The sequence below is a fragment of the Elephas maximus genome, chromosome 11 (genome assembly GCF_024166365.1).
Source record: "Elephas maximus indicus isolate mEleMax1 chromosome 11, mEleMax1 primary haplotype, whole genome shotgun sequence".
Taxonomy (NCBI): Eukaryota; Metazoa; Chordata; class Mammalia; order Proboscidea; family Elephantidae; genus Elephas; species Elephas maximus.
Window position 1 is genome coordinate 90,601,733 of NC_064829.1, and position 144,179 is coordinate 90,745,911.

The 144,179-nt window shown below is 39.0% G+C and overlaps 1 protein-coding gene and 1 pseudogene across 1 annotated transcript; both read left to right on the forward strand.

Moving 5' to 3' along the window:
* Window positions 1-20,081: 20,081 nt before the first annotated feature.
* On the forward strand, window positions 20,082-89,882 carry LOC126086180 (sulfotransferase 2A1-like; annotated as a pseudogene).
* Window positions 89,883-114,654: 24,772 nt separating this feature from the next.
* On the forward strand, window positions 114,655-133,987 carry LOC126086181 (sulfotransferase 2A1-like). The gene is made up of 6 exons (XM_049902362.1): window positions 114,655-114,790; window positions 116,697-116,905; window positions 124,231-124,357; window positions 127,504-127,598; window positions 128,840-129,020; window positions 133,872-133,987. Exons 1-6 carry the CDS (start codon window positions 114,655-114,657, stop codon window positions 133,985-133,987), a joined length of 864 nt encoding a protein of 287 aa, XP_049758319.1.
* The last annotated feature ends 10,192 nt before the right edge of the window (window positions 133,988-144,179 follow it).

Below are 144,179 nucleotides of genomic sequence, written 5' to 3' on the forward strand. Positions count from 1 at the left end.
CTGCTAACCAAAAAGTTGGCAGTTCAAATTCCACCAGCCATTCCGTGGGAGGAAGATATGGAGATCCCCTTCCCTAAAGATTACAGCCTTGGAAACTCTATGGGACAGTTCTACTCTGTCCTACAGTGTTGCTATGAGTCAGACCTGACTTGATGGCAATGGGACAGGAATCCAGATAATAATTTTAGGAGGTGGGTAAACCACATGTCCTGAGTCTTGATTTGACTAGACTAACTTTTGAAGATTGCTGATCATATGGTTTCTTAGGCAGCCTTTGGAAGATGATCTGGGGAGATAATATCATGCAGCTTATTTCAATGTTGGCAGGGTCAGTAATTCCAATATGTTCACAGTCCCAAGTGCAGTTGGTCTTGGGGCAGGATCCTCATTGCCTGTCCTCTTCCTGTTAAGCATTAGCTTATAGTCTGGTTAATATCTGATGAATGAACAAATGAATTAAGAGCTCTTTAATAGTAATAATGCTATCTATTTATTAGTCAATGATGGAATCCCTGGGTGACACAAATGGTTAAGTGCTCTTCTACTAGCCAAAAGGTTGTCAGTTCCAATCCACCCAAAGACGCCTCAGAAGACATGCCTGGTGATCTACTTCCAAAAGGGCAAAGCCTTGAATACAATATGGAGTGCAGTTCTACTCTCCACACTTTTGGTTGCATGCATCAAAATCAACTCAATGGCAACTAACAACAACAACAATTATTGAATGCTTCCAAAAATGCTTAATTTCTAAATCTACTCATCAGTACTCTAAAAATGTATATAAAATACATAACAATTTTGCACAACAAGCAAGTGAAGATTAGAGGAGTAATTTGCCCAAGTTATTTCAGAAATCATCAGAAATGCATCTTAATAATATTAAAGATTTCTAAATTCTCTTCATATAAAAGGTCATCCATGTTTCTTGGATCACCTGAATGTTTACTAACATTTGGATACAACTGAAATCAATATAATATAGAAAAATCCACGAAACCCCAAAAAGTATTCCAGTTTAGCTAATGGTTATTCAAACTAACTCACATTGGCTAGATAGCCATCTCAGTAATTATACCCATTAATATAACTGAGACCCAGAAGGATACCTCAGCAAACTTTGGATTGTTTTATACAATCTGTCATTTGCACTGTCTTGCTTAAAAAGTGCCTCCAGCAGGACCGGGAAACACAGCCGACTGCTTCTAAGACTGCTAACACTGGAACAACAAGGCAAAGCTTGGCATGCGGTTCTTGGCATGGCTACTGATTATTTTTGTGGTATGTACAGAGTATTGAAATCTTGAAATCCTTGTGGGATTAATTTGGGGTGAAGGATAGCGATGTCATTACACTTTCTTACCCAAAATCAGGCAAGGAAGCAGGATATGAGATTGTTACTAATTGTGCACCTTCTCTATGCCTCAAACCTATGTATGTGTGTGTGTGTATATATATATACACACACACACGTACATGTATGTATATATATACATACATACATGTATATACATACATGTGTATATATATACATATATTTGTATATCTATATATACAAATACACATATATATGTGTGTTTTTTTGTTTTTTTATGTGTATATATGTACATTTTCCATATGTATATGGAAACCGTGGTGGTGTAGTGGTTAAGAGTTTGGCTGTTAACCAAAAGGTCAGCAGTTCGAACCCACCAGGTGCTCCTTGAAAACCCTATGGGGCAGTTCTACTCTGTCCCTAGGAGCCAAAATCGACTTGACGGCAATAGGTTTGGTTTTTGGTATGTTATTATTATTGCCCAAAATCATGTCCTATTGGAGCTTTTGGTCAGAGAGTGGGATAAAGACAGGCAATCATGAGGAGGCAGAGCCAAGATGGTGGAATAGACAGACACTTCCAGCAAGCCCTCTAACAACAAAGACCCAAAAAAACAAGTGAAACGAGTATATTTATGACAAGCTAGGAGCCCTGAACATCAAAGGCAAGCTTAGAAAATGAACTGAGAGGCAGGGAGAGGAAGAGACAGTTCAGAAGTGGAGAGGAGTTACTGGACCCGAATCGCAGGGACCCCTCAGGCACCATTCCCGGGAGTGGCAGTGGCGGGCTGGTACTAGCGTTCAGCTGCAGTTTCCTCAGGGAGAAGCAGCCAACAGCTCAGTCTCCTCGCACTTCCGGAACCAGAGAACAGGGCTCTCAGCAAAACCTAAGTACTTGTGTATATTTTACGGCACCCCTCCACACCCCCGCTCCCAACCTGGCTTCAGTGGCTGATTTCCCTGGGCCTGAGATAGGCCCTGCTGAGTGTCCGGAGCCATACTCCTGGCCCTGAAGAAGGAATAAATTTGCAACTGGGGGAAAAGATAATTTGCCAGCCCCACTAACCGGGGGAACTCAGGACAGAAGTGGCTCCAGTCCAGGCATAAACAGTCTGTGGACTTTGAGTACTTTCCCCTCTGCATGGACCTGTATGGGCCTACTTCAGGAGAATAGGACCTTGTTGGCACACTCCAACTGTTTCAGCTGTGCGGTGGAGAGGTGGGTTTTTGATGTTTGACATTGCTTTGCCTATTAAACAGGGCCCTCACCTACCCATATCAGGGGCCTAAGGACTGGTGGCTCCACTCAGGTCACCCAGACACCCACAACAGGGGTCCAAGGATAACTGGTAACTCCCAGTCTTTACAACCAAAAACACTGGATGCACATGGTCTTTCTGCAGAACCCACCGACCTGTATGATCTAGGGAACAGGGGCACGCTTTCCTCAAAGACACATGGGGGACGATTCTCAGCCCCCTGCCTTGTTCAGAGTGTGACCCCCTGCTGCAACCAGATACCGGTACCTACACCAATCACCCCTGCCCCTCTAAGACTGTAGGACAGAGCCTGTACCACACACTTGATGATCAGCTACCTGGACACCTGAGCTGAATTCCTACAAGAAAAGTGACTGGACTCCTAGACTGATATACCTGATAATAGATCTAGCCATCTGGGGACTGGACGTCAGAGCTTCAAAGGTGAAAATAATCAAGCTAGTTCACTCAAGCAACCCATTTGGGCATATCAAAACAAAACAAAGCAAGAAGCTACGGTACAGTAAGAAAACATAAAATAAACTAAACAATAACTTATAGATGTCTCGGAGACAGCAGTCAGTATGAAGTTACATAAAGAAATAGACCATGATCACCTCAACAAGCTCTCAAAACAAAGAATCTAGGGATCTTCTAGATGAAAGTGCCTTCCTGCAATTACCAGAGGTAGAATACAAAAGATCAATATACAGAACACTTAAAGACATCAGGAAGGAAATCAGGCAATACGCAGAACAAGCCAAGGAACACACAGATGAAAAAATTGAAGAAATTAAAGATTATTCAGGAAAATAATGAAAAATTTAATAAGTTGGAAAAATCCATAGGCCAAAAAACCACACCCAGTGCTGTTGAGTCAATTCTGACTCATACCAACCCTCTAGACAGAGTAGACCTGCCCCATAGAGTTTCCAAAGAGCACCTGGCGAATTCAAACTGCCAACCCTTTGGTTAGCAGCAGTAGCACTTAACCACTACACCACCAGGGTTTCCCTATAGACAGACAGCAATCAGAAATTCAGAAGATTAACAATAAAATTACAGAAGTAGACAATGCGATAGAAAGTCAGAGGAGCAGAATTGAGCAAGTGGAAGGCAGAATTTCTGAACGTGAAGATAAAGCACTTGGCACTAATATATTTGAAGAAAAATCAGGTAAAAGAATTGAAAAAAATGAAGAAACCTTAAGAATCATGTGGGACCCTATCAAGAGAGATAACCTACGAGTGATTGGAGTACCAGAACAGGGAGGGATAACAGAAAATACAGAGAGAATTGGTGAAGATTTGTTGGCAGAAAACTTCCCTGATACAGTGAAAGATGAAAAGATACCTATCCTAGATGCTCATCGAACTCGACATAAGGTAGACTTTAAAAGAAAGTCGTCAAGACATATTATAATCAAACTTGCCAAAACTAAAGATAAAGAGAGAATTTTAAGAGCAGCTAGTTGCCAACAAAGGAGAGTCAATAAGAATAAGCTCGGACTACTCGGCAGAAACCATACAGGCAAGAAGGCAATGGGATGACTTATATAAAAAACTGAAGGAAAAAAATTGCCAGCCAAGAATCTTATATCCTGCAAAACTGTCTTTCAAATATGAAGGTGAAATTAGGACATTTCCAGATAAACAGAAGTTTAGGGAATTCGTAAAAACCAAACCAAAGCTACAAGAAATACTGAAGGGAGTTCTTTGGTTAGAAAATCAATAATATCAGGTATCGACCCAAGACTAGAACACTGGGCAGAGCAATCAGAAGTCAACCCAGACAGGGAAATCACAAAAATAAATCAAGATTAAAAAAACGCTCAAAACAGGGAAACAGCGATGTTACTCTGTAAAAGAAGACAACATTAAAACAATAAAGAGGGACTAAGAAATGTAGTCATAGATCTTCTATATGGAGAGGAAGACAAGGTGATACAAAGAAAAAAAGTTAGTTTTAAATTTAGAAAAATAGGGGTAAATAATAAGGTAACCACAAAGGAAGCAGACTATCCTACACATCAAAATAAAATACAAGAAAAAAATAGAGACTCAGCAGAAACAAAATCAACAACAACAAATATGAGGAAAGGGCAATATACAAAGATAATCTACTCAGCACATAAAATTAAGTGGGAGAAAGAAACTGTCAACAACACACAAAAAAAGACATCAAAATGATAGCACTAAATTCATACCTATCCATAATTACGATGAATGTAAATGGACTAAATGCACCAATAAAGAGACAGAGAGTGGCAGAATGGATTAAAAAACACGATCCGTCTATATGCTGCCTACAAGAGACACACCTTAGACTTAGAGACAAAAACAAACCAAAACTCAGAGGATGGAAAAAATATATAAAGCAAACAACAATCAAAAAAGAGCAGGAGTGACAATATTAATTTCTGACAATATAGACTTTAAAGTTAAATCCATCATAAAGGGTAAGGAAGGACACTACGTAATGATTAAAGGGACAGTACACCAAGAAGATATAACCATATTAAATATTTATGCACCCAATGACAGGGTGCACGATACATTAAAAAAAAAACTCTATCAGCTTTGAAAAGTGAGATAGACAGCTCCATAATAATCGTAGGAGACTTCAACACACCACTTTCGGTGAAGGACACAACATCCAGAAAGAAACTCAATAAAGACACGGAAGATCTAAATGCCACAGTCAACCAACTCGACCTCATAGACATATACAGAATACTCCACCCAAAAGCAACCAAGTACACTTTCTTTTCTAGTGCACATGGAACATTCTCTAGAATAGACAACATATTAGGTCATAAAGCAAGCCTTAGCAGAATCCAAAACATTGAAATATTACAAAGCATCTTCTCTGACCATAAGGCCATAAAAGTGGAAATCAATAACAGAAAAAAACAGGAAAAAGAAATCAAAAACTTGGAAACTGAAAAATACCCTGCTCAAAAAATACTGGATTATAGACTCTAAGTGTGGAATAAAGAAATTCATAGAATCCAGTGAGAATGAAAACATTTCCTATCAGAACCTTTGGAACACAGCAAAAGCAGTGCTCAGAGGTCAATTTATATTAATAAATGCACACATCCAAAAAGAAGGGCCAAAAATCAAAGGATTATCCCTACAACTTGAACAAATAGAAACAGAGCAACAAAAGAAACCCTCGGGCAACAGGAGAAAACAAATAGTAAAAATTAGAGCAGAACTAAAGGAAATACAAAAACAGAAAAACAACTGAAAGGATTAACACGACCAAAAGTTGGTTCTTTGAAAAAATCAACACGATTGATAAATCATTGGCCAAAGTGGCAAAAGAAAAACAGGAGAGGAAGCAAATAACCCAATAAGAAATGAGACGGGCGATATTACAACAGACCCAACTGAAATTAAAAGAATCGTAACAGATTGCTATGAAAAAATGCACTCTAACAAATTTGAAAACCTAGAAGAAATGGATGAATTCCTAGAGACACACTACCTATCTAAACTAACGCAGAGGTAGAGTAACTAAATAGACCTATAACGAAAGAAGAGATTGAAAAGGTAATAAAAAAATTCCCAGCAACAACAACAAAAAAACCCTGGCCCGGAAGGCTTCACTGCAGAGTTCTACCAAACTTTCAGAGAAGAGTTAACACTCACTACTACTAAAGGTACTTCAGAGTATAGGAAAGGACATAATACTCCCAAACTCATTCTATGAAGCCACTATATCCCTGATACCAAAACCAGGTAAAGACACCACAAAAAAACAAAAATTACAGACTTGTATCTCTCATGAACTTAGATGCAAAAATCCTCAACAAAACTCTACCCAATAGAATTCAACAACATATCAAAAAAATAATTCACCATGACCAAGTGGGATTCATACCAGGTATACAGGGAAAGTTCAACATTACAAAGACAATTAATGTAATCCATCATATAAATAAAACAAAAGACAAAAATCACATGATTTTATTAATTGATGCAGAAAAGGCATTTGACAAAGTTCAACACCCATTCATGGTAAAAACTCTCAGCAAAATGTCAATAGAAGGAAAATTCCTCAACATAATAAACACCATTTATACAAAGCCAAGAACCAACATCATCTTAAATGGAGAGAGCCTGAAAGCATTCCCCTTGAAATCGGGAACCAGACAAGGATGCCCTTTATCAACACTGTTATTCAACATTGTGCTGGAAGTCCTAGCCAGAGCAATTAGGCTAGATAAAGAAATAAAGGGCACCCAGATTGGCAAGGAAGAAGTAAAAGTACTTCTATTTGCAGATGACATGATCTTATACACAGAAAGCCCTAAGGAATCCTCAAGAAGACTACTGAAACTAATAGAAGAGTTCAGCAGAGTATCGGGATACAAGATAAACATTAAAAAATCAGCTGGATTCCTCTACACCAACAAAAAGAACATCAAAGGGGAAACCATCAAATCAATACCATTTACAGTAGCCCCCAAGAAGATAAAATACTTAGGAATAAATCTTACCAGAGACGCAAAAGACTTATACAAAGAAAACTACAGAACACTTCTGCAAAAAACCAAAAGAGAATTACGTAAGTGGAAAAACATACCTTGCACATGGATAGAAAGAATTAACATTATAAAAATGTCTGTTCTACAAAAAGCGATCTATAGATTTAATGCAATTCCGATTCAAATTCGAACATTTTTTAATGAGATGGAGAAAGAAATCACCAACTTAATATGGAAGTGAAAGTGGCCCCAGATAAGTAAAGCATTACTGAAAAAGAACAAAGTGGGAGGCCTTATTCTACCTGATTTTAGAACCTATTATACTGCCATAGTAGTTAAAACAGCCTGGTACTGGTACAACATCGGATACATAGACCAATGGAACAGAATTGAGAATCCAGACATAAACCCATCCACACGTGTTGTTGTTGCTGTTAGGTGCCGTCAAGTCGGTTCCGACTCATAGCGACCCTATGCACAACAGAACGAAACACTTCCCAGTCCTGCGCCATCCTCACAATCATTGCTACGCTTGAGCTCATTGTTGCAGCCACTGTGTCAATCCACCTTGTTGAGGGTCTTCCTCTTTTCCGCTGACCCTGTACTCTGCCAAGCGTGATGTCCTTCTCCAGGGACTGATCCCTCCTGACAACATGTCCAAAGTATGTAAGACACAGTTTCTCCATCCTTGCCTCTAAGGAGCATTCTGGCTGCGCTTCGTCCAAGACAGATTTGTTTGTTCTTTTGGCAGCCATGGTATGTTCAATATTCTTCGCCAACACCACAATTCAAAAGCATCAACTCTTCTTCGGTCTTCCTTATTCACCGTCCAGCTTTCACATGCATATGATGTGATTGAAAATACCGTGGCTTGGGTCAGGTGCACCTTAGTCTTCAGGGTGACATCTTTGCTCTTCAACACTTTGTTTTTTTTTTTTTCCAGCTCTCACAGATTTCACTTTATTTTTGTTTCCCTAATGACTTTTTTTTTTATTAACTTTTATTAAGCTTCAAGTGAACGTTTACAAATCCAATCAGTCTGTCACATATAAGTTTACATACATCTCACTCCCTACTCCCACTTGCTCTTCCCCTCTTGAGTCAGCCTTTTCAGTCTCTCCTTTCGTGACCATTTTGCTGGCTTCTCTCTCTATCCTCCCATCCCCCCTCCAGACAAGAGTTGCCAACACAATCTCAAGTGTCCACCTGATATAATTAGCTCACTCTTCATCAGCATCTCTCTCCCACCCACTGACCAGTCCCTTTCATGTCTGATGAGTTGTCTTCGGGGATGGTTCCTGTCCTGTGCCAACAGGTCTGGGGACCATGGCCGCCGGAATTCCTCTAGTCTCAGTCAGACCATTAAGTATGGTCTTTTTATGAGAATTTGGGGTCTGTATGCCACTGATCTCCTGCTCCCTCAGGGGTCCTCTGTTGTGCTCCCTGTCAGGGCAGTCATCGATTGTGGCCGGGCACCAACTAGTTCTTCTGGTCTCAGGATGATGTAGGTCTCTGGTTCATGTGGCCCTTTCTGTCTCTTCGGCTCTTAGTTGTCGTGTGGCCTTGGTGTTCTTCATTTGCCTTTGCTCCAGGTGGGTTGAGACCAATTGATGCATCTTAGATGGCCACTTGTTAGCATTTAAGACCCCAGACGCCACATTTCAAAGTGGGATGCAGAATGATTTCATAATAGGATTATTTTGCCAATTGACTTGAGCCCCGCCCTTGCTCCACTGACCTTTGAAGCATTCATTTTATCCCGGAAACTTCTTTGCTTTTGGTCCAGTCCAATTGAGCTGATCTTCCATGTATTGAGTGTTGTCTTTCCCTTCACCTAAAGCATTTCTTATCTACTGATTAATCAATAAAAAACCCTCTCCCACCCTCCCTCCCTCCCCCCATCGTAACCACAAAAGTATGTGTTCTTCTCAGGTTTACTGTTACTCAAGATCTTATAATAGTGGTCTTATACAATATTTGTCCTTTTGCCTCTGACTAATTTCGCTCAGCATAATGCCTTCCAGGTTCCTCCATGTTATGAAATGTTTCACAGATTCGTCACTGTTCTTTATCGATGTGTAGTATTCCATTGTGTGAATATACCACAATTTATTTACCCATTCATCCGTTGATGAACACCTTGGTTGCTTCCAACTTTTTGCTATTGTAAACAGAGCTGCAATAAACATGGGTGTGCATATATCTGTTTGTATGAAGGCTCTTGTATCTCTAGGATATATTCCCAGGAGTGGGATTTCTGGGTTGTATGGTAGTTCTATTTCTAACTGTTTAAGATAACGCCAGATAGATTTCCAAAGTGGTTGTACCATTTTACATTCCCACCAGCAGTGTATAAGAGTTCCAATCTCTCCGCAGCCTCTCCAACATTTATTATTTTGTGTTTTTTGGATTAATGCCAGCCTTGTTGGTGTGAGATGGAATCTCATCGTAGTTTTAATTTGCATTTCTCTAATGGCTAATGATCGTGAGCATTTTCTCATGTATCTGTTGGCTGCCTGAATATCTTCTTTAGTGAAATGTGTGTTCATATCCTTTGCCCACTTTTTGATTGGGTTGTTTGTCTTTTTGTGGTTGAGTTTTGACAGAATTATGTAGATTTTAGAGATCAGGCGCTGGTCGGAGATGTCATAGCTGAAAATTCTTTCCCAGTCTGTAGGTGATCTTTTTACTCTTTTGGTGAAGTCTTTAGATGAGCATAGGTGTTTGATTTTTAGGAGCTCCCAGTTATCGGGTTTCTCTTCATCATTTTTGGTAATGTTTTGTATTCTGTTTATGCCTTGTATTAGGGCTCCTAGGGTTGTCCCAATTTTTTCTTCCATGATCTTTATCGTTTTAGTCTTTATGTTTAGGTCTTTGATCCACTTGGAGTTAGTTTTTGTGCATGGTGTAAGGTATGGGTCCTGTTTCATTTTTTTGCAAATGAATATCCAGTTATGCCAGCACCATTTGTTAAAAAGGCTTTCTTTTCCCCAGTTAAATGACACTGGTCCTTTGTCAAATATCAGCTGCTCATACGTGGATGGATCTATGTCTGGGTTCTCAATTCTGTTCCATTGGTCTATGTGCCTGTTGTTGTACCAGTACCAGGCTGTTTTGACTACTGTGGCTGTATAATAGGTTCTGAAGTCAGGTAAAGTGAGGCCTCCCACTTTCTTCTTCTTTTTCAGTAGTGCTTTGCTTATCCGGGGCTTCTTTCCCTTCCATATGAAATTGGTGATTTGTTTCTCTATCCCCTTAAAATATGACATTGGAATTTGGATCGGAAGTGCGTTAAATGTATAGATGGCTTTTGGTAGAATAGACATTTTTAATATGTTAAATCTTCCTATCCATGAGCAAGGTATGTTTTTCCACTTAAGTATGTCCTTTTGAATTTCTTGTAGTAGAGCTTTGTAGTTTTCTTTGTATAGGTCTTTTACATCCTTGGTAAGATTTATTCCTAAGTATCTTATCTTCTTGGGGACTACTGTGAATGGTATTGATTTGGTTATTTCCTCTTCGGTGTTCTTTTTGTTGATGTAGAGGAATCCAAGTGATTTTTGTATGTTTATTTTAGAACCTGAGACTCTGCCAAACTCTTCTATTAGTTTCAGTAGTTTTCTGGAGGATTCCTTAGGGTTTTCTGTGTATATAATCATGTCATCTGCAAATAGTGATAACTTTACTTCTTCCTTGCCAATCTTGATACCTTTTATTTCTTTGTCTAGCCTAATTGCCCTGGCTAGGACTACCAGCACGATGTTGAATAAGAGCGGTGATAAAGGGCATCCTTGTCTGGTTCCCGTTCTCAAGGGAAATGCTTTCAGGTTCTCTCCATTTAGAGTGATATTGGCTGTTGGCTTTGCATAGATGGCCTTTATTATGTTGAGGAATTTTCCTTCAATTCCTATTTTGGTAAGAGTTTTTATCATAAATGGGTGTTGGACTTTGTCAAATGCCTTTTCTGCATCAATTGATAAGATCATGTGGTTTTTGTCTTTTGTTTTATTTATGTGATGGATTACATTAATGGTTTTTCTGATATTAAACCAGCCTTGCATACCTGGTATAAATCCCACTTGATCAGGGTGAATTATTTTTTTGGTGTGTTGTTGGATTCTATTGGCTAGAATTTTGTTGAGGATTGTTGCATCTATGTTCATGAGGGATATAGGTCTATAATTTTCTTTTTTTGTAATGTCTTTACCTGGTTTTGGTATCAGGGAGATGGTGGCTTCATAGAATGAGTTGGGTAGTATTCCGTCATTTTCTATGCTTTGGAATACCTTTAGTAGTAGTGGTGTTAACTCTTCTCTGAAAGTTTGGTAGGACTCTGCAGTGAAGCCGTCCGGGCCAGGGCTTTTTTTTGTTGGGAGTTTTTTGATTACCGTTTCAATCTCTTTTTTTGTTATGGGTCTATTTAGTTGTTCTACTTCTGAATGTGTTAGTTTAGGTAGGTAGTGTTTTTCCAGGAATTCATCCATTTCTTCTAGGTTTGCAAATTTGTTAGAGTACAATTTTTCATAATAATCTGAAATGATTCTTTTAATTTCATTTGGTTCTGTTGTGATGTGGTCCTTCTCGTTTCTTATTTGGGTTATTTGTTTCCTTTCCTGTATTTCTTTAGTCAGTCTAGCCAATGGTTTATCAATTTTGTTAATTTTTTCAAAGAACCAGCTTTTGGCTTTGTTAATTCTTTCAATTGTTTTCCTGTTCTCTAATTCATTTAGTTCAGCTCTAATTTTTATTCTTTGTTTTCTTCTGGTGCCCGATGGATTCTTTTGTTGCTCACTTTCTATTTGTTCAAGTTGTAGGGACAGTTCTCTGATTTTGGCTCTTTCTTCCTTTTGTATGTGTGCATTTATCGATATAAATTGGCCTCTGAGGACTGCTTTTGCTGTGTCCCAGAGGTTTTGATAGGTAGTATTTTCATTCTCGTTGCTTTCTAAGAGTTTCCTTATTCCCTCCTTGATGTCTTCTATAACCCAGTCTTTTTTCAGGAGGGTATTGTTCATTTTCCAAGTATGTGATTTCTTTTCCCTAGTTTTTCTGTTATTGATCTCTAGTTTTATTGCCTTGTGGTCTGAGAAGATGCTTTGTAATATTTCGATGTTTTGGACTCTGCAAAGGTTTGTTTTATGACCTAATATGTGGTCTATTCTAGAGAATGTTCCATGTGCGCTAGAAGAAAAAGTATATTTTGCAGCAGTTGGGTGGAGAGTTCTGTATAAGTCAATGAGGTCAAGTTGGTTGATTGTTGTAATTAGATCTTCCGTGTCTCTATTGAGCTTCTTACTGGATGTCCTGTCCTTCTCTGAAAGTGGTGTGTTGAAGTCTCCTACTATAATTGTGGAGGTATCTATCTCACTTTTCAATTCTGTTAAAATTTGATTTATGTATCTTGCAGCCCTGTTATTGGGTGCATATATATTTAATATGGTTATGTCTTCCTGATCAATTGTCCCTTTTATCATTATATAGTGTCCTTCTTTATCCTTTGTGGTGGATTTAAGTCTAAAGTCTATTTTGTCAGAAATTAATATTGCTACTCCTCTTCTTTTTTGCTTATCGTTTGCTTGATATATTTTTTTCCATCCTTTGAGTTTTAGTTTGTTTGTGTCTCTAAGTCTAAGGTGTGTCTCTTGTAGGCAGCATATAGATGGATCGTGTTTCTTTATCCAGTCCGTGACTCTCTGTCTCTTTATTGGTGCATTTAGTCCATTTACATTCAGCGTAATTATAGATAAATAAGTTTTTAGTGCTGTCATTTTGATGCCTTTTTATGTGTGTTGTTGACAATTTCATTTTTCCACATACTTTTTTGTGCTGAGGCGTTTTTCTTAGTAAATTGTGAGATCCTCATTTTCATAGTGTTTGACTTTATGTTAGTTGAGTCGTTACGTTTTTCTTGGCTTTTATCTTGAGTTATAGAGTTGTTATACCTTTTTGTGGTTACCTTATTATTTACCCCTATTTTTCTAAGTAAAAACCTAACTTGTATTGTTCTATATCGCCTTGTATCACTCTCCATATGGCAGTTCAATGCCTCCTGTATTTAGTCCCTCTTTTTGATTATTGTGATCTTTTACCTATTGACTTCCATGATTCCCTGTTATGTGTATTTTTTTTTAATTAATCTTAATTTGTTTGTTTTTGTGATTTCCTTCTTTGAGTTGATATCAGGACGTTCTGTTTTGTGACCTTGTGTTGTGCTGATATCTGATATTATTGGTTCTCTGACCAAACAATATCCTTTAGTATTTCTTGTAGCTTTGGTTTGGTTTTTGCAAATTCTCTAAACTTGTGTTTATCTGTAAATATCTTAATTTCACCTTCATATTTCAGAGAGAGTTTTGCTGGGTATATGATCCTTGGCTGGCAGTTTTTCTCCTTCAGTCTTCTGTATATGTTGTCCCATTCCCGTCTTGCCTGCATGGTTTCTGCTGAGTAGTCTGAACTTATTCTTATTGATTCTCCCTTGAAGGAAACCTTTCTTTTCTCCCTGGCTGCTTTTAAAATTTTCTGTTTGTCTTTGGTTTTGGCGAGTTTGATGATAATATGTCTTGGTGTTTTTCTTTTTGGATCAATCTTAAATGGGGTTCGATGAGCATCTTGGATAGATATCCTTTCGTCTTTCATGATGTCAGGGAAGTTTTCTGTCAGGAGTTCTTCAACTATTTTCTCTGTGTTTTCTGTCCCCCCTCCCTGTTCTGGGACTCCAATCACCCACAGGTTATCCTTCTTGATAGAGTCCCACATGATTCTTAGGGTTTCTTCATTTTTTTTAATTCTTTTATCTGATTTTTTTTCAGCTATGTTGGTGTTGATTCCCTGGTCCTCCAGATGTCCCAGTCTGCATTCTAATTGCTCGAGTCTGCTCCTTTGACTTCCTATTGCGTTGTCTAATTCTGTAATTTTATTGTTAATCTTTTGGATTTCTACATGCTGTCTCTCTATGGATTCTTGCAACTTATTGATTTTTCCACTATGTTCTTGAATAATCTTTTTGAGTTCTTCAACAGTTTTATCAGTGTGTTCCTTGGCTTTTTCTGCAGTTTGCCTTATTTCATTTGTGATGTCTTGAAGCATTCTGTAAATTAGTTTTTTATATTCTGTATCTGATAATTCCAGGATTGTATCTTCATTTGGGAAAGATTTTGATTCTTTTGTTTGGGGGGTTGGAGAAGCTGTCATGGTCTGCTTCTATAAGTGGTTTGATATGGATTGTTGTCTCTGAGCCATCACTGGGAAACTAGTTTTTCCAGAAAATCTGCTAAAAAAAAATGCAGTCAGATCCCTATCAGAGTTCTCCCTCTGGCTCAGGCTATTCGGATGTTAATGAAGCCGCCTGGCGAGGGTGGGGGAGGGAACAGAGAGATAGGAGAGTAGCACCTCAGAATATAGCCAGAGTTGCTTGTCTTGCTTGGAATGACTATTATATCTGAGATTCCCGCGGGGCGTGTCGCCTATGTGTGCTGGCTGTGTGGAGATTGCCCCCGGGGGGTCTGGCCCGCTGGAGTCAAGGTCAGATCCTCTGCTTCCAGCCCCACGCCCAGCGTCAAGGCTCCCCTACTGGGACGGTGCACTCTCGACTCCAAAATCAGTCGCTGCCTCCCGGGGACTTCTCGTCCCTCCAGCCGCGTTGCCGTGCCGCCCCCGCGAACCAGTTGGGCCGCCTCCCGGGGTTAGTTCAGGTGGGTGGAGCAGCTCCCCGTGCTTGTGCCGTGACTGAGTGTCCCGTCTGGGACGCTGTTCTCCCCGCTCCAATACCAGTCGCTGCCTCCCGGGGACTTCTCCTACTGGCTGCGTCCCACGCCGCCCGCGCGACCCAACTGGGCCTCCTCCTGGGGTTAGTTCAGGGGGGTGGAGCAGCTCTCTGTGCTTGTGCCGTACCTGACTGGTACACTGGCTCCAGGCTCTGAAAACAATTGCTGCTTCCCCGTATTAGTTCGTTCTCCGTCTCTAAATCTGTGTTTGTTGTTCAGGGTTCGTAGATTGTTATGTATGTGATCGATTCACTTGTTTTTCCGTGTCTTTGTTGTAAGAGGGATTCGAGGTAGCGTCTGCCTAGTCCGCCATCTTGGCTCCGCCCCCCGCTCTTCAACACCTTGAAGAGGTCCTTTGCAGCAGATTTGCCCAATGCAATGCATCTTTTGATTTCTTGACTGCTGCTTCCGTGGGTGTTGATTGTGGATCCAAGTAAAATGAAATCCTTGACAACTTCAATCTTTTCTCTGTTTATCGTGATGTTGCTCATTGGTCCAGTTGTGAGGATTTTTGTTTTCTTTATGTTCAGGTGTAATCCATACTGAAGGCTGTGGTCTTTGATCTTCATTAGTAAGTGCTTCAGGTCCTCTTCACTTTCAGCAAGCAAGGTTGTGTCATCTGCATAATGCAGGTTGTTAATGAGTCTTCCTCCAATCCTGATGCTCCATCCTTCTTCATATAGTCCAGCTTCTCCTATTATTTGCTCAGCATACAGATTAAATAGGTATGGTGAAAGAATACAACCCTGACGCACACCTTTCCTGACTTTAAACCAATCAGTATCCCCTTGTTCTGTCCGAACAACTGCCTCTTGATCTATGTAAAGTTTCCTCATGAGCACAGTTAAGTGTTCTTGAGTATATCCCACCTGAATTTAGAGACCATCTGAAGAACAGATTTGACACATTGAACACTAGTGACCGCAGACCAGACGAGTTGTGGAATGACATCAAGGACATCATCCATGAAGAAAGCAAGAGGTCACTGAAAAGACAGGAAAAAAAGAAAAGACCAAGATGGATGTCAGAGGAGACTCTGAAACTTGCTTTTCAGCATCGAACAGCTAAAGCAAAAGGAAGAATTGATGAAGTAGAAGAACTGAACAGAAGATTTCAAATGGCCTCTCAAGAAGACAAAATAAAGTATTGTAATGACATGTGCAAAGAGCTGGAGATGGAAAACCAAAAGGGAAGAACACGCTTGGCGTTTCTCAAGCTAAGAACTGAAGAAAAAATTCAAGACTCGAGTTGCAATGGTGAAAGATTCCATAGGGAAAATATTAAACGACCCAGGAAGCATCAAAAGAAGATGGAAGGAATACACAGAGTCATTATAACAAAAAGAATTAGTCAATATTCAACCATTTCAGGAGGTGGCATATGATCAGGAACCGATGGTACTGAAGGAAGAAGTCCAAGCTGCTCTGAAGGCATTGGTGAAAAACAAGGCTCCAGGAATTGATGGAATATCAACTGAGATGTTTCAAGAAACAGATGCAGCGCTGGAGGTGCTCACTCTTCTATGCCAAGAAATATGGAAGACAGCTTCCTGGGCAACTGGAAGAGATCCATATTTATGCCTATTCCCAAGAAAGGTGATCCAACTGAATGTGAAAATTGTAGAACAATATCACTAATATCACACACAAGTAAAATTTTGCTGAAGATCATTCAAAAATGGCTACAGCAGTATATCGACAGGGAACTGCCAGAAATTCAGGCCGGTTTCAGAAGAGGACATGGAACCAGGGATATCATTGCTGATGTCAGATAGATCCTGGCTGAGAGCAGAGAATACCAGAAGGATGTTTACCTGTGTTTTATTGACTATGCAAAGGCATTAGACTGTGTGGATCCACATATGAGCAGTTGATATTTGACAAAGGCCCCAAACCAGTTAAATGGGGAAAAGACAGTCTTTTTAACAAATGCTTCTAGCATAACTGGATATCCATCTGCAAAAAAAAGAAACAAGACCCATACCTCACTCCATGCACAAAAATTAACTCAAATGGTTCAAAGACCTAAATATAAAATCTAAAATGATAAAGATCATGGAAGAAAAAACAAGGGACAATGTTAGGAGCCCTAACACATGGCATAAACAGCATACAAAATACTACTAACAATGCAGAAGAAAAACCACATAACTGGGAGCTCCTAAAAACCCAGTACCTATGCTCATCCAAAGAATTCACCAAAAGAGTAAAAAGATTACATACAGACTGGGAAAAAGTTTTTAGCTATGACATTTCCGATCAGCACCTGATCTCTAAAATTTACGTGATACTGCAAAAACTCAACTATAAAAAGACAAATTACCCAAATAAAAATGGGCAAAAGATATGAACAGACACTTCACTAAAGAAGACATTCAGATAGCTAACAGATATATGAGGAAATGCTCATGATCATTAGCCATTAGAGAAATGCAAATCAAAACTACAATGAGATTTCATCTTACTCCCACAAGGCTGGAATTAATCCAAAAAACACAAAATGATAAATGCTGGAGAGGCTCCGGAGAGACTGGAACACTTATACACTGCTGGTGGGAATGTAAAATGGTACAACCACTTTGGAAATCAATTTGGTGCTTCCTTAAAAAGCTAGAAATAGAACTACCATATGATCCAGCAATCTCACTCCTTGGAATATATCCTAGAGAAATAACCTTTACATGAACAGACATATGCACACCCATGTTCATTGCAGCACTGTTTATAATAGAAAAAAGATGGAAGCAACCAAGGTGCCCATCAATGGATAATGGAGAAATTATGGTATATTCACACAATGGAATACATGCATCGATAAAGAACAGTGAGGAATCTGTGCAACATTTCATAACATGGAGGAATCTGGAAGGCATTATGCTGAGTGAAATGAGTCAGTTGCAAAAGGACAAATATTGTATAAGACTACTATTATAAGAACTCGAGAAATAGTTTAAACAGAAAAGAAAATATTCTTTGATGGTTACAAGAGGGCCAAGGGAGGCAGGGTGGGAGAGAAGTATTCACTAATTAGATAGTAGATCAGAACTACTTTAGGTGATGCGAAAGATAACACACACCACAGGCGAGGTCAGCACAACTGGACTAAACCAAAAGCAAAGAAGTTTCCTGAATAAACCGAATGCTTTGAAGGCCAGCATAGCAGGGGCGGAGGTTTGGGGACCATGGTTTCAGGGGACATCTAAGTCAACTGGCATAATAAAATCTATTAAGAAAACATTCTGCATCCCACTTTGGAGAGTGGTCTTAAACGCTAGCAAGTGGCCATCTAAAACGCATCAGTTGGTCTCAGCCCACCTGGACCAAAGGAGAATGAAGAACACCAAGGACACAGGCAATTACGAGGCCAAGAGACAGAAAGGGCCACATAAACCAGAGACTACATCAGCTTGAGACCAGAAGAACTAGGTGGTGCCCGGCTACAACTGCTGACTGTCCTGACAGGGAGCACAACAAAGAACCCCTGAAGGAGCAGGAGAGCAGTGGGATGCAGACCCCAAATTCTCATAAAAAGACCAGGCTTAATGGCCTGACTGAGACTAGAAGGACCCTGGTGGTCACGGCCCCCAGACTTTCTGCTGGCCCAGGACAGGAACCATTCCCAAAGCCAACTCTCCAGACAGGGATTGGATTGGACAATTGGATGGAGAGGGATGCTGGTGAGACGTGAGCTTCTTGGATCAGGTGGACACTTGACAGTGTGTTGGCATCTCCTCTCTGGAGGGGAGATGAGAAGGTAGAGAGGCTTAGAAGCTGGTGAAATTAACAGGAAAAGAGAGGTTGCAGGGAGGGAGTGGACTGTCTCATTGGGGGAGAGCAATTGGGTGTATGTAGCAAGGTGTATATAAGTTTTTGTGTGAGAGACTGACTTGATTTGTAAACTTTCACTTACAGCACAACAAAAATTAAAAAAAAAAAAGGCAGGCAATTATAATTCAGAGAGATGTGGCAAATGGGGAATTGCACAGTTTTCGGTGCCTTATAGGAGAAAATCTGATTACCTGTTTTAGTGTTCAAGTAGGGTTGGTTAGAGGGGACAGACTACTGAAGAATTTCTGGATTTAAACAAGCATGTACCCTGACATGTCCGCAATGAATGTGAGAGTGTTAGGTGAAGAGGGAACAGAACAGGGTGGAACTTAGGTGTAAAGGTCTAGAGTTGAAAGATGCTGAGGCATATTCAAGGACCTGAAAAGACATAGATAATTGCTTTGTGGAGTGTGGGGGTAGGGAGGGGCAGGAAGTGAGGTTGGATATGTTTAAATAGTAAATTAAGGTGAAACCTGTAAACCATGCGAAGGAATTTTGAAAACATAACAAATGCAGTAGCAATTTGTGGAAGGGATTTAAATGGAAGATTGATGAAACACGCATTCAAAGATCACTAGAGCCTGTGTAAGTGGAAGGAACAAGTGTGTTGAGGAAGAATAGAAAAGATAATGTTAGATCAACAGACCAAAACAGGTAATAATCGTGATTAGGACTAGGAATTACACAGGAAATGGTAGAATTAGACCATATTGAGCAATATTTAGGCAATTCAAAGGGATTGGGTCTTTGACTGAATAGTGCAGGGTTTGTCAGCTTTGTTACTGTTGACATTTTGGGCTTGATAACTCTTTATTTTGGTAGGCTGTTCTATGCATTGTGGGATGTTTAACCACGTCCTGGACTCTATCCAGTACTCTTTTAGCACATACTCACCCCATTTATGGCAAACAAAAACTTCTCCAGAAATAGAAAAATGCCCCTTTGGTGACACAATTGCCTGAAGTTGAGAACTACTTGATTAGACGTTGAGGAAGAGAGAGGCCCCCACATATTTCTGGAATTTCAGATCAGGAATACTAGGTTAAATTTGGTGCTGTGCATTGAGACAGAAAAAGTTGGAAGAAAAGCATATCTAACTGTCATTAGAGAGATGAAGAGACTTCGAGTTTTGATATACTGGGTATAATATAAAAGGTGGGGGTAATGTGAATGAATTTAAGCCAGAAACAAAAGAATAAATACTAAAAAAGTACATTCACGTACTGGTCCATTATATTCGGGAGTGTTTTCTTGAGAACATTTTGGGCAGCCATGTATTCTACTGCTAGCCTCCTCAGAGACAGTGTAAATAAACCCAATGCAATAGTGTATGCGTAGGTGGCTGTATGTAATGGGACACATGATTAACATATTTTAAACAAATGTTCTTTATTTTTTATAATGAAATGTCTACAGAAAGAAAATGTCGTTAGCTCAAAGGGTCAGTGATTCAGTGTCCAGACCAGCATCTCTGTACGAGCTTCTCATCGTGGTACCAGAGAGCTGCAGTAGTTGTGGGCAGTAAGTCCTCCTAGCTAATTCAAAGGCAGGATGCAGATGGATTCATACGGAATTCCTTTTTTTTCTTTGCAGGGGTATCTTTTACCAGAACAAGATAAGTTTTTTCTCCTGGATCTGATCCTCTCAGCACTTTTTCTCTTACTTTCAGAAACCTAGTCACATGGTCAGCCCTAGTTTCAAATGAGTAGGAGAAAAATTCACATTTGGCAGTTTTATATCAAAAATCTTGTCTGCTTCCCTGAGAGTGACTCTACTTTTTCCTCTCAGCTGTATTTATATGCACCACGTCCGTGGAGTTAACACTGGCATGAAAGATGGTACAGCTCACTCTTCTGAAGGAGTTACCAATGTCTATGGAAGCTTTCTGCTTGATTATTCTCCCTCTACTTTGCCAGCTACTACCCTAGAGAGACTTTACATATGTGTCAAATATGACCAGTTGGTTACAGATTCGGATGTTGAATATGAGGTGAGGAGGATGCATGGAGATAGAGCATTAGGAGCTGGAACAGAAGGAGTTTGTATCTCATGGAAAACAGTTAAAAGGCATTTCATGAATGAAGAAGTAATTATATGGTGTGGCACAGGTGAAAGTCAGATTTAAGGAGATAAAATCTTTTTTTTACTTACATATTCAGAAACCAATTAGATGTTAGAGTTGAACTGTCTCATCCTCTCCAAGGGAGACCCTAGCTGGGTCCAGTCTGTTGCTATCTGAGATTATTCACCATGGATAGAAACAACAGATGGGTATGAATGGGTAAACAATCAGAAAGATCCACAAATATACTCCTTGCACCTCCCAACTCAATTCTTTCCCAAGTCATTCCTCAGTTTCAAAGCAAAAAACAAACAAACAAACCTGTCACCACCGAGTCAATCCCAACTCACAGCAACACTACAGGACAGAGTAGAACTCCCCCATGGGTTTCCAAGGAGCGGCTGGAGAATTCAAATTGGTGACCTCTTGCTTAGCAGCAGTAGCTCACTGTAGCTCTTAACCACTGCGCCACCAAGGTGAACTAATAATTGCAATGACATAATTGACAACTTCTTGGTCTTGAATGCCTTCCTTTGGGTACAGAGTTAAAATGTAACTCATGGATGTGAACATAAGAGAAAACCTTGTTCCAATCCACAGTATTATATACTAGATTATCCACCTCGTGTCGCTTCATACATACTCATTCTTCATTAGTTAACTTTATCTCTGCACCCTTGCAGAAGTACCTTATATTGAAGTCCCCGGGAAGGAAGCAATTGACTTATAAATTAAAAAAAAAAAACTCCTGTTGCTGTCAAGTAGATTCCAACTCATAGCAACCCTATAGGAAAGAGTAAAACTGTTCCATAGATTTTACAAGGAGCGTCTGGTAGATTTGAACTGCCGACCTTTTTTGGTTAGCAGATGTAGCTCTTAACCACTACGCCACCAAGGTTTCTGAATTATAAATTAGCACCTCCAATATAGAGGACTTGAGGGTTAGGTGTACATGTGAAACCCAGTCATGCTTCTGAAATCATGATATCATCTATGTGTACTATGTCTTTCCCAGTCAACATCTCCATAGGCCTCTGATGTGTAATTCCGATGCTATCAAGGAAGGTTCTGATGCTGAGAGTCTCTGAGGGCATACTTGTGAATTTCTCTTAGGTTATAGATTTTTATTGTGGTAAATATATGTATCACAAAATTTTGGCCATTTGATCATTCTTCACACGTATAATTCAATGACATGATGTTCATCCTGTTGTGCAACCATCCCATATAGTGGGTACTTGAGTTAAAGTTTGATAATGAATGAGCGGAAGCAGACCTAATTGCAGTCAAGCACTTTGAGGAGGATTTGCTGCTATACTACTAAAGAGTGGTCTCTGGAATCTATTGTCAAGAGAAAAAAGTAAACGTGTGGAGAAAAGTGTGTGGCTTATACTACCAATTCATTAAGATTAGGGGATAAACAGAGGAAATGGCACAAGGAGAGAAGATACAGCTGGGGAGGATTAGTTAAGAAAGGATGCTAGTAGTATCTACATGGTCAAAATCATGGATAGCATTGCACGTTAGATTAGAGATCCTGGGATATAACCTAGATTCCAAATAAAAAGATTATTTTTAAAGAGTACCTTAAGTTTGACAACAGGTTTTCCATAAAAGATATTTTCAAAGGGTTGTAATGACCAACATAAAATTTTAAAACTCCTGTTTTAGTTTTGTCAGAATATCCACTTCTCTGATATCTTATAGGACTCTGTGGTATACACGTGGAATACCTATGTATTTAATTATAATGATTTTTCCTGCATCATAGTGTGCCTCCAATTGGCTACGATCATGCCTGTTTCTGCCTCAAATGCTCTCCTGTCTGAGAGTTTTCAGTGTCTGTGTTCAAATTTTGATTATATAACCTTTAACTAGCTGTTTATCAGAGGAAAAATTATATAATTTTTATGAGCCTCAATTTCCTTATTGATCAGATGGGTTTTGGGAACATATTCATTAAGATAATACCTAGAACTGATCAATACTCAGAATTTTTTTTTTTTTTTAATTGAAGGTAGAAAAAATCTTTAATTTTGGTATTTGGAGTGCTGATTTCAATGCCTGGTTTACAATTTACCATCTTTATTTTGTCAGCTAAAATACCCTTTGACCTTTGGGTCACTCTCTTACCAACCAAAGCTCTTTTTAAATTACCCCACACCCTTAGTTAAAAAGGACATTAAAGATGAGAAAAAAATATACCTTCAAAAAAGGAAAATGAAGAAAATACCATACTTTTCTCAATGAATCTAATTTAGAAATTCAACTCAATCTCGTATGGAAATATGTGGAACCTTGAAACTGAACAAAATTTCCTAAATCTCTGAACTTTTCTGTTTGAAAATTTTATTGTTCGTGTTTCCAGCATAGGTTTTTATTATTTTATGTTCATTTGACCTGAAAAAAAAAAAGCCAAAATTTCCTGAATGAAGGGATTTATGTTTTATCATCAAGATATATAAACAAATCAGCAATTTCTCTCTTGATGCTAAGAATGAAAGTTTTCAGGGAAGAAGGACTGGCTGTCACGCATCAGTTATCCCTTTATGGATGTATTAATGATATCTTAGGACATGATGTCTACAGCCACAATCTCCTGAACAGACTTAACATCTTAAAAATTCTCATAATATGTGACATAGGTATGTGGTAACAGTGTAGGGTGTTGGAGGCCAAAAAGAATACTGATGTGATCCTTAGTCCATTGTATCTTTGTTTTGGTGTAGGAGAAAGAAATGATATTCACTGTAGAAATAACAAAGTCCTTGACTCCAAACCAACTCAGTTCAAATTTAATTGTTTCATTTGCTAACTCATTCCCTTCTAATTTCCAAATCTCATTTCCCTCCCATGTAGATGGGAAGCTCTCCTTATACATTTTGTCTTACATAGAACCCAGTGCTTTTCAAAAGGTTAGAGGAAATAGATCATTCATGGTAATCTGTTTCAAAAAATCACACATCGAAAACCGTATGGAGCACAGATCTACTCTGAAACACATGTAGTCACTGTGAGTAGGAATTAACACCACAGTAATTGCTTTTGGAATCCCTAGACAGTGCAAATTATTAACATGCTTGACTGATAACCAAAATGCTGGAGGTCTGAGTCCACCCAGAAGGCTTCAAAAGAAAACCCTGGTGATCTACTTCCAACAGCAACAAAAAAAAAATCAGGCATTGAAAACTGTGTGATCTGCCACAGTGTGGATGAGCCTTAAAAACATCATGCGGTACAAAATCATTCTGTCACAAAAGGACAAACACCGTATGACCTTGCTTATAAGCAATAAGCAAATATATAGACAATGAAGATTTGTAGTGGTTACCAAGAGTGGGAGGGAGGGGGAAAAGGGGAGTTTTTGCTTAGGGGGCATTGTGATTATGTTAATGATGGTGCAATAATTTGGGAAAGGATAGTGAGAATAGCTGAGAATTTGAAGAATGTAATCAGTGCCACTGAATTATACATGTTAAAATTGTTGTATTGGCAAATGTTTCAGTGTGTATATTTTCAACACAATAAGAAAAAGTGAAAGAAAAAACCCGAAGCTATGGAGGACAGTTCTACTCTGACATACAGGTTTGCCGTAACTCACAGTGAACTCAATGGCAACTATTTTTTTATTCCTCTTAAAAATAGGGTAAAAAGAAGAGAATTTGCATAACTCACTTGTTTATTCCCCAAATATTTAGACAGACACGAAATGAGCCGGATCATACAAGCAAGTGAGAACACAAGAGTGAACCATACAGTCACTTTTTCATCCCACTTCACTTGCAATGTCATTTGGATCATGGTTGGACCATATTCACGGTTGGTTGTTGATGTGAGGAAAAGAGAATTTCCTGATAATTTGATATGAGGAGCTGCATCAAGTAACCATTCTTCCAAAAAATTTGCTCTCTCACCCTGTATCACAATAATCTGATTTTCATTACCAGTCTTTGCTCCCAGAGCACTCTACTTCTATACAGCGTTTGACAATTTGTACAAGGGCCTCTCTGCCACTAATTGGCCCATTTTATAGCCAGTGCAGCAGCTCATTAATCTCTCACAGCTGCTGCAATTCTAGCAACAACGCTTCTCCATTGGCCTCTGCACTGTCAGGCCATTCCCCTGATGGCTGTTCACTGTAGTCCTCTTGACTGCTAACTGGCTCAGTTCATAGCTATTATAGTGGCTTGCTCAGCAGTTTTAGATGCTCCCTGATGTCAGGACTCTCCACCCTCAGGCCTCCCCATTGATGGCTCTCTGCCCTCAGCCTCTGTGCCGCTAACTGGCCCAGCTCATAATCAGTGTAACAGCTTCAGGACCACGTTTTCCCATGTGGCTCTTCTTCTCTAACAGTGCACTCAACCAGAATCTCTATCTCAACTAGGAGGCCTCTGAAACCTCTGCATTTCAGCCATTTATATATCCCAATCCTCATCCATTATGTAGTGGGGCTTCTTTTATTGTTAAGGCTGTGTATCAACTTGGCTGGATCATGATTCTCAGTGGTCTGGCAGTTATGATGTAGTTTGGTGGTTGTGTAATGATGTAATCACCTGCAGGATGAGATCTGCTATGAGCAGCCAATCTGCTGAAAAGGAGTTTCCTTGGGGGTGTGACTTCCATCCAATATTGGCTTTCTGGCAAGGCTCACTGGAGTTTGTTCACTCTGGATCCTGCAGCTGGCTCCTGTTCATCTGATCTCCAGTTCTTGAGACTTGAGCTAGCAGTTTATCTTCCAATCTTGGGTTTTGTCAGCCTCTGAAGCCTGTGAGCCAGCCGCCTGTCACCTTAGCTGCCAATCTTGGGATTCTTCAGCCTCCACAGCCTGTGACCCAGAGTCCTGCTGTCTGACCCAGTGACCTTGGGTTCCCCAGTCCCCACAGCTAAGTGAGTTAAGAGAAGCCTCCAGCCTGACCTATGGACTTCGGACTTCCCAGCCTCTAAAACTGCATGAGCTATATCCTTGATATAAATTTCTCTCTCTCTCTGCACATATATATATACACACACTTCACTGATTTTGCTTCTCTAGAGAGCCCAGCCTAAGACAGCCTCCTTCAACAGGCCAGAGTTTAACCAATCCTCAATTAACGATGAGATGCTAATTTACTCAGGTCTTGTTAACTACCAGACAAAAGAATCAAACCACAAAGTTGTTTACAAATTACCCACAAAATGCCAATCAACCTGGGAAAACCCGTGGGCAAAAGTAAAAAATCCTCAAGGGTAGAAAAACCTGGGAACCCCCCTATAATCAAGTTGCTTCTCTAAGAACTGGAGCAAAGGTAATCCCTCGTGGTTTAGGGGGAAATTCTCTCAAGCTTTCTTTTTCCCAAAGAACCAAGACAAAAGGCCACATAAAGGAACTCATTGCACCACAAATTCCTACAGTGTGAAAATTCCATTTTCAATCCACATGCTTAAATAGAGTGCTTGGGAAGACCTCACTGAGTAGGTGACATTTTAAAATTGGTAAGGCTCCTTGATAGAAAAGCATTCCAGGTAAAGAAAAACAAATTAAAAGAGCTGTGATGTGGAGGCATGCCAAGCATGTTTTAAGAACACCTAGGAGACCAATGGGACTACAGTGTAGCTAGAGACGTCACTGACTACTGTTTCAACGGAGCTTTGTAAGCCATTATCAGGACACTGGCATCTATGTCTAAAGTGGTGGAAAGGCATTGGGAATTTGTAGAAGACCTGGATATGAGCTGCCTTAAATTTTATAGGACTAAATTTAGCTGTTGTATTGAGAATACATTGTAAGCCTGTAAGTTCAAAACAATCAGTTAAAAGGTTTTTGCAATAATCCATGTGAAAAATAAAAGTGTCCTAAGAGGTATACGGCACAGTGGTTAAGTGCTTGGCTGCTAACCTAAAAGTAGGTGGTTCTTCCCCTAAGTCCTGAGGAGTTGTTACCTTGTCCTCGTTCTTTGGAGATGCAACTTGGAGGACCTTCCAGATGGCTTTCTATCCCAGAGGGTTATTACTTTTGCCCAGGGAAGAAACCAGTCTCTGCCAGCAAAAAAAAAAAAAAAAGAAATGTTATTTTGTACAAGACCTGAGTTGATCAACATCTCAAATGTAATTCAGGATATTTTGAACGTGGTTAAATGAGGGAGGGCCTGTCTTGTAACTGATGAAGACTGGGATACAGAAATGGCTGAAATACAGAGGTATTCAAGGCCTCCTGGTTGACAGGAGCAGGACCATGTCCTTTGGAATATGGAGGCCTTGTGCCTACCTTCGCCCCAGGGCTGGTAAAAAAACAAACAAAAAAAAGCTGCAGCTGAGACAATGCTGGCTAAGAAGCAGACTGATTAGTAAGAAATAAAGAAATATACACACTAAATTCTGAATAGCCCTTAACTGTGGTGAAGCCCTGGAGGGATTGGCTACGGTTCCAGAACAAGTATTTTCCTTGGGAGTAATTCTTCATTTCATACTTTAATAAATAAGTTCTTAATATGGCAAAGTATTAACTTTTATTTTTTGTAATCTGGTAAAAGAATTACATGGGTTTTAAATATGATTTTATTACGTATGATTAAAGTATTACATAACATTTTAAGGCTGGTTCATAAAGTCGATAAGGTACCAGGTTTTTTTCAATTATTGAATATGTAATTGGATTGTAGGTTTAAAGTCTGCAGGAGGTATGAGTTATGCTTCATAAAAGCAATCCCATAAAGAAGTATATAAAGGAAGTCAGTATCCATACCAGAATTGAAAACATTAGGCCATTATTCACATGGGAAAAGCCCTTGAGGAAGTTCCTCCATCTTCTCTTGGTATATTTTATCAAAAGCTTCACTCTAAAAAAAAAAAGCCACTGTGAAATGTTTTATCCAATCTCAAGTGACTCCTGCCCAGTATCAAAAATAAGTTCAGGTCAGATTTGCAACTAGCATCTCAAGACCTCATCTGAACTTCTGTAATACGAGAGCCTACTAACATCTAGTACCTGCCTCACAATATTGTGAGGAAGAATAGATATGACAGGTAAGAGCAATCATAATAATAACTAATAGGCATTTAGTAATTCTTTTATGTCAGTTTTTTTTTTAAAGGATTTTACATGTAAACCTCAGTTAATACTCCCAACATCTTTTAAGATAAGGGTTGTTTTTTCTCCACATGACACTTACCCCTGGTTTGGTCATATAAGTGCAAATGGTGTTCTCGCTCCTCACTGTTGCCTTCAGACCATTTTTTTTTTCTTTCCTTTTTACTTTCCACTTTTGAATCTCATAGTACCCAACTACCAGGCTATCTCATTGTTGAAACTTTACAGCATGCCTCAGATCAAAACACCTCATTCAAGGAAGATTTTAGCTCATAGCTCACTGGAACACTATTCATAACAAGTATAATAAAAATTCTTGGTGATTTCAATTTCTAGATTATGATTCTTCTAACACTCTGGTCTCTGATCCATGATTGTTTCTCTTTCAATGATCTTATACCCTACTCGACCCTAAATTACATGCTAATTTCTTATTACTCATTCTTGCTCCGTGAATTCACCTGCACATACTCCATTCTCAGAATATCAGCTTCTATAGTTCCTGATCATTGACATGAGCACCTCAATTTCTCTAATACTTCAGCTCCACTGAGATCCCCAGCCTATTGGTTCTACCTCCTTTTCACTATCCTCTCTTCTCATGCATTAATTTACTTCATTAACCAGATTAAATGTCAAGAATGATTATTGTAATTACTGTCCTGCACTTTCAGCTCCCTTGCCCCTTCTCACTATGTAGGCTTTATTTCCTATTATGTTAATTCACGATAAACCCAACTTGAAACATGACAGGACATAATACTGACTAACCGGCTCACTGGTCTTTCTTTTACAATTGCTCATAAAGAGCAAATCCACTTATCTTGCTTCAACTTCAATATCTTCTCCCCATTTTGTTTCTCAGCTGATAAACCTTGACTCAATTGTATTGATCCAGTGGAATCAATCTGAGGATAACATTCACAGTTTCCTAGCAGTGTAACCACCCAAGTATCTGTATCTGAAGATTCAATTACCTCCCTCCTACCATGTCTTGAGGCTATCAATAGAAACAGGTGAGTTGTCTGTCCATTTCCTTCATGTCCTGAAATCAGAAATCTCTCTCTTACCTTTTCTCATCAATTTCCCTTTGCTGTGATCCATAAACTCATCCGGTGCTAGGGACAAATTGTTCGTTTTATTACCTTTCATGACCTTGAAGAATAAGTTCTTGGGGACTGAGTTGAGTTCTTCTGGGCTTAGCTTCTCGCCCAGAAAGTGGCTGATCCTCTTTACACTGGCCTTTATGTCCTAGAATAAGAAACACAAAGGACAGGGCATGAAGAAAAATACAACAGGGAAAAAAAGTGCAACAAGCATAGGAAGGGCAGGGCAATGATGAGGCAGAGAAAAAAATGAAATGAAGCAAAAAGAGGATGAATTGTTTAGGCTCCTCTGAAAGATGATAAACACTGGATAAGAGTACATTGGACAAAAAAAAAAGAGAGAAAACAAAGGTTAGCTGGAAGTAATGGAGAGGAAGAAATGAGATTACAATATAATAATGATGCCAAAATCAATATTGAACTCCTCTGTGCCTATGTCCATGGCACTCTAGAAATAAGAGGGAATGGTCTCCAATTTTAAGGACAGTTTCCAGATGGACTTTATATACACAAGGTTATTAGAGATAAGAAATGAGAAATGCACCTCATGCAGATGGGATTCAGTTCTCTGTATTATACTTGCCTTTAAGTCATGGCTGTAATATGTAACAACACAGCTTTTAATAACTTGCATTGTTATTAAACAGCACATCAAATTTTACACAGCATGCTTACACATTATCAGAAGCATAAGCACACGAGCCATCTGAGAATGAGAGACAGGAAAGCTTTTATAAGACAAAGACCTTTAAGGCCAAGAAGACTGTTTAAATCCCACCTGTGGTGCAGTAAGTTCCTTTATGTGGCCTTTTGCCTTGGTTTTTTGGAAAAAAAGCTTGGGATTCTCCCCGAGCCATGAAGAGTTATCTTTGCTATAGTTCTGGAGAAGAAACTTGGATGAAGGGGGGTTAATAGATTTTTTTCTTAACCAGAAGATTTGTTACTTTTATCCAGGGGATTTCCCAGGTTGGTTGACATTTTCTGGATAAATGTAAACAACTTGATGGTTTGGTCCTTTTACGTAGTAATTAACAAGACCTGAGTAAATAAACATCTCATGGTTAATTGAACTTTGGTTGACTCCGGCCTGGTAAGGGAGGCTGCAATTTATAATGGATGAGGATTGGGATATATAAATGGCTGAAACACAGAAGTTTGAGAGGACCTGGTTGACAGAGAGATGCTATCTAAGAATGGACTGGTAGAGAAGCAGGCCACTTGGGATCGAGTGTCGCTGAAACTTGTACACTGCCTATGAGCTGGGTTGAGGCCAGGCCAATGGCAGCGAGCCAACAGTGGAGAGGCCTGACAAGGTAGAGGCCCAACAATGGGGAGCAACTAAGACAGCAGAGCAAGCCACTGGAATGATTGTGAACTGGCCCAGTTAGCTGTGGAAAGGACTACAGTGGAGAGCTGTTGGCGGAAAGGCCTGACAACACAGAGGCTGACCGCGTGGAGAGTCGTGGCTAGGGGAACAGCAGCTGAGAAAGAGCTGTGCCAATTACTGGCAGAGAAGCTAATGGCCCTTGCAACAAATTATCAAACCTGTATAGAAGTATGGAGTGCCAAGAGGGGGAATGGCTGGTGTCAGATATTAGATTATTGTGATATGGGATGAGAGAGAGTAAATTTTTTTGAAGAATGGCTATCTGACGCAGCTCCTCATATGAAATTATTAGGAAATTCTCTTTTGCTGTCATTGACGACCAGCCACGAACACAGTCAACCCAAGATCCATATGGCACTGCAAGTGAAGTGGGGGAGAAAAAATGATTGCACAGTGTGCTCTTGTGTGCTCACTTGTTTATACTATCTGGCTTTATTTTGTGTATGTCAATGTATTTGAGGAATAAACAAGTGAGTTGTGGAAATTCTCTTCTTTTTACCTTATTTCCATGAAGAATTAAAAAAAAAATTTCCATTGAGTTCGCTGGGAATCATTGAAAACCCAGGTGTGTCAGAGTAGAACTGTCCTCCATAAGCCTTTTTTCTTCCACTTTGTCTTATTGTGTTTAAAATATACATATCCAAACATTTGCCAATACAATAATTTCTACATGTACAATTCAGTGACACTGATTACATTCTTCAAGTTCTCTACCAGTCTCACTATCCTTTTCCAAATTATTTCACCATCATTAACATCTCAAGGCCCCCCTGAGAAAAATGCTCCCTCCCTCCCACCTTTGGTAACCACCACAAATCTTTGGTTTCTGTATATTTGCTTATTTCATAGAAGTGAGATCATATTGTATTTGTTCTTTTGAGACAGATTTATTTTGCTCAACATAATGTTTTCAAGGCTCATCCAAGCTGTGGCATTCCATATGGTTCTCAGTGACTGATTTTTTTCCCGTGGGAATAAGTCACCAGGCTTTTCTTCTGAAGCCCTCTGGGTGGACTCAAACCTCCAACCTTTTTGCTAGCAGACAATCATGTTAATCATTGGTACCATCCACGGATTCCAAAACTAGTTACTGTGTTCTTAATTCCTGCTCATGTGTGAGAAGTTGAGTTGTGCTCCCTAGAGCTTTCTATGGGTGATTTCTCAAAATAGAGCACAAGGACTTTCCACTGCTTTGACTCTGGGTGGACTCAAACCTCTAACCTTTTGAAAAAAACTGGGTGCTATGTAAGATAAAATGTTTAAGGTCAGTTTCCCATCTATAAAACAAAACAAGAAACCAAACCCAGTGCCATCAAGTCTGACTCATAGCCACCCTGTAGGACAGAGTAGGACTGCCCCAGGGGGTTTCCAAGGAGCACCTGGTGGATTCGAACTGTCAATGTTTTGGTTAGCGGCTGTGGCACTTAACCACTACAGCACCTGGGTTTCGCATCTATGTGGGAGGGAAATGAGATTTGGAAGTTTGAAGGGAATAAGTTATCAAACGTAACAGCTAAATTTGAACTCAGCTAATTTGGGAGTCAATGATTTCGTTATTTCTACAGTGAATACTGTTTTTTTCTCCTATGCTAAAACAATGTTGCTGTTGATTGAGGAGCACACCTATGTTCTTTCTGCCCTTCACCCGTACCACACTGTACCACATGCGCATATCATGTATTATAAGAATTTTCCTAAGATGTTCAGTCAATTCAGGAAACTCTGATTGGAGGGGTCATGTCCTATCACTTGGATATCGTTAATACATCTATAATGGTACAATGAACCCATGCTGACCGTCCTTCTTCCCTGAACACTTTTGTTCTTGGCATCAAGAGAGAAGTTGCTGATCCCTTTATATGTCTGGACAATGAAACGTAAGTTCTCTCATTTGAGAAATGTCAGCTTTTTTTTCAGGTCATATGAACATAAAATAATTGCAACCTATGCTGGTACCAAGAACACAATAAAATTTTCAAACAGAAGAGTGGAGAGATTTAGGAAATTTTCTTTGATTTCATGGTTCCACATATTTGTATAAGAGAATGAATTGAATTCTTAAATTTGATTCATTGAGAAAAATATGGTATTTTATTCTTTTGGAAGTATCTTTTTTATCATATTTAAAGCTCTTTTTAACTAAGAGTATGGTCTACTTAAACAAGAGCATTGGTTGTTAAGAGGAGGGCCCAGAGATCAGAGGGTAAAATAAATTGACAAAATGGAGATGATGAACTGTAAGCCAGACTTTAGAATCAGCTCTTGAAACATCAAAATGAAAGGTATTTCCTACCTTGAGATCTCCTCCACTCTCCTGTTGCTGTCAAGTGGATTTTGACTTATACTGACCCTATAGGTCAGTGTAGAACTGCCTCACAGTGTTTCCAAGGAGTGGCTGGTGGATTTGAACGGCTGACCATTTCACTAGCAGCTGAGCTCTTAATGACTGCGCCACCAAGGCTACCTTGTGACCGACACCTAAAATTCTGAGGGCTAAGCAGTTTTAGGAACGATCTCAATTAATACATCCTCAAACACCGTTTGATAAATAAGAAACTTGAGGCTCATAAAAATTATGTCATTTTTCCTCTGATAAACAACTAGTTAAAGGTCAAATAACAAAAATTTGAGCACAGACAGTAAAAACTCCCAGACAGGAGAGCATTTGAGGCCGTAACAGCCAAGATCATGCCAATTAGAAGCATAATATGATAAGGAAAACTCACTGTAATTAAATGCATAGTTACTCCACATGTATACCCTAGGGTCCCATAACATGTCAGAGAATTGGATATGCTGACAAAACTAAAAAAGGAGTTTTAAAGTTTTATGTTGGTCATTATGACACTTGGAAAATAAATACGTTTTATGGAAACTCTGTTGCCAAACCATCTTTTTACTTGTGATCCAGGTTAAATCCCAGGATTTCTAATCTATCCATGATCTTGACCAGGCAGATAGCATTAGCATCCATTCTTAACCAACCCTCCCCATCTATTGCCGTGTCTCAACTCTTCTCTACTTGTACAATTTCCTGTGTTTGTCCCCTCCGTCGTAATTAATTGGTAGTATAATCTTCACATTCTTCTTCACATGTCTATTTTTTTTCCCTTAACAATGGATTTCAGAGACCACTTTTTGGTAGTACAGCAGTGTTCTTTTTTTTTTTTTTTTTAAAGGTAGCTAGTATTCCAATATATGGCTGGTGGACATTTACGTATTTTCTTGTTTTTTGCTATTACAACTAAGGCTTCCTGGAACAGCCTGTATATCCAGTTTCTTTGCATTTTTGCTCCTGTATTTTATTTTATTTTTTTTCAGTGTAAAAGTTAGAATTGTGCATCAACTTGTCTGAGATTAGTATTGTCACTCCTGCCCTTTTTTGGTTACTGTTTATTTGGTATATTTTCTTCCATCCTCTGATTTTTAGTATATTTATGTCTTTGTGTCTGAGGTGTGTCCCTTGTAGACAGCATATTGATGGGTCTTCTTTTTTTTTTTTTTTAATTCAATCTGCCACTCTCTATTTACAGGCTCATTTAAGCCACTTACATTCAGCGTGATTATCAGTACATAAGAGTTTATTGCTCTTACATTGTGCTTTTTTTTTGTGGTGCTGATATTTTCTTTGTTCCTCTTATTCTCCTGTGCTGAATTCCTTTTGTTTATGGATTTCCTGTTCTTTCTTTATTACCAATTATGTGTTTACTGAAGACTTTATGTTTTTTTCTTTTTTATTCTGATGAGTAGGTTTGTTAGCTTTCTTTGTGGTTACCTTGAAATTTACCATTATCTTGCTAAGATTGAAACAGTCTTTTATTACTTGATATCGCCTTGACTTTCTCTCCATTTGAAAGTTCTATATGTGCACCGTTTATTCCCCTTTTATTGTTTTGACGTTGTCTTCATTTATAGGTTGGTATTTCTGTTTCCCTGTTTTAAGCCTTTTAGCTTTTTTTTTTTTTTTTTTTAAATCATTATTGAGAGTTCTTTAACTAGGCTGGTATCTGGCTGATCCTGTCCTGTGTCCTAGATGCCAATTATCGTTTGATATTGTTGGTTCTCTAAAGAACTCCTTTTAATATTTCTTGTAAACTTGGCTTTGTTTTTACAAATTTGTGCATCAGCTGGTAAGTGCTATTCTAATTTTGTTAGTTTTCAAACTACCCTATATAGACTTGCACCATTTTTTCTTCACACCAACAACATATGAATATGCCTGTCTATACGATATTGTGTGTAAATATTTTGAATGCTTGCTAAAGGATTTGTGAGGCACGGTGCCTCAAAGTAATTACCTCAGTGTAATTAAATCCACATTACCCATAATTTGAATGTGGTGGAGTACCTTTTCATATTTTACCCTGATTATTTCAATGGTCATGTTTGAATTTTTTTTAGAAGTAATACAGTAGATGGGATGGAGTAAGTCGGAGCGTGTAGAAGAAATAAGATTGTCAATTAATTGAAAAGTTTGATGCAGTTGATGAGTATGTTAGGAGAGCGGTCATTATCATATTGCCCATTCTTTTTATCATATTTCATATTTCCCATAATAAAAACTAAAAATTATCAGCTGGAAAGGTTTAAAAGATTGAGGCTCAGAAAGGATAGGTATTTAGTTTAAGTCACAGGAATTGGAGAGATGGAAATACGCTGCCACCATTTAAGTACTGACAGTGATATAAGGCCTGAGACTTTTTTTTTCTGATTTCTTTCAGCATATATTAATTATTTTTTATAAAAAAGCAAAAAAACAAAAAACTAAGCCTTTTACTTTGAAATAAATTTAGATTCACGTGCAGGTACAAGAAAGAATACAGACAGATTATGATGTCCTTTCCTGAATTTCCCATAATGTTAGCATCTTAGTGATCATTAGTATTCTAGTGTCTCAAAATTATACTAAGAGAATTTTCAAGAGAGCAGAGCATGGAAATTGAGGTTCTGTTGTTATATAGGAGGTGGTATGGATTTAGCAAACTCCAGGTTTGGAAGGCTGTGTGGCTGTTTATACAATTAAATAATCAAACATGGAGATGTTTCAGGTTGTGATCTGAGGTGCAGAATCTCCACCATTCCAACTGGATCCCTTATCTTGAGTGAGACTCACCATTTCCCTGGAGAAACCATTCAAACTATTGTTCAAGCAACTCTGGAATTCTGGACACATTTAAATGCTTTGTTGAAATAATAACCAGAAGCAATAACATAAATAGTCTGAAGTAAAAAAAAAAAAAAAAAAAAAATAATGAAAATGAATGCGTCCAGTCCCCTATTCCTATATTTTGGCAAATTTTGAAAAAGCCAATCCCCTCCAAAGTGTTTGACTGCAGTTTGGTCTTCTTCCATTCATTCATTTAACACATTTTATCTCACGTACTCTTTATATGGGCATGGTTGCAGAACATGGTGAACACGATGTCATTTAACTGTACATGTAAAAAATGCTCAGATGGTAAAAGTTTTAGGGTGTATATATTTATCACAAAAAAAGTCAATAATCAAGGAGAAATTCACGATTATAATTTATATCGTCAAGGACTCTAAACATCAGAATCTTCCTTTATACTACCTGAACTTGCACATCAGAGGCCTATGGAGATGTTGATTGGTGAAGACATAGTACAAGTAGATGATATCATGATTAGAGAAGCACAACTGGGTTTTAAATGTGAGCACCAAACCCACAAATCCTGTGAACTGTAGGTGTTAATTTATGATTCAATTGCTTCCACCATGAGGAATTCAATATAGGATATTTTGCAAGGGTACCAAAAACCCAAGGATATAGAGATATAATTAACTAAGGAAGAATGGGAAAAAAGGCCTGGTGATCTACTTCAGAAAATTATGTAATGAAAACCTTATGGATCACAATAGAATATTGTCCAATATACTGCTGGAAGATGTGCCCCCTAAGTGGGATGGTCCTTCAAGACAGCTGCAACAATGGACTCAAACATTCTAATAATCATGTAGATGGTATAGGATGGGGCAAAGCTTTGTTCTGTTATATGTAAGGCTGTCATGAGTTGGAGCCAATGCCATGGCAAGTAACAAAAACAATTAGGAATGAGTATCTATGGAGCAAAACTAAGAAGATAATCTAGTATGTTACTATGGTTTTGAACAAAGTTTTTGTTTATGTTCACGTTCATGAATCGCATTTTAACTCTTGATGCAAAGGAATGCATTCAAGAATGCATAGAAGTGGTCAATTATGTCCTTGTAAGCTCACCTTGGCCTTGGATTTGAAGAATGACTTGGGAAAAAACTGAATTGGGAGGTGTGAGTAGTACCTTCGTAGATCTTTCCGATTCTTTACCCATTCTCACTCATCTATTGTTTCTATCCGTGGTGAATGACACCAGATTAAAACAGATTGGACCCAGCAGGGATATCCCTTGGAGTGGATGAGACTGCTGATCTCTATCATCCAACTGGTTCTTAGAGAAGGAAAGACTTTGATGTACTTCATTCTGAGTTTCAATAGTGCCACAGCATTTAATTACTTTTTATTTGTCTTCCATGAGACCACACTCCTACTATTTTTGCTCCTAACCCTCAATCTCCAAGCATTGTCCTCATCTAATATTAACACCTGACCCCCTGACAAATTTGTCATATTTGACACATATGTAAAGATGCTCTAGAGTACTAGCTGGCAATATAGAGGGAGAATAATCAAGCAGAAAGCTTCCATAGGCATTCATAACTCCATCAGAAGAATGAGCTCTACCATCTTTCAGGCCAGTGTTCACCCCATGGACACAGTGCATTTCAATAGGGCTGGGAAGAAAAGTGGATTTACTCTTGAGGGAAACAGACATTATTTCTGATATAAAACTACCAAATATTAAATTTTCTCCTTCTCAATTGAAACTAAGGCTGACCCCCCCAAAAAAACCCAGTGCCGTTGAGTCGATCCTGACTCATAGTGGCCCTATAGGACAGAGTAGAACTGCCCCATAGAGTTTCCAAGGAGTGCCTGGTGGATTTGAACTGCCGACCCTTTGGTTAGCAGCCATAGCACTTAACCACTATGCCACCAGGGTTTCCAGGGCTGACCATGTGACTAGATTTCTGAAAGCAAGACAGAAAACATGCTGACAGGACCCTGGAGAAAAAATTTATCTTGTTCTGGTAAAAGAAATTCCTACAGAGGAAAAAGCGATTCCATGTGAAGGCATCTGCTTCCCACCTTTGAATTATCCAGGAGGACTTACTGCCCACAAATGCTGCAGCCCTATGGTACCATGATGAGTAACCCATTGTTGTGGATTGAATTGTGTCCTTCAAAAATGTGTGTCAACTTGACTAGACCATGACTCCCAGTATCGTGTGGTTGTTTACCATTTTGTGATCTGAGGTGATTATCCTATGTGTTGTCAATCCTAACCTCTAAAATGTTAGTAAGGCAGGATTAGAGTCACTCAAGTTAAAGAGACAGGACTCAATCTACAGGATTAAGTTGTATCTTGAGTCAATCTCTTTTGAGATATAAAATAAAGTTGAGCAGAGATTATGGGCCCTCCTACGACTGAGAAAGAAGACCCGGGAGCAAGCCTGTCCTTTAGATCCTGGGCCCCTGCACTGAGAAGGTCCTAGAAGTGGGAAAGATTGATAAAAAAGACCTTCCCCCAGAGCTGACACAGAGAGAAAGCCTTCCCCTGGAGCCGGCACATTGAATTTGAACTTCTAGCCCCCTAAAATGTGAGAGAATAAACTTCTCTTTGTTAAAGTCATGCGCTTGTGATATTTCTGTTATAGTATCAGTTTTTTTTTTTAGCACTAGGTAACTAAGACATCCATACAATCAGATATGCCAGTCAGGAGGCTGAATCACTGACCTTAGAGCTAATGATGTCAACATCCTTTCTCTAAACATTTCATTATAAAAGAGAAGGAAACAAAACAAAACAAAACAAAACAAAACATTTCTTTAAAGTATATTACTCACCTGTCCCATTACATGCAGCTGCCTATGTGTACACTATTGCATTGGGTTTATTTACACTAGTCCTGAGGAGGCCAGAAGTAAAATGTATGGCTTGCCCAAAATGTTCTTAAGAAAACAAACATGTGATGGACCAATACACAAATGGAGCCCTGATGATGAAGTTGTTAAGAGCCCAGCTGCTAACCAACAGGTTGGCAGTCCAAATCCACCAGCTGCTCCTTGGAAACCCCTAAGGCAGTTCTGTTCTTTCCTGTAGGATCTCTATCAGTCAGAACCAACTCGATGGCAACTGGTTAAAAAAGTACACAAATATACTTTTTTAGTATATTCTTTTTGTTTCTAACTTAAATCCACTGACTTTTCTCCACTTTTTACACCACACCCAGTATATCAAAACTATGGAGATTCTTAATCTCTCTAATGCCAGTTCCAATGCTTATGCTTTTCTTCCAACTCTTTCTGTCTCAATGTACAGCACCAACTTTCACTAGTTTGTCCGGTCTGAAATCTCAGAAACATAGGTAGGCTTCTCTCTTCCTCAACTTCTAATCAAGTAATTCTGAATCTCAGGCAGTTGTGCTTACAAAGGGACATTTTTCTGTTTCTGAAGTTTTTGTCATAAATGGGGTGAAAGTGTGCTACAGGCATCTATTGGATAGAGTCCAAGATATGGTTAAACATCCTACAATGCAGAAAACAGCCTCCTAAATAAAAAGTTATCAAGCGCAAAGTGTCAATAGTAACAAAGCTGACAAATACACCATTCAGTCAAAGGCCCCAATCCCTTTGATACTGCCTAAATATTGCAAAAAAAAAAAAAAATTTTTTTTTTTTTTTAAATATTGCTCAGTATGGTCTAATTCTACCATTTCCTGTGTAATTCCAAGTCCTAATCACAGTCATTGCTTGTTCTGGTCTGCAGATCTAATGTTATATATTCTTGTCTTACTTTACACAATTATTCCTTCAACATACAGAGCTCCTGGTGATCTTTAAATGCATGTTTCATCACTTCTCCATATAAAACCTTTCTGTGGATTTCCACTGCATTTGGTATACCTTTGTAACTCCTTAGCATGGTTTACAGGTCCACATAATTAACTATTTAAACATCTTCAACCTCACTTTTTGTCCCTGTCTTCTCCTACACTGCACAAAGCAATTACCCACATCTTTTCAGGTCTTTGAATATTCCTCAGTATCTTTAAACTCTAGACCTTTACGGTGTAACCCACCCTGCTCTGTTCCTTCTTCACCTAACACTCTCAAATTCATTGTAGACATATCAGGGTACGTGCTTTTTTTTTTTTTTTCTTCAAGAATCTTCAGTAATCTGTTTACTGTAACCAACCTTACATTAACACTAAAAAAAAAACACTAAAACATGGAATAGTATTCTCTCCTATCAGGCTCCCAATACTGTACAGCACCCCATTTGTAACATCCTCTTGAATTATAATTTCCTATATTAATTCCTCTCTCTGACTAAAAACTCCATTAGGTTATGATTTTGGCCCCCCAGAAATGTATGTATATATATATACACTTATACACACACACTTATATAATCAAGTTTGACACATAGAGAAGGCTCACAGTTAGTAACATCATTCCACGGTCTTTCTCAATTTCACATCTTCCTTCTTACCTGACCTTGGGTAAGAAAGTGTAATGACATCTTCATCCCTCACCTCAAATTCATCCCGCAAGGATTTCAAGATTTCAATACTGTGTATATATTTGGTATAGGAATCCCTTCAAACCACAAATAGTCAGTATCCATCCCAAGAACTGCCTGCAAATCTTGACCTTGTTGTTCCAGTGTTAGCAGTCTTAGAAGCAGCTGGCTGTCTTTCCTGGTACTGCTGGAGGCACTTTTTAATTAAGACAGATCTAGGTGCAAATGATAGAGAGATTGGACAGAACAATCTAAATTTTGCTGAGGTTTCCTTCCTGAGTCTCATTTATAGAAATGGGGAGAATATCGAGATGGCTATCTAGCCAATGAGAGTTAGTTTGAATAATCATTAGTTAACTCAGAGTACTTTCTGGGCTTACACTGATTTTTTTTTTATATTACATTGATTTCAGGTGTATCCAAATGTTAGTAAATATTCAGATGATCAAAGAAACATGGACGACCTTTTAACTGAAGGAAATTTTGAAATCATGAATGTTAATTTGAAAGTCTTAGTTCCTGCTCTATAATTATTCTCATTCTCTGAATACTTTTTCCACAGTCACACAGTTAGCAATTGATTAAATTTTGAATCAGTCTCATCTGAAGCCCATCATAAACTGTGACTCTGCTGATAGCAATTGTTTAGATTCTTAGAATATTTGTTCTGAAAGAAAAAAAAGTGTAAGCCATGTTAACACATGATTCCAGCAGTATTTTTAATGTTCATGTGATGATGAAATTGGTAAGTTTCTTAACATCTGTTTAATATGAAATGTGCGGTTACTCATGGACTTATGCAGTATTTCTACTTCCAATCATTTACAAGTCCTTGGATGTTGAGTTTTGTTGGGGTAAGCCTAGTTCACAAAAACCTAAATGATTCTGGCATGCTGAAAATTCAACAGCTTGATAAGGTTTAGGGTGGACGACAAAGCCTACTCCTAGCCTGTGTCCATCTTGGTGTGGTTAAGGAGACAGATGTCCTCAAAACTATGTTTTATGCTCATTCAATCAGGCCACATTTGCTGTCAAAGTTCCAATACCAAACACTGAATGAGGAACAACAATAAGGGTAGGAAGTCTCCTTCATTTGTAATCATCTTTCTTGAGGATTTAAAAATGGATGTGATGGGAAAATGCCAGCATGTGGCCAGTCAGTGTACAACTCTCTCATCAACTTTTCACCACAGATCACTTTTTACACTTTCATAGTAGTCTTATGGAAATAAGGTTTTGATCCACTGGGTTGGTGTCATAACCTTCTGTCGTGATGAGCTAGGGAAACATACCAAGGTAAATCCATTGGAAGAAAAAGAGTGGAACTTTACAGAATGCTTTTCTCAACATATTCACCTCTTCCTATTGTGACTACCACCCTCCCAGACTGTAACCATCACTATGTACACAAGACAGACTTTGATGTCTGGGAAGTTCTTACTTCACCATTGTTGTTGCTTCATCAGTGACATTATCTTTCATTTTTCCAAGTAAAATTTCTGTGAAACAAATCCTGACAGCTTAACATCTTATAACATCTAGTTATTCCAAATAATTTAAAAACTCTGGGAAATTGTATATAGGTAAATTATAATCCACACATTAGATACGAAGAAAATGATTAAATGTGCATGCTTTTGTCTAAGCTCAAGTGAAGAGAAAATTATATTACTCAAAAAAGTTTTCTTTTGTGTGTGGATGCTGATATTTGCTCATTGTGTTTTAAAATATTTAAAATTTTAGTTTAAAATTAGATAAGTGGGTTTCCTATAATGCAAACTAATTAGCCAACTTAAGTAAAACACCTTTCCATGCTTCATACTTAGTATACACTTAATTACAATGAACATGTTTTAAAAAAAAAAGAAAAAACCAGCTAGTGCATAAGGAAATCAGTCACCATGAGTAAGATCCAGAAAAAAAACAAAAAAACAAAAAAAAACACCATCATCTTTTCAGCAAAGATATCAGAATTAAAATTACTGGATTTTGAATATTAAAGAAGTATTTTAAGTGTATTCAAAGTTATAAGAGGTGGAATTAAAAGTAGGAAGATACAGTTTATTTGGAGTAGAATCCCCCTCTTCTGTTGCAGGCCCAGCAACTCCCCAGTCAGATTATGCTGAGCTTTATGGGTTTTTTTTTTATGGAAGAGAGCTGGAGGCATTCTTGAGCAGGGTAAGCATTGTGTTGTGATGCACATCTCTCATTGGGTGTCTTGGCTTAGTCTTCAAACCAGTGGTCCTTTTCTATTAAGAAAAAAAAAAAATTAAGAAGGTGGAGGAAAACACTCCCAAACACTAAGAGAGCAAGGGGAATTTGACTCCTTAAGAATTGCAACTCCAACGACTAAAAAACTCTCCTCATCACAGGGCCAACTCCTTCCTCATCAGGGCCCTGACTTTGGCATAGAAGCCCTGCCTGCGTAGGGGATTCAGCCTTCTTTCAGTTTCTGCCTCTCTTCTAATAAAGTGTTGAGTTTGCAATTTAGCTCTGTCTGTCATCTGACTGCAGGAGATGAATGTTTCTTCAAATGTTGCCGAGTAGGTTCTTCGGCTTTCACACTTAATGTAGATTGGTGATTAATGTGAAGGTGGACCCTTCTGGAAAGATTTTTCTTGTTTAGCTGAGAGAAATTTTGCAGAGAAGAGATTTCCTGTGAACTGTTAGCATCTCTGGTTCATGGCAATTGGAGTATGGATGCAGTTTTGGTGATCAGGTGTGGCAGCAAGATCTCTTACTAAAGAAATATACACATTAAATTTTGATTAGTCATTTATTGTGGTAAAACCCAGAGGTAAATGAGATTGGGGGTGGTTACAAAAGAAGTCCCCCTCTTGTCTGACAGTCTGTCATACTATGGAGACTTTCATGTTACTGTGATGCTGAAAGCTATGCCACTGGTATTCAAATGCCAGCAAGGTCACCCATGGCAGACAGGTTTCAAGTGAGCTTCCAGACTGACACAATCTAGGAAGAAGGATCTGGGGGTCTATTTCTGAAAAGACCTAGCCAGTGAAAACCTTTTGAATAGCAGCGGAACATTGTCTGATACAGTGCCAGAAGATGAGCCCCCCAGGTTGGAAGGCACTCAAAAGATGACTGTGGAACAGCTGCCTCCTCAAAGAAGAGTGAACTTTAATGATGTGGATGAAGTCAAGTTTTCAGGACCTTCATTTGCTGATGTGGCACTATTCAAAATGAGAAGAAACAGAGGCAAACATCCATTAGTAATCAGAACATGAAATGTACGAAGTATGAATCCAGGAAAATTGGAAATAGTCAAAAATGAAATGGAGTGCATAAACATCGATATTCTAGGCATTAGTGTGTTGAAATGGACTGGTATTGGCCATTTTGAATTGGACAATCTTATGGTCTACTATGCCAGGAATGACAACTTGAAGAGAAATGGTTTTGCATTCATTGTCAAAAAGAGCATTTCGAGATCTATCCTGAAATACAACACTGTTAGTGACAGGATAATATCCATATGCCTACAAGGAAGACCAGTTAAAATGAATATTATTCAAATTTACACACTAACCACTAAGGCCAAAGATAAAGAAATTGAAGATTTTTACCATCTTTTGCAGTCTAAAATTGATCGAACATGCAATCAGGATGCATTGATAATTCCTGGTGATTGGAATGCAAAAGTTGGAAACAAAGAAGAAGGATTGGTAGATGGAAAATATGGCATTTGTGATAGAAATGAAGCCAGAGTTCTCATGATAGAATTTTGCAAGACCAGCTACTTCTTCATTGCAAGTACACTTTTTCACCAACATAAACAGCAACTACACACATGGATCTCACCAGATGAAATACACAGGAATCAAAGTGACTACATCTGTGGAAAGAGATGATGGAAAAGCTCAATATCATCAGTCAGAATGAGGCCAAGGGCCAACCACATAATAAACCACCAATTGCTCATATGCAAATTCAAGTTGAAGCAGAAGAAAATTAGAACAAGTCAACGAGAGCCAAAGTACGACCTTGAGTATATCCCACCTGAATTTCAAGACTTTCTCAAAAATAGATTTGACACATCGAACACTAATGAACGAAGACCAGGCGAGTTGTGGAATGACATGAACAACATGGTACACGAAGAAAGCAAGAGGTCAATAAAAAGACAGGAAAGAAAGAAAAGATCAAAATGGATGTCAGAAGAGACTGAAACTTGCTGTTTAATGTCAAGTAGCTAAAACAAAAGGAGAAATAATGAAGTAAAAGAACTGAACAGAAGATTTCAAAGGGCAGCTCAAGAAGACAGTATTATAATGACATATGCAAAGACCTGGAGATAGAAAACCAAAAGATAGGAACAGGCTCAGTATTCCTCAACCTGAAAGAACTGAAGAAAAAATTCAAGCCTTGCGTTGCAATATTGAAGGGTTCTATGGGAAAAATATTAAACGGCACAGGAAGCATCAAAAGATTATGGAAGGAATTCACAAAGTCACTATACCACTAGATCAACCATTCCAGGAGGTAGCATATGATCAGAAACCAATGGTACTGAAGGAAGAAGCTCAAGCTGCAAAAAACAAGCCTCCAGGAACTGAAGGAATGTCAATTGAGATTTTTCAACAAACAGATGCAGCATTGGAAGTGCTTGCTCACCTATGCCAGGAAATTTGGAAGATGACTTCCCGGCCAACCAACTGCAAGATATCCATATTTATACCTATTCCCCAGAAAGGTGATCCACCTGAATTATATCATTATATATCACAGGCAAGTAAAATCTTGCTGAAGATCATTCAAAAGTGGTTGCAGCAGTACATCGACAGGGAAATGCCAGAGATTTAAGCCTGATTTAGGAGAGGACTTGGAACCAGGGGTATCATTCTTGATGTCACATGGATCCTGACTGAAAGAGAACACCAGAAAGATGTTTACCTGTGTTTTATTGACTATGCAAAGGCATTCAACTGTGTTGATCATAACAAATTATGGATAACATTGCAAAGAATAGGAATTCCAGAACACTTACTTGGGCTCATGAGGAACCTGTACACAGATAAAGAGGCAGTCATTCGAACAGAACAAGGGGCTACTGCGTGGTTTAAAGGCAGGAAAGGTGTGCATCAGGGTTGTATCTTTTCACCATACCTAGTCAATATGCATGCTGAGCAAATAATCATAGAAGCTAGACTCTGTGAAGAACAGGCATCCAGATTGAAGGAAGATGCATTCACAACCTGCGTTACGCAGATGACATGACCTTGCTTGCTGAAAATGAAGAGAACTTGATGCACTTACTGATGAAGATCAAAGACCACAGCCTTCTGTAGAGATAACACTTCAACATAAAGAGAACAAAAGTCCTCACAACTGATCCAATATGCAACATCATGATAAAAGGAGAAAAGATTGGAATTGTCAAGGATTTCCTTTTACTTGGATCCACAATCAACGCCCACAGAAGCAGCAGTCAAGTAATCCAAAGACACATTGCATTGGGCAAATCTGTTGCAAAAGACCTCTTTAAAGTGTTAAAAAGCAAAGATATCGCCTTGAAGACTAAGGTGCACCTGACCGCAGCCATGGTGTTTTCGATCGCCTCATATGTATGCAAAAGCTGAACGATGAGTAAGGAAGACCGATGAATTGGCACTTTCGAATTGTAATGTTGGCAAAGAACGTTGAATATACCATGAACTGCCAAAAGAAAGAACAATTTGTCTTAGAAGAAGTACAGTCAGAATGCTCCTTAGAAGCAAGACTGGCAAGACTACATCTCACATAATTTGGACATGTTATCAAGAGGGATGAGACCCTGGAGAAGGGCAACATGCTTGGTAAAACAGAGGGTCATCGAAAAAGAGGAAGACCCTCAATGGGATGGATTGACACAGTGTCTGCAACAATAGGCTTGAGCATAGCAAGGATTGTGAGGATGGCACAAGACTGGGCAGTGGTTCATTCTGTTGTACATAGGGTCACCATGAGTCGGAACCGACTATACAGCACCTAACAACAACAACAAAAACAGAAGTGGTGTCCATGGAGTTAATTCTTCATTTCATACTTTAATAAATAAGTTCTCAATATGGCAAGTATTAACTTTCATATTTTTAATCTGGTTAAAGAGTCACGTGAGCTTTAAATATTATTTTATTGTTGTTTAAAATATTGCATACTATTGTGAGGCTAGCTCATCAAGCTGATAAGGTACAAGGTTGTTTTCAATTATTGAATACATAATTGAATTGTAGGGTTAAAGTCACCAGGATACAATGATACAAGTTATGCTTCATAGGAGAAACTCGTACAGAAGTACAGGCATACCTCACTTTACTGTACTTTGCAGATACTGCATTTTTTTACAAATGAAAATTTTGTGGCAACCCTGTGTCAAGCATGTCTATTGGTACCATTATTCCAACAGCATTTGCTCACTTCATGTCTCTGTGTTACACTTTGGCAATTCTCACAATATTTCAAACTTTTTGTTATCTTTTATGATGATCTGTGATCGGTGATCTTTTATGTCACTATTTTAATTGTTTTGGGGCACCGCAAACCATACCCATATAAAATTGTAAACTTAATCAAATAAATGTGTGTGTTCTGACTGCTCCGCTGACCGGCCATCTGCCCATCTTTCTCACCTTCCTTAGGTCTCCCTATTCCCTGAGAAAGGACAATATTGGAATTAGTCCAATTAACAACCCTACAATGGCCTTTAAGTGTTCAAGTGAAGGAAAGAGTCGCACATCTCTCACTTTAAATCAAATGCTAGAAGTGACTGAGCCCTGGTTGCACACTGGTTAATAGCTTAGCTGCTAACCATAATGTCAGCAGTTTGAATCCACCAGCTGCTCCTTGGAAACCCTATGGGGCACTACTACTCTGTCCTGTAGAGTGGCTATGAGTCGGAACCACTTGATGGCACATAACGAGAGAAATGATTAAGCCTAGTGGTGACTGCCCATCAAAAGGTGAGATAGACCAAAAGCTAGGCCTATTGCACCAAACAGTTAGCCAAATTGTGAATGCCAAGGAAAAGTCCTTGAAGGAAATTAAAAGTCTTACTCCAGTGAACACATGATTGATAAGAAAGCAAAACAGCCTTATTGCTGATATGGAAAAATTTTTAGTGGTCTGGATGGAAGATCAAACAAGCCACAACATTCCCTTAAGACAAAAACCCAATCCAGAACAAGGCCCTAACTCTCTTAAATTCTATGAAGGCTGAGAGAGATGAGGAAGCTGCAGAAGAAAAGTTTGAAACTAGCAGAGGTTGGTTCATGAGGTTTAAATAAAGAAGTCATCTCCATAATAAAAAAGTGCAAGGTGAAGCACCAAGTGCCGTGTTGAAGCTGCAGCAAGTTATCCAGAACATCTAGCTAAGATAATTGATGAAGATGACTACACTAAACAACAGATTATCAATGCAGATGAAACAGCCTTATACTGGAAGAAGATACCGTAGGACTTTCACAGCCAGAGAGGAGAGGTCAATGCCTGGCTTCAAAGCTTCCAAGAATATGCTGACTCTCTTTTTAGGGGCTAATGCAGCTGGTGGCTTTAAGTTGAAGCCAATGCTCATTTACCATTCTGAAAATCCTAAGACTCTTAAGAATTATGTTAAATCTATTCTGCCTGTACTCTGTAAATGAAACAACAAAACTGGATGACAGCACATCTGTTTACAACATGGTTTATGAATATTTTAAGCCCACTGTTGAGACCTACTCCTCAGAAAAAAAGATTCCTTTCAAAATATTACTGCTAATTGACAATGTACCTGGTCACCAAGAGTTCTGCTGGAGATGTACAAGATCATATTATTTTCAGGCTTGTTAACACAACATCCATTCTGCAGTCCAAGGTTCAGGGAGTAATTTTGACTTTCAAGTCTTATTATTTAAGAAATACATTTCACAAGGCTATAGCTGCCATAGATAGTGATTTCTCTTATGGATCTGGAAGAAGTAAATTGAAAACATTGTGGAAAGGATCAGCCATTCTACATGCCATTAAGAATACTCGTGAATTTTTGGCCAACATGGCAGCATAGACAGAAGTGCCACACCTTCCCTCCATAAAAAAGACCAGAAAAACTAAGTAAAACAGAGACAAACGTCATTCCAGGAACCCGAAGCATCAAATGAAGAGACAAAGAACTCAGCCAAACATCGAATGGAATAAGGATCTAAAAGAGGACAGAGAGCGAGGAGAGATATGTGTGGAGGCCCCCATCAGCTAATGCAGCACAGATTCACCATCTCAGACTCCCATCAGAGATCAGCGGTCAGGGAGCACAGGAAAGCAGCTTCAAGGAGCCCCCAGCAGGAGACAGAGCACCTGGTAACCAGAAATACACGCTTTCCCCATTCCCTCCCCACTACTCTACCTCCACACTTCCTGGCTGGCTGCAGTGGCTTAGCTGGGTAAGAAGTGTAGCATCCATGCTGCTTGGATTTGCCCAGCCCACATCAGTGGTTGACGGACAAGGAGCACAAGAAAACAGCTTCATGAAGTTTCCAGCAGGAGACAGAGTACCCGGTAATCAGTGATATATGCTTTCCTAACCCCCACCTTTCTCCCTTCTCTCTGCTGCCTTAGGCCTCTTCTGCTTCCTGCTGGCTGCAGGCCTCTTGGCAGGGAGGCAACTGCTTCAGCCCTGGAGTGCTTGGATTCACCCTGTCTACACTGGCTGACTCTGAGTTGCTGTTGCTTTTTTCCATTTCTTTTGGACTCTTGCATGCCTCTCACCACCTCCCCCTCCTTTCTCTTGAACACCTGGTTCCTTGTGCCATCTTTTCTTCTTCTTGAAAGGCTGTGAAGCTCCACTTGACTGGGGAACCACTCCACAGATCTGCAACACCATGCTGGTGAGATCCCTGTGGCTTTTTTTTTTTTTTTTGCTTTGTTTTGTTTTGCTTTGTTCTGTTCTGATGTGTTTGTTTTTGTTTTCTTTTTCTTTTCATGGCTTAGGGGCCCCTGTTAGCCGAGCTGCACTGCATGGCTTAGGAACCATTTCCTCAGTTTGTACAGCCCCAGAGGCATTTCTTTTTTCTTCCTTTTTTTTTTTTTTTTTTACTTCTGTCTTTATTTCTCAGTTCTCATCGGCTATATTTACCTTCGCTTCTTGTCTCCCAAATATCTGGTGCTGTGTGACATCTATACTCCTTCTAGCTAAGCCATACTGTGCAGCCTGGGAGTCACTTCCCCATTCTTCGCAGCCATACCAGTGGGACCCCTGGGGGCTTTTCTTTCTTTTTTGTCAATTTTTTTCTTTTTTTCCTTTTGCTTTTTTCCATTTCTCAGTTTCTCATCTCTCCACTCCAACAGCAAGCTCTCTTAGCACTCGTTTTTTCTCATTGTTTGTTTTTTTTTTAACTCCTGTTTCTCTCTCCTCTTTCCCATACCCATATTAGCTCCACACATCACAACCTACCCCCTCTTTCCTGCCTACTTGCACCATGTGCTGAACATCACATCCCCAAGCAGAACAAGCATGGCCTAACAGGACCTGCCCACCACTGATTCCTGGCCCATCCTGTCTTCCCTAGTATGTGCCACAAACAACCTATCCCAGCCCCTCCCCTTCAGCTGGACCTACCCTACTGCACCATAGCTGAGTGACTGGCCCTACCCATTGGACAAAGAGGTGAAAAGTATCGTGACCACAAACCAGCAAAGAAAAAAGGATGCACAGCCCGCCTTCTCAGAAAGAACCAAATAAAACAAAAAAGTAGGACAAAGCAAACAAACCTACCATCAATAAATGAAGAAAGTAACTACTGAACATCCCAAAGACAGCAAACAATATTAAAACATTAAAAAAACAGGACAGGATGGTTCCAGTGTGGTAAACCAGTAGGCATCCAAAATAAAACACCAGAAGACTTTTCAGTAGAAGAAAAGGCACTAGAACTACCTCATAGGGAATTCAAATCTCTAATGTTCAGAGCTATCTAAGAGTCGAAGCAAAAAGCAGACAAAAATGACAAAAAACTAGACAAATTCATGGAAAAGGCAGAAAAATTCATGGAAAATACAGACCAAAAAAATGGAAGAATTCAGGAAAATAATACAGGAACAAAATGCCAAAATAAATTCAAAACTAGAAATCATACAAAAACAGTTAGAAATCCAAAAAATAAAACAAGATTTCAGAAATGAGCAATGTCATAGAATGACTGAGGAGCAGGTTTGAAATGATGGAAGACAAGATCAGCTAAATTGAACACAAATACTTGGACGCAACTCTGTTAGAGGAAAAAACAACCAAGAAACCCTGAGAATTATGTGAGATACAATCAAAAACAAAAATGAGCGAGAGATCGGAGTTCCAGAACGGGGGAGAAAACAGAAAATACAGAGGGGATCATTGAAGAATTGCTGAAAGAAGATTTCCCAATATCATGAAAGATGAAAAGCTGACCGTGCAAAAAGTTTAAAGAACTCCATATAGGATAGAACCCAAAAGAAAATCATCAAGGCATATCATAATCACACTCGTTAAAACCAAAGACAAAGAAAAATACAGAGAGCAGCTAAAGAAAAACAAAAGTCACAATAAGACTAAGCTCTGATTATTTATCAGAAATGTGCAGGCTAGAAGGCAATGAGATGACATATATAGCACCTTGAAAGAAAAAAAAAATTGCCAACTAAGAATCATATATCCTGCAAAACTTTCATTCAAATATAACGGTGAAACTAGGGCATTCCCAGATTAACAGAAATTAAGGGAATATGTAAAAACCAAACCAGACTTACAAGAATTATTATAAGGAGTCCTTCCATCTGAGAACAAACTACATCAGACCACAGATTGAACCTAGGATGCAAGATTGTACTAGCCAGATACCAACCAAGGAAATGAACTCTCAAGAGCTATGCAAAACCAAAAGAATTGCAACAGGGAACCAGGGAGGTTAATCTGTAGACAACAACAACGTCAGGACAATTAAAGAGGGAATAAACGGTGTAGGTATAGGATGTTCTAATGGACAGGAAGGCAAGGCAATACCAAGTAATAATAGACAGGTTCAAACCTAGGAAGACAAAGGTAAATTTCAAGGTAACCACAAAGAAAGCTAACAAACCTACTCAACAAAATAAAGAAGAAAAACATAAAGTTTCTATAAAAACAAAATCTAAAGAACAAAAGAAATCCATAAACAAAAGGAACTCAGCACAGGAGAGAAAGATGAAAAAAGAAAATGCTAACACCACACACACAAAAAAAAGGCACTACAAAATGACAGCAATAAAGTAGCACCTATCGATAATTACACTGAATGTAAATGGCCCATAAACAGACACAGAATGGATTAAAAAACAAAAAGGATCCATCAATATGCTGTCTACTAGAGACACACCTTAGAAACAAAGACATAAATTTATTAAAGATCAAAGAATGAAAAAAAATCAAGCAAATAACTACCAAAAAAGAGCAGGAGTGGCAACACTAATCTCAGATAAAATAGCCTTTAAAATAAAATCCACCATAAAGCACAAAGAAGGGCACTATGTAATAACTACAGGGACAATCCATCATGAAGACTTAGCCATAATAAACATCTGTGCACCCAATGACAGGGCTCCAAAATACATAAAAAAAAACTCTACCAGCACTGAAGAGAGAACTTGACAATTCCAAAATAAAAATAGGAGACTTCAACACACCACTCTCGGTAAAGGACAGACCATCTAGAGAAAAACTCAACAAAGATACAGAAGACCTAAAGAGCACAATCAGCCAACTTGATCTCATAGACATATATAGAACACACCACCCAACAGCTGCAAAGTACACATTCTTTTCCAACATACATGGAACGTTCTCCAGGAGAGATCACATCTTAGGCCACAGAGCAACCCTCAACAAAATCCAAAGCATTGACATAATACAAAGTATCTTCTCTGACCACAATGTCATCAAAGTAGACATTAACAACAGGAAGATTAAGGAAAAAAAAAAATCAAATACAAGGAAACTGAATAGCACCCTGCTTAAAAACCACTGGGTAACAGAAGAAATCAGAACTGGAATAAAAAAATTCCTAGAATCAAATGAGAATGAAAACACATCATACCAAAACCTTTGGGGCACAGCAAAGGCAGTCCTCAGAGGTCAATTTATAGCAATAAATGCACACATCAAAAAAGAAGAAAGGGAAAAAATCAAAACATTAGCTACACAACTTGAACAAATAGAAAGAGAACAGCAAAATAAGCTCACAGCCATCAGAAGAAAGGAAATAATAAAGATCAGAGCAGAAATAAATGAAGTAGAGAATAGAAAAACAATACAAAGTATCAAAAGTTGGTTCCTTGAAAGGATCAACAAAATCGACAAACCACTGGCCAAACTGACAAAAGAAAAACAGGAAAGGATGCAAATAGCCCAAATAGGAAATGAATTGAAGGACACTACAACAGACCCAAATGAAATAAAATGGATCATAACAGAGTATTATGAAAAACTATACTCCAACAAATTTAAAAACCTAGAGGAAATGGACAAATTTCCAGAAACACAATACCTACCCAAGCTAACACAAAATGATGTTGGAAATCTGAGCAGATGCATAACAAGAGAAGAGACTGAAAAGGTAATTTAAAAAAAACTCTCAACAAATAAAATCCTGACCCTGTTGGCTTCACTGGAGAATTCTACCAAACATTTGGAGAAGAGTTTACACCACTACTACTCAAACTATTTCAGAACATAGAAAAAGAAGGGATACTTCTGAATTCATTCTATGAAGCCAGCATAACCTTGATACCAATACCAGGCAAAGACACCACAAAAAAAGAAAATTACACACCAATATCTTTCTTGAACAGAGATGAAAAATTTTTCAACTAAGTTCTAGCCAATAGAATTCAGCAGCATATATATAAAAAAAAAATACACCACAACCAAATGGGATTCACACCAGGTAAGCAAGGACGGTTCAAGATTAGAAAAGCAATCAAAATAACTCACCACACATATAAAAGAAAAGAATAATATGATCATCTCGATCCATGCAGAAAGGCATTGGACAAACTCAAACACACATTCGTGATAAAAAAACTCTCCATAAAATAGGTATAGAAGGAAATTCCTCAGCATAATAAAGGGCATCTACAAAACCAACAGCCAACATCATTTTAATGGAGAGGGGCTGAAAACATTTCCCTTGAGAAAAGGAAAAAGACAAGGGCACCCTCTATCACCACTCCTATTTAACATGGGGCTGGAGGTCCTAGCTAGAGCAGTAAGGTAAGAAAAAGAAAAAAAGAGCATCAAGATTGGTAATGAAGAACTAAGACTGTCCCTATTTGCAGATCATATGATACTATTCATAGAAAACCCAAAAGGCTTCACAAGAAAACTACTGGAACTAATAGATTCAGCAGACTAGCAGGATACAAGATAAACATACAAGAATCAGTTGGATTTCTATTCACCAATAAAGAGAACGACAAAAAGGAAATGAAGAAAACAATACCATTTATAACAGCCCCTAAAAATATAAAATACTTAGAAAGAAATCTAACCAGGGATATAAAAGACCTATACAAAGAAAACTACAAAACACTGCTGCAAGAAACCAAAAGAGATATGTAAATGGAAAGACATACCATGCTCATGGATAGGTAGACTCAACATTGTGAAAATGTCAATTCTACTCAAAGCAGTCTACAAATACAATGCAATCCTGATCCAAATACCAACAACATTCCTTAAAGAGATGGAAAAACTAATCCTTAATTTTATATGGAAAAGAAAGAGGCCACAGAGAAGTAAAGCACTATTAAGAAGAATAAAGTAAGAGGACTCATACTACCTGACCTCAGAACCTACTAGATAGCTACAGTAGTCATCATAGATTGGTACTGGTACAATAATAGATACATTGGTCAATGGAACACAATTGAGAATCCAGGTGTCAATCCATCCACCTACAGTCACTTGAATCCACAACCAACAGCCATGGAAGCAGCAGTCAAGAAATCATACAACACATTGCATTGGGTAAATATGCTGCAAAGGACCTCTTTAAAGTGTTGAAAAACAAAGACGTCACCTTGAAGATTAAGGTGCCCCTGACCCAAGCCATGGTATTTTCAATCACATCATATGCCTGTGGAAGCTGGACAATGAATAAGGAAGACCGAAGTAGAACTGGCTCCTTTGAGTTGTGGTGTTGCCATAGAATATTGAATATACCATGGACTACGAAAAGAATGAACAAATCTGCCTTGGAAGAAGTACAACCAGAATGCTCCTTACAAGCAAAGATAGCGATACGGCATCTTACATACTTTGGGCCTGTTTTCAGGAGGGGTCAGTCCCTGGAGAAGAACATCATGCTTGGCAAAGTACAGGGTCAGCAGAAAAGAGGAAGACCCTCAACAAGGTAGATTGACACAGTGGCTGCAAGGAGCTCAAGCATAACAACGATTGTAAGGATGGCACAGGACCAGGCAGTGTTTCATTCTGTTGTGCATAGGGTCGCTATGAGTCAGAACCAACTTGACGACACCTAACAATAACAGTCACCTGATCTATGACAAGGGCTTAAAGTCCATCAAATGAGGAAAAGACAGTCTTTTTAACAAATGGTGCTGGCAAAATTGGATGTCCACCTGTAAAACAAAACAAAACAAAAAAACAGGACCCATACCTACACTATACACAAAACTAATTCAAAATGGATCAAAGACCTAAATATAAAACCCAAAACTGTAAAGATCAAAGAAGAAAAAACAGGATCAACACTAGAGGCCCTAATACGTGGCATTAACAGGATGCAACCATAACTAACAACACACAGGCTCCAGAAGGTAGGCTAGATAGCTGGGATCTTCTAAATATTAAACACTTATGCTCCTCAAAAGTCTTCACCAAAAGAGTGAAAAGAGAACCTACAGGCTGGGGAAAAAAATTTAGCTATTACAAATCTGACAAATGACTAATCTGTAAAATCTATAGGAAAATCCAGCAGCTCTACAACAAAAAGACAAATAATTCAATTAAAAAATGGGCAAAGATTATGAACAGACACTTCACCAAAGTGATATTCAAGCAGCATGAGGGAACGCGCTCAATAATTAGACCTTAGAGAAATGCAAATCAAAACCACGATTAGATACCATCTCACCCTGGCATTACTGGCAAGAATTAAAAAAAAAAACAGAAAATAACAAATGTTGGCAAGGCTGCTGGAAGATTGGAACTCTTATGCACTGCTGGTGGGAATGCCAAATGGTACAACCATTTTGGAAAACAGTATGGTGCTTCCTTAGAAAGCTAGAAATAGAAATACCGTATGATCCAGCAACCCCACTCATAGGAATATATCCTAGAGAAATAAGAGCCATCACACGAATAGACATGCACACCCATGTTCATTGCAGCATTATTCGCAATAGCAATATAATGGAAACAACCTAGATGCCCATCAATAGAAGAATGGATAAACAAACTATGGATACAAACACACAATGGAGTGCTATGGAAAGATAAAGAACAATAATGAACCTGCAAAGCATCTCACGACATGGATGAATCTGGAGAGCATTAACTGAGTGACATAAGTCAATCACAAAAGGACAAATATTGTATGAAACCACTACTATAAAAATTCACGAAAAAGTTTACACACAAAAAGAAACAATCTTTGATGGTTACAACAGAGGGGAGGGATGGGGATGGGAAAACACTAAACAGACAATAGATAAGTGGTGACTTTGGTGAAGGGTGAGACAGTGCACAGTTCTGGGGAAGTCAAAACAACTTGTACAAGGTATGGTCATGGAAGCTCCATAGACACATCCAAATTCCCCGAGGGACCAAATTACTTGGGCTGAGGGCTGTTGGGACCATGGTCCTGGTGAACATCTAGCTCAATTGGCATAACATAGTTTATAAAGAAAATTCTCTACATTCTACTTTGGTGAGTAGCATCTGGGGTCTTAAAAGCCTGTGAGCAGCCATCTAAGATACTCCACTGGTTTCACACCGTTGGGAGCAAGGGAGAATAAAGAAAATAAAAAATATAAGGGAAAGATTAATCCAAAGGTCTAATGGACCACAACTACCACAGCTTCCATCAGACTGAGTCCAATAAAACTAGATGGTGCCTGGCTACCACCACAACAGCTCCAATAGGGATCACAATAGAAGGTCCCAGTTAGAGCTGAAGAAGAATGTAGAACAAAATTCCAACTCACAAAAAAAGACCAGACTTACTGGCCTGACAGAGACTGGAGAAACCCCAAGAGTATGGCCCTCAGTCACCCTTTTAGCTCAGTAATGAAGTCATTCCTGGAGTTCATGCTTCAGCCAAAGATTAGACAGGCCCATAAAACAAAACAAAACTCAAGGGGCACACCAGCCCAAGGGCAAGGACTAGAAGGCAGGAGGGGACAGGAAACCTGGTAACTGGGAATCCAAAGTTAAGAAGGAAGTGTTGACATGTCGTGGGATTTGTTACCCAATGTCATAAGATTAGTGAGAAACTAGTTTGTTCTCTAAATTTCATCTAAAGTACAATAAATAATAATAAAAAAAAAAAGGATTGTAGCCAATAAAAAAAGCCGCCTCCTCAAAGTAGAGTCGACCTTAACGACGTGGATGGAGTCAAGCTTCCTGGACCTTCACTTGCTGATGCAGCAAGACTTAAGATGAGAAGAATCAACTGCAAACATCCATTAGTAATTGGAACAAGGGATGTATGAAGTATCATTCAAGGAAAGTTGAAAGTAGTCCAAAATGAAAAGGAACACTTGAAGGGCAATATCCTCGGTGTTAATAAGCAAAAATGCACTGATATTGACCATTTGGAGTGGAAAAGTCACATAGTCTTCTATGCCAGAAGTAACAAATAGAACAGGTATGGTGTCACATTCATCTTCAAAAAGAACAATTCAAGATCTATCCGGAAGCATAATGCTGTCTGTGATAGGATAATATTCACATGCATACAAGGAATACCAGTTAATATGAGTATTATTCAAATTTACACACAAACACTAATGCCAAAGATGAAGAAGTTGAAGATTTTTATGACATTCTGCAGTATGAAATTGTTCGAACATGCAATCAAGATGTTTTGATAATTATTGGTGATTGTAATATTAAAGTTGGAAACAAAGAAGAAGTATCAGTAGTTGGAAAATATAGCCTTGGTGACAGAAATGATGCTGAAGGTTACATGATAGAATTTTGCAAGTCAATGACATTCATTGAAAATACCTTTTTTTAACAACATAAGTGGCGATGATACACGTGGAACTCACCAGATGGAAAACACAAGAATCAAATCGACTACATCTGTGGGAAGACACAATGGAGAAAGAGGCTCAGTATCGTCAGTAAGAGCAAGGCCAGGGGCCGACTGCAGAAGAGACTGTCTATTGCTCATATACAAATTCAAGTTGAATTTGAAGTAAATCAAAAGAAATCCACAAGAGCCAAAGTACAATCTTGGATATCCACTTGAATTTAGAGACCATCTCAAGAATAGATTTGACACATTGAACACTAATGACCAAAGACCAGATGAGCTTTCCAATGACATCTAGGACGTAATACATGAAGAACGTAAAAAGTCATTAAAAACGGAAGGAAGGAAGGAAGGAAGGAAGGAAGGAAGGAAGGAAGGAAGGAAGGAAGGAAGGAAGGAAGGAAGGAAGGAAGGAAGGAAGGAAGGAAGGAAGGAAGGAAGGAAGGAAGGAAGGAAGGAAGGAAGGAAGGAAGGAAGGAAGGAAGGAAGGAAGGAAGGAAGGAAGGAAGGAAGGAAGGAAGGAAGGAAGGAAGGAAGGAAGAAAATACATGTGAGAAGAGACTCTGAAACTTGCTCTTGAACATAAGGTAGCTAAAGTGAATGGAAGAATGATGAAGTAAAAGTACTGAACAGAAGATTTCAAAGGGCAGCTCAGGAAGACATAGTAAGGTAGTATAATGAAATGTGCAAAGACCTGGAGTTAGAAAAGCAAAAGGTAAGAACTCTTTCAGCATTTCTCAAGCTAAAAGAAAAGAAAAAATTCAAGGCAGAAGTAGCAATATTGAAGGATTCTATGGGAAAATATAGTGCGATGCAGGAAGCATCAAAAAAAAAGATATAAAGAATACAGAGTCACTATATCAAGAAGAACTGATGGATGTTCAGCCCTTTCAGGAGACAGCATACGATCAAGAACTATATGCTACTGAATGGTACTGAAGGAAGAAGTCCAAGCTGCACAGAAGGGAATGGTGAAAACAAGGCTCCAGGAACTGCCAGAATACCAATTGAGATGTTTAAACAAATGAAGGCAGCACTGGAAATGCTCATTTGTCTATCCCAAGAAATCTGGAAGACAATCGCATGGCCAACTGACTGGAAAAGTTCCATATTTGTGCCTATTCTAAAGAAAGGTGATCAAACGGAATGCAGAAATCATTGAACAATATCATTAATATCACATGCAAATAAAATTTTGCTAAAGATCATTCAAAAGTGGTTGCAGCACTACATCAACAGGGAACGGCCAGAAACTCAAGCCAGATTCAGAAGAGAACATGGAACAAGGGATATCGTTGTTGATGTCAGATGGATCTTGGTTGCAAGCAGACAATACCAGAAAGATGTTTACCTGTGTTTTATTGACTATGCAAAGGCATTGAACTGTGTGCATCATACCGAATTATGGATAATGTTGTGAGCAATGAGAATTTCAGAACACTTAATTGTGCTCATGTGGAACCTGTCCATAGAACAAGAGGCAGTCTTCAAACAGAACAAGGGGACACTACGTGGTTTAAAATCAGGAAAGAAGTGTGATGGGGTTGTATCTTTTAACCATCCTTATTCAATCTGAATGCTGAGCAGATAATCTGAGAAGCTGGAGGATATGAAGAACATGGCACAAGGACTGGAGGAAGACTCATTAACAACCTGCAATATGCAGATGACGTAACCTTGCTTGCTGAAAGTGAAGAAGACTTGAAATACTTACTGATGAACATCAAAGACTATAGTCTTCAGTGTGAACTATACCTCAAAATAAAGAAAACAAAAATCCTCACAACTGGACCAATAAGCAATAACATGATAAAAGAAGAAAAGATTCAAGTTGTCAAGGATTTCATTTTACTTGGATCCACAACGGACACCTACGAAAGCAGAAGTCAAGAAATCAAACGATGTACTACATTGGGTAAATATGCTGCAAAAGACCGCTTGAAAGTGTTAAAAAATAAAACCGTCAGAGGTCTAAGGTGCGCTTGACCCAAGCCATGGTATTTTCAATTGCCTCATATGCATGCAAAAGCTGGAAATAAAAGAGGAAGACTGAAGAAAAATTGACGCTTTTGAATTATGGTGTTGGCAAAGAGTATTGAACACACCATGGACTGCCAGAAGAACGAACAAGTCTGTCTTGGAAGAAGTACAGCCAGATGCTCCTGATAAGCAAGGATATAGAGACGTCATCTTAAGTACTTTGGACATGTTATCAGGAGGGACTAGTCCTTGGAGAAGGACATCACACTTGGTAAAGCAGAAGGTCAGTGAAAAGAGGAAGACCCTCATTGAAATAGATTGACACAGTGGCTGAAACAATAGGCTAAAACATAGCAAGGACTGTGAGGATGGTGCAGGACCAGGCAGCATTTGGTTCTGTTGTACATGGGGTCATTATGAATCAGAATCAACTCACGGGCACCTAACAACAACAAATGTATTGTATGCAAAATAAACATTTATTGCATTGTATTATGAAGTTAGAAATCATTGGGCAGCCCAAATGGCTAAATGCTCAACTACAAAGCAAAAGGTTGGTTGTTCAGCCCCCTTCCCTCCCCCTCAGAGGTGCCTCAGAGTAAGGCCTGAAGATCTGCTTGTGAAAGGAAACATCCTCGAAAACCCTGCGGAGGGCAGATCTACTGTAATACACATGGGAGCTCCTTGAGTCGGAGTCTATTCAAAGGCAACTGTTTTCAGGTTTATAGATAGACAATTAGCACTTGGCTTAATTTATCCAGAGAAACTTTGAAGTTTATTCTCTCTGGATGTTTCATAATCTACAGCAGCATAATGAGGTACTTCAGACCATTGTTTGAATTTGATAACGAAACCTCTGTATATGATTGACCATGAATATCTGTCTGATTAGTGCTTGGAAAATGATTATCTAGTAGAGATTCCTAGGTAAAGAAACTGAGAACCGGAGTATCAAATGCCTGGAATGTCGACATTAGAGTCCCAACAAAACTCAGATCGTCTGATACATCTCCTATTAAGAAAACAAAACAGTTTCACTCCAGTTGATTCTAACTCATGACAACCCCATACGTACGTATCATACTGCAATTGAACTCCACAGATATTCAATGGCTGATTTTTTGGAAGTAGATCACCAGGACTTCTTTCTGAGACACCTCTGGGTGGGCTCAAACCACCAATCTTTTGGTTAACAGCCAAGCGCTTACCTGTTTGTACCACCCAGAGACTCCGCAAGCCTCCTAGGGCTGCTGGAACAATGGTGCCAAATGTAATAACATGATTTTCTTTCCAAAACATTAGAGAACTTCTCCTTGCCTTGTATCCTCATATCCATGAAGACAGAAACAATCCCCGTCCTGCTCACCACTCCATCTAGAGTGTCCAAGATGACATCTGGCACTTTGTGTTTTTTCAAACCAATGAATGGAAGAAGGCAGAATTGTGGCCAAACACTTTGTTAGAAAGTGGCTTTTTCTATATTTGCAAAAAAATTCATGAGAAAGGGTAATGGATGCATTTATTTCTCATTATCTTCTTTTTCCGTTTCAGGCTATTTACCTCAACAGAAATCCCAGAGATGTTATTACTTCTGGTTTTTATTACTGGAGAGCAATTCAATGTGTAAGAAATCCAGACACGTTTGAACAATACTTTGAATGGTTTCTTCAGGGAAATGGTGAGTCTGACTCAATTATGGAATCTGGATGGAATGATGGAGTTCCTGCCCCCTCACCTCCAGTTCTTACAATTTCACAGTTTAAACAGTCATATTGACATCCAAACAAGGTTTTTGCTTGCTGTTGTTGATAGTTGCCATCGAGTTGGTTCCAAAATCATGGCGACACTACGTATAACAGAACAGGATGATGCCCAGTCCAGTGCCATCTTCACGATTGTTGATATGTTTCAGTCCATTGTTGCATATTTTGTGTCAACCCATCCCACTGAGGATGTCCCTTGATTTTGCTGGGAAACTTTATCAGACATGATACCCTTTTCTAGGGATTGGTCTTTCCTGATAACATACCCAAAATAAAGAAGCTTAAGTCTCTCCATCCTCACTAGTAAAGAGCATTCTGGCGGTATTTCCTTCAAGACAGATTTGTTCAATCTTCTGATAGTGCATGGTAGATTCAATATTCTTCACCAACACCAAAATGAATGCGTCAATTCTTCTTCAGTCTTCCTTTTTCATTGTCCAGCTCTAGCATACATATGAGGTAATTGAAAATACCATAGCTTGAGTCAGGTGCACCTTAGTCATCAAAGTGACATCTTTAATTTTTAACACATTAAAGATGTCTTCTACAGCATATGTGCCTGATGCAATACATCGTTCGATGTCGTGACCGCTGTTTATGGATGTTGATTTTTGATCCAAGTAGAATGAAATCCATGACAACTTCAATTTTATCTCCAATTACCATGATGTTGTTTACTGGTCCAGCTTTGAGGATTTTTTTGTTTTCTTTATGTTGAGGTGTAATCCATACTTATGGTTGTAGTCTCTGACTTTCGTCAGTAAGTGCTTCAAGTCGTCTTCATTTTTGGCAAGAAATGAGAAATCAGACCTCTGCAACACCCCTGTATTTTTATTCTATCTTCCTTAGGCTCAGAGGCACCTCTCATTCAGTCATGAAACAAAGGAAGAAAAACCGTATTTTGGAATTTATTAATATGCCTGATGTTGAGCATAAAATGGAACACGTATTACCTTCCTATTGCTGCTGTAACAAATTTCCACAAACACAGTGGTATACAACAACACAAATTTATATCTTACTGTTCCAGAGGTCAGAAGTCTCAATGGTTTTTGTGGGCTAAATTAAGGAGGCTCTGTGGAAGAATCTGTTTCTTGTTCTTTTTCACCTTCTAGAGACTTGACTAGGGAAACACTGGTGGCATCGTGGTTAAGTGCTAGGGCTGCTAAATGAAAGGTCAGCAGTTTGAATTCAAGGTGCTCCTTGGAAACTTTATGGGGCAGTTCTATTCTGTCCTATAGGTTCGCTATGAGTCAGAATCAACTAGATAGCAAGGAGTTTGGTTTTTTGGTTAGACACTGGAATATATGCACAAGGCATCAGGGTTGGAAGAAGACTCATTAGCAGGCTGAGATATGCAGATAACACAACCTTGATTGCCGAAAGTGAAGACGACTTGAAGCACTTACTGATGAACAGCAAAGACTACAGCCTTCAGTACAGATTACACATTAACAAAAAGAAAACAAAAATTCTCACAACTGGACCAATAAGCAACATCATAATAAACAGAGAAAAAATTTTACTTGGATCAATAATCAATGCCCATAGAAGCATCAGTCAAGACATCAAATGATGCATTCCATTGGGTATATCTGCTGCAAAAGACCTCTTTAAAATGTTAGAAAGCAAAGATGTCACTTTAATGACACCTTTAAGCTTGGTTAAGGTGAATCTGACCCAAGTTATGTTTTTCAATTACCTCATATACACGACAAATCTGGAAAATGAAAGAGAAAGACAGAAGAATTGAGGCATTTGAATTTGGGGGTTGGTGAAGAATGTTGAATATACCATGGACTATCCTGGAGGAAAAACAGCTGGAATTCTCCTTAAAAACAAGGATGGCTAGACTTGACCTAGCTTACTTTTAGTGCATTTTCTGGAAGGATCAATCCCTGGAGAAGGACATCGTGCCTGGTAAAGTAGAGGGATAATTTCAACAAGCTGTATTAACATGGTGGTTGCAACAATGTGTTCAAACATACCTACTATTGTGAGGGTGACACAGGACTGGGAAAGTTTAGTTCTATTTTATGGGGTCTCTATGAGTTGGAGCTGATTCAGTGGCACTTAATAACAACGTAGGATGCCCACATTTCTTAGCTTGTGGCCACATCACTTTCAACTCTACTTCCATAGGTATGAGTCCTTTTCTGACTCTGACACTCCCACTTCTCTTCTACAAAAAACATTGTGATTACATTGAGCCCAGATAGCCAAGACTATATCCCAGTCTCAAAACCTTTAACTTAATTATGTCTACAAAGTCCTTTTTGCCTACAAAAGTAACATATTCACATGTTCTGTGGGTTACCACATGAATATCTTTAGGAGGCCATCATTCTACCTGCCACAGGTAGTATTGGAAAACTTTCAACTACATTCTGTTGGTCAAATGTGGGTAGACAGGCATGCTCACATTTGGTGGTGGGAATACAAATTATAACAAGCCATCAAGGATAATTTTTCAGAATATAACAAATGTGCATTTACAGTTGCATGCATAATTCCAATTTCTACAGTGGAGAAAAATTTGCTAGCAGAAATGAAAATAGGTGGATAAATAGATGTACAAGACTATTTAAAGCAGCCTCTTTTGTAATAGTGAAAAATTAAGAAAAGATCCACATTCTCCACCAACTATATAATGCAATACAATCCAACTTAAAAATTAAAAAATACTGCTATGAAGGAGGGGGCCAAGATGGCTGACTAGGTAGAAGCTACCTCGGATCCCTCTTGAAACAAAGACTCGGAAAAACAAGTGAATCGATCACATACATGACAATCTCTGAACCCTGACCATCAAACACAGATCTAAAGAGTTGACCTGAGTGACAGAGACTGAGAACGAACAACCATGGGGAAGCAAGACTGCTTTCAGAGGCTGGAGCCAGTGTCCCAGCCAGAAAACCTTGGTGCCGGGCTTTGGACTGGGCGCAGGGGAGCTGATCACGGCATCCTAAGATGGCACAAACACGGGTCGCAGCCCTAGCCCCCAGAAGTGACCTCGGGGAAAGCCCAGCCAGTGCACACAGGCAGCACAATGATGGGGCTGACAGGAGGAGAAGTCACCGGGAGGCAGCAACTGGTTTTGGAGCCTGGAGTGCGGCGTCCCAGCTGGGGAACCTTGGCACTGGGCTTTGGACTGGGAGCAGAGGAACTGACCACGGCTTCTGAGACAGCACAAGCACGGGACGCAGGCCTGACCCTCGGGGGCAATCTCGACCCAGCCAACACACACAGGCTACACACCCCTTGAGAATCTCAGATAAAATAGTCATCACCAAGAAAGATAAGTAACTTTGTCTATATTCAGGGGTACTACTCTCTCCTATTTATCTGAACCCTCCGCTCCCCTTCCCAGGCGGCTTCATTAACAATTGGAATTTCCTGAGCCAGACAGTGAAGTGTGCTGTTGTTTTTCTTTTCTTTTTTTTTTTTTTTTTTGTCTTTTCCTAACTCATTCTCCTGGCCTGAGAGAAGCAGCTACAAAAAACCCAGGAACCAAAAATCCTTCCCTAATTGGACTAAAAATACAGAACCAGCTCCAGCCAAGCATATGTGATCCACAGTCTTGGGCTTTCATCCCTACAGGGAACAAGGTGGCTATTATAATGCAAAGGCAATTCTGATAGTGATCTGACTGTAATTGTTTTAGCAGATTACCGGAATGACAAGTTTCCCAGGTCTGATATCTCTGCATATTCAACAAAGCCCTCACTGACCCACAACAGGGAACTGAGGGCTAAAGCTCCCCCCAGACCACCTAGCCTCCTGCCTTAGGGGTCTAAGGAGGGTGACACCTACCAATCTGTAGAGGTACTTGCGTTGGGGCCTAAGGTACAGCTGCAGAGCCCACCCACCAAAGTCCTTTAGGAATAGAGACACACCTACCTCACTGGCACTTGGGGGAAGCCTGTCAGCATCCTGCCCCCTCTGGAGTGTGAACTCCAGCCGCTACTAGAATCTGGTGCACACAACTATCACCACTACTTCTCTAGGTGGATAGGTGACAGTCTGCACCACACACTTGATGACCCAAAATCAGATTCTACTCAAGAATAGTGAATGGACTCTTAGGCTTATATATCTGGTAACAGCCTAAACCAGCTGGTAATAGGACATAAGTGATTCAAGGGCTACAACAATCAAGACAGTGCAATCTAGTAGCCCATCTATGTATATTGAAAGAAAACAAAACAAGATAAGACTCAGTGAGGAAATATAAAATAAATCATTACAATATCTTAGAGGTGGCTTGGAGACAGCAGTCAATATCAAACCACATAAAGAAGCAGACCATGATTGCTTCTAGAATTCCCCATACTAAAGAATCAAAATCTTTCCCAAATGAAGGTACAATCCTGGAATTGCCAGATGCAGAATATAAAAAACTAATTTACAGAATGCTTCAAGACATCAGGGATGACCTCAGAAATGAAATAAGGCAAGCTACAGAAAAAGCCAAGGAACACACTGATAAAGCAGTTGAAGAAATCAAAAAGATTATTCAAGAACACAATGGAAGAATTAATAAGCTGCAAGAATCCATAGAGAGACAGCATTCAGAAATCCAAAAGATTAACAGTAAAATTACAGAATTAGACAACTCAATAGGAAGTCAGAGGAGCAGACTCGAGCAATTGGAATGCAGAGTGGGGTATCTGGAGGACAAGGGAATTGACACACATATAGCTGAAAAAAAATCAGATAAAAGAATTTAAAAAAATGAAGAAACCCTAAGAATCATGTGGGACTCTATCAAGAAGAATAACTGCATGTGATTGGAGTCCCAGAACAGGGAGGGATAACAGAAAATACAGAGAGAATAGTTGAAGATCTGTTGGCAGAAAACTTCCCTAACATCATGAAAGACGAAAGGATATCTATCCAAGATGCTCATCGAACCCCATTTAAGATTGATCCAAAAAGAAAATCACCAAGACATATTATCATCAAACTTGCCAAAACCAAAGATAAAGAGAAAATTTTAAAAGCAGCTAAGGATAAAAGAAAGGTCTCCTACAAAGGAGAATCAATAAGAATAAGTTCAGACTACTCAGCAGAAGCCATGCAGTCAAGAAGGCAATGGGATGACATATACAGAGCCCTGAAGGAGAAAAACTGCCAGCCAAGGATCATATATCCCACAAAACTCTCTCTCAAATATGAAGGTGAAATTAAAACATTTACAGATAAACACAAGTTTAGAGAATTTGCAAAAACCAAACCAAAGCTACAAGAAATACTAAAGGAAATTATTTGGTCAGAAAATCAATAATATCAGATACCGGCACAACACAAGGTCACAGAACAGAACATCCTGATATCAACTCAAATAGGGAAATCACAAAAACAAATTAAGATTAATTTTAAAAAGAAAAAAATGCTCAAAACAGGTAATCATTGAAGTCAATATGTAAAAGATCACAATAATCAAAAACAGGGACTAAACACAGGAGGCATAGAACTGCCATATGGAGAGGGAAACAAGGCGATATAGGACAACACAAGTTAGGTTTTTACTTAGAAAAATAGGAGTAAATATTAAGGTAACCACAAAGAGGTATAACAACTCCATAACTCAAAAGAAAAACCAAGAAAATCATAAGGACTCAGCAAACATAAAGTCATCTACTATGGAAATGAGGAACACACAATTTACAAAGAAAAATGTCTCGGCACAAAAAAGTAAGTGGAAAAATGAAACTGTCAACAGCACACACAAAAAGGCATCAAAATGACAGCACTAAACACATACTTATCTATAATTACGCTGAATGTAAATGGACTAAATGCACCAATAAAGAGACAGAGAGTCTCAGACTGGATAAAGAAACACAATCCATCTATATGCTGCCTACAAGAGACACACCTTAGACTTAGAGACACAAACAAACTAAAACTCAAAGGATGGAAAAAAATATATCAAGCAAACAACAATCAAAAAAAGAGCAGGAGTAGCAATATTAATTTCTGACAAAATAGACTTTAAAGTTAAATCCACCACAAAGGATGAAGAAGAACACTACATAATGATTAAAGGGACAATAGACCAGGAAGATATAATCATATTAAATATTTATGCACCCAATGACAGGGCGGCAAGGTACATAAAACAGACTTTAACAGAACTGAAAGGTGAGATAGACACCTCCACAATTATAGTAGGAGACTTCAACATACCACTTTAGGAGAAGGACAGGACATCCAGTAAGAAGCTCAGTAGAGACGTGGAAGACCTAATTCCTACAATCAACCAACTTGACCTCATAGACTTATACAGAACACTCCACCCAACAGCTACAAAGTATACTTTTTTTTCTAGCACACATGGAACATTCTCTAGAATAGACCACATATTAGGTCATAAAACAAACCTTTGCAGAATCCAAAACATCGAAATATTACAAAGCAGCTTCTCAGAACACAAGGATATAAAAGTGGAAATCAATAACAGAAAAATTAGGGAAAAGAAATCAAATACTTGGAAAATGAACGATACCCTGCTGAAAAAAGACTGGGTTATAGAAGACATTAAGGAGGGAATAAAGAAATTCATAGAATGCAACGTGAATGAAAACACCTCCTATCGAAACCTCTGGGACACAGCAAAATCAGTGCTCAGAGGTCAATTTATATCGATAAATGCACACATACATAAAGAAGAAAGTGCCAAAATCAGAGAACTGTCCCTACAACTTGAACAAATAGAAAGTGAGCAACAAAAGAATCCATCAGGTACCAGAAGAAAACAAAGAATAAAAAATAGAGCTGGACTAAATGAATTAGAGAACAGAAGAACAATTGAAAGAATTAACAAAGCCAAAAGCTGGTTCTTTGAAAAAATTAACAAAATTGATAAACCATTGGCTAGACTGACTAAAGAAATACAGGAAAGGAAACAAATAACCCAAATAAGAAATGAGATGGGCCACATCACAGCAGACCCAACTGAAATTAAAAGAATCATATCAGATTGTTACAAAAAATTGTACTCTAACAAATTTGAAAACCTAGAAGAAATGGATGAATTCCTAGAAAAACACTACTTACGTAAACTAACACAATCAGAAGTAGAACAACTAAATAGACCCATAACAAAAGAAGAGACTGAAAAGGTAATCAAAAAACTCGCAACAAAAAAAAGCCCTGGCCCGGATGGCTTCACTGCAGAGTTCTACCAAACTTTCAGAGAAGAGTTAACACCACTACTACTAAAGGTATTTCAAAGCATAGAAAGTGACGGAATACTACCTAACTCATTCTATGAAGCCACCATATCCCTGATACCAAAACCAGGTAAAGACACCACAAAAAAAGAAAATTACAGACCTATATCCCTCATGAACATAGACGCAAAATTCCTCAACAAAATTCTAGCCAATAGAATTCAACAACATATCAAAAAAATAATCCACCACAACCAAGTGGGATTTATACCAGGTATGCAAGGCTGGTTTAATATTAGAAAAACCATTAATGTAATCTACCATATAAATAAAACAAAAGACAAAAACCACATGATCTTATCAATTGATGCAGAAAAGGCATTTGACAAAGTCCAACACCCATTTATGATAAAAACTCTCAGCAAAATAGGAATTGAAGGAAAATTCCTCAACATAATAAAGAGCATCTATACAAAGCCAACAGCCAACATCACCCTAAATGGAGAGAGCCTGAAAGCATTTCCCTTAAGAACGGGAACCAGACAAGGATGCCCTTTATCACCGCTCTTATTCAACATTGTGCTAGAGGTCCTAGCGAGAGCAATTAGGCTAGACAAAGAAATAAAGGGCATCCGGACTGGCAAGGAGGAAGTAAAATTATCTCTATTTGCAGATGACATGATCTTATACACAGAAACTCCTACGGAATCCTCCAGAAAACTACTGAAACTAATGGAAGAGTTTGGCAGAGTCTCAGGGTATAAGATAAACATACAAAAATCACTTGCATTCCTCTACATCAACAAAAAGAACATGAAAGAGGAAATCACCAAATCAATACCATTCACAGTAGCCCCCAAGAAGATAAAATACTTAGGAATAAATCTTACCAAAGATGTAAAAGACCTCTACAAAGAAAACTACAAAGTACTAGTGCAAGAAACTAAAAAGGACCTACATAAGTGGAAAAACATACCTTGCTCGTGGATAGGAAGACTTAACATAGTAAAAATGTCTATTCTACCAAAAGCTATCTATACATACAATGCACTTCCGATCCAAATTCCAATGACATTTTTTAATGTGTTGGAGAAACAAATCACAAACTTCATATGGAAGGGAAAGAAGCCCCGCATAAGTAAAGCATTACCGAAAAAGAACAAAGTGGGAGGCCTCACTCTACCTGATTTCAGAACCTATTATACAGCCACAGTAGTCAAAACAGCCTGGTACTGGTACAAAAACAGGCACATAGACCAATGGAACAGAATTGAGAACCCAGATATAAACCCAACCACATATGAGCAGCTGATATTTGACAAAGGCCCAGTGTCAGTTAATTGGGGAAAAGATAGTCTTTTTAACAAATGGTGCTGGCATAACTGGATATCCATCTGCAAAAAAATGAAACAGGACCCATACCTCACACCATGCACAAAAACTAACTCCAAGTGGATCAAAGACCTAAACATAAAGACTAAAACGATAAAGATCATGGAAGAAAAAATAGGGACAACCTTAGGAGCCCTAATACAAGGCATAAACAGAATACAAAACATTACCAAAAATGACGAAGAGAAACCAGATAACTGGGAGCTCCTTAAAATCAAACACCTATGCTCATCTAAAGACTTCGCCAAAAGAGTGAAAAGACCACCTACAGATTGGGAAAGAATTTTCAGCTATGACATCTATGACCAGCACCTGATCTCTAAAATCTATATGATTCTGTCAAAACTCAACCACAAAAACAAACAAGCCAATCAAAAAGTGGGCAAAGGATATGAACATGCACTTCACTAAAGAAGGTATTCAGGCAAACAACAGATACATGAGGAAATGCTCTCGATCATTAGCCATTAGAGAAATGCAAATTAAAACTACGATGAGACTCCATCTCACTCCAACAAGGCTGGCATTAATCCAAAAAACACAAAATAATAAATGTTGAAGAGACTGTGGAGAGATTAGAACTCTTATACACTGCTGGCAGGAATGTAAAATGGTACAACCACTTTGGAAATCTATCTGGCGTTTTCTTAAAAAGTTAGAAATAGAACTACCATACAACCCAGAAATCCCACTCCTCGGAATATACCCTAGAGAAATAAGAGCCTTTACAGGAACAGATATATGCACACCCATGTTTATTGCAGCTCTGTTTACAATAGCAAAAAGCTGGAAGCCACCAAGGTGTCCATCAACGGATGAATGGGTAAATAAATTGTGGTATATCCATACAATGGAATACTACGCATCGATAAAGAACAGTGATGCATCTGTGAAACATTTCATAACATGGAGGAACCTGGAAGGCATTATGCTGAGTGAAATTAGTCTGAGGCAAAAGGACAAATATTGTATAAGACCACTATTATAAGATCTTGAGAAATAGTATAAACTGAGAAGAACACATACTTTTGTGGTTACGAGGGGGGGAGGGAGGGAGGGTGGGAGAGGGTTATTTACTGATTCGTTAGTAGATAAGAACTACTTTAGGTGAAGGGAAGGACAATACTCAATACAGGGAAGGTCAGCTCCACTGGACTGGACCAAAAGCAAAGAAGTTTCTGGGATAAATTGAATGCTTCCAAGGTCAGCGGAGCAAGGGCAGGGTTTTGGGGACTATGGCTTAAGAGGACTTCTAAGTCAATGGACAAAATAATTCTATTATGAAAACATTCTGCATCCCACTTTGAAATGTGGTGTCTGGGGTCTTAAATGCTAATGAGCGGCCATCTAAGATGCATCAATTGGTCTCAACCCATCTGGATCAAAGGAGAATGAAGAACACCAAGGTCACATGATAACTGTGAGCCCAAGAGACAGAAAGGGCCACATGAACCAGAGACTTACATCATCCTGAGACCAGAAGAACTAGATGGTGCCCGGCCACAACCGATGACTGCCCTGACAGGGAGCACAACAGAGAACCCCTGAGAGAGGAGGAGAACAGTGGGATGCAGACCCCAAATTCTCATAAAAGGACCAGACTTAATGGTCTGACTGAGACTAGAAGAATCCCGGCAGTCATGGTCCCCAAACCTTCTGTTGGCCCAGGACAGGAACCATTCCCGAAGACAACTCATCAGACATGGAAGGGACTGGACAATGGATTGGAGAGAGATGCTGACGAAGAGTGAGCTACTTGTATCAGGTGAACACTTGAGGCTGTGTTGGCATCTCCTGTCTGGAGGGGAGATAGGAGGGTAGAGAGGGTTTGAGCTACTTGTATCAGGTGAACACTTGAGGCTGTGTTGGCATCTCCTGTCTGGAGGGGAGATAGGAGGGTAGAGAGGGTTAGAAACTGGCAAAATCATCACAAAAGAAGAGACTGATTGGAGCGAGCGGGCTGACTCATTAGGGGGAGAGTAAGTGGGAGTATGGAGTAAGGTGTATATAAGCTTATATGTGACGGACTGACTTGATTTGTAAAGTTTCACTTAAAACACAATAAAAATTATTAAAAAAAAATACTGCTATGATATTAAGAACGACCCCTATAAAGCATGTAAAGCTAAAAATAAAGATAGGAGAAAATGTGTAGATTGTCCTACCAATAAACTGAAATGGATAACAGGGACACGAACAGCTTGAGGAGTGAAGAGCAGACACAACCAGAGCCAGGGGTGGAGGAGTACAGGGCTCTCAAGAAAAAAAAAAATAGATTGATATCCAGCTTAGCCGTTCCCTTTGGTAACTCAATTCTCTTCAAAAACCAAAATATTATTTCTCACCCATGTAGATGTGAAACAGTTCTTAAATAGTTTATCTTACATGGTGCCGAGAGTTTTGCCATAGACGTGGTGACTGCAGAATCCTATTTGTCATGAAATTGAGGAAGAGGAAAAGACTTTCCACAAGCTCACCCATTTAATCTTCAAATACTTATGACATGCAAACAATAGGCACAAAATGTACACACAGTTGAGCACTCACCTGTGACCCAAATAGTCACCTTTTCTCCCCACTTCTCTTTCAGTGACTTTTGGATCATGGTTTGACCATATCCATGGCTGGCTGCAAATGAGAGGAAAAGAGAATTTCCTTATAGTATCATATGAGGAGCTGTACCGGGTAACCAAATAATTCACTCTCTCTCATACCAATTCATACTAACATAATTTCCCTCCATTCTTCTATTTTTCCTCCTCCATTTTTTTTATTATTGTAGTGAATATATACACAAAACCTTCACCAATTCAATAATTTCTATATATATAATTCATTATCATTGATTGCATTCAAGTTGTGCAATCTTTTCACTGTCCTTTTCCAAATCATTTCACCACCTTTAAAAAATTCAATGTCCCTAAGCTAATCTCCCCTTGTCCCCTCCACTCCACTTCTTGTAACCACTAATAATCCTTGGTTTCTATATAATTTCTTGTTTTATGTAAGTGAGACTATACAATATTACTACTTTTACAACTGATTTATTTCACTCAGCGTAATGCTTGCAAAGCTCATCCATGTTGTGGCATGCATCAGGACTTCATTCCTCTATATGGCTAAGTAGTATTCCATTGGTACATGTATGTATTACATTGTGTTTATCCATTAATATTACCCCATTCTTCAATATTTCTATTCTACCCTTTTAATCAGAGGTTACCCCAGTGACCAGATCAGAGTTATTTTCCATCTTACCTTCATTCTCCTACTTACGTAGCATATGCCTTATTTGTTTAACATCCTCAGTATTTTCATTCTTTTTGACATGTAATCAATTCAACAAGAAAGGACTTGATGACATTTGCATTTCATGAGAACTATGAACATTTAAAAAAATATGCTACCATCGAATCGACTCCAACTCATGGCAACTGCATGCATTACAGAGTAAAACTGTGCTCCACATCATTTTGTTGACCATAATCTTTACCATGCAGATTGTTAGGCCTTTCTTCCATAGTACCGCTGGGTGAGTTTCAACTGTCAACCTTCGTATTTGTGGATGATCGCAACATGTTTGCTCCAACCAGGGACCTCTCAGTGTCTGGGGTCTTTCTGAAGATTACCTTGACAAATTCCAGGTCCATCCATCTGATTTCTAAAGTGTTCTGGACTCAGTCATACAGGTGATTAATGTTGATCATGGTATATTTTATATATTTGTTATCTCCATTTCTCCTTTTCATTAGTTCCAAATATCCTATTTATTTTTTATCCAATTTTGATCACTTTCCAGATGAGTACAACCAACTCACCCTCTCCCTATTTTTCCTCATTTTTTTCTCCTACTCATCTTCATTGTCCGCTGACTTTGCTTGTCTTCTTTCTTCCTCATTTTACTTTACGTTCACGTCTTCTTTCTTATGTTTCTTATTCTAGGACATAAGAGCCAGTGTAGAGAAGATCACCCAGTTCTTGGGCAAAAGGCTAGGCCCTAAAGAATTCAACTCAGTACTCAAGAACATACCCTTCGAAGTCATGAAAACTAATAAAATGAGCAATTTTCCCCTAGCACCAGATAGCTTTACAGATCACAGCAAAGTACAATTGATGAGAAAATGTAAGAGAGAGTTTTCTGATTATAGAACATGAAAGAAATGGACAACGAATAACCTTACTTCTTTAGATGCACTAACATATTGGGTAACGAAAGCATTTGAATCTTTGAAATCAAATAAGTGTTATCTGAACTCTGAAAGTTGAAGGAATGAGCTGGGGTATTTATAAACTTAAAAAGAAGACTTATGAAAGTAAAGCCCAGCTGATGAATATCTCTTGGGGTAATTATCTATCTTCTAGCTATTTTCAAGGAGTCCTTAGGTGGCACAAATGGTTAAGGGCTCAACTGCCAGCCAAAAACTTGTGATTTGAGTCCACCCAAAGATGATTCAAAAGGAAAGCCTGGTTATATGATTCCAAAAGGTCACAGCCTTTAAAACTCTCTGGAAGAGTTCTATTCTGTCACATGTGTCCCTTTGAGTCAAAATCACTCAATGGGACTGTTTGGATTGAATTTTGTCCCCCAAATATTCTTGGGTCAATTTGGCTAGCCTATGTTTCACAGCATGATGTGATTGTCCACCATTTTGTCATTTGATGTGATTTTCCTGTGTTGTAAATCTTACCTTTATGATGTTAATGAGGTGGGATTAGTGACAGTTATGTTAATGAAGCTGGACTCAATCTACAAGATTAGGTTGTGTCTTAAATCAACCTCTTTTGAGATATAAAAGAGATAAGTGAGCAGAGACACAAGGGGACTTCATTACCAACAAGAAAGAAGTGCCAGGAGCAGTATGTCCTTTGGACCTAGGGTGCCTGCACTGTGATACTCCTAGATCAGGGGAAGATTGATAATGAGGACATTTCCCCAGAGCCAACAGAGAGAGAAAGCCTTCCTCTGGAGCTGGCACCCTGAATTTGGACCTCTAGCCTCTTAGGCTGTGAGATAATAAATTTTTCTTTGTTAAAGTCATCCACTTGTGGTATTTCTGTAATAGCAGCACTAGATAACTAAAGGAGCCCTTGTGGATCAGTGGTTAAGAGATACAGCTGCTAAGCAAAAGGTCAGCATTCAAACACACCAGCCACTGCTTGGAAACCCTATGGGGCAGTATTACTGTGTCCTATAGGGTCACTATGAGTTGGAATCAACTCAGTGGCAGTGGGTTTGGTTTTCTTTTCATAGGTAACTAAGACAGGTACCTAAAAATAGGCACTTAAAAAGAATCATAAGTGGCATAGACAGTTTGCACTTAACTACTAACATAAAGTTTGGCTATTAGAGCCAACCAGTGCCATGGACTAAAGGTCTGGTGATCTGCTTCTCTAAAGATTACAGCCAAGAAAACCCTACAGAACAGTTGTACTCTGTAAACATGCAGTCACCATGATTCGGGATCGACTAGATAGCCATGGGTGAGGTTACATTTGATAAGCCTTATAAGGATCGTGGCTTCTAATCCTCATAAGGTAGAAGGCACTGGGAAATTTGGAGCAACCCAGGACGTACCTAAGCTTAAGTTTCCAAAGAATTAATCTGTGGCATTGAGGGCACATTGTGAGTATCACAATTCGAAAGCAATAGAATCAGTTAGAAGGTTGTTGGAGAGACTTTCAGGCAACACGGCACCATAGACAAAAGCACCACGCCATCCCTCCACAGCAAAGAGCTGAAAAACAGAGGCAAATGTCATTCCTGGAACCTGAAGTGTCAAATGAGGAGATAAAGAACTCAGCCAAACACCAAATGAAATAAGAAACTAACAAAGAACAGTAAGCGAGGAGAGATACGTGTGGATGTCCTCTATCAGCTCACCCACCATAGATTCCCCATCTTGGACCCCTGTAGGAGATTGGCAGACAGGGAGCACAGGAAAGCAGCTTCACAGAGCTCCCAGCAGGAGACAGAGCACCAGGTAGCCAGTGATACAGGCTTTCCCATCCCCCATCCACTCCCTGCTGCTCTACCTCTGTGCTTCCTGGCTGGCTGCAGTGGCTCACCTGCTGGGAAGTGCAGCTTCTGTGCTGCTTGGATTCACCCCACCCACATCGGAGATCAATGAAGAGGAGGTATGAGAAAGCAGCTTCACAAAGTTCCCAGCAGGAGGTAGAGCACACAGTAACCAGCAATACATGCTTTCCTAGCCCCCACCCTACTTCCCCCTGCCCTTCAGCCTCCCCTGCCTCCTACTGGCCTCAATCCCTTGACCCGGAGGCAACTGCTTCAGCCCTGGGCTGCTTGGATATGCCCTGCCCACACTAGCTAGCTCCCTGAGTGCCATTTGTCTGTTGCTGGTGTTGCATTTTTCCATTTCTTTCGGTTTCTTCCATGCCTTCCACCAACTCCCCCTCCTTTCTCTTGAACACGTGGCTCTGTGTACCATCTTTGCTTATTCTCGAAAGGCTGTGAAGTGTCACTGGACTAGGGAACAACTCCCCGGCCTGTGACGCCACGCTGGTGGAGTCCCTAGGGCTTTTCTTTTTTTGCTTTGTTTCCTTTTCCTTTTTTGTGACTTGGGAGCCCCTTCTAGCCAGGCTGCACTACACAACTTAGGAGCCACTTACCCAGTCTGCACAGCCCATGGGAACATTTCTTTTTTCTTTCTTTCTTTTTCCCCTCTCTTTTTCTTTCTGTGTTTCCTCACTTTTCAGTTCTTGTCTCTCTATACTTACCTTCTTTTCCTGTCTCCTGAATACCTGGTGCTGTGTGACATCTATACCCCCTCTAGTCAGGCTATACTGCACAGCCTGGGAGCCTCATCCCTGGTCTTTGCAGCAGCACCAGTGGGACCCCAGGGGCTTCTTTCTCTCTCTCTTTTTTTTTTTTCCAAATATTTACCTAGTTATTTTTTCTTTCCTTTTCCCTTTTTCTCTTTGTTTTTCTCCATTTCTTGGTTTTGCATCTCTCCACTCGAAGAGCAAGCTCCCTTAGCACCCTTTTGTTGGTTTGTTTGTTTTTGGCTCCTGTTTCTCCCCCCTCTCTCTCCTCTTTCCCCTACTCATATTAGTTCCACACATCACAACCTCATCCCTCCTTCCTGCCTACCTGCACCATGCACTGAACAACACACCACCGAGTGGCACAGGCATGGCCTACCAGAATCTGCCCAGCACTGATTCCCAACCTACCCTGTCAGCCCTAGTATGTGCCACAAACAACCCATCTCAGCCCCTCCCCTTCAGCTGGACCTGCCCTCCTGCATCATAGCTGAGTGACTGGCTGTGCACATTGGACAAGGAGGTGAAAAGTACCATGTCCACAGACAAGCAAACAACAAAGAACGCATGGCCTGCCTGCTCAAACATAAACAAATAAAACAAAAAATCAGGATGAAACAAACAGATCTACAAACAATAAATGAAGAAAATAACTACTGAGTGTCCTGAACACAGCAGACAATATCAAAACATATTTTTTAAAAAACAGGACAGAATGGTTCCAGTAGGCATCAAAAATAAAACACCAGATGATTTCTCAGTAGAAGAAAAGCCACTAGAACTACCTGACAGGGAATTCAAATCTCTAATATTTGGAGCTATCCAAGAGTTGAAGCAAAACGCAGACAAAAAGGAGGAAAAAATAGACAAATTCATGGAAAATAGGGACCAAAAGAGTGGAAGAATTCAGTAACAAAATCTCAAAATAAATTCACAACTAGAAATCATACAAAAACGACAATTAGAAATCCAAAAGATAAACAAGATTTCAGAAACGGACAGTGTTATAGAAGGGCTGAGGAGCAGGCTTCAAACGGTGGAAGACAGGATCACTGAAATCGAAGACAAATATTTGGATACAACTCTGAGGAAAAATCAGAACACGGAACAAAGAAAAATGAAAAAACCCTGAGAATTATGTGCGATACAATCAAAAGCAAAAATTTACAAGAGATTGGAATCCCAGAACAGGGGGAGAAAACAGAAAACACAGAGAGGATTATTGAAGAATTGCTGACAGAAAACTTCCCTGATATCACAAAAGATGAAAAGCTGACCATCCAAGAAGCTCAATGAACACCAGATAGGATAGACACCAAAAGAAAATCACCAAGGTATATCATGATCACACTTGCTAAAACCAAAGACAAAGAAAAAATCCTGCAAGCAGCTCAAGAAAAACAAAAAGTCACATACAGAGGAGGAACAATAAGACTAAGATCTGATTACTCAGCAGAAACCATGCAGGTGAGAAGGCGATGGGATGACGTATATAAAACCTTGAAAGAAGAAAATTGCCAACCGTGAATAATATATCCTGCAAAACTCTCATTCAAATATGATGGTGAAATTAGGACATTTCCAGATAAACAGAAATTAAGGGAATATGTAAAAACCGAACCAAATTTACAAGAATTATTAAAGGGAGTCCTTCAGTCTGAGAACAAACAACATCAAACAACAGCCTGAATCTAGGACACAAGATTGTACCAGCCAGGTGCCAACCAAGGAAAGGAACTCTCAAGAACTATCAAAAAGCAAAAGAATTACAATAGGGAACCAGAGAGGTTAATCCATGAATGACAACAACGTCAGAACAATAAAAGAGGAAATAAGCAGTGTAGGTATAGAACTTTCTAATGGAGAGGAAGGCAAGGCAATATCAAGTAATAAAAGACTGGTTCAAACCTAGCAATATACGGATACATTTCAAGGTAACCATAAAGAAAGTTAACAAACTCACTCATCAAAATAAAGAACAAAAACATAAAGTCTCAATAAAAACAAAATCTACAAAAACGAAAGAAATCCACAAACAAAAGGAACTCAGCACAGGAGAGTAAGACAAACAAAGCAAACATCAGCACCACAAAAAAAAAGCACTACAAAATGAAAGAAATAAACTCACATCTATCAATAATTACACTGAATGTAAATGGCCTGAATGTACCCATTAAGAGACAGAGAGTGACAGAATGAATTTAAAAAACAGGATCCATCAACATGCTGTCTACAAGAGACACACCTAAGAAACAAAGACATATTTTTTTTTTTTAAATCAAAGAATGGAAAAAATATATCAAGCAAATAACTACCAAAAAAGAGCAGGAGTGGCAATACTAATCTCTGATAAAATAGACTTTAAGACAAAATCCACCATAAAAGACAAAGAAGGGCATTATATAATGATTAAAGGAGTGATCCGTCATGAAGACTTAAGCATAATAAGCATCTACACACTTGATGACAGGGCTCCAAAATAGATAAAACAAACTCTAACAGTACTGAAAAGAGAAATTGACAGTTCCACAATGATAGTAGAAGACTTCAATGCACCATTCTCAGTAAAGGACAGAACATCTAAAAAGAAACTCAACAAAGATACAGAAGAGATAAAGGGCACAATCAGCCCACTCGAACTCATAGACACATATAGAACACTCTACCCAACAGCTGCAAAGTACACATCCTTTTCTAATGCACATGGAACCTTCTCTAGAATAGACCCCAGCTTAGGCCACAGAGCAACCCTCAAAAAAATCCAAAACATTGAGATAATACAAAGTAACTTCTCTGACTACAATACCATCAAAGTAGAAATTAACAACAGGAAGAGAAAGGGAAAAAAATCAATTACATGGAACTGAATAACACCCTGCTTAAAAACCACTGGGTAATAGAAGAAATCAGAGATGGAATAAAAAATTCCTAGAATCAAACAAGAATGAAAACACATCATAGTAAAACTTTGGGACACAGCAAACACAGTCCTCAGAGGTCAATTTACAGCAATAGATGCACACATCAAAAAAGAAGGGATAAAATCAAAACATTAGCTAAAACAATTTGAACAAATAGAACAGCACAAGAAGCCCACAGCCAGCAGAAGAAAGGAAATAATAAAGACTAGAGCAGAAATAAATGAAATAGAGAATAGAAAAACAATAGAAAAAAATCAACAAAACCAAAAGTTGGTTCTTTGAAAGGATCAGCAAAATCGACAAGCCACTGGCCAAACTGACAAAAGAAAAACAGGAGAGGACACAAATAACCCAAATAAGAAATGAAATGGCAGACATTACAACAGACCCAAAGGAAATAAAAAGAATCATAACACGGCATTTCCAATCAGCGTCTGATCTCTAAAATTTACATGACACTGCAAAAACTCAACTACAAAAAGACAAATAACCCTATTAAAAAATGGGCAAAAGATATGAATAGACACTTCACTAAAGAAGACATTCAGGTAGCTAACAGATAGATGAGGAAATGTTCATGATCATTAGCCATTAGAGAAATGCAGATCAAAACTACATTGAGATTTCATCTCAGTCTAACAAGGCTGGCTTTAAGCCAAAAAGCACAAAATAATAAATGTTGGAGAGGCTGTGGAGAGACTGGAACACTTATACAGTGCTGGTGGGAATGTCAGATGGTACAACCACTTTGGAAATTGATTTGGCGCTTCCTTAAAAAGCTAGAAATAAAACTACCATACGATCCAGCAATCCCACTCCTCGGAATATATCCTAGAGAAATAAGAGCCTTTACACGAACAGATATATGCACACCCATGTTTATTGCAGCACTGTTTACAATAGCAAAAACATGGAAGCAACCAAGGTGCCCATCAACGATGAATGGATAAATAAATTATGGTATAGTCACACAATGGAATACTATGCATCAATAGAGAACAGTGATGAATCTGTGAAACATTTCATAACATGGAGGAACCTGGAAGGCATTATGCTGAGTGAAATTAGTCAATTGCAAAAGGACAAATATCGTATAAGACCATTATTATAAGAACTTGAGAAATCATTTAAACTGAGAAGAAAACATTCTTTTGTGGTTATGAGATGAGGGAGGGAGGGAAAGAGGGTGGGAGAGGGGTATTCACTAATTAGATGGTAGATAAGAACTACTTTAGGTGAAGGGAAAGACAACACACAATACTGGGGAGGTCAGCACAACTGGACTAAACCAAAAGCAAAGAAGTTTCCTGAATAAACTGAATGCTTCAAAGGCCAGCATAGTAGGGGCAGGGGTTTGGAGACCATGATTTCAGGGGACATCTAAGTCATTTGGCATGATAAAATCTATTAACAAAACATTCTGCATCCCACTTTGAAGAGTGGCGTCTGGCGTCTTAAACGCTAGCAAGCAGCCATCTAAGATGCATCAATTGGTCTCAACCCACCTGGACCAAAGGAGAATGAAGAACACCAAGGACACAGGGTAATTATGAGCCTAAGAGACAGAAAGGGCCACATGAACCAGAGACTACATCACCATGATACCAGAAGAACTAGATGGTGCCCAGCTACAACTGATGACTGCCCTGACAGGGAACACAACACTGAACCCCTGAGGGAGCAGGAGATCAGTGGGATGCAGACCCCAAATTCTCGTAAAAAGACCAGGCTTAATGGTCTGACTCAGACTGGAAGGACCCCGGTCATCATGGCCCCGACCTTCTGTTGGCCCAGGACAGGAACCATTCCCAGAGCCAACTCTTCAGATGGGGACTGGACTGGACAATGGGTAGGAGAGAGATGCTGGTGAGGAGTGAACTTCTTGGATCAGGTGGACACTTCAGACTATGTTGGCATCTCCTGCCTGGAGGGTAGATGAGAGGGTAGAGGGGGTTAGAGGCTGGCGAAATGGACACGAAAAGAGAGAGTAGAGGGAGAGAGTGGGCTGTCTCATTACAGCGAGAGTAATTGGGAGTGTGCAGCAAGGTGTATGTAATGTTTTTATGTGAGAGACTGACTTGATTTGTAAACTTTCATTTAAAGCACAATAAAAATTATAAAAAAAAGAAGCATAACAGAGTATTATGGAAAACTATACTCCAACAAATTTAAAAACCTAGGGGAAATGGACAAATTTCTAGAAACACACTAGCTACACAAACTAACACAAAATGATGTTGAAAATCTGAACAGACACATAACAAGTGAAGAGATTGAAAAAGTAATTAAAAAAAAAAAACTCCCAACAAAAAAAGCCCTAGCCCAGATGGCTGCACTGGAGAATTCTACCAGTACTATCCAAACTACTTAAAAACATAGAAAAAGAAGCGATACTTTCGAATTCATTCTATGAAGCCAGCATAACCCTGATACCAACACCAGGCAAAAACACCATAAAAAAAGAAAATTACAGACCAATATCTCTCATGAATATAGAGACAAAAATTCTCAACAAAATTCTAGCCAATAGAATTCAACATCATATCAAAAAAATATAATACACCACAAACAAGTAGGATTCATAACAGGTATGCAAGGGTGGTTGAACATTAGAAAATCAATCAATGTAATCTACCACATTAATAAAAGGAAAGAAAAGAATCACATGATCATCTCAATCAGCACAGAAAAGGCATCTGACAATGTCCAACACCCATTCCTGATAAAAACTCTCAATAAAATAGGTATAGAAAGGAAATTTCTCAACACAATAAAAGGCAGCTATGCAAAACCAATGGCCAGCATCATTCTTAATGGAGAGAGGCTGAAAACATTTCCCTTGAGAAAACGAAAATACAAGGATGCCCCGTAGCACCACTCCTATTTAACATTGTGCTGAAAGTCCTAGCTAGAGCAATTAGGCAAGAAAAAGAAATAAAGGGCATCCAAATTCGCAATGAAGAAGTAAAATTGTCCCTAGTTGTATATGATATGATACTATACATAGAAAATCCAAAAGACTCCACAAGAAAACTACTGGAGCTAATACAAAGATTCAGCAGACTAGCAGTATACAAGATCGACATACAAAAATCAGTTGGATTCCTGGACACCAATAAAGAGAACGACAAAATGGAAATCAGGAAAACAATACCATTTATAATAGCTCCTAAAAAAAAATAAAATACTTAGGAATAAATCTAACCAGGGATATAAAAGACCTATATAAATAAAACTACCAAACACTACTGCAAGAAACCAAAAGAGATCTACGTAAGTGGAAAAACATACCATGCTCATGGATAGGTAGACTCAACATTGTGAAAATGTCAATTCTACCCAAAGTGATTTACAAATACAATGCAATCCCAATCCAAATACCAACAAATTCTTTAAAGAGATGGAAAAACTAATTAACTTTATATGGAAAGGGAAGAGGCCCCAGATAACTAAAGCACTATTGAAGAAGTAGAATAAAGTAGGAGGAATCACACTACCTGACCTCAGAACCTACTATACAGCTATGGTAGTCGAAACAGCCTGGTACTGGTACAACAACAGATACATTGACCAATGGAACAGAATTGAGAACCCAGATGGAAATCCATCCACCTATGTTTACCTGATCTTTGACGAGGGCCCGAAGTTCATCGAGTGGGGAGAAGACAGTCTTTTCAACAAATGGTGCTGGCAAAACTGGATGTCCATCTGCAAAAAAATGACACATGACCCATACCTCACACCATATACAAAAACTAATTCGAAATGGATCAAAGACCAAAATATAAAGCCAAAAACTATGAAGTTTATAGAAGAAAAAATAGTATCAACCCTAGAGGACCAAACACACAGCATTAACAGAATACAAACCATAACCAACAACATGTAAGCTCCAGAAGATAAGCCAGATAACTGGAATCTTCTAAAAATTAAACACTTATGCTCATCAAAAGACTTCACCAAAACAGTAAAAAGAGAACCTACAGACTGGGAGGTTACAAATGAGACAAAGGTCTAATCTCTAAAATCTACAAGAAAATCCAACACCTCTACAACAAAAAGACAAATAGTCCAGTTAAAAAAGGTACAAAGGAATCTAAAAGACACTTCACAAAAGAAGACATTCAAGCGGCCAACAGACACATGAGGAAATGCTTGTGATCACTAGCCACCAGAGAAATGCACATCAAAACCACAATAAGATAACATCTCACCCTGGGCTTATTGGCAAGAATCAAAAAAACAGAAAATAACAAAGGCTGCAGGGAGATCGGAACTCTTATGCACTGCTGGTGGGAAAGCAAAATGATACAACCATTTTGGGAAATGATATGGCTCTTTCTTAGAAAGTTAGAAATACCGTATCATCCAGCAATCCCACTCCTAGGAATACATCCTAGAGAAATAAGAGTTGTCACACGAATAGACATATGCACAGCCATGTTCACTGCAGCGTTGTTCACAATAGCAAAAAGTTGGAAATAACCTAGCTGCCCATCAACAGATGAATGGATAAACAAACTTTGGTACATACAGACAATGGAGTATCATGCAACGATAAAGAACAATGATGAATCTGTGAAGTACTTCATAACATAGATGAACCTGCAGGGCATTATGCTGAGTGAAATAAGTCAATCACAAAAGGACAAATATTATCTGAAACCACTAGTGTAAAAATTCATGAAAAGGTTTACACAGAAAAAGAAACAATCTTTGATGGTTACAAGGGAGGGGAGGAGTGGAGATGGAAAAACGCTGAATAGACAATAGATAAGTGGTAACTTTGGTGAAGGGTAAGACAGTACACAATGCTGGGGAAGCCAGCACAACTTGACAAGGCAAGGTCATGAAAGCTCCATAGGCACACCCAAACTCCCTGATGGACAGAATGGCTGGGCTGAGGGCTATGGGGACCGTGGTCTTGGGGAACACTGAGCTCAGCTGGAATAACACAGTTTATAAAGAAAATGTTCTACATTATACTTTGATGAGTAGCACCTGGGGTCTTAATAGCCTGTGAGCGGCCATCCAGGATACTCCACTGGTCTTACCTCATCAGGAGCAAGGAAGAATGAAGAAAACTAAAAATACAAGGGAAAGATTAGTCCAAAGGACTAATGGACCACATCTACCACGGCCTCCACCAAACTGAGTCCAGTACAACTAGATGGTGCCCAGTACCACCACTGACTGCTCTAACAGGTATCCCAATAGGGGGGCCAGGACAGAGCTGGAGAAAAATGTAGAACAAAATTCTAACTCAAAAAGAAAGACCAGACTTGCTGGCCTGACAGAGACTGGGGAAACCCTGAGAGTATGGCCACCGACACCCTTTCAGCTCAGTAATGAAGCCACTCCTGAGGTTCACCCCTCAGCCAAAGACTAAACAAGACTGAAGAGGCATACCAGCACAGGGGCAAGGAATAGAAGGTAGGAGGGGACAGGAAAGCTGGTAATAGGGAGCCCAAGGTTGAGAAGGGAGGGCATTAACATATTGTGGGTCTGTAACCAATGTCTTAAAACAACATGTGTACTAACTATTTAATGAGAAACTAGTTTGTTCTGTAAACCTTTATCTGAAGTACAATTAAAAAATAAAAAAGAAAGTTGTTGGCATAGCTCATGTGAAAAATAAGGGTGCTCTAATTGTGCCCCTATAGGGTCACAATGAGTCGGAATTGACTCAACGGCAATGGTTTTTTTGTTCTGGTTTTGGTTTTTGGTAAAGGCCAAATGAAGAGGGAATTTCAAGAATCCCTAGCGAGTAATCATTTGTACCACAACATGCTAAAGGTTTAATATAAACAAGAACCAAAAGTTGACCATTTAACTTGAGATCATGGGGATTCTTTGTTACACCGACAAGAGCAATTTCAATGGTGAGGACAAAGGCTTAATTGGCAAGTGCTTAGGAAAAACTCTGAGCAAAAGTCAGAAAGTATAGACAACTTTTCTTTGGATCTTTTCTGAAAAGGAGAATAGAAAAATGGAGCAGTTACTTGAAGAGTATGCAAGACCCAGAGAAACATTGTTTAAATTGGGAGAAGTTCCAGCATTTTTTTACTACCATCAAAAATTGACAAAGATTCAAAGGTCAGCGGAGCAAGGGCAGGGGTTTGGGGACTATGGCTTAAGAGGACTTCTAAGTCAATTGGCAAAATAATTCTATTATGAAAACATTCTGCATCCCACTTTGAAATGTGGCATCTGGGGTCTTAAATGCTAATGAGCGGCCATCTAAGGTGCATCAATTGTTCTCAACCCACCTGGATCAAAGGAGAATGAAGAACACCAAGGTCACATGATAACTATGAGACCAAGAGACAGAAAGGGCAAGGCCACATGAACCAGAGACTTACATCATCCTGAGACCAGAAGAACTAGATGGTGCCTGGCCACAACCGATGACTGCCCTGACAGGGAGCACAACAGAGAACTCCTGAGGGAGCAGGAGATCAGTGGGATGCAGACCCTAAATTCTCATAAAAAAAAAAAAAAAAGACCAGAATTAATGGTCTGACTGAGACTAGAGGAGTCCCAGCGGTCATGGTCCCCAAACCTTCTGTTGGCCCAGGACAGGAACCATTCCCGAAGACAACTCATCAGACATGGAAGGGAATGGACAATGGATTGGAGAGAGATGCTGACGAAGAGTGAGCTACTTGTATCAGGTGAACACTTGAGGCTGTGTTGGCATCTCCTGTCTGGAGGGGAGATAGGAGGGTAGAGAGGGTTAGAAACTGGCAAAATTGTCACGAAAGGAGAGACTGGAAGGAGGGAGCGGGCTGACTCATTAGGGGGAGAGTAAGTGGGAGTATGGAGTAAGGTGTATATAAGCTTATATGTGACAGACTGACTTAATTTGTAAACGTTCACTTAAAGCTCAATAAAAATTATTTTTAAAAATTGGCAAAGAATATTGAATATACTGTGGACATGCAGAATAATGAAGAAATCAGTCTTGGAGTAAGTACACCCAGAATGGTCCTTAGAAGTAAGGATGGCGAGGCTTCCTTTTACTTTGGACAAGGAATGGAGAAAGACTTCATGCTTGGTAGGGGGTTATCGAAAAAGAGGAAGACCTCCCCCCTCCCAGTAAGATGGGATCGTGCAATAGCCACAATGGACTAGAACATATCAACTATCATGAAGATGGTGCAGCACTGAGCAACATTTCCCTCTTCCAAACTTAAGGCCATTATGAGCCAGCGATGACTCAATGTACCTAATGACAACAAAAATGATTTAATGGAGAAGTAAAATTATGCTGGTGATAATGCACATAATTGTTGGAGCAACATCCTAAGGAAGAGAGAAGAGTAAAATGCAGATTCAAGATAAAGAGTTGGCTTACATAGGAACATGAACAGTTCACCTACAGTAACTGGAAAGGGCATAGAGGTACACGAGCAGTTGTACTGCCAGGAAATTGCATAACCATCACCATTAACCATTCCCAAATATTTCCATCATCTTTATCTGAACCCAGCATTTCTATTTTCTAAATTAAATGTGAATCAAGGCCACTGGCTCAGAGAGAATAAATATAAGGTATTGAATGTAAAACATGAAAATAAGGAATGATTTTTCAGGCAGTGTGACTTGGTTTAAGTGGTCATAAATTTAAAGTGAAATAAGGTAATAAGGTTGTCTGTTTTAGCTCCTGTCTTGTTTAGAGTTGGTTTAAAATTTGTAATTAAGATTGTATCAGCTGAATTCTACAGTGCGTGAAAGGCACAAGAGAATTTAAAATGAAAGGGAATGATTGCAAATCATTAGTTATGTCATTTCAAGATGGATAATGAATGGTACAAACAGCCGCTCAAATACTAGCCAAAAGGTTGGCGGTTCAAACCCACTGAGACGCACCTTGAGAGACAACCTTGGCGATCTGATTCCAAAAGGTCACAGCCTTTAAAGTGTTATGGAGTAGTTCTACCCAGCCCATGTGGGGCCACCATGAATCAGAATCAACTTGAGGGCAATTAACAACTGCCATGAAGTAAATAAATTCATGAGGAGGAAAAAACAAAAGATCCGCTACTTCTGAGTCAATTCCAAGGAAAGAAAAAATTAAAAACCAAACCAAACTCATTGCCATCGAGTCGATTCCAACTCATTGCGACCCTATAGGACACAGTAGAACTGCCCCCATAGAGTTTCCAAGGAAAGCCTGGCAGATTCGAACTGCTGATCTTTTGGTGAGCAGCACTTAACCACTACACCACCAGGGTTTCCAAGGAAAGAAAGGAAGAGTAAAAATGGAGTAGGGTCAATAGATTGTGAGTTCCAATGGAGGTGAAGTATTAAGGAAACTGAATTGTCTGTAAATATGAAATTTTGTGGCACTTCTACTCTGTCCTATAGGGTCACTATGAGTCGAAATTGACTCGACGGCAATGGGTTTTTTGGGTTTATGAAACTCTGTATTAGGAATGTATGACGTGTGAAATTGAGATCATGGAGGAAGATTGTTATTGTTTTGTTAGGTGCCATCAAGTAGGTTTTGACTCATAGCGACTCTATGCACAACAGTACAAAACACTGCCCCGTCCTTCACCATCCTTACAATCGTTGTGATGCTTGAAAGCATTGTTGCAGACATTGTGTCAATTCACCTCGTTGAGTGTCTTCCTCTTTTCTGCTGACCCTGTGCTTTGCCGAGCATGATGTCCTTCTCCAGGGACTGATCCCTCTTGACAACATGTCCAAAGTATGTAAGACCCAGTCTCGCCATCCTTGCGTCAACTCTTTTTCGGTCTTCCTTATTCATTGTCCAGCTTTCACATGCATAGGATGCGATTGAAAACACCCTGGCTTGGGTCAGGCACACCTTAGTCTTCAAGGTGACACCTTTGCTTTTCAGCACTTTAAAGAGGTCTTTTGCAGCAGATTTTCCCAATGCAATGCATCTTTTGAGGATTAGAAATTAGTTATTAAAATATATAGGGTATACCTTGAGTTTCAGAAAGTGAAGAGAACTTGAAGCACTTGCTGATGAAGATCAAAGACTACAGCCTTCATGGTGGATTATACCTCACCGTAAAGAAAACAAAAATCCTAACATGTGCATCAATAAACAACATCATGATAAATGGAGAAAAGTTTGGAGTTGTCAAGGACTTCATTTCACTTGGATCCACAATCACCACCAATGGAGGAAACAGTCAAATCAAACAATGTATTGCATTGGAAAAATCTGCTGCAAAAGACCTCTTTAAAGTGTTAAAAAGCAAAGATGTCACTTCAAGGACAAAGGTGTGACTGACCCAAGCCTTAGTATTTTTCATCACTTCATATGCATGCGAAATCTGGAAAATGAATAAGGAAGACAGAAGAAGAATTCATACCTTTGAATTATGGTGTTGGTGAGGAGTATTGAATATACTATGGACTGCCAGAAGAATGAACAAATCTGTCTTGGAAGGATAGCCAGAATGCTCATTAGCAGGGAGAATGGCAAGGCTTTGTCTCATGTACTTTGGACATGTGATCAGGAGAGAACAGTCCCTGGAGAAGGAAATTATGCTTGTTAAAGCATGGAATCAGTGAAAAATCAGAAGACCTTCAATAGGATGGATTGACACACTGACTGCAACAATGGACTCAAGCATAACAACAATTATGAGGATGGCACAGAACTGGGCAATGTTTCCTTCTGTTGTAAATCGGGTTACTATGAGTCAGAACTGATTGGATGGCATCTGACAACAACAACAACAACAAATCTTGAGTTGAAGTTATTATTGTTTTTGTTGCCTTTGTTTTTCCTTTTTTTATTGTGATACGTCTATATGTAACAGACCATTTGCAATTTCCGCAAACTTCACATTGGTTACATTCATCATATTTTTCAACCATCAACAATAACCATTCCCAAATTTTTCCAATACCATTAACAGATGCCCAGTGTCTCCTAAGCATTGTGTCTTCCTTTCCCCCTCCCTCCCTTCTAACCCTACATGCCATCCACTAATAAACTTTGTTCTCTATACACTTGCCTATTCTAGATATCTCATATACTTGCAACCATACAATGTGTTTCATAATTATTCAGTCCTCACTATATTACTATGAGGCATGTACTAGAAATAGACCTAATTTAACAGATGGCAAACTTAAGGCTTAAATACATTATCTAACTAGAATTCTGAGGTTACAATCAATAGTTATCTGGCTCCTGACCGGAAATTATAATCATTCTGTTATGTTGTTGTGGTCAGTTACTGTCAAGTCAGCTTCAACTCATGGCAACCTTGTGTATAACAGAATGAAAAATTGCCCCATCATGTGTCGTCTTCATGATCTTTACTAAGTTGAAGTCCATTGTTGCACATATTGTGTCAATACATCTCATGGAGGGTTTCCTTTGTATTCACTGACCCTCTATTTTACCAAACATGAAGGTGGTTGGTCTTTCTTGATGACATGTCCAAAGTGAGACATATTGCTATTCCCAGTCCAGTGTCATGAAAGAAGGGCAGAAGGACAGTTACAGGAGAAGTTCAAATGAGGTCTTGAGATACTATTTATAAGTCTGATCTGGACTTATTTTTTGTATTTAACAGGAGCCATCGGGGACTGGAAACATCACTTTGCAGTGGCCCAGAGTGAAATCTTTGATAAAATACACAAAGAGAAGATGGTGGGGCTTCCTCAAGGGTTTTTCCCATGGGAATCGTGACCTAATATTTCTGAGTCTGAGAAGAATACTGATTCCTTTCATGCCCTTACACACGGGCATCCTAAGATGTAGCAGAAAATTTGTCATTGTATCCTGGGGACTTTACCCCAACAGTACAGTTACACTTGATAATTGAAAAACAACAGGTACTCTATTAAATTTATGCCACACGGCTTCAAAAAAACTACACAATATTTAATACATGCAGGAAATAACATTTTAAAACTCTTGTAAATTTTACGTAAGCTAAGAAATAAAATCAAACGCTCTGCTATATTTCTGACAGATAGATTACTACATGAAATGAGATATTTCCTGCGTGGGTACCACTTCTGTAACCAACCCCAATCATATTTCTGTCTCTGTTTCCCAAAACAAATGAGTATTTTGAATTTAGAAAGTATACTTTCACAGCAGACGTGCTTGGTACTTGGCCCAGATCATCAAACCAGTACACATACACTCTAGCGGGAGTCCCTTGGTTGCACAAATGGTTAAGTGATTGACTACTAACTGAAAGGTTGGCAGTTCAAACCCATTCGGACTGCTTCTTAAGACACGCCTGGCAGTCAGTTTCTGAAGGGTCATAGCCTTGAAAACCCTAAGGAGCACAGTTGTACTCTGCACACATGGGGTCACCATGAGTCAGAATTGACTTGAGGCAACTGTCAACAACAGCAAGCCTATCATAGTCATAACACATCCTCGGTAAATGAACACATAATAACAAATAGAAATGGTTATTTCCCTGATCTTCATCAACATTTTATTCCATGTATTTCAGTGGTAAAATCCACACAAACACAAAATAATCTCTATTTTCAACCTTAGAGAAATTATGGCAAAAACTCATATTTAAATTTCTAGACTTAGCTACTGGCCTGCAAAAGGTTTAATTCCTTCTGTTAAAGAAACAAATACATAAAAACATTGCTGCTGCAATATTTAGTCATTTAGGCTTAAGTGCACTTTTTTGGCTCACATAATCCTCACCATCCAAGAACTTGCAAATTCTTGCCAAGAGAAATATTGTGCAGTTAAATTTATACCAGTACATTTCACTTTCTTAGCTGTGGTCTGTAGTCAGGCACTTAAGTATTTGTGCCATCCAGGAAGACTGAAGGAGAACTGATGCCTTTGAATTGTGGTGTTGGCGAAGAATATTGAATATACCACGGACTGCCAAAAGAAAGAACAAATCTGTCTTGGAAAAAGTACAACCAGAATGCTCCTTAGAAGCAAGGATTGCAAGACTTTGGACATGTTGTCAGGAAGGATCAGTCCCTGGAGAAGGACATCATGCGTGGTAAAGCACAGGGTTGTAAGAAAAGAGGAAGACTCTCAACGAGACGTATTGACACAGTGGCTGCAACAATGGGCTCAAGCATAATGATGATTGTAAGGATGGTGCAGCACCAGGCAGTGTTTTGTTCTGTGGTACACAGGGTCGCTATGAGTCAGAACAGACTTGACAGCACCTAACAACAATGACAACAAGGACACCTGCTTCACTTTAAAAAGATCTTAAATTTTATGAATTTCATCAATTCATGAACTTCATAAATACTGCAGGTTGTTGACTTTTTTTTTTGTTCTTCTGCTGGCTTAGACTTGTTTAGACTTTCTGGATTCCCCCTCCCCTGCGAGTACACCCATGTGTCCCAGAACTTCTCTGCTAGCTAATGATTATTCAAGCTAACTCTACCCTCCTATATTTACAGCTGTGATCTCTGGACCCTAAGTAAACTGGGAGTTGTTCTGTCTCAATCTCTAACTTTTGCACCCTTATCTTGCTTTATTAAGAGTTTCGCTCTTAGTTCACCCTTCAGCCAACGATTAGACAGGCCTATAAAAAAAACAATACTAAAAGGACACACCAGCCCAGGGGCAAGGACTAGAAGACAGCAAGGAGCAGAAAAGCTGGTAAAACGGAACCCAAGGTCAAGAAGGGAGAGTGTTGACATGTTGTGGAGTTGTTAACCAATGTCATAAAACAATATGTGTACTAACTGTTTAATACGAAACTAGTTTGCTCTGTAAACCTTCATCTAAAGCACAATTTAAAAAAAACAGAATGTTGAATGAGAGGGTTCACTCATTTAAAAAAAAAAAAAAGTTTCTCACTTAGAACCAGCAAACAAAGTCAGCTGCCTCTGTTTTTGTTAGGTGCAATCAAGGCAGTTGGCACTCACAGCAACCCTATGTACAACAGAAAGAAATATTGCCTGATCCTGTGCAAATCCTTACAATTGTTGTTATGCTTGAGCCCACTGTTACAGCCACTGTGTGAGTTTATCTTGTTGGTGGTCTTCCTCTTTTCTGTGTACCCTCTATCAAGCATGATATCCTTCTCCAGGGACTGGTCCCTCCTAATAACATGTCCAAAGTATGTGAGATGAAGCCTCACCATCTTTGCTCCTAATGAGCATTCTGGCTGTTCTTCTTCCAAGACAGATTTGTTCATTCTTCTAGCTGCCCTTGGTCTATTCAATATTCTTCGCCAACACCGTAATTCAAGGTCATCAATTCTTCAGTTTTCTTTATTCATTGTCCAACTTTCACATGCATACAAGGAGATTGAAAACACCATGTCTTGGTTCAGGCACACACCTTAGTTCTTAAAGTAACGTCTTTACTTTTTAACACTTTAAAGAGGTCCTTTGCAGTAGATTTGCCCACTGCAATGTGTCATTTGATTTCTTGACTGCTGCTTTCATAGGTGTTGATTGTGCATCCAAGTAAAATGAAATCCTTGACAACTTCTGTATTTTCTCAGTTTATCATGATGTTGCTTCTTGGTCCAGTTGTGAGGATTTTTGTTTTCTTTATGTTGAGGTGTGTCTTAGTCATCTAGTGCTGCTATTACAGAAATATCACAAACAGATGGTTTAACAAAGAGAAATTTATTCTCTTACTGCCTACTAGGCTACAAGTCCAAATTCAGGGGGAGGCTTTCTCTCTCTGTCGGCTCTGGAGGAAGGTCCTTGTCACCAATCTTCCCTTGGTCTGGGAGCATCTCAGTGCAGGCCTCAGGTCCAAAGGATGCACTCTGCTCCTGGCACTGCTTTCTTGTTGGTATGAGATCCCCATGTCTCTCTCTTCACTTCTCTCTTTTATATCTCAGAAAAGATTGGCATAAGACACTACCTCATCTTGTAGACTTCATCAATATAGCTGCTGCTAATCCATCTTATTACCTCATAGTGATGGGATTTACAACACATAGAGAAATCACATTGAATGATGACATGGTAGACAATCATACAAGGGAATCATGACCTAGCCAAGTTGACAGATATTTGGGGGGGACACGATTCAATCCATGACAAGGTGTAATCCATACTGAAGGTTGTAGTCTTTGATGTTCATCAGTAAGTGCTTCAAGTACACCTCAGTTTCAGCAAGCAAGGTTGGGTCATCTGCATATTGCAGGTTGGCAATGAATCTTTCACCAAACCTGATGTCCCATTTTTCTTCATATAGTCCAGCCTCTCGAGTTATTTGCTCAGCATACAGACTGAATAAGTACGATGAAAGGATTCAACTCTGAAGCACACCTTTCGTGATCTTAGGCCATGAATTTTCACCTTGTTCTATTAGAACCACTGCCTCTTGGTTTATGTACAGGTTCCACATAAGAACTATTAAGTGTTCTGAAATTCCCATTCTTCACAATATTATCCATAATTTGTTAAGTTCCACACAGCCAAATGCCTTTGCATAGTCAACAAAACCCAAGTAAACACATTTCCGGTATTCTCTGCTTTTAGCCAAGATTCTTCTGATGTCAGCAATGCTATTCCTCGTTCCATGTCCTCTTCTGATTTTGGCCTAAGCTTCTGACAGTTCCCTGTCGATGTACTGCTGCAACTACTTTTAAATGATCGTCAGCAAAATTTTACTTTGTGTGATTTAATGATATTGTTCAATAATTTCTCCATTCTGCTTGATCACCTTTCTTTGGAATGTACACAAATATAAATCTCTTCCAGTCAGTTGGCCAGATAGCTGTCATCAAAATTTCTTGGCATAGGTGAGTGAACACCTCCAGCGCTGCATCCACTTGTTGAAACACCTCAGTTGATGTTCTGTCATTTCCTGGAGCCTTGTTTCTCGCCAGTATATTCAGTGCAACTTGAACTTCTTCCTTCAGTACCATCAGCTCTTGATCATGCACTGCCTCCTGAAATGGTTGAACATCGACCAATTCTTTTTGGTACAGTGACTCTGTGTATTTCTTCCATCTTCTTTTGATGCTTCCTGCATCGTTCAATATTTTGCCCATAGAATCCTTCAAAATTGCAACTTGAGGCTTGAATGATTTTCTTCAGTTCTAACAGTTTGAGAAATGCCAAGCATGTTCTTCCCTTTTGGTTTCCTAAATCCAGGTCTTTGCACAGGTCATTGTAATACTTTACGTTGTCATCTTGAGCTGCCCTTTGAAATCTTCTGTTCAGTGCTTTTTATCATTTCTTCCATTCACTTTAGCTAAGTGACTTTAAAAAAGCAAGTTTCAGAGTCCTTTCTGACATCCATGTTGGTCTTTCCTTTCTTTTTAATGACCTTTTACTTTCTTCATGTTTAATGTCCTTGATGTCATCCCACAACTCATCCAGTCTTTGTTCATTAGTGTTCAATGTGTCAAATCTATTCTTGAGATGGTCTCCAAATTCAGATGTGATATACTCATGGTCATATTTTGCCTCTTATTTTAATTTTCTTCAGCTTAAACTTGAATTTGCATAGGAGCAATTGATGGTCTGTTCTGCACTTGGCCCTTGGCCTTGTTCTGACTGATGATATTGAGCTTTTCCTCATCTGTTTGCACAGATGTTGTCAATTTGATTCCTGTGTTTTTCATCCAGTGAGGTCCACATTTATAGTTGCCGTTTATGTTGTTGAAAAAAGATATTTGCATTCAATAAGTCTCGGTCTTGCAAAATTCTATCCTGCAATCTCCAGTGTCATCTCTATCACCAAGGCCATTTGATATTAACAAATAGAAATGATTATTTCCCTAAGCTCCATCAGCTTTTCCTCTGTGTAGTTTAATATTGATATACATAAACACAAAATAATCTCTCCTTTTAAACCTTAGGCAATTTATGAAAAAAAAATCATATTTAAATTTCTGGACTTAGCTGTTGGCCTGCAAAAGGTTTCATTCGTTTTGACAGAGACACGATTACAAAAAAAATTGTGTCTGCAACTTGTCAGTGTCATTTAGGCTTAAGTGAACTTTTTGACCCATATAATTCTCACTATCCAAGAGAAATAATAATTCCTGCCAAGAGAAATAATAATACCTATAATATCTGCAAGTTAATACCAAAAACAAACAAAACCATTGCCATCGAGTTGATTCTGATTAAAGGTGACCCTACACAGGACAGAGCAGAACTCCCTCATAGGGTTTTCAAGGAGTGCCTGGTGGATTCGAACTGCCAAAATTTGGTTAGCCACAGAACTCTTAACCACTATACGACCAAGGTTTCCAATGTTAATGCCAGTATATTTCACTTTTTTGTTGGTGTTAGTAGTTGAGCACAAGGATATTAAAATTTTATGAATTTCATCAACTTGTCAACATTAGAAATACTGCTGGAGTCATGTGTCAACACAGCTTAACCATTTTTTTTTTCCAGATTAAATATTATGTGAATTCAAAAATGGCTGCAGCAGTATATTGACAGGGAGCTGCCAGGAATTCAGGCCAGTTTCAGGACGTGGAACCAGAAATATCATTGCTGATGTCAAATTGGATCCTGGCTGAAAGCAGAGAATACCAGAAGGATGTTTACCTCTGTTTTATTGATTATGCAAAAGCATTCAGCTGTGTGAATCATAACAAATTATGGATAACACTGCAAAGAAAGGGAATTCCAGAGCACTTAATTGTGCTCATGAGGAACCTTTACATAGATGAAGAGGCAGTTGTTCAGACAGAACAAGGTGATATTGCATGATATAAAGCCAAGAAAGGTGTGCGCCAGGGTTGTATTCTTTCACCATACCTATTCAATCTGTATGCTGAGCAAATAATCCAAGAAGCTGGACTATGTGAAGAAGAATGGGCATCAGGATTGGAGGAAGACTCATTAACAACCTGTGTTATGCAGATGACACAACCTTGCTTGCTGAAAGTGAAGAGGACTTGAAGCACTTACTAATGAAGATCAAAGACCACAGCCTTCAGTATGGCTTGCACCTCAACATAAAGAAAACAAAAATCCTCACAACTGGACCAATGAGCAACATCATGATAAACAGAGAAAAGATTGAAGTTGTCAAGCATTTCATTTTACTTGGATCCACAATCAACAGCCATGGAAGCAGCAGTCAAGAAATCAAAAGACACATTGCATTGGGTAAATCTGCTGCAAAGGACCTCTTTAAAACGTTGAAAAGCAAAGATGTCACCCTGAAGACTAAGGTGTGCCTGACCCAAGCCACGGTATTTTCAATCGCATCCTATGCATGTGAAAGCTGGACAATGAATAAGGAAGACCAAAGAGGAATTGATGCCTTTGTGGTGTTGGCAAAGAATATTGAATATTGGATTGCCAGAAGAAAGAACAAACCTGCCTTGGAAGAGGTACAACCACAATGCTCCTTAGAAGCAAGGATGGCGAAACTGCATCTTACATACTTTGGACACGGTATCAGGAGGGATCAGTCCCTGGAAAAGGACATCGTGCTTGGCAAAGTACAGGGTCAGCGAAAAAGAGGAAGACCCTCAACGAGGTGGATTGACACAGTGGCTGCAACAATGGGCTCAAGCATAACAACGATTGTTAAGGATGGTACAGGACCAGGCAGTGTTCCGTTCTGTTGTGCATAGGGTCGCTCTGAGTCAGAACCTACTTGACAGCATCTAACAACAACAACAAATATATTCCTATTAGTAAAGTCACAGTGTTTCATGGGCTTTACACATACTCTGTGATGGAACTGGTTCACGATTGGGTCAATTACTAGCTGTGGCACCTTGAAAGAAGTTGCCAAAAAATGGGAAAACTACAGGACAGAAAGTAAGAACATCAAGAGAACATTCATGGCAGAGCCAACGCGGTGCTATAGACAGAAGCACCACACCATCCCTCCACAACAAAGGCCAAAAAAACTAAGTAAAACAGAAACAAATGTCAATCCTGGAACCCTAAGCATCAAATGAAAAGATAAAGAACTCAACCAAGCACTGAATGGAATAAGAAACGGACAGAGAACAGAAAACAAGGAGAGATACGGAGTAGAGGTCACTTATCAGCAAATGCAGCATAGATTCACCAACTTGGACACCTGTCGGAGATGGGTGGACAAGAAGTTTGGGAAAGCAGCTTCAAGGAGCCCCCAGCAGAAGACAGAGTAGCCAGTAACCAGTGATATATGCTTTCCCAACCCCTACCCTCCTTCCTCTTGCTCGGCCTTCACCGCTTCCCAGCAGGCCAGAGTTGCTTGGCCGGGAGGCGCCGGCTTCTTGCTCCATGGATTTGCCCCACCCCCACCAGCCGGCTCCCTCAGTGCAATTTTTTGTTACTGATGTTGCTTTTTTCAGCTTCTTTTCGTTTCTTCCCTGTCTCTCACCTCATACTCCTCCTTTCTCTTGAACACCTGGCTCCATGTGCCATCTTTGCTTCTTCTTGACAGGCTGGAAACCACCCCTTGGCTGGGGAACTGCTTCCCCAGTCTGTGCCACAATGCAGGTGGAATCCCTGGGGTTTTTGTTGTTTTTCTTTTTCCCTTTTGTTTTTCTTCATTTCCCTTTTTCTCAGCTGTCTCTACTTACCTTATTTTCCTGTCTCCTGAATACCTGGAGCTGTGTTACATCTTTGCCCCTTCTAGCATGGCTGTACTGCATGGCTTGGGAGCCACTTTGCAGGTCTGTGAAACCACATCAGTGGGATCCCTGGGAGCATTTTATTTTATTTTTTTCTTTTCTCCTTTTTGTTTTTCTTCATCTCTCAGTTTCTTGTCTCTCTCTATTTTCTTTCTTTCCTGGCTTCTGAATACCTGCTGCCATGTGCCATCTCTGCCCCTTCTAGATGGGCTGTGTCCTGAGGCCTGGGAGCCACTTCCCTGGTCATCACTGGGATCTCTGGGGGCATTTTTTTTTCTCTTTACCTTTTTGTTTTTCTTCATTTCTCATTTTCTCATCTCCACTTCAACAGCAGGTTCGCTCAGCACTTTCTTTCTTCTTTTTTGTCTCCTGTTTCTCTCTCCTCTCTCTTTTTCCCATACCAAGCTTAGTTCCACACATCACAACCACCCCTTCCCTCCTGCCTACCTTCACTATGTGCCGCACATCACACCTCAGAGCAACACAGGCATGACATACAGGAACCTGACCTTCACTGACCTCTAGCCCACCCTGTCAGCCCCCGTATGTGCCACAAACAACCCACCCCAGCCCCTCCCCTTCAGCTGGACCTGTCTTGCTGCACCATAGCTGTGCAACTGGCTCTGCCCATTGGACAAGGTGGTGAAAAGTATCATGTCCACAAATGAGCAAACAACAAAGAATGCACAGCCCACTTGCTCTGATGCAACCAAATAAAACAAAAAAGCAGGATGAAACAAACAAATCTACAATCAATAAATGAAGAAAATAATTACTGAATGTCCCAAAGACAGCAGACAATATGAAAACACATAAAAAATACAGAACAGGGCAGTTCCAGTAGGTGGCTAAAATAAAATGCCAGATGACTTTCTAGTAAAAGAAAAGGCACTGGAACTACCTGATAGGGAATTCAAATCTCTAATATTCAGAGCTATCCAAGGTTGAAGCAAAAATGAGGAAAAAAATAGACAAATTCTTGGAAAAGGCAGACAAATCATGGAAAATACAGACAAAACGGTGGAAGAATTGAGGAAAAAAATACAGGAACAAAATGTCACAATAAATTTACAACTGGGAACCATACAAAAAGAACAATTAGCTGGAGGCGAGGCCAAGATGGTGGAATAGTCAGATGCTTCTGGTGGTCCCTCTTACAACAAAGACCCAAAAAGCAAGTGAATCAATTATATACATGACAAGCTAGAAGCCCTGAACATCAAAGGCAAAGTTAAGAAATCATAGTGAGCAGCAGGTGAGGGAGAGATGGTTCAGAAGCAGGGAGAAGTTGTAGGACCTGACTTGGCGGGAACCAGAGCCCCACAGGACCAATCCTCTGGCATGGCCATGGCAGGGCTGGTGGTAACCTTCAGGACACGTTTTCCACACTGATAGAGAGCGAGTAGCACAGAGTATACTCATGCCTCTGGAATCAGCAAATAACAGTGCTCTTGGCAAAATTTAAGTACTTGCATCTAATTTACTGTGCAGATCAAAAAACACCCTTTGTGAAACATCTCTCTCCCATTTATCTGATCCCTCTACCCTAACCCCTTAGCTGGCATCAGTAGTGGTTGATTTCCCTGGGCCTGAGATAGGTCCTGCTGTGTGCCCTAAGCCATTCTACTTTCCTTGGATTAGGAAAAAATTATTAAATGGGGAAAAAATAATCTTCCAGCTCCCCTAAGCTGGGAACTCAGGGTAGAAGTGGCTCCTGTCCAGGCACAAATGGTCCACCGATTTTGAATACCTTTCACTGATGCATAGACCTGTGTGGGCCCATTTCAGCAGCTTAGGCACTCATTGGCACAGTGCAATGATTGGCAGAGTGCCTGAAGTCTGACTTCAACTGTCTCAGCTGTGTGGTGTAGAGGCAGGTTTTTGGGGTTTGACACCACTCTGCCTATTAAGCAGGGTCCTCATCTACCCACATCAGGGGCCTGAGGACTGGTGGCTCCACCCATGCTACATAGCCATCCACAACAGGAGTCCAAGGACAAGTGATGCCCCCCAGTCCTTATAGCCAAAATCACTGGGTGCCTATGGTCTGGCTACAGAACCCACCCACATGTGCATTCTAGGGAACAGGGACACGCTTTCCTCACACTCAGGGAACGGTTGTCAGTCCCCTGCCTTGCTCACAGCATGACCTCCTGCAGCACCAGATACCTGTGACTACACCAATCACCCCTGCTCCAATGAGACTGTAGGTGAGAGCCTGCACCACACACTTGGTGGCCGACTGCCTGGACACCTGAGCTGAATCCTTCCAAGAAAAGTGAACAGACTCCTAGGCTCATATACCTGGTAACAGCTGTAGGCATCAGGTGACAGGACGTTACGGCTTCAAAGGCACAATTAATCAAGCTAGCTCACTCAAGTAGCCTATATGGGCATATCAAAACAAAAGAAAGAAAGAAGCTAGGACACAGTCAGCAAACATAAAATAAACTAACAAAACAACCTATAGATGGCTTGGAGACAACAATCAATATCAAATCACATAAAGAAGCAGACCATGATTACTTCAACAAGCTCCCAAAATAAACAATCAAGGAATCTTCCAGACAAAGATATCTTCCTGGAATCATCAGAGTAGAATAGAAAAGATTAGTATATAGAGCTCTTCAATAGATCAGGAAGAAAATCAGCTAAAACACAGAACAAGTCAAGGAACACACAGATATAGCAGTCGAGGAAATTAAGAAGGTTATTCAAGAGGATAATGACAAATTTAATAGGCTGCAAGAATCCATAGAGAGACAGCAAACAGAAATTCTGAAGATTAACAATAAAATTTCATAGACAACTCAATAGAAAGTCATAGGAGCAGAAATGAGGAAATACAAGTCAGAATTAGTGACACTGAAGATAAAACACTTGGCACCAATACATTAGAAGAAAAATCAGATAAAAGAATTACAAAAAAATGGAGAAACCCTAAGAATCATGTGGGACTCTATCAAGAAAAATAACTTATGAGTGACAGGAGTACCAGAAAAAAGGAGAGAGAACAGAAAATACAGACAAAATTATTGAAGATTTGTTGGCAGAAAACTTCCCTGATACTGTGAAGACAAGAAGATATCTATCCAAGATGCTTATTGAACCCCACATGAGGTAGATCCCAAAATAAAATCACCAAGACATATTATAATCAAACTTTCCAGAACCAAAGATAAAGAGAGAATTTTAAGAGCAGCTAGGGATAAACAAAAAGTCACCTACAAAAGACAGTCAATAAGAATAAGCTCAGACTACTCGGCAGAAAACATTCAGGCCAGAAGACAATGGGATGACATATATAAAGCCTTCAAGAAAAAAAATTGCCAACCAAGAATCATATACCCAGCAAAACTGTCTTTCAAATATGAAGGCCAAATTAAGACATTTCCAGATAAACAGAAGTTTAGCGAATTTGCAAAAACCAAGCCAAAACTACAAGAAATACTAAAGTGAATCCTCTGGTTACAAATCAATAACATCAGATAACAACCTAAGACTAGAAAACAGGAGAGAACAACCAGATATCAATGCAGATGAGGATTTCACAAAAAAATCAAGATTTAAAAAATGCTCAAGAGGGAAACAGCAATGTCATTATATAAAGGAAGACAACATTAAATCGACAAAGAGAAAATAAAAAATGTAGTCATAGATCTTTCATATGGAGAGGAAGTCAAGGCAATATTAAGAGATAAATGTTTGGTTTAAACTTAGAAAAACAGGGGTAAATATTAGGGTAACCACAAAGGAGACTAACAATCCTACACATCAGAATAAAATACAAGAAAAACATAAACACTCAGCAAAAACAAAATCAACAACAATGAAAAAGAAGAAAAGGCAATATATAAAGAAAAACTACTCAGCACAAAAAATTACTTGGAAAAAAGAAACTCAACAATGCACAAAAAAAGACATCAAAATCACAACGCCAAGCTCATACCTATCCATAATTATGCTGAATGTAAATGGACTAAATGCGCCAATAAAGAGACAGAGAGTGGCAGAATGGATAAAAAAAAAAAAAAAAAACAGGATCCATCTATATGCTGCCTATAGGTGACACACCTTAGACTGAAAGACACAAACAAACTAAACCTCAAAGGATGGAAAAAAATATATCAAGCAAACAACAATCAAAAAACATCAAGAGTGGCAATATTAATTTATGACAAAATAGACTTTAAAATTTAAATCCACCACAAAGGATAAGAAAGGACACTATATAATGATTAAAGGAACAATATACCAGGAGGATATAATCATATTAAATACTTACACACCCAAAAACAGGGCTTCAAGACACATAAAACAAACTCCAACAGCATTGAAAAGCGAGATAGACAGCTCCACAAATAATACTGGGAGACTTCAACACGCTGCTTTTGATGAAGGACAAAACATCCAGAAAGAAGCTCAGTAAAGAGACAGAAGATCAAAACACCAAAATCAACCAACTTGACCTCATAGCCAAATACAGAACACATCCACCCAACAGCAGACAAGTATATTTTCTTTTCCAAAGCACACGGAACACTCTCTAGAATAGACCACATATTAGGTCATAAAGCAAGCCTTACAGAATGCAAAAAATAGAAATATTACAAAGCATCTTCTCTGACCATAAAGCCATAAAACTAGGAATCAATAACAGAAAAAGCAGAGAAAAGCACGTATACTTCCAAGGACATGGAAACTGAAGAGCACATTGTTCAAAAACTACTGGGTTGTAGAAGAAACCAAGGAAGGAATAAAGAAGTTCATAGAATCCAAAGAGAATGAAAAAAAGTCCTATCAGACCTTTTGGGACACAGCTAAAGCAGTGCTCAGAGGTCAATTTATAGCAATAAATGCACACATTCAAAAAGGGGGGGGCAAAATTCAAAGAATTATCCCTACAACTTGAACAAATAGAAAGAGAGCGACAAAAGAGAACAAATAATAAAATACAAAATAATAAAAATTAGAGCAGGACTAAATGAAATAGAAAATAGAAAAACAATTGAAAGAGTTAACAAGACCAAAAGCTGATTCTTTGAAAAGATCAACAAAATTGATAAACCATTGGCCAAATTGACAAAAGAAAAACAGGAGAGGTAGCAAATAACCTGAATAAGAAATGAGATGGGCAATATCAAAACAGACCCAACTGAAATTAAAAGAATCATGTCAGTTTACTATGAAAAATTGTAGAAACCTAGAAGAAATGGACAAATTTCTAAAACCACATGACCTACCTAAACGAACACAAAAAGAGGTAGAACAACTAAATAAACTGATAACAAAAGAAGAGATTGAAAAGATAATTAAAAAACTCCCCCACCCTCCCAAAATAAAAACCTAGCCCTGACGGCTTCACTGGAGAATTCTACCAAACTTTCAGAGAAGAGTTAACACCACTACTACTAAAGGTATTTCAGAGCATAGAAAAGGACAGAACACTCCTAAATTCACTCTATGAAGATAGCATAACCCTGATACAAAAACCAGGTAAAGACACCACAAAAAAAAAAAGAAAATTACAGACCTATATCCCTCATGAACGTAGATGCAAAAATTCTAAACAAAATTCTAGCCAATAGAATTCAACAACATATCAAAAAAAATTCATCATGACCAATTGGGATTCATACCAGGTATGCGGGAATGGTTCAACATTAGAAATGAATGTAATCCATCGTATAAATAAAACAAAAGACAAGAACCACATGATCTTATCAATTGATGCAGAAAATGCATTTGACAAAGTCCAACACCCATTCATGATAAAAACTCTCATCAAAACAGGGATAGAAGGAAAATGCCTAAACATAATAAAGGGCATTTATACAAAGACAACAACTAACATCATCCTAAATGCAGTCTAAAAGCATTCCTCTTGAGAACAGGAACCAGGCAAGGATGCCCTTTATTACCACTTTTATTCAACATTGTGCTGGAGGTCCTAGCCAGAGCAATTAGGCTAGATAAAGAAATACAAGGCATCCAATTGGTAAGGAAGAAGGAAAAGTATCTTAATTTGCAGATTACATGATCTTATACACAGAAAACCCTAAAGAATTCACAAGAAAACTACTGGAACTAATAGAAGAGTTCAGCAAAGTATCAGGACACAAGAAAAACATACAAAAATCAGTTGAATTCCTCTACACCAATAAAGAGAATGTTGAAGAAGAAATCACCAAATCAATACCATTTACAATAGCCCCCAAGAAAATGAAATACTTAGGGATAGATCTAACCAGAGACATAAAAGACCTATACAAAGAAAACTACAAGAAATTACTGCAGGAAACCAAAAGAGACCTACATAAGTGAAAAAACATAGGAAGGCTCAACATTGTAAAAAATGTTATTTACCTAAAGTGATCTAGAGATACAATGCAATCCCTATCCAAATTCCAATGACATTTTTTAATGAAATGGAGAAACAAATCACTAACTTCATATAGAAGGGAAAGAGGCCCCAAATAAGTAAAGCATTACTGAAAAAGAAGAACAAAGTGGGAGGCCTCACACTACCTGATTTTAGAACGTATTGTACTGCCACAGTAGTCAAAACAGCCTGGTACTGTTACAACAACAGATACATAGACCAATGAAACAGAATTGAGAATCGAAACATAAACCCATCCACATGTGAGCAGTTGATATTTGACAAAGGCCCAAAGTCTGTTAACTGGGGAAAAGAGTCTCTCTAACAAATAGTGCTGGCATAACTGGATATCCATCTACAAAAAAATGAAACAAGACCTATACCACACACCATGTACAAAAACTAATTCAAAATTGATCAAAGACCTAAATATAAAATCTAAAACGATAAAGGTCATGGAAGAAAAAATAGGGACAATGCTAGGAGCCCTAATACATGGCATAAACAGTATACAAAACATTACTAACATGCACAAACACCAGAAGAAAAAATAGATAACCGGGAGCTCCTAAATTTCAAACTTGCATGTTCATCCAAAGACTTCACCAAAAGAGTAGAAAGATAACTTACAGACTGAGAAAAAGTTTTTGGCTATGACAAATCTTCTCACCTTCTGATCTCTAAAATCTACATGATACTACAAAAACTCAACAACAAAAAGACAAATAATGCAATTAAACAATGGGCAAAGGATATGAATAGGCACTTCACTAAAGAAGACATTCAGGCACCTAACAGATACATGAGGAAATGCTCATGATCATTAGTCATTAGAGAAACGCATATCTAAACTACAGTGAGTTACCATCTCACCTCAACAAAGCTGGCATTTATCCAAAAAACGCAAAATAATAAATGTTGGAGGGGATGTGGAGAGACTGGGACACTTATACACTCCTGGTGGGAATGTAAAATGGTACGACCATTTTGGAAATCAATTTGGTGCTTCCTTAAAAAAACTAGAAATAGCACCACCATATGATCCAGCAATCTCACTCCTTGAGAAATAAGAGCCCTCACACAAACAGATATATGCGCACCCATGTTCATTGCAGCACTGTTTACAATGGCAAAAAGATAGAAGCAACAAATGTGCCCATCAGCAGATGAATGGATAAATAAATTATGGTATATTCACATAATGGAATACTACGCAATGATTAAAAAAAACAACGATGAATCTGAGAAACACCTCATAACAAGGAGGAATCTGGATGTCATTATGCTGAGTGAAATTAGTCAATTGCAAAAGGACAAATATTGTATGAGACCACTATTATAAGAACTCAAGAAATAGTTTAAACACAGAAGAAAATATTCTTTGGTGGTTACAAGAGTGGGGAGGGAGCAAGAGGGGTACTCACTAATTAGATAGTAGACAAGAACTATTCTAAATGAAGGGAAATACAACACACAATACAGGTGAGGTCAGCACAACTGGACTAAACCAAAAGCCAAGAAATTTCCCAAACACAACAAAATGCTTTGAAGGACAGAGCAGCAGGAATGGGAGTCTGGGAACCATGGTGTCAGGGGACATCTAGGTCAACTGGCATAAAAAAACATATTAAGAAAATGTTCTCCATCTCACTTAGGTTAGTGGCGTCTGGGGTCTTAAACCTAGCAAGCAGCCATCTAAGATGCGTCAATTGGTCTCAACCCACCTGGAGCAAAGGAGAATGAAGAACACCAAAAACACAAGGAAAATATGAGCCCAAGAGAAAGAAAGGGCCACATAAACCAGAGACTCCATCAGGCTGAAACAGAAGAACTAGATGGAGCCTGGCTACCACCAATGACTTCCCTGACAGGAAACACAACAGCGAATCCCTGATGGAGCAGGAGAAAAGTAAGATCCAGACCTCAAATTCTTGTAAAAAGACCAGACTTAACGGTCTGACTGAGACTAGAGGGACTCCAGAGGTCATATTCCCCAGACCCTTTGTTAGCCCAAGACTGGAACCATTCCCGAAGCCAACTCTTCAAACAGGAACTGGACTGAACTATAAGACAGAAAATGATACTGGTGAGGAGTGAGCTTTTTGGCTCAAGTAGACACATGAAACTATGTGGAACATGGGGAATACAGGGTGGAGAGGAGGAGTGTGCTGTTTCATTAGGAGGAGAGTAGCTAGGAGTACATAGCAAGGTGGGTATAAGTTTTTGTATGGTATACAATCAAAAGCAAAAATTTGCAAGTGATTGGAGTTCCAGAACAGGGGAAGAAAACAGAAAACAGAGGGAATCATTGAAAAATTGCTGCCAAAAACTTCCCTAATATCATGAAAGATGAAAAGCTGACCATCCAAGAAGGTTGACAAACCCCATATAGGATAGACTCCAAAAGAAAATCACCAAGGCATATCATAATCACACTAGCTAAAACCAAAGACAAAGAAAGAATCCTGAGAACAGCTCAAGAAAAATGAAAAGTCGCAACAGAGGAGAAACAATAAGACTAAGCTCTGATTACTTGGCAGAAACCATGCAGGCAAGAAGGAAATGGAATAACATATATAAAACCTTGAAAGAAAAAATTGCCAACCAAGAATAATATATCCTGCAAAACTCTTGTTCAGATATGATGGTGAAATTAGGACATTTCCAGGTAAAAAGAAATTAAGGGAATATGTAAAAACCAAACTTAGAAGAATTATTAAAGGGAGTCCCCTGGTTTGAGAACAAACAACATCAGACAACAGCCTGAATCTAGGACACAAGATCACATCACCCAGATAACAACTGTCATAGCCATCTAGTACTGCTCTAACAGAAATACCACAAGTGGATGGCTTCAACAAAGAGAAATTTATTCTCTCATAGTCCAGTAGACTAAAAGTCCAAATTCAGGGCATCAACTCCAGGGGAAGACTTTCTCTCTTTTTTGGCTCTGGAGAGGGGTCCTTCTTATCAATCTTCCCTTGGTCTAGGAGCTTCTCAGAGCAGGGACCTCAGGTTCAAATGATATACTTTGCTCCCAGCACTACTTTCTTGGTGATATGAGGTTCCCAACTCTCTGCTCACTTTTCTTCCCTTTTATCTCTTGTAAGGTAAAAGGTGATGCAGGTCACACCCTAGGGAAACTCTCTTTACATTGAATCAGAGATGTAATCTAAGTAAGTGTATTACATTCCACTCTAATCCTTTTTAAAGTAACCCAGTCTTGCTTCATTAACCACAGGCAGAGATTAGGGTTTACAACACATAGGAAAATTACAACCATCACAAAAAGGAGGACAGCCACACGATACTGGGAAACATGGCCTAATCAAGCTGACACGTATTTTTGAGGGGCACAACTCAAGCCTTAATTCCAACCTAGGAAATGAATCTTTAAGGACTATTCAAAACAAAAGGATTTACAACAGAGAACCAGTCACGTTAATCTGTAAATGACAACAATGTCAGAACAATAAAAGAGGTGATAAACAATGTAGATATAGAACTTTCCAATGGAAAGGAAGGCAAGGTGATACCAAGTAATAAAGGCTGGTTCAAATGTAGGAAGATAAGGGTAAATTTCAAGGTAACCGCAAAGAAAGTTAACAAACCTACTCATCAAAATAAAGAAAAGATAAAGTCTCAGTAAAAAAAAATCTACGAAAACAAAAGAAATTAAAAAAAAAAAACACAAACAAAAGGAATTCACCACAGGACAGTAAGAGGAACAAAGAAAACATCAGCACCACAAAAAAAAAAAGCACTACAAAATGACAGCAAAAAACTCAAGCCTATCAATAATTACACTGAACATAAATGGCCTAAATGCACCCATAAAGAGACAGAGAGTGACAAAATGGATTAAAAAAAAAAAAAACAAGATCCATCAGTATGCTGTCTACAGAGGAGGCTCACCTTAGAAGAAAGACATTAAAAATCAAAGAATGGAAAAAATATATATCAAGCAAACAGCTACCAAAAAGGAGTAGGAATTTCAATACAAATCTCAGATAAAATAGACTTTAAAACAAAATCCAACATAAAAGACAAAGAACGGCATTATACAATGATTAAATGGATGATCCATCACGAAGACATAACCATAACAAATATCTATGCCCCCAATGACAGGGCTCCAAAATACATAAAACAAACTCTAACAGCACTGGAGAGAGAAATTGACAGTTCCACAATAATTGTAGGTATTTTGGTTATCTAATGCTGCCATAACAGGAATACCACAAGTGGATGGCTTTAACAAAGAGAAATTTATTTTCTCGCAGTCTAGTAGGTTACAAGTCTAAACTCAGGGTATTGGCTTCAGGGGAAGGCTTTCTCTCTCTGTCAGGACTGGAGGAAGGTCCTTGTCCTCAAACTTCCCCTGATGGAGGAGCTTCTCAAGTGCTGAGGCCCTGTGTCCAAAGGATGCACTTTGCTCCTGGTACTGCTTTCTTGGTGGTATGAGGTCCCCAAGTCTCTGCTTGCTTCCCTTTTCTTTTATCTCTTGATAGATAAAAGGTGGTGGAGGCCACACCCCAGGGAAAATCCCTTTACATTGGATCAGGGATGTGGCCTGAGCAAGAGTATTGCATCCCACCCTAATCCTCTTTAAGCACGGGGAGATATTACAACACATAGGAAAATCACAAAATGGAGGACAATCACACATGGCACAACCAAGTTGACACATATTTTTGGGGGACACAATTCAATCCATTACAGTAGGAGACTTCAGCTCCACTCCTGGTGAAGGATAGAACATCTAGAAAGAAACTCAACAAGGATACAGAAGATCTAAAGGCCACAATCAGCCAACTTGAACTCATAGACATCTATAGAACACTCCATCCAACAGCTGTGAAGTACACATTCTTTTCCAACACACATGGAACTTTCTCCAGAATAGATCACATCTTAGGCCACAGAGCAACCCTCAACAAAATCCAAAACATTGAGATAATACAAAGTATTTTCTCTGACCACAATGCCATCAAAGTAGAAATTAACAACAGGAAGTGCAAGGGGAAAAAAAAAATCAATTACATGGAAACTGAACAACACCCTGGGTAAAAGAAGAAATCAGAGATGGAATCAAAAAATTCCTAAAATCAAATGAGAATGAAAACACATCATATCAAAACCTTCGGGACACAGCAAAGGCAGTGCTCAGAGATCAACTTATAGCAATATATGCACACACCAAAAAAGAAGAAAGAGACAAAATAAAAACATTAGCTACACAATTCAAACAAATAGAAAGAGAACAGCAAAAGAATCCCACAACCAACAGAAGAAAGGAAACAATAAAGAGCACAGCAGCAATAAATCAAATAGAAAAAAGGTAGAAAGAATTAACAAAACCAAAAGCTGGTTCTTTGAAAGGATCAACGAATTCGAAAAACCTCTGGCCAAATTGACAAAAGAAAAACAGGAAAGGACACAAATAACCCAAATAAGAAATGAAATGCAGGACATTACAACAGACCCAACGCAAGTAAAAAGGATCATAACAGAGTATTATGAAAAACTATACTCCAACAAATTTGAAAACCTAGAAGAAATGGGCAAAGTTCTAGAAATACACTACCTACCCGAGCTAACACAAAGTGATGCTGAAAATCTCAACAGAACCATAACAAGAGATTCAAAAGATAATTAAAAAAAGACTCCCAACCAAAAAAAAAAAAAAAAAATGGCCCAGATGGCTTCACTAGGGAATTTTAACATACATTCAGAGAAAAGCTTACGCCAGTATTACTCAAATTATTTCAGAACAGAGAAAATGAAGGGATACTTCCAAATTCATTCTATGAAGCCAACATAAACCTGATACCAAAAACAGGCAAAGACACCATAAGAAAAGAAAATTACAGACTGATATCCTTCAGGAATATAGATACAAAAATTCTCAACAAAACTCTAGCCAATATAATTCAGTATCATATAAAAAAAAAATAATAATACACCATGACAAGTAGGATTCATACCCATATGCAAGAACGGTTCAACATTAGAAAATCATTTTAAATAATCCACAACACAAATAAAATAAAAGAGTCACATAATCATCTCTATCAATTCAGAAAAGGCATTCAACAAAGTCCAACAGCCATTTCTGATAATAGTTCTCCATAAAATAGGTAAAAAAAAAAAAAAAAGAAAAGAAGAAGGGAAATTCCTCAACATAATAAAGGGCATCTATACAAAACCAACAGCCAACATCATTCTTAATGGAGAGAGGCTAAAAACATTTCCCTTGAGAACAGGAACAAGACAAGGATGCCCTTTGTCACTACCCCTATTTAACATCATGCTAGATTTTTTGGGTTTCTAGAGGTTCTAGCTAGAGCAATAAGGCAAGAAAAAGAAATAAAGGGCATCCCAATTGGTAATGAAGAAGTAAAATTGTCCCTATTTGCAGATGATATCATACTATACATAGAAAATCCAAAAGACATCAAAAGAAAACTACTGGAACTAATAGGAATTTTCAGCAGAGCAGGAGGATACAAGAAAAACATACAAAAATCAGTTGGATTCCTATACATCGATAAAGAGAACAAAGAAAAGGAAATCAGGAAAACAATACCATTTATAACAGCCCCCCCCCCCGCCGCAAAATAAAATACTTAGGAATAAATATAACCAGGGATGCAAAAGACCTATACAAAGAAAACTACAAAACACTACTGCAAGAAATCAAAAGAGATCTACATAAACAGAAAAACATACCATGTTCATGGATAGGTAGACTCAACACTGTGAAAATGACAATTCTAACCAAAGCGATCCTGACCCAAATACCAACAGCATTCTTTAAATAGAAGGAAAACTAATCATTAACTTTAAATGGAAAGGAAAGAGGCCCCGGATAAGTAAAGCACTATTGAAGGAGAATAAAGTAGGAGGACTCACACTACCTGACCTCAGAACCTACTATACAGCTACAGTAGTCACAACAGCCTGGTACTGGTGCAACAACAGGTACATTGACCAATGTAACAGAGTTGAGAACCCAGATGTAAATCCACCCACCTATGGTCACCTGGGGAAACCCTGGTAGCGAAGTGGTTAAGTGCTATGGCTGCTAACCAAAGGGTTGGCAGTTCAAATCTGCCAAGTGCTCCTTGGGAACTCTCTGGGGCAGTTCTACCCTGTCCTGTAGGGATGCTATGACTCGGAATCAACTCAATGACACTGGGTTTGGTTTTGGGTTTTATGGTCACCCAATCTTCAACAAGGGCCCAAAGTCCATAGAATGGGGAAAAGACAGTCTTTTGAACAAATGGTGCTGGCAAAACAGGATGTCCATCTGCAAAAAATGAAATGAGACCCATACCTCACACCATACACAAAAACTAACTCAAAATGGATGAAAAACTCAAATATAAAACCAAAAACTATAAAGATAATAGAAAAAAAATAAGAGCGATGCTAGAGGCCCTAATACACAACATAAATAGGATACAAACCGTAACTAACAATAGATAAGCTAAATAACTTGGATTTTCTAAAAATTAAACACTTATGCTCATCAAAAAACTTCACCAAAAGAGTAAAAAAAGAACCTAGAGACTTGGGGGGAAAAACTGGCTATGATATATCCCACAAAAGTCTAATTTCTAAAATCTATAGGAAAACCCAACACCTCTACAACAAAAAGACAATCCAATTAAAAAATGGGAAAAGGATATGAGCACACACTATAACAAAGAAGATATTCAGGTGGCTAACAGACACATGAAGAAATGCTCATGATCACTAGCCATTAGAGAAATGCAAATCAAAACCACAATGAGATACCGTCTCACCCTGACATTACTGGCACAAATCAAAAACAGTTAATTACGAATATTGGGGAGAGAACGGGGAGATTAAAAGTCTTATGCACTGCTGGCAGGAATGCAAAATGGTACAACCATTTTGGAAAATGATACAGCTCTTCCTTAGAAAGCTAGAAATAAAAATACCATTTGCTCTAGCGATCCCACTCCTAGGAATATATCCTAGAGAGTTAAGAACTGTCACACGAAAAGATATATGCACACCCATGTTCATTGCAGCATTATTCACAATAGCAAAAAGATAGAAACAATCTAGATGCCCATCAAGAGACGAATGGATAAACAAACTGTAGTACATACACACAATGGAGTACTAGGCAAAGATAAAGAACCATCATGAATCTGCAAAGAATCTCACAACATAGATGAATCTGGACGGCATTAGCTAAGTGTAATAAGTCAATCACAAAAGGACAAATATCGTATGAGACCAGCACTATAAAAACTTGTGAAAAGTTTTACACACAAAAAGAAACAATCTTTGATGGCTACAAGGGAGGGGATGAATGGGGATGGAAAAACTTTAAATAGACAGGATAAGCGGTAACATTGGTGAAGGGTAAGACAGTACACAATTCTGGGGAAAACAGCACAACTTGTACAAGGCAAGGTCATGAATGCTCCATAGACAAACCCACACTCCCTGAGGGACTAAATTACTGGGCTTAGGGCTGTAGGGGCTGTGGTCTCAGGCACACCTAGCTCAAATGGAATAACATAGTTTATAAAGAAAATGTTCTACATTCTACTTTGATGAGTAGCACCTGGGGTCTTAAAAGCCTGTGAGCGGCCATCTAAGATACTCCACTGGTTTCACCCCTGCAGGAACAAGGGAGAATGAAGAAAACTGAAGACACAGACAGAACAAGGGGATACTGAGTGGTTTAAAGTCAGGAAAGGTGTGCATCAGGGTTGTATCCTTTCACTATACCTATTCAATCTGTATGCCGAGCAAATAATTCGAGAAGCTTGACTATGTGAAGAAGAATGGGGCATCAGGATTGAAGGAAGACTCATTAACAACCTGCGTTATGCAGATGACACAACCTTGTTTGCTGAAAGTGAAGAGCACTTGAAGCACTTACTAATGAAGATCAAAGACCACAGCCTTCAGTATGGATTACACTTCTACATAAAGAAAACAAAAATCCTCACAACTGGACCAATAAGCAACATCATGATAAACAGAAAAAAATTGAAGTTGTCAAGGATCTCATTTTACTTGAACTCACAATCAACATCCACGGAAGCAGCAGTCAAGAAATCAAAGGACACATTGCATTGGGCAAATCTGCTGCCAAAAACCTCTCTAAAGTGTTGAAAAGCCAAGACGTCACCTTGAAGACTAGGGTGTGCCTGACCCAAGCCATGGTATTTTCAATCGCATCATATGCATGTGAAAGCTGGACAATAAATAAGACTGAAGAAGAACTGATGCCTTCGAGTGCTGGCGAAGAGTATTGAATATACCATGGACTGCCAAAAGAACAAACCAATCTGTCTTGGAAGAAGTATGGTGAGAATGCTCCTTAAAAGAAAGGATGGCGAGACTGTGTCTTACATACCTTGGACATGTTGTCAGGAGGGATCAGTCCCTGGAGAAGGACATTATGCTTGGTAAAGTACAGGGTGAGCGGAAGAGAGGAAGACTCTCAGTGAGGTGGATTGACACAGTGGCTGCAACAATGGGCTCAAGCATAACGATTGTTGAGGGTGGCGCAGGACCAGGCAGTGTTTTATTCTGTGGTACATAGGAAAAAAAAAAAAAAATTTTTTTTTTTTCTTTTTACATAGGGTCGCTATGAGCCAGAACCAACTCGACGGCACCAAACAACAACAACAAAGATACAAGGGAAAGATTGGTCCAAAGTACTAGTGGACCACAACTACCATGGCCTCCACCAGGCTGAATCCAGTACAACTAGATGGTGCCCAGCTATCACCACTGACTGCTCTGACAGGGATCACAATAGAGGGTTCTGGACAGAGCTGGAGAAAAATGTAGAACAAAATTCTAACTCACAAAAAAAGACCAGACTTACTGGCCTGACAGAGACAGAAGAAATCTCGATTATGGCCCCCCAGTCACCCTTTAGCTCAGTTATGAAGTCACTCCTGAGGTTCACCGTTCACCCAAAGATTAGACAGGCCCATAAAACAAAATGAGACTAAGAGGGCACGCCAGCCCAAGCGCAAGGGCTAGAAGGCCAGAGGTGAAAGGAAAGCTGGTAATAGGGAAATGAGAGTGTTGACATGTCAGGGGATTGTTAACCAATGTCATAAAACAATATGTGTACTAACTGTTTAATGAGAAGCTATACTGTTCTGTACACCTTCATCTGAAGTACAATAAAAAAATAAATAAATAAAAGAGAACATTCGTGATTTCTAAATCCCCTTTAATTTGAAAGGTTGTTAAGAATTCTTTGTTCTGCTTGTTTATTAACTTTCTAGGGCCACTCTCCCCTGCAAGTACACCCATGTGCCCTAGAAAGTTCTCTATTAGCTAATGATTATTCAAACTAAATTCACCCTCCTATATTTACAGCTGTGACCTCTAGGCCCCAAGTAATCTGTCCCAATCCATCTATCCTTTGCACGCTTGTCTTGCTTTAAGACTTCCTCTCTCAGTACCAGCAAACAGACACACTCCCTCTAAAGCTGAAGGGACTGGAACAACCTGGTGAAGCTTGATAGGTGGCTTTTGGGATGGCTTCTGATTATTTGTGGTTTGAAGGCATTCCTTTCCCCCAAGTGGAATACAGAATTGAAAATCTGAGATCTGTCAGAGATGAATTTGTGGTGAGGGATGAAGATGTCATTACACTGTCTTACCCAAAGTCAGGTAAGGAGGCGGGATCTGAAATTCGGGAAGGCTGTGGAATGAGGGAAGCCCTGCTGGCACAGTGGTTAAGCATTCAGCTGCTAAACAAAAGGCTGGAAGTTCCACCAGCTGGTCCCTGGAAACCCCATCAGGCAGTTATACTCTCTCCTATAGCATCACTATGAGTCACTATCGACTTGTTGGCACTGGGTTTGAGTTTTTGTTTGTTTGTTTTGGTGGAATGAGATTATCAATTGAGTGGCTTCTCTGTGCCTCACACTTGCCTATGTTTTGGCAACTAGACTGGTGTCCTACTGAATTTTATAGTCTGAGAGAGGGATTAAGACACACAACGATCATTTAAAGGGATGTGACCACTGAGGCGTTGTAGAGATTGACCACTGAGGCATTGTAGAGATTAAGGGGCCCTTTTTTTAAAGAAGAAAATACTAGTGTAGATTTTGATGATCATGTGGGGGCTGATTAGAGGGACAGATTACTGAAGAAGTAGTGGAAAGAAAGAAGCATCTATTCTGAGATGCTAAAAATCAATGTGAGAGTGTCAGGTGAAGAGGAAACAGGGCAGGGCTGGTTACATGTGTGAAGATCTAGAGTTAAGAAATACTGAAGCATTCTCAAAGACCTGAAGAAACATGGATGTTTGTGCAATTAGGAAATTATCCCAAAGGCAACAGAAATCTACTGAAAAGACTGAAATGGAGAAGTGACAGAAGCATATTCTTATAGATCACCAGTAGTCTCTCTAAGGAGTCCTGGCAGTGCAACAGATAAGTGCTCGGCTGCTAACTGAAACGTCAGTAGTTCAAAACTGCAAGTGCTCCATGGGAGAAAAGACCTGGCAGTCTGCGCTTGTGAAGATTACAGCCTAGGAAACCGTATTACAGTTCTACTCAGCTTTACAAGGTCACTATAAGTCAAAATTGTCCTGATGGCACACAAAAACAATAGGACCTCTCTAGAGGCAATGGTAGTTGAGTGTAGCATTCTTGCCTTCCATGTGGGAGACCTGGGTTCAATTCATGGAAAATGCACTTCACACACAGCCACCATATGTATTTCAGGGGAGGTTTGTGTGTTGCTGTGATGCTAAACAGATTTCAGTGGGCCTTCCTGAGCAAGACAGATAGGAAGAAAGGCCTGGTGATACACTTCTGAAAATCAGACAATGAAAATGCTATGAATCACAATGATCCATTCCACAACCGACCTTGGGGATGGCACTTCCTTCCATTGTGCATGGGGCTCTCATAAGTCAGGGGCTGACTCGAGAGCAGCTAAAAACAACAACCGAAAGTGCCATAGAAAACTACAAAACTAGTAAAAACATGTGAGGCAATAACTTTCAGGACAGAGTTCAAAAGTGGTCATACAAGGCAAAGATTTATGAGCAGAGGCAACCGAGAATGTCTGTGAGTCCACTTTCCTTTCCTGCTCTCTTTGTAGGTATGGCTTCGGTGGGTGGGGATACACTGGCATGAAAGATGGTAGAGCTTTTATGACTGATGGGATTTTGAACATCCAAGGAAGTGTTCTTCCTTGACAATTTTCTCTCCACATTACCTACTGGAACCCAAGACAGGCAAGGTGGATGTACGGGGTTGAATGAATCGTTAAGGGTCAAATGTTGAATATCCAACGAGGAAGTCGGAAGTAGATTGAGCAGTAGAAACCAGAGTACTAGGAAGTCAAAAGAACTTCCTGCTCACGGAGATCAAAAGAACAGATGTCTCAAGAATGAAGAATTATTCTTATGCTGCGAAGGAAAGAAGCAAGAGGAGGAATGAAAACCTCAATGGGATTTATGGTCACGGACATCATGGTAAAATAGCAAAGTGCCTTTAATATGTACTGGTATGGTCACTACCCAGATCAAAGAAGGTGACTGCTATTTTCCTTCCTTGCCCAGGAACCCACTGGGTGATAGAGATCATCAGTATGATCCACTCCAAAGGAGATTCCAGTTGGGTCCAATCTGTTCCCAACTGGGACCGTTCACCATGGATAGAATCAACAGCTGGGTATGAACGTCTAAAGAATCAGAAAGGACCACGACTCTTCACCTCCCACCTCCCCATTCAATTATTTCCCAAGTCATTCTTCAACTCCAAGGCCAAGGTGAGTTACTAATGACAACAATACAATTGAACACTTCTCTGGCTCTCCGATTTCTACAGTTTTTTGAAAAGAGTTAAAATGTGATTCATTTGAATGAACATATTAGAAAACAGTAGTCCAAGCTACATCATAATATACTACATAATCTCCTTGGAGTTGCTCCAGAAAATAGTCTTCGTTAGTTAAATAAATCCCTTCCTCACCCCATTCTGAAACATTTACAGTGAGCTCCCCATGGGAGAAGCTCCTGAATTATACATCAACACCTACAATTCAGAGGAATTTTGGGTTTGGCACTCACATTAGAAACCCAATTGGGTTTCTTTAATCTATGCATGGCTTGTCTTTCCACCTGGCTCTGTTGAATAATTTCAGGAGTTCTAAAGTAAAGCTCTAACACTGAGTGTCCCCAGGGCTAAAAACGTGAATTTTCACTCTTCTTAGATTATACTTTAAGTCAAATGACACCAAACACATTATCCAAACTGCATAAAACCCATCAAATCATCAAATGTGATGTGGTAGCAGAAGGATTATCAAAATATCCTAGTGTTACAACGTGTTATACGGTACTAGCGTAATTAGCATAGCGGTATTTCTGCTCGTCTCCTTGCTTACTATCTGGTTTGTTTATTGGGCTGTGATCTCCATGGCTATGGAGACTATGTTTAATTTGTTACATTTTACCATTTTACACTGTTATGGCATGAGTAATACTTGGTGCGTAATAGAGACTTAAAAAATAGTGATCATTAAAATATAAATGATAAAAAAAGGTAGCCAAAGACCAAATTAAAAAAACCAAATTTGTTGTCACTGAGTTGATTCCAACTCATGGTGACCCAATGTGTTACAGAGTAGAACTGTGCCATGTAGTTTTCTTGGCTGTAATCTTTACAGAATCAGATTGCCAGGCCTTTCTTCTGTGTCACTGCTGGGTGGGTTCAAACCACCAACCTTTAAGCTAGTAGTCATGAAAATGTCGCTTTCTCCTGAATATATGAAAAAAAAAAAAACCACAAAACAAAAACTTCTCAACAGAACACATAAGGCACATAAGCTAAGAGACACTTCTGCTTGCCTTATGCTCTGTACCCTCATTGACCTTTTCCACAAACATTTACTCAGGACTGAGTGTTGACTTATTTCCAATGCCCATTGCAAACAACTTCTAATCACACTCATATTCAATCCTCACAATAGCAAAACCACATCTACATTATGACAAAAACATTGCTGCAATTTTAATAAGTAGATTCATTATGTTATTTAAAGTGTTCAAACATCTTATGTGTTTTGTATTATATATGTGTAAACATCTTATATATGCTCTATAAGTATATACTCATATGTACAACATAAATATATATTCCTATAGTATATATGGAGCCCTGTTGGTGCAGCGGTTAAGAGCTAGTTTGCGAAACAAAAGGTTGGCATTTCAAATCTACCAGCTGCTCCTTTGAAACCCTATGGTGCAGTTCTACTGTGTCCTATAGAGTTGGAATTGACTCGACGCAATGGGTTTTTTTATAGTTTACATAGAGCCCTGGTGGTGCAGTGGTTAAAATCTTAGGCTGCTAATCGAAAGGTCAGCAGTTTGAATCTACCAGCCATTCCTTGGAAACCCTCTGGAGCAGTTCTACTCTGTCCTGTAGGGTCGCTATGAGTCAGAGTCGACTCGACAGCAAAGGGCTCTTTTTTTTAACAGTATACAAAGTATCTCATATATTTGTATGCCTACTTCATTATGTTACAATACAATATGTATAGCACATATGCCAAATATTATATGTACCATATATAATTATATGTACTATGTAAAAATATATTACAGTATAGATGTGCTCAAGTTTATACAGATATATAAGTATGCCCACCACTTATCTTTCAGTTTGTCATACTGTGGTGGCTTGCATGTTGCTGTGATGCTGAAAGCTGTACCACCAGCATTTCAAATACCAGCAGGGTAACCCGTGGTGGACAGATTTCGGTGGAGCTTCCAGATTAAGGCAGACTAGAAAGAAGGACCTGGTGATCAACTTATGAAAAAAAAATTGACCAATGAAAACTTTGTGGATAGCAATGAAACATTGTCTCATACAGTATAAGCCCCTCAGGTTGGAAGGCACTGAAAAAACAACCAGGGAAGAGCTGCCTCCTCAAAGTAGAGTCAACCTTGATGACGTGAGTGGAGTCAAGCTTTATGGACCTTCACTTGCTGATGTGGCAAGACTCAAAATGAGAAGAAACAACTGCAAACATCCATTAGTAATTGGAACACAGAATGTACAAAGTATGAATCAAGGAAAACTGGAAGTTGTCCAAAATGAAAAAAATGCTTGAAGGGCAATATTCTAGGTGTTAAGTAGCTAAAATGCAGTGGTATTGGCCATTTTCAGTGGAAAAATCATATAGTCTTCAATGTCAAAAATAACACATTGAAGCGGTATGGTCTTGCATTCACCTTCAAAAAGAATATCAAGGTCTATCCGGAAACACAACACTGTCAGTGATAGGATAATATTCATACACATACAAGGAAGACCAGTTAATATGACTATTATTCAAATTTACACACAACCACTAATGCCAAAGATGAAGAAACTGAAGATTTTTACAAACTTCTGGAGTCTGAAATTGCTCAAATATGCAATCGAGATATATTGATAATTACTGCTGATTGTAATGTTAAAGTTGGAAACAAAGAAGAAGTGTCGGTGGTTGGAAAATATGGCCTTGGTGACAGAATTAACGATGAAAATTGCATGATAGAATTTTGCAAGACCAGTGGATTGTTCATTGCAAATACCTTTTTCAACAACATAAATGGCAACTACACACGTGGCCCTCACCAGATGGAAAACACAGGAATCAAATCAACTAAATCTGGGGAAAGACACGGTGGAGGAAAAACTCAATATTATCAGTCGGTCAAGGCTTAGGGGCCAACTGCAAAAGAGACCATCAATTGCTCATATAAAAATTCAAGTTGAAGAAAAGTAAAAGAAGTCCACAAGAGCCAAAGTATAATCTTGAGTATCCCCCTTGAATTTAAAGACCATCTCAAAAACAGATGTGATGAATTAGATAGTAGACAAGAACTATTTTAGGTGAAAGGAAAGATAGGAGAGGTCAGCATAACTGGACTAAACCAAAAGCAAAGAAGTTTCCTGAATAAAGTGAATGCTTCGAAGGCCAGCGTAGCAGGGGCAGGGGTCTGGGGACCATGGTTTCAGGGGACATCTAGGTAAATTGGCATAATAAAATCTATTAAGAAAACATTCTGCATCCCACTTCGGAGAGTGGCATCTGGGGTCTTAAATGCTAGCAAGCGGCCATCTAAGATATATCAATTGGTCTCAACCCACCTAGAGCAAAGGAGAATGAAGAACACCAAAGACACAAGGTAGTTATGAGCCCAAGAGACAGAAAGGGCCACATAAACCAGAGACTACATCAGGCTGAAACCAGAAGAACTAGATGGTGCCCTGCTACAACTGATGGCTACCCTGACAAGGAACACAACAGAGAACCCCTGACAGAGCAGGAGAGCAGTGGGATGCAGACCTCAAATTCTCATAAAAAGACCAGACTTAATGGTCTGACTGAGACTAGAAGGTCATGGTCCCCAGACCTTCTGTTAGCCCAAGACAGGAAACATTCCCAGAGCCAATTCTTCAGACAGGGATTGGACCGGACTATGGGATAGAAAATTATACCGGTGAGGAGCAAGCTTCTTGGATCAAGTAGACACATGAAACTACATGGGCAGCTCCTGTCTGGAGGGAAGATGAGAGGGCAGAGGGGGTCAGGACCTGGCCAAATGGACATGAAAATAGACAGTAGAGAGAAGGAGTGTGCTGTCTCATTAGGGGGAGAGCAACTAGGATTATATAGCAAGGAGTATATTAATTTTTGTATGAGAGACTGACTTGATTTGTAAACTCTCACTTAAAACAAGAAAGAAAGAAAAGACCAAAATAGATGTCACAAGAGACTCTGAAACTTGCTCTTGAACCTAGAGATATTCAGCCCTGTCAGGACACAGCATATGATCAGGAACCATATGGTACTGAAAAAAGAAGTCCAAGCTGCACTGACGGCATTGGTGAAAAACAAGGCCCCAGGAATTGACGTAAATAACAATTGAGATGTTTCAACAAATGGATGCAGCACTGGAAGTACTCATTCATCTATGCCAAGAAATTTGGAAGAGAGCTGCCTGGACAACCGACTGGAAGAGATCTATATTTATGCCCACTCCAAAGAAAGGTGATCCAACCAAATGCAGAAATTATCGACCAATATCACTAATATCACAGGCAAGTAAAATTTTGCTGAAGATCATTCGAAAGTGGTTGCAGCAGTACATTGACAGGGAAATGCCAGAAATTTAAGCTGGCTTCAGAAGAAGACATGGAACCAGGGATATTATTGCTAATGTCACATGTATCCTGGATGAAACAGAGAATATTGGAAAGATGTTTACCTGTGTTTTATTGACTATGCAAAGGCATTCGACTGTGTGAATCGTAACAAATTATGGATAACATTTCAAAGAATGGGAAACCCAGAATATTTAATTGTGCACATGAGGAATCTGTATATAGATCAAAAGGCAGTTGTTTAAACAGAAAAGGGGGATACTGCATGGTTTAAAGTCAGGAAAGGTGTGCATCAGTGTTGTATCCTTTCACCGAACGTATTCAATCTGTATGCTGGGCAAAAAATCCAGGAAGAAGAATGTGGCACCACGATTGGAGGACGACTTACCAACAATCTGTGTTATGCAGATGATACAACCTTGCTTGCTGAAAGCGAAGAGGACTTGAAGCATTTACTAAAGAACATCAAAGACTACAGTCTTCCGTGTGGATTACATTTCAACATGAAAAAAAAAAAATCCTCACAACTGGACCAATAAGTAACATCATGATAAACGAAGAAAAGATTAAAGTTGTCAAGGATTTCATTTTTTTTGGATCCACAATCAACATTCATGGAAGGAGCAGTCAAGAAATCAGTGTACTATATTGGGTAAATGTGCTGCAAAAGACCTCTTGAAAGTGTTAAAAAGCAAAGAAGTCACTTTGAGGACTAAGGTGCACCTAACTCAAGCTATGGTATTTTCAATTGCCTCATATACATGCAAGGAAACCCTGGTGGCGTGGTGGTTAAGTGCTATGGTTGCTAACCAAAGGGTCGGCAGTTCAAATCCATGAGGCGCTCCTTGGAAACTTTGCGGGGCAGTTCTACTCTCTCCTATAGGGTCACTATGAGTCGGAATACACTCGACGGCACTGGGTTTGGTTTTGTTTTTATATGCATGCAAAAGCTGGACAATTAAAGAGTAAGATGGAAGAAAAACTAGTACATTTGAATTATGCCATTGGCAAAGAATATTGAATATACCATGGACTGCCAGAAGAAAGAACAAGTCTGTCTTGGAGGAAGTACAGCCAGATGCTCCTGATAAGCAAGGATGTTGAGACTTCCTCTCAAGTACTTTGGACATGTTATCAGGAGGGACCAGTCCTAGGAGAAGGACATCATACTTGGTAAAGTAGAAGCCAGTGAGAAGAGGAAGTCCCTCAATGAGATAGACTGACACAATGGCTGAAACAAGCGGCTCAAACATAGCAAGGACTGTGAGCATGGTGCAGGACCAGGCAGCTTTGGTTCTGTTGTGCATGGGGTCGCTATAAGTCAGAACCAGCTCAAGGTCACTGTCTTAGTTATCTAGTGCTGCTATAACAGAAATACCACAAGTGGATGGCTTTAACAAAGAGAAATTTATTTTCTCAGAGTCTAGTAGGCTAGAAGTCCAAATTCAGGGTGCCAGCTCCAGGGGAAGGCTTTCTTTCTCTGTCAGCTCTGAGGAAGGTCCTCCTTATCAATCTTCCCCTAGTCTAGGAGCTAGATGAACCCCAGGTCCAAAAGACACACTCTGCTCCTGGTGCTGCTTTCTTGGTGGTGTGAGGTCCTCCTGTCTCTCTACTCGATTCTCTCTTTTATATTTCAAAAGAGATTAGCTCAAAACACAATCCTATCTTGTAGATTGAGTCCTGCCTCATTAACATAACTTCTGCCTAGTAGGATTTACAACACATAGGAAAATCACATCAGTTGACAAAATGGTGGACAATCACACAATACTGGGAATCATAGCCTAGCCAAATTGATGCATTTATTTTTGAGGGGCACAATTCAATCCATGACAGGCACCTAATAACAACAAATATATTGTAAGCATAATAAATATTTATTGTATTGTATAATAAAGATAGGAACCACTGGGCAGTACAATTGGCTAGGTGCTCAACTACTAACTGAAAGGTTGGTGGTTCAACCTCCACCAGAGGTGCCTCAGAGTAAGGCCTGGTAATCTGCTTGTGAAAGGTCACAGACTTGAAAACTCTGTGTAGGGCAGATCTACTCTGACACACTTGGGAATGCCATGAATGGGCGTCTATTCAAAGGCAACTATTTTCCTGTTTATAGATAGAAAACTAACACTTGGCTTAATTTATTTTGAGAAACGCTGAAGCTTATTTTCTCTCTGGGTGTTTCATAATCTACAGCAGCATAATAAAGTACTTTAGATCATTGTTTGAATTTGATAATGAAACCTCTATATACTGTTGACCATGAATATCTGTCTGACTAGTGCTTTGGAAATGATTATCTAGTAGAGATTCCTAGGCAAAGAAACTGAGAACTGGAGTATAAAATGCCTGGAATGTCAACAACAGAGTCCCAACAAAACTCAGATCTTCTGATACATCTCCTATTAAGAAAACAAAACAGTTTCATTCCAGTTGATTCTAACTCATGACAATCCCATATGTATCATATTAGAATTGTACTCCACAGATATTCAATGGCTGATTTTTCGGAAGTAGATCACCAGGTCTTTCTCCTGAGACACCTCTGGGTGGGCTCAAACCACCAATCTTTTGGGTAACAGCCAAGGGCTTACTTGTCTGTACCACCCAGAGACTCCACACACCTCCTCGGGCTGCTTAAACAATGGCGCCGAATGTAATGACATAATTTTCCTTCTAAAACACTTTAGAACATCTCCTTGCCATGTATCCTCATATCCATGAAGACAGAAACAATCCCTGTCCTGCTCACCAGTCCATCTCCAGTGTCTACGACAACATCTGGCACTTTGTGTTTTTTCAAGCAAATGAATGGAAGAAGACAGAATTGCAGCCAAACGCTTTGATGGAAAGTGGCTTTTTCTCTATTTGCAAAAAAATTCATGAGAAAGGGTAATGGATGCATTTATTTTTCATTATCTTTTTTTCCCATCTCAGGCTATTTATATCAACAGAAATCCCAGAGATGTTATTACTTCTGGTTTTTATTACTGGAGAACAATTAAACATGTAAGAAATCCAGACACGTTTGAACAATTCTTTGAATGGTTTCTTCAGGGAAATGGTGAGTCTGACTCAGTTACGGAATCTAGATGGAATGATGGAGTTCCTGCCCCTCACCTCCAGGTCTTATAATTCCATGGTTTAAACAACCAAATTGCCATCCAAACCAAGTTTTTGGTTGTTGTTGTTGATAGTTGCCAGCTAGTTGGTTCCAGCTCACGGTGACCTTATGTATAACAGAACAAAATGTTGCCCAATCCAGTGCCATCTTCATGATTGTTGATATGTTTCAGCCCATTGTTGCATATTCTATGTCAATCCATTCCACTGAGTGTTTCCCTTGATTTTGCTGGGAAACTTTATCAAATATGATGTACTTTCCTAGCAATTGGTCTTTCCTGATAACACATCAAAAATAAGGAAGCCGAAGTCTCCATCATGGCTAGTAAAGAGAATTCTGGCAGTATTTCCTTCAAGACAAATTTGTTCAATCGTCTGGAAGTCCATGGTATATTCGGTAATCTTCACCAACACCAAAATATCAATGTGTCAGTTCTTTTTCAGTCTTCCTGCTTCATTGTCCAGCTCTCACATACATATGAGGCAATTGAACATACCATGACTTGAGTCACCTTAGTCATCAAAGCGACACCTTTATTTTTTAACACATTAAAGAGGTCTTTTACAGCATATTTGCCCAATGTAATACATCGTTTGATATTGTGACCACTGTTAATGGATGTTGATTTTTTATCCAGGTAGAATGAAATCCATGACAACTTCAATTTCATCTCCATTTATCATGATGTGGTTTATTGGTCCAGTTGCAAGGATTTTTGTTTCCTTGATGTAGAGGTGTAATCCATACTTACGGCTGTAGTCTCTGACTTTTCATCAATAGGTGCTTCAAGTTGTCTTCATTTTCAGCAAGCAATGAGAAATCAGATTCCTGAATACTCCAATATTTTTATTCTATCTTCCTTAAGCTCAGAGGCTCCTCTCATTCAGTCAAGAAACAAAGAATATTTTAGAATTTATTAACATTCCTAATGTTGAGCATAAAATGGAATACTTATTACTTTTCTATTGCTGCTGTAACAAGTTTCTACAAATATAGCGATATAAAACAGCACAAATTTATATCTTACAGTTCCAGAGGTCAGAAGTCTCAATGGTTCTTATGGGCTAAAATCAAGGTGTTGACAGAGCTCCATTCTTTTCAGGAGACTCTGAGGAAGAATCTGTTTCTTGGCTTTTTTTTCACCTTCTAGAGGCTGAACTATATGAACAAGGAATCAGTGTTGGAAGAAGACTCATTAACAACCTGAGATATGCAGATAACACAACCTTCCTTGCTGAAAGTGAAGATGACTTGAAGCACTTACTGGTGAGCCTCAAATACTACAGCCTTCAGTATGAATTACACCTCAACAAAGAAAACAAAAATTCTCACAACTGGACATATAAGCAACATCATAATAAACAGGACAAATATTGAAGTTGTCAAGGATTTCATTTTACTTGGATCAGCAATTAATGCCCATAGGAGGAGAAGTCAAAACATCAAATGATGCATTGCTTTGGGTAAAACTGCTACAAAAAGACCCCTTTAAAAGGTTGGAAAGCAAAGATGTCACTTTAATGACTAAGAGTGCACCTGACCCAAGCTATGTTTTTCAAAAACCTCATATACATAAGAAATCTGGACAATGAAAGAGGAAGACAGAATAAGAATTGAGGCATTTGAACGTTGGCGTTGGTGAAGAATATTGAATATATCATGGACTGTCTTGGAGGAAAAGCAGCTGGAATTCTCCTTAAAATCAAGGATGGTTAGACTTGGTCTAGCCCACTTTTGACACATTTTCAGAGAAGGACATCATGCTTGGTAGAGGGATAACCTCCATAAGCTGTATTAACATGGTGACTGCAACAATGCGTTCAAACGTACCTACTATTGTGAGGATGGCACAGGACTGGGAAAGTTTAATTCTATTTTATGGGCTCTCTATGAGTCAGAGGTGATTCAGTGGCACTTAATAACAGAGGATGCCCACATTTCTTGGCTCGTGGCCACATCACTTTAAACTCTGCTTTCATAGATATGAGTCCTTCTCTAACTCTGACACTCCTTCCTCTCTCCTGCAAAGACCGTTGTGATTACATTGGGCCCACAAAGATAGCCCAGATTATATCCCAGTCTCAATACCTTTAACTTAATTATGTCTACAAAGTCCTTATTGTCAAGAAAGGTAACATTTTCACATGTCCATCTTATCTTCATTCTCCTACTTATGTAGGACATGCCTTACTTGTTTAATGTGGATTACAACATGAACATCTTTAGGAGGCCGTCATTCTACCTGCCACAGCTAGTATCCAAAACCTTTGAACTACATTCTGGTGGTGAAACTGTGGGTAGACAGGTATGCTCACATGTTGGTTGTGGGAATACAAAATTAGAACAAGCCATTATAGATAATTTTTCAAAATATAACAAATGTGCATTTCCAATTACATGCATAATTCCAATTTCTACAGTGGAGATAAGTTCATTTGCAGAAATGCAAGTACATAGATAAATAGATGTACAAGATTATTCAAAGCAGCCTCCTTTATAACATGGAAAAATTCAGAAAAAAAAGCAAATTCTCCACCAACAATATAATGAAATATTATCCAGCTTAAAAATTAAAGAATATTGCCATGCTATTAAGAGTGACCTCTATAATTCATTGTAGAGCTAAAAGTAAAGATTGAAAAAAAGTGCGTACATTGTGCTACCAATGAACCGAGATGGGTAACAGGCATAGGAACAGCTTGAGGAGTGAAGAACAGAAACAACCACAGCCGGGGGATGGAGGAGTAGGGAATTCTCAAGAAAAGACCCCAAAATAGATTGATATCAAGCTTAGTGGTTCCTTTTGGTAATTCAATTCTCTTCAAATTCTCAAATATCATTTCTTACTCATGTAGATGTGAAACTCTTCTTAAATAGTTATATGGTGTCAAGAGTTTTGCCATAGACATGGTGATTGCAGAAACCTATTTTTGATGAAATTGGGGAAAAGGAAAAGACTTTCCATAACTTCACTCATTTAATCTCCAAATACTTATGACATGCAAACAATAAGTACAAGATGTACACACAATTTAGCACACATCTGTGACCCAAACAGCCACCTTTTCTCCCCACTTCTCTTTCAGTGACATTTGGATCATGGTTTGACCATATCAATGGCTGGCTGCAAATGAGAGGAAAAGAGAATTTTATGATAATATCATATGAGGAGCTGCATCAGGTAACCAAATAATTCACTCTCTCTCACACCAATTCATAGTAACATAATTTCCTTCCGTGCTTTTATTTTTCCTCCTCCATTTTTTTTTATTATTGTGGTGAAAATATACACAACAAAACCTTCACCAATTTAATAATTCCTACATGTATAATTCATTATTATCATTGGCATTCAAGTTGTACAATGTTTGTCACTGTCTTTTTCCAAATCATTTCACCACCTTTAAAAAATTCAATGTCCTTAAGCTAATCCCCCCTTTTCCCCTCCATTCCACTCCTTCTAACCACTAATAATCTTTGGCTTCTGTATATTTCCTTATTTCTTATACATGAGATCATACAGTATTAGTCCTTTTGCAACTGATTTATTTCACTCAGCATAAGGTTTGCAAGGCTCATCCATGTTGTGGCATGCATCAGGACTTCATTTCTCCATATGCCTGAGTAGTATTCCATTGGTACATGTATGGATTACATTGTGTTTACCCATTAACATGACCCCCAGTACCCTTTTAATCAGGGTTATCCCAGTGACCAAATGAAATAGGGTTATTTTCCCCTTATCTTCATCCTCCTACTTATGTAGGACATGCCTTACTTGTTTAAAGTCCTCAATATTTTCATTTTTTTTGGACATGTAATCAACAAGAAAGGACTTGATGACATTTGCATTTCCTGGGAGCTATGAATGTTTAAAAAAATATACTACTGTCGAATTGACTCCAATTCATGGCAACCCCATGCACTACAGAGTAAAACTGTGCTCCATATCATTTTCTTGCCCATAATATTTACAATGCAGATTGTCAGGCCTTTCTTCCACAGTGCCGCTGGGTGGATTTCAACTGCCAACCTTCGTATTTGTGGTCAATCTCAACATGTTTGCTCCACCCAGGGACCTCTCAGTGTCTGGGGTCTTTCTGAAGATTACCTTGGCAAATTCTAGGTCCATTCATCCAATTTCTGAAGTGTCCTGGACTCAGTTATACAGATGATAAATATGGATCGTGGCATATTTTATATATTGGTGATCTCCATTTCTCCTTTTCATTGCTTCCAAATATCCAATTTATTTTTTATCCAATTTTGATCACTTTCCAGATGAGTACAATCAACTCATTCTCTCCCTGTCATTCCTCATTTTTCCTCCTACTGATCTTTATTCCCCCCTGACTTTGCTTGTCTTCTTTCTTCCTCATATACTGTACTTTCATGTCCTCTCTCTTGTGTTTCTTATTCTAGGACATAAGAGCCAGTGTAGAGAAGATCAGCCAGTTCTTGGGCAAGAAGCTAGGCCCTGAAGAATTCGACTCAGTCCTCAAAAACGTATCCTTTGAGGTCATGAAAAATAATAAAATGAGCAATTTTTCCCTAGCACCAGATAGCTTCATGGATCACAGCAAAGGAAAATTGATGAGAAAAGGTAAGAGAGAGTTTTCTGACTACAGAACATGAAAGAAATGGACAAGGGATAACCTTACTTCTTTAAATGCACTAACACATTGGGCAAGGGAAGTGTTTGGATCTTTGAAATCATGTGTCACCTGAACTCTGAAAGTTGAAGGAATGAGTTGGGATATTTATAAACTTAGAAAGAAACTTATGAAAGGGAAGCCCAGTTGAAGAATAATATCTCTCTTGGGGTAATTATCTAGCTTCTAGCTATTTTCAAGGAGTCCCTAGGTGGCACAAATGGTTAAGGGCTCAACTACTAGCCAAACACTGGTGGTTTGAGTCCACCCAAAGAAGGCTGAGAAGGAAGGCTTGTCTATATGATTCCAAAAGGTCACAGCCATGAAAACCCTATGGAACAGTTCTATTCTGTCACATGTGTCCCTATGAGTCAAAATCACTCTGTGGCTCTGTTATGGATTGAACTGTGTCCCCAAATATTTGTGTGTCAACTTGGCTAGTCCATGATTCCCAGTATTGTGGGATTGTCCACCATTTTGTCATCCAATGTGACTTTCCTAAGTATTGTAAATCCTACCTCTACAATGTTAATGAGGTGGGATTAGTGACAGTTATGTTAATAAGGCAGGACTCAATCTACAAGGTTAGGTTTTCTTAAATCCATCTCTTTTGAGATATAAAAGACAGAAGTGAGCAGGGAGACAGGGGACCTCATTACTAGCAAGAAAGAAGGGCCAGGGGAAGATTGATAACAATGACCTTCCCCCAGAGCCAAAAGAGAGAGAAAGCCTTCCCTGGAGCTGGCACCCTGAATTGGGACCTCTACCCTCTTGGGCTGTGAGACAATAAATTTCTCTTTGTTAAGGCTATCCATTTGTGGCATTTGTTATAGCAGCACTAGAGAACTAAGGAAGCATTGGTGGCACAGTGGTTAAGAGATATGGCTGCTAACCAAAAGTTCACTAGTTCAAACACACCAGCCACTGCTTAGAAACACTTTGGGGCAGTACTACTCTGTCCTATAGGGTCACTATGAGTCAGAATGGACTCAACAGCAATGGATTTGGTTTTTTTTTTTTTTTTAGATAACTAAGAAAACCACCTAACAACAGGCACTTATAAAGAACCATGAGTGTTGCAGACAATTTGCACTTAATTACTAATGAAAAGTTTGGCTGTTAGAGCCAAACTAACAGTGCCATGGAATAAAGGCCTGGTGATCTGCTTCCCTAAAGATTACAGCCAAGAAAACCCTACGGAAGAGTTGTACTCTGTAATACAGGCAGTCACCATGATTTGAAGTCTACTAAATAGCTATGGGTTGGGTTACAATTGGTAAGCCCTTATAATGATCTTGGCTTCTATTCCTCATAAGGTAGAAGGCATTGGGAAATTTGGAGCAACCAGGATGTACCTAGGCTTAAGTTTCCAAAGAATTAATCCATGGCATTAAGAGCACATTGTATTACAATTCCAAAGAAATAGAATCAGTTAAAATGTTGTTGGAATAACCCACGTGAAAAATAATGATGCCATAAGGGCTAAATGAAGAGGGAATTTCAAGGATTGTTAGGAAGTAATCATTTGTAACACAACATGCTAAAGGTTTAACCTAAACAAGAATCAAAAGTTGACCATTTAATTTAGTGTCACGAGGATTCTTTGTTACATTGACAAGAGCAATTTCACTGATGGGGACAAAGGCTTAATTGGCATATGCTCAAGGAAAAACTCTGAGCAAAAGAACTACAGACAGAAAGTATAGAGAACTTTTCTTTGAATATTTTCTGGAAAGGAGAATAGAAAAATGGAGCAGTTACTTGAAGAGTATGCAAGACCCAGAGAAACATTGTTTAAATTGGGAGAAGTTCCAGCATTTTTTTACTACCATAAGAAGTTGGCAAAGAATATTGAATATACCGTGGACATGCAGAATAATGAAGAAACCAGTCTTGGAGGAAGTACAGCCAGAATGTTCCTTAGAAGCAAGGATGGACATGTCCTTCGGACATGTCATCAGGAGGGAAGGATCACTGGAAAAAGACATCGTGCTTGGTAAAGTAGAGGGTTATCAAGAAAGAGGAAGACTCCCCAATGAGATAGATGGATGCAATAGCTACAACAGTGGACTCAAACATACCAACTATCGTGAAGATGGTGCAGCACCGAGCAACATTTCCTTCGGTCAAACTTAAAGTCATTATGAGTCAGAGATAACTCAATGCATCTAATGACAACAAGAATGATTTTATAGAGAAGTAAAATGATGCTGGTGATAATGTATGTAATTGTTGGAGCAACATCCTGAGGAAGGGAGAAGAGTAAGATGCAGACCCAAGATGAAGAATTGGCTTAGATAGGAACATGAACAGTTCATCCATAGTAACTGGAAAGGGCGTAGGTAGAAGTACATGAGCAGTTGTACTACCAGGAAATTGCATAGCCATCACCATTAACTATTCCCAAATATTTCCATTACCCTTATCAAAAGTTCAGCATTTCCTAAGTATTGTGTCTTATTTTTCTATTTTGTAAATTAAATGTGAATCAAGGTCACCAGCTAAGAGAGAAGATAGATATAAGGTATTGAATGTAAAGCATGAAAATAAGGAATGAATTTTCAGGCAGCATGACTTGGTTTAAGCTGTCATATCTTTAAAGGGAAATAAGGTAACAAGGTTGTCTGTTTTAGCTCCTGTCTTGTTTAGAGTTGGTTTAAAATCTGACGAGTTCTACAGTATGCGAAAGGCATAAGAGAATTTAAAATGAAAGGGAGTGATTACAGTCATTAATTATGTTATTTCAAGATGGATAGTGAATGGTGCAAACAGTTAAGCACTCAAATACTACCCAAAAGTTTGGTGGTTTAAACCCACTGAGAAGCACCTGAGAGACAAGCTTGGCAATCTGATTACAAACGGTCACAGTCTTTAAAATGCTGTGGAGTAGTTCTACTCAGCACACATGGGGCCGCCATGAGTCAGAATTGACTTGAGTGCAATTAAGAACTACGATGAAGTAAATAACTTCATGAGGAGGAAAAAACAAAAAACCAATTTCTTCTGACTCAATTCCAAGGAAAGAAAGGGAAAGTGAAAATGGAATAGGGTCAATAGATGGTGAGTGCCAATGAAGGTGAAGTATTGAGGAAATTGAATTATCTGTAAATTTAAAACTTTGTATTTGAGAAATGTGGGGTGTATGGAATTGAGATGATGGAGGAAGATTAAAAATTACGTATTACATTATATAGATGTACCTTGAGTTTCAGAAAGCGAAGATGACTTGAAGCACTTGCTGATGAAGATCAAAGCCTTCTTTATAGAGTACACCTCACTATAAAGAAAACAAAAATCCTAACAACTGAACCAATAAGCATTTAAGCAATAAGATTTACGTTGTCAAGGACTTCACTTTCCTTGGATCCATAATCCATGCAAATGGAAATCAAACAATGTATTGCTCTGGGAAAATCTGATGCAAAAACCTCTTTAAAGTGTTAAGAAGCAAAGATGTCACTTCAAATACAAAGGTGTGCCTGATCCAAGCCATGGTATTTTCCATCACTTCATATGCATGCAAAAGCTGGAAAATGAATAAGGAAGACCGAAGAAGAATTGATACCTTTGAATTATGGTGTTGGTGAAGTATACTGAATATATCATAGGCTGCCAGAAGAACAAAAAAAAAAAAAAACTGTCTTGGAAGGACATACAGGATGCACATTACAGGTAGGAAGGAAAGACTTCGTCTCATGTAGTTTGGACATGTGATCAAGAGGCAACAGTCCCTGGAGAAGGACATTATACTTGTTAAAGTAGAGGATAAGTGAAAAATAGGAAGACCTTCAATGAGATGGATTGACACAGTGGCTGCAACAATGGGCTCAAGCATAGCAACAATTGCAAGGATGGTACAGGACTGGGCAGTGTTTCCTTCTGTGGTAAAGTAGGTTGCTATGAGTCAGAACTAACCGTATGGCATCTAACAAAAATAACAACAAGCCTTGAGTTGAAGTTATTATTGTTGTTATTGTTGCCTTTGTTTGCTTTTGCTTTTTCTATTGTGCAAGTACATAGGTAAAAACAGAACATTTGCTATTTCTACAATCTTCACATTAGTCATAGTCATCATATTGTTCAACCATCAACAATAACCATTCCCAAATTTTTCCAATACCATTAACAGATGCTCAGTGTCCCCTAATCATTGTCTTCCTTTCCCCCTCCCTCCCTCCTAACCCTGCTACCCACTAATAAACTTTGTTCTCTATACACTTTCCTATTCTAGATATCTCATATACTTGCAATCATACAATGTGCTTCATTATTATTCAGTCCTCAGTATATTACTATGAGGCATGTACTAGAAATAGACCAATTTAACAAACAGCAAGCTTCAGGCTCAAATAGATTATGGAGCTAGAAGTCTCAGGTTAAAATCAATGGTTATTTGGTTCCTGACAGGAAATTATAATCATTCTGTTATGTTGTTGTCGCTAGTTGCTGTCAGGTCAGCTTCGACTCATGGCGACCTTGTGTATAACACAATGAAAAATTGCCCCATCGTGTGTCATCTTCACAATCTTTGCTAAGTTGGAGCCCGTTGTTGCAGCTATGAGTCACTACAACTCACGGGGATTTTCCTTTGTTTTTGCTGACCCTCTATTTTACCAAACATGAAAACCTTTTCTAGCGGTTGGTCTTTCCTGATGACATGTCCAACGTAAGTGAGACACATTGCCTGCAATTCCCAGTTCAACGTCATGAAAGAAGGGCAGGATAGTTACAGGAGAAGTTCAAATGAGGTCTTGAGATACCATTTGTAAGACTGATGTGTGCTTGTTTTTTGTATTTAATAGGAGTCGTTGGGGACTGGAAACATCACTTCACGGTGGCCCAGAGTGAAACCTTTGATAAAATATACAAAGAGAAGATGGCGGGGCTTCCTCAAGGGCTTTTCCCATGGGAATCGTGACCTACTATTTCTGAGTCTGAGATGAATACTGATTCCCTTCATGCCCTTATGCACAGGCATACTAAGATGTAGCAGAAAATTTGTCATTGTATCCTGGGGACTTTAGCCCAACAGTACAATTACACTTGATAATTGAAACCTAATAGGTACTTTATTAAATTTATGCCATGTCAGCTTCAAAAAATTACTCAATATTTAATACATACAGAAAATAACATTTTAAAACTCACGTAAATTTTACCCAGGCTAAGAAATAAAATCAAATGCTTTGTTTATTTGTGACAGATTGATTAATGCATGAAATGTTTCCTGCATGGTTGCCACTTCTTCTGTAACCATCCCCAATCACAGTTTTGTCTATATTTCCCATAACTAATTACTATTCTGAATTTAGAGAGCATATTTCTGTAGCAGCTATGCTTGGTACTTGGCCCAGATCATCAAACCAGTGTACCTACACTCTAGGTGGACTCCTTTGGTGGCACAAACAGTTAAGCAATTGACTACTAACTGAAAGGTTAATGGTTCAAACCCACCCGGACCACTTCTTGAGACAGGCCTGGCAATCAGCTTCTGAAAGTTCATAGCCTTGAAAACCCCAGCGAGCACAGTTATACTCTGCACACATGGGGTCCCATGTGTTGGAATTGACTTGAGGCAACTGTCAATACCAGGGAGCCTATTATACAAAAAAAAAAAAAAACCCTCAAAAAAGGAACACATAATAACAAATAAAAATGGTTATTTCCCTCATCTTCATCAACATTGTATTTCAATGTTAATATTCATACAAACACAAAATAATCCCTATTTTAAACCTCAGAGAAATTATGGAAAAAGTGTCATATTTAAATTTCTGGACTTAGCTATTGGCCTGCACAATTTTTAACTTCTTCTGATACAGAAACAATTACATAAAAACATTGCATCTGCAGCCTGCAGTGTCATTTAGGCTTAAGTGAAATTTTTGACCCACGTAATCCTCACCATCCAAGAACTTGAAAATCCCTGCCAAGACAAACATACAAGTAAATTAACACCAATACACTTCATTTTGTTGTTGTCAGTAATCATTTGCTCCACCCAAAAAGAAAAACGAAAAAACCCAAACCCACTGCCTTTGAGTCTGTTCTGACTCATAACCACCCCAAGCTTCCAGTGCTGTAAATCTCTTTGGAAGCATACTGCCACATCTTTCTCCCTCGGGGCCACTGGTGGTTTCAAATTGTCGAACTTTCAGGTTAGCAGTTGATAGCTTTAACCACTGTACCACTCAGGGATACCTACTTCACTTTACAGGTATGTTAAAATTTTGTGTATTTCATCAACTCATGAACATTAAAAATACTGCTGGAGTGATGCATCAACACAACTTATCCATTTTTTTCACATCAAATATTATATCAATCTAATGTATTCCTATTAGTAGAGTCACAGTGTTTCACGGGCTTTAGACATACTGTAGGATGGGACTGATTCAAAACTGGGTCAATTACTACCTGTGTCCCCTTGGAAAAAGTTGCTAAAATGGGGAAAACTACAGGACAGAACTACAGCATCAAGAGAACATTCATGATTTCTAAATTCCCTTTGATTTGAAAGGTTGTCAACATTTCTTTGTTCTTCTGCTTGTTTATTGATTTTCTGGGTCCCTTCTCCCTTGCAAGTACACCCATGGGCCCCAGAAAGTTCTCTGTTAGCTAATAATTATTCAAGCTAAGTAAGCCATCCTATATTTACAGCTGTGATCTCTGGACCCGAAGTAGAGAGTTGCTCTGTCTCAATCTCTGTATCCTTTTCACCCTGATCTTGCTTTATTACAAGAGTTCCCCTCTCAGTACCAGCAAACACAGCCACTGCTTCTAAGGTTGAGAAGATTAGAACAACCTGGCAAGGCTTGACAGGTGACTTTTGGAATGGTTTCTGATTATTTGTGGTTTGAAAGCGTTCCTTTCAGCAACAAGGCACACAGAATTGAAGATCTGACATCTATCAGAGATGAATTTGTGGTGAGGGATGGAGATGTCATTGCACTTTCTTTCCCAAATTAAGGTAAGGGGGCAGGAAGTAAAATTAGGGAAGGCAGTGGAATGATAATATCAATTTAGTGACGTCTGTGTGCCTCACACTTGGCTATGTTTTGATGACTAAAGTGGTGTCCTACTAGAGTTTATAGTTTCAGAGAGGGATTAAGACAGGCAATTTTCACTTAAAAGGATATTACACTGGGGAACTGTAGCGATTAAGGGGACTTTAGAGGAGAGACTACTGGTTACATTTTGGTGATCGATGGAGGCTGGTTAGAGGGACAGATTATTGAAAAAGTAGTGGAAAGAAAGAAGCATCTATCCTGGGATGCTAAAAACAAATGTGGGAGAGTTAGGTGAAGAGAGAACACATCAGGGTTTGTTGTATGTGTAAAGGTCTATAGTTGAAAGACGGTGAGGCATTTTCAAGCACCTAAAAAAAGTGGATGATTACTGTGTGGAGGAGCAGGAAGTGAGGTAGAATTATTTAAATGGTAAATTCATGTGAAACCTGTAAATCATCCTAAGGAATTAAGAAATTATCCCAAAGGCAATGGCAATGCCCTAAAAGGATTGAAATGGAGAAGTAACAGGAGCATATCCTTAAAGATCACTAATAGTCTCTCTAAGGAGCACTGGTGGTGCAATGGTTAAGCACTCGGCTGCTAACTGAAAGGTCAGTAGTTCGAACCCACAAGTGCTCCATGGGATAAAAGACCTGGAAATTAGCTCCCATAAAGATTACAGCCTAAGAAATACTATTATAGTTATACTATGTTATATGTGGTTGGTTTGGGTCAAAATTGAATTGATGGCACACAACAACAATAGGACCTCTCTAGAGGAAATGGTGGCTCAGTGGTAAAATTTTCTTCTTCCATGCTGGAGACCTGGGTTCAATTCCTAGCCTATATACCTCATACACAACAATCAAGTGTCTTTCAGTGGAGGCTTATATTTTGCTGTGATGCTGAACAGGTTTCAGTGGAGCTTCCTGAGTAAGACAGACTAGGAAGAAAGGTCTGGTGATCTACTTCTGAAAATCAGCTGATGGAAACCCTACAGATCACAATAAGCCATTCCACAACCGATCTTGGGAAAGGCATTTCTTTCCATTGTGCATGAGGCTCCTATGAGTCAGGGGCTGACTTGAGAGAAGCTAACAACAACAACAGAACATGCAATAGAAAACTACAAAACTAAGCAAAATATGTCAGGCAACATCTTTTAGGAAGGAGTTCAAAAGAGGTCATACATAAGGTGGAGCTAACATGGTGCTATAGACAGAAGCACCACGCTGTCCCTCTGCAGCAAAGACCTGAAAAACTAAATAAAATAGATACAGACATCAATCCTGGAACCTTAAGCACAACATAGAGGGATCAAGAACTTGATCAAGCACTGACTGGAAGAATAAACTGACACAGAACATAGTAAGAAGAAAGCTACTGAGTGGAGGTCCCCGGCCAGCTAATGTGGCCCAGACTCACCATCTTGGACCACAGCCAACAAGGACCCTGAACAAGGAGTATGGGAAGGCAACTTCATGGAACCCCCAACAGGATACAGAGCATCTGATAACCAGGGACACATGCTTTCCCACCTCCGACCCTTCTGCCCTGTATGCTGCCTCCCCTACTTTCCAGTGGGCCATGATCGTGTGGCTGGAAAGATGCCAGCTCACTGATGCCCCAGGCCCACCCCCCCAACAGCTAGTTCCCCCAGAGCCATATTTTTTTGTTTTTGTTGTTGTTTCTTTGCTCTCTTTCACTTCCTTTCTTCCCTTTCTCCTGCCCACCTAGCCCTGTGCACCATCTCTGCCCCTTCTTGACTGACGGTACTGCACCACCTGGCCTCTCCCGTTCTGTGCCAACCCCACTGGCTGACTCCCTCAGTTCCATACTTGTTTTGGTTTTTTTTGCTTCTTTGTTTCTTTTCCTCACTCTCTTCCTTCCTTTCTCTTCTTCCACCCACTTAGTCCCATGTGTTCTCCCTGCCCCTTGTCAACAAGCTGTGCTGCACCACTCAGCTAGACAGCCACCAGCACACAGCCTCCCTGGGCCTTCACTGTCATCACCAGGCAGCTCCCTCAGTGCCATATTTTTTCTTTTCTTTTTTTGTTTTTTGGGTTTTGTTTGTTTGTTCTCTTCCTCTCCCTCTTCCTTCAATATCAAATCACATAAAAAGGCAGACCATGATGGCTTCAGCAAGCTCTTAAAGAATCAGGAAATCTTCTGGATGAAGAGAACTTCCTGGAACTACCAAAGGTAGAAAACAAAAGATTAATATAAGGAACTCTTGAAGAGATCAGAAAGGAGATCAGGCAAAACACAGAACAATCCAAGGACTGCACAGACATAGCATTAGCAGAACTTAAGGAGATCAGAGAAGAGAATAATGACAAATTTAATAGGCTGCAAGAATCCATAAAAAGACAGCAATCAGAAATGCAAAAGATTAACAATAAAATTTCAGAATTAGACAACTCAATAGAAAGCCATAAGAGCAGAATTGAGCCCATGGAAGTCAGAATTAGTGTGATTGAAGATAAAGCACTTGATACCAACATATTTGAGGAAAAATCAGATAAAAGAATTTTTTAAAATGAAGAAATCCTAAGAATTATGTGGGAGGGACTCTATCAAAAGAAATAACCTACAAGTGATTGGAGTATCAGAAAAAATGGGAATAACAGAAAATACAGAGAATTGTTCATGATCTGTTGGCAGAAAACTTCTCTGATATCATGAAAGATGAGAAGATATCTATCCAAGATGCTCATTGAACCCTACACAAGGTAGATCTCAAAAGAAAGCCATCAAGACATATCATAACCAAACTTGCCAAAACCAAAGATAAAGACAGAATTTTAAGAGTTTGGCTTAGGGATAAACGAAAAGTCACCTACAAAAGAGACTCAATAAGACTGAGCTCAGACCACTCAGTAGAAACTATCCAGGCAAGAAGACAATGGAATGACATATATAAAGCCTTGAAGGAAAAAAATTGCCAGCCAAGAATCATACATCCAGGAAAACTCTCTCAAATACACTGAGGAAATTAGGACATTTCCAGACAAACAGAAGTTTAAGGAATTTGCAAAAAAGAAACCAAAATTACAAGAAATACTAAAGGGAGTCCTCTGGTTAGAAAACCAATAACAACAAGAAAACAACCCAATACTAGAACACAGGACAGAGCAACAAGACATCAATCCAGACAGGGAAATCACAAAAATAAATCAAAGCTAAAATGCACAAAAGAGGGAAACAGTGACAATATTGTGTAAAAGATGACAACATTAAATCAAAAAAGAGAGACTAAAAAATGTAGATATAGATCTTTCATAAGGAGAGAAAGTCAAGGTCATATAAAGAAATAAAAGTTTGGTTTAAACTTAGAAAAATAGGGGTAAATGTTAAGGTAACCACAAATGAAACTAACAATCTTATAGATCAAATAAAAGAAAAACATAAACACTGAGCAAATACAAAAGCAACAACAATAAAAAAGAGGAAAAGACAACATATAAAGAAAAACTACTGAGCACATAAACTAAGTGGAAAAAATAAACTTGTCAACAACACACAAAAAAAAGACATCAAAATGACAGCACTAACTTCATACCTCTCAATAATTACACAGAATGTAATGAACTAAATGCACCAATAAAGAGACAGAGAGTGGCACAATGGATTAAAAAACATGACCCATCTATATGCTACCTACTAGAGACACACCTCAGACTGAAAGACACAAACAAACTAAAACTTAAAGAATGGAAGAAATTATGTCAAGCAAACAAAAATCAAAAAATAGCAGGAGTAACAGTATTAATCTCTGACAAAAATAGACTTTAAAGTTAAATCCACCACAAAAGATAAGGAAGGACACTATATAATGATTAAAGGGTCAATGTACCAGGAGGATTTAACCATAATAAATATTTACATACCCAATGACAGGGCTCCAAAATACATATGACTAACTCTAACGGCATTGAAAAGAGAGATAGATGCCTCCACAATAATAGTAGGAGAGTTCAACACATCACTATTGGTGAAGGACAAAGCATCCAGAAAGAAGTGCGATAAAGACATGGACAATCTAAATGCTACAATCAGGCAACTTGACCTCATAGACATATACAGAACACTCCATCCAACAGCAGACAAGTATACTTTCTTCTCCAACACACATGGAACATTCTCCAGAATAGAACACGTATTAGGTCATAAAGCAAGCCTTAACAGAATCCAAAACATCAAAATATTACAAAGCATCTTTTCTGACCATAAAGCCATAAAAGTAGAAATCAATAACAGAAAAGGCAAGGAAAAAAAATCAAACATATGGGACCTGAACAACACCTTGCCAAAAACTCCTGGGTTATAGCAGAAACTAAGGACAGAATAAAGAAATTCATAATCCAAAGAGAACAAAAACACTTCCTACCAGAACCTTTGGGACATAGCAAAAACGCTGCTCAGAGGTCAATTTATAGCAATAAATGCACACATCCAAATAGAAGTAAGGATGAAAATCAAAGAATTATCCCTGCAACCTGAATAAATAGAAACAGAGCAGCAAAAGAAGCCCTCGGGCACCAGAAGAAAGCAAATAATAAAAATTAGAGCACAAATTCAATGAAAGAGAGAACAGAAAAACAATTGAAAGAGTTAATAAGACCAAAAGATGGTTTTTTGAAAAGATCAACAAACAGGATAAGCCATTGGCCAAACTTACAAAAGAAAAACAGGGGAGGAAGAAAATAACCCAAATAAGTACTGAGATGGGCAATATCACAACAGACCCAAATGAAATTAAAAGAACCATAACAGAATACTATAAAAATTGTACCCTAACAAATTTGAAAACCTAGAGGAAATGGACAAATTTCTAGAAACACACTACCTACCTAACACAAACAGAGATAACCCAGAAAGAACAACTAAATAAACCTATGACAAAAGAAAAGACTGAAACCCCCCCACCCCCCCCAAAAAAAAGCCCTGGTCCTGGCAACTTTACAGGAGAATTCTACTAAACATTCGGAGAAGAGTTAACACCATTACTATTAAAGGCATTTCAGAGCATAGAAAAGGATGGAATACTCCCAAACTCATTCTATGAAGCCAGCATAACCCTGATACCAAAACCAGGTAAATACAACAAAAAAAAAGGAAAATTACAGACCAAAATCCCTCATGAATTTAGATGAAAAACCCTCCAAAAAATTCCAGCAAATAGAACTCAAAAACATATCAAAAAAATAATTCATCATGACCAAGTGGGATTCATACCAAGTATGCAGGGATGGTTCAACATTAAAAAGCAATCAATGTAATCCATCACATAAATAAAACAAAAGACAAGAACCACATGATATTATCAATTGATGCAGAAAAGCCATTTAACGAAGTCCAATACTCATTCATGAAAAAACTCTCAACAAAATAGGAAGAGAAGGGAAATTTCTCAACATAATCAAGGGCATTTATACAAAGACAACAGCCAACATCATCCTAAATGGAGAGAGCCTGAAAGTATTCCCTTTGAGATCAGGAACCAGACAAGGATGCCCTTTATCACCACTCTTATTCAACATTGTGCTGGAGGTCCTAGCTAGAGCAATTAGGCTAGATAAAGAAATAAAGGACATTCAGACTGGTAAGGCAGGAGTAAAAGTATCTTTATTTGCAGATGAATGATCCTATATACAGAAAACCCTAAAGAATCCTCAAGAAAACTACTGAAACTAATAGATCAGCAGAGTATCAAGATACAAGATAAACATAGGAAAATCAGTTGGATTCCTTTACACCAACAAAGAGAACGTTGAAGAGGAAACCACCAAATCAATACCACTTACAATAGCCCCCAAGAAGATAAAATACTTGGAATAAATCTAATCAGAGACATAAAAGACCTATACAAAGAAAACTACAAGAAACCAAAAGAGACCCACATAAGTGGAAAAACATACCTTGCTCATGGGTAGGAAGACTCAACATTGTGAAAATGTCTATTCTACCCAAAGCAATCTACAGATATACAGTGCAATCCATATCCAAATTCCAATGACAGTTTTTAATGAGATAGAGAAAAAAATCACCAATTTCATATGGAAAGGGAAGAGACCCCATATAAATAAAGCATTACTGAAAAAGAACAAAGTGGGAGGCCTCACACCACCTGATTTTAGAACCTATTATACTGCCACAGTAGTCAAAACAGCCTGGTACTGGTACAACAACAGATACATGTACCAATGGAACAGAACTGAGAATCCAGACAAAAATTCATCCACCTGTAAGTAGCTGATATTTGACAAAGGCCCAAAGTCCGTTAATTGGGGAAAAGACAATCCCTTTAACAAATGGTGCTGGCATAACAGGATAACCATCTTCAAAAAAACGAAACAAGACCTATACCTCACACCATGCACAAAAACTAACTCAAAATGGATCAAAGACCTAAGTTTAAAATCTTAATGATAAAGACAGTGGAAGAAAAAACAGGGTCAACACTAAGAGCCCTAATACATGGCATAAACAGTATACAAAACATTACTAACAATGCACAAACACCAGAAGAGAAGCTAGGTAACTGGGAGCTCCAAAAAATCAAACCCTCATTCAAAGACGTCACCAAAAGAGTAAAAAGACAACCTACAGACTAGGAAAAGAATTTTGGCTATGGCAAACCCAATCAGTGTCTAATGTCTAAAATGTACAAGATACTGCAAAACCGCAACAACAAAAAGACAAATAACCCACTTAAAAAATAGGCAAACGATATGAACAGGCACTTCACTAAAGAAGACATTCAGGCAGCTGACAGAAACATGAGAAAATGCTCACAGTCATTAGCCATTAGAGAAATGCAAATCAAAACTACAATGAGATACCATCTCACCCCATCAAAGCTGGTATTAATCCAAAAAACACAAAGTAATAAATGTTGGAGAGGTTGTGGAGAGACTGGAACACATATACACTGCTGGTGGAAATGTGAAATAGTACAACCACTTTGGAAATCGATTTGGCACTTCCTTTAAAATCTAGAAATAGAACTACCATACAATCCAGCAAACCCAGTCTTTGGAATATATTCTAGAGAAATAGGAGCCTTTACACAAACAGATATATGCACACCCATGCTCATTGCAGCATTGCTTACAATACCAAAAAGATGGAAACAACCAAGGGTCCCATCAATGGATGAATGGATAAACAAATTGTGGTACATTAACACAATGGAATACTACACATAAATAAAGAACAACAATGAATCCGTGAGGCATCTCATAACATGGAGGAATCTGGAAGGCATTATGCTGAGTGAAATTAATCAGCCACAAAAGGACAAATATTGTATGAGACCACTATTATAAGAACTGAAGGATAGGTTGAAACACAGAGGAAAACATTCTTTGATGATTACGAGGGTGGGGAGGGAAGGAAAGGCTTATTCACTGATCAGATAGCAGGCAAGAATTATTTTAGTTGAAGGGAAGTACAACACACAATACAGGAGAAGTCAGCACAACTGGGCTAAACCAAAAGCTAAGAAATTTCCTGACTACAACCAAACATTTCAAAGGACAGAGAAGCAGGGGCAGGGGACTGTGGTTTCAGGGGACATCTAGGTCAATTGGCATAACAAGTTTTTTTAAGAAAACAATCTGCATCCCACTTTGGTGAGTGGCATCTGGGATCCTAAAAGCTAGCAAGTGGCCATCTAAGAAGCATCAATTTGTTCCAACCCACCTGGAACAAAGGAAAATGAAGAACACCACAGACACAATGAAAATAGGAGCCCAAGACAGAAAGGGCGAGATAAGCCAGAGACTCCATCGGCCTTAGACCAGAAGAACTAGATGGTGTCTGGTTACCACCAATGACTGCCCTGACAGGGAACACAACAGAGAAACCCTGATGGAGCAAGAGAAAAGTGGGATGCAGACTTCAAATTCTAATAATAAGACCAGACTTAATGGTCTGACTGAGACCAGAGGAATCCCAGAAGACATGGCCTCTGGACTCTCTGTTAGCCCAAAGCTAAAACCATTCCCAAAGCCAACTCTTCAGACAAAGATTAGACTGGACTATAAGACATAAAATGACACTGGTGAGGAATGTGCTTCTTAGCTCAAGCAGACA

Bases quoted from the DNA above. Each gene is read 5' to 3' on its own strand.
- LOC126086181 (XM_049902362.1), top strand. From the start codon at position 114,655: ATGGCTTCTGATTATTTGTGGTTTGAAGGCATTCCTTTCCCCCAAGTG. The intron at 114,791-116,696 runs GTAAGGAGGCGG...TTCCTTGCCCAG, and splicing joins ACTGTCTTACCCAAAGTCAG to GAACCCACTGGGTGATAGAG. The intron at 116,906-124,230 runs GTGAGTTACTAA...TTCCCATCTCAG, and splicing joins TCTTCAACTCCAAGGCCAAG to GCTATTTATATCAACAGAAA.